Source organism: Beta vulgaris, chromosome 5 (genome assembly GCF_026745355.1).
Source record: "Beta vulgaris subsp. vulgaris cultivar EL10 chromosome 5, EL10.2, whole genome shotgun sequence".
NCBI lineage: Eukaryota > Viridiplantae > Streptophyta > Magnoliopsida > Caryophyllales > Amaranthaceae > Beta > Beta vulgaris.
In genome coordinates, this window is record NC_079206.1 from 52,265,123 (window position 1) to 52,409,301 (window position 144,179).

Below are 144,179 nucleotides of genomic sequence, written 5' to 3' on the forward strand. Positions count from 1 at the left end.
GTTAAAAAGTGCCCTATTGCTGCGGTTTTGGGCGCGCAGCAATTAAGGGGCTAGCAATAGGTATTAATTATATTGCTGCAGTTTTAAACCGCAGCAATATCTACAAATATTGCTGCGGTTTTTAGGCCAAAGCGCAGCAACATTTTTACGTATTTTATATTTAACAGATAGTATTGTTGCGGTTTTGGGCCAAAACCGCAGCAACAGGTCCTGGTAACCAAAAAAATTTTTTTCTTTTTTTTGCATTTTGCAATCAAATTTGAAAAATTAAAATCAGGCAAGTAATCCATCAACTATCACCTAATTCACAGAAGAAAGATGAAATGACATCTTATAATCAACAATAACGTTGACGAAAAGAAAGAATATGAAATAACTAAAAAAATCTAGATGTGGTGAAATTACCAGAAAATTAAACAAAACAGAAATAAAAGACGAATTACAAAAAAAATTACACAAAAAAAATACAGATTTGGCGAAAAAAAAATTCGGATCTAAAAAACGAAAAAAAAAACAAAAAACTTGTCGCCTAGTGAGTGACCTGTAAATTGAAACTTTGCTTCTTCTCCATAGGTATCTAAGTGATTTTGGATTTCTGGCATGAATTGCTCGTATATTCCTTTCGCTGCTTCATATATTCCTCGATGAACGGCTGCATCTGTATCCTGTGTGTGACAGTCTGACAGAGCTTAGACAGATTTTAGAAACGCGCACCTTCAATGATTTGAACTATTGATAACATATAAACGCATATGCAGTTGTTGTTACCTCGAATTTGGCAGGCTCAAAGAACAAGTTTGCTTGCCAAGAAGCCAGTGATTCAAATCCCTGCAATAATACACCAAAATGTTTTGTAAAGTCATATAGGATCATTCAGTATTGTACTCCCCCTCTGTCCTGAAATCTTTGCCCCATCTGGGTTTCAGAGGTCAAGCTTCATTGTGGGATCTATATAGATATAACGAACGACGAACGACTGGTTTCATCGTTTTCGTTCTTGGTTTCATCGTTTTCTTCGTTCTCTGTTCTTCAATTGTTGTACGAACCAGATATGACAACATGATCTAGGATTTCGACTCACGAACGAATTAGCCGCCGGCCGACTACAAACGAACGAAAAGGAAGAGGAGAGGGGGATTTCCGGGATGACGACGAAGAAGGACGAAAAATGACGAACGACGAAGAAGGACGAAGAATGACGAACGACAAAGAAGATCTGATTGAGGAGAGAGGAGAGAGAGAGTTCAGATCTGGTTTTTTCGTTTAGGGTTTAGGGAGGGAGGCGTGAGAGTATAGGGTTTGGTTTATAAGAGAATGTCGTAAAGTAGTGAGGGAGTGTGAGGAGCCGATTTAATTTTTTTTGGTAACAGCTAATATTGCTGCGGTTGCCACGTAGGACCGCAGCAATATATTAAAAAAGTATTTTTTTTTAATATATTGCTGCGGTCCTACGTGGAAACCGCAGCAATATTAGCTGTTATGGGCCGCACCTGTTTTTCAAAATTCATCCGTTGAACAATATTGCTGCGGTTTTGGGTGGGAACCGCAACAATATTGTCAATTTCTATTTTTTTTATTTCTTTTTGCGTGTTATATTGCCGCGTATAGGTCAAACCGCAGCAATATCACCGCAGTAAATAGCATTTATTCTACTAGTGTATGGGGCAGACAATATATTCTAGAAGCACTTTGACGTGCAATATGAAGCTTAATCTAGTATTTTAAGAGAGCCCTCTAAACTGAACTTTGTTGCTAACTTATGGTTATTTCACATGCCTTTGTGTTATAACATACGTGAGACAGAAACAAATAACGAATGCAAAAACAATAAAAACAGAGAACATATTTACGTGGTTCACCAATTTGGCTATGTTCATAGGCAGAGAGAGAATATTGTATTATGTGAGGAAAAACATATTACAGAGAGAATTAAGTCTAATTCGTCGTATAAAACAATTAGGTTAATGATCTATTCAGACAAAACGCCGAACCGCCCGACCTACCCTGGCGGGGAGCAAGACGAAACAGTTCCGTCAGCTCTTCGTAAAATAGTCATAGCTTTCTTGTTTCTCAGCGGAATTGGGCATATGACCTATCGTTGGAAAGCTCTTGGAACAATTTATGACCTCCAATTTGAATCACATTAAAACCACTTATATATTGAGAGATATGTGCATTCAAAGTCAACCTTATGTCATCCCTTAGCGTTTTCACGCATTCTACCAAACACCTTCAAGGCACCATTCAAAGCACTATTCTTACAAATCTCCACCTTGACTTTAATCCTCTCACAATAAGCCAAAAAAATAGATGCAATTATCACAACAGAATCTCCCTACAACAGACTTGTCCCAAAAGACAACCAGACCAGATTAGTCCCTAAGGACCCTGGAATTACCCCAAGAGGGCAACTAACAATCACGAACATTGAGTAAGTCCAAACAATGTTGGAACTTACTCTGCGAAACCGGCTTGGTGAACATATCAGCAGGATTATCAGCAATTCCTACCTTCTTCACCTTAATTCTAGTCTCACTCCTCAAGGAATGATATCTCGCATCAATATGCTTAGTCCTCTCATGATGGACTTGATCCTTGGCTAAGCATATTGCACTCAGACTGTCACAATACACAGTAGCCTGATTGTCATGTAAACCAAGATCACTAACTAGAGCCATATCCCCTTTTTAGCAAATGACGTCAACGCCGTGTACTCTGCTTCAGTAGCGGACAAAGTAAGTGTAGCCTGCAAAGTTGCCTTCCAACTAACGACAGAACCACCAAGAGTAAAAACATAACCAATCATTGACCTCCTACTGTCAAAATCTCCAGCATAATCAGAATCAAAATAACCAATGACTAAACACTGAGTATCATTCCCATAAATGAGACCAATGTCAGACGTACCTCTGAGGTAATGAAAAATCCTCTTGAGTGCTTGTCAGTGCTCCTTAACAGGGTCACTCATGAACCTACTAACAACACTAACTGCATGTGCAAAATCTGGCTAGTGCAAACCATAGCATACATCAAGCTCCCTACTGCACTAGCATAAGGAACCTGGCTCATGTACTCCTTCTACTCAGCAGTCTTGGGTGCAAAAGCAACAGACAAGTGATTATTGGAAGCACTTAGAGTGTCTATAAGCTTAGCTGTTGTCATGCCAAACCTTGACAGAATCTTCTGAATATAACCTTTATGTGACAAGAAAAGTTTCTTCTAACGTCTTTCCCTATAGATCTCCATCTCCGAAATCTTCTTCGCAGCACCCAAATCCTTCATCTCAAACTCAGCACTGAGAAGACCATTCAACCTCAGAATATCAGACTTAGTCTTTGCAGCTATGAGCATATATATAATCTACATACAGGACCAGATATATAAATGACCCATCACTCAGCTTGTTGTGGTACACACAACAATCATACAAACTCCTATGTAGCCTAACTCAATCATGTAGCTGTTAAACCGCGTATACCACTGCCTAGGAGACTGCTTTAGTCCATACAATGACTTCTTCAATCTGCAAATATAATTTTCTTTTCCAGGAACTTGGAACCCATCTGGTTGTGTTATATAAATCTCCTCTTCCAACTCCCCATGTAGGAAAGCTGTTTTCACATCTAGTTGCTCAAGTTCAAGATCCTGATGTACAACTATTGCTAGTAGCACCCTGATGGAAGTATGCCTGGCTACCGGTGAGAAAATCTCATTATAATCTACTCCTTCCCTTTGTGTGAACCCTCTTGCAATAGTACATAGTGGCAGAGCACTTTGACCATTTGAAAGACCCACGGGACAGTCAACAATCCGCTCAATATGAGTCAAACACGCAATGTCAGAAGTAATATGATGAGATGCCCCAGTGTCAATTATCCAAGGGCGAGAAAGAGACTCACCAGTCATCAGTTCACCGTTCATTTTTCAATATTAATCAATGTCATAATAATCAGAACTGTTATTTTTCTTGTCATCATCAATCTGTTTTGGTTCTATTGTATGCAAGAAAGATAAAAGTTCATATTATTTTGATAAGCTATCCTCCAAAGCCAATTATTGTAAAATCAATTTTTCCAAAGAAAAATAATCAGTTGAGGTTTGTGGTGAAGATCTGAGGAAAAAGGCAAGGATCTGAAGAAAAAAGGCGTTGATCTGAAGAAAAAAGGTAACAAATTGAAGATCTAGGAGAGGGAGGGAGCAAAAAAAACGTAAATTTAATTTTTAAAAATGTTATGTCACAACCAGGTACGTCTTCTAATTTTCGTTGTTTTTAGAATTAGGTGAAGATTTGCTTGATTGTGATTGTGGGATATGTGCTGGTCCAGATTTGCAGATCTGCTGGAATATCATGTTTTTTTTTTTGTTTTTATTTGTCATATGTCAGATTTGGAATTTTAGGGTTTGTGCTAAAAAATATGCATGAATTATTTAGTTTTTTGATTTTAATATATATGTTTATTCTACGATATGAAATTATATAATTATATTTATTTTGTGATACGAAATTAATCAATTATGTGTTCGTTTTTCATTATCTTGTATATAATTATCTTGTATAATGTGTTCTATTAGTTTTTACGGTTTTTTCACCAAATACCCCTGACAAAAAAATTTATTCACCAAATACCCCAGCTTTTTTCAAAATTCACCAGATACCCCTAACTTTTAAAAAAATTCACCAGATACCCCAAATTTTTTAAAAAATGACAAATAATGCCCTTAATGACTAACGGCAGTTAACTCCGTTAGTCATTAGTGTTAATTAACTCTAAAAAAACCTAAAAAACTCTAATTAACCTAAAACAAACCCTAAAAATCCTAACTAACCTAACCCCCTCTCTCCTCTAACCCACCACCCCCAACAACCCCAGCCCAACTACCCAGCCCCCCTCCCCTTCCCCGCCAGTCGCGCCGCCCCCTCCCCTTCCCCACCACCAGTCGCGCTGCCCCCTCCCCTTCCCCGTCCTTCGCGCAACCTCCCTCCCCTCCCCGTCCCTTCGCGCAGTCGGATTTCTTTTGCATTTCATCCCTCCCTCATGCACCGAAACTTTCTCCCTCACGCACCGGGACTTCCTCCTCCTCGTCGCAACACTCGGTCGACGCAACATCCACCGGCGGTGCTTCAGATCTCCATCAACACCGACGAAGAACGAACTTTCAGATCTGGGTTCGAAGCTTTCCTCACCAATTGAACAGACTTGGAATTCCTCACCAACTGAACGACATTTTGTCGCGGCGCCGTCGGGGTTCGAAGCTTCTGATTAATTATGCGAGGTTAGACTGATTTTGGGGACTGAATTGTGGGTTGTGATTTGGGTTAAATTGGGCGGCTTATGGTGGTCGAATGTGGCGGTTTTAAGGGGCTGATGTTGGGCGGAGATTGGCTGGGTTTTTGGTGGTTGATTGTGGGTTGAATTTGGGCGAATTTAGTGGCTGCGGGGGAGGGTAAGGGGTGGGGTTGGTGTCGGTGGCTGCGGGGGAGGGGGCTGGTGGGGTTGGTGTCGGTGGTTGCGGGGGAGGGGGCTGGTAGGGTTGGTGTCGGTGGCTACGGAGGAGGGTAGGGGGTGGGGTTGGTGTCGGTGGCTGTGGGGGAGGGGGCTGGTGGGCTGGTGGTACCGGGGTTGGTGGTGGGGTGGTGGGTTAATGGGGCTGGGGTTATTAGGGGGGTGGGGGGCTGGTGGGTTAGGGGATAGAGAGGGTTAGGGTTAGGATTAGTTAGAGTTAATTAGGTTAATTAGGTTGACTTAGGGCTAATTAGGTTGACTTAGGGCAAAGTTGTAAATAAACACTAACGGAGACTAACGTCCGTCAACTTTTGGGGTATCTGGTGATTTTTTTTAAAAGTTAGGGGTATTTGGTGAATTTTGAAAAAAGTTGGGGTATTTGGTGAATAAACTTTTTTGTCAGGGGTATTTGGTGAAAAAACCGTAGTTTTTATCATATATCTTAATTATTTAGGTTCATTTTGCTGTTTGTTTATGTTTGTGTTTCCGTTGTTGTGTTTGTGTTAAGGTTTTGTGTCTGGGTTATTCGTATTCGGGTTTTGTATCTAGGTTTGTATTTGCGTTATATTTGTTGTTTATGGAATCATGGGTTCGTGTTAGGGTTATGTCTAGGTTTGTGTTTAGGGTTTTATTTGTTGTACTAATTGTATTTTGGTTTGTGCTTATGGGTTTGTGTTATGGGATTGTGTTCTGGATTTGTGTTTCTGGGTTTGTGTTTTTGAGTTTGTGTTTTAGGTTTATGTTTCTGGGTTTTGTCTTTAGGGTTAGTGTTGAGGGTTCAACCCTAAATCCTAAACCTAACCTTAACCCTAACTCTAGCCCTAACCCTAACCCTAAACCTATTTCCTAATCCTAACCCTAACCCTGAATCCTAACTCTAAACCTAAGCTTGACCCTAATCCTTACCTTGTCCTAACCCTAACCTTAGAGACCTAGACTCCGCCCCTATTTAAACTTTAAATGTGTGTAATTTATTTTTTAGTTGATCAATTGACATTGGACTCCATCATTGGGTCCAATTCCCTTTCTGTTGAGGAGGAAACCATTTCTCCCCAAACCCATGGCCCTTTCCTGTTTGGTAGATGTACGACCAAGTTTTGACAGCACTTTACCTTGTTTAACACTAGTAGAAAAACTACGATTTGCGTCTCACCATCTGCGTCGCACAACAGGACACTCGTCGCAGAAGACTCATTTGCGTCGCATGCAATAGGGAATCAACGCAAAAGACGACCTATGTGTGTCGTATCTAACTAGCGTGTGACATAAGACAGCTATGTGCGCCGGATGCGCAAAAAATGTGACGCACATAACAGAAGCTATGCGCGTCGCATGAAGCCCATGGTGCGACGCAAATTACAAGCCCAACCCGCTTTTAATTTCCCCGGGTTATATTTGCTCTCAAACCTAATTTCCTTATTCTCTCATTTTCTCATCAACAGTTTTATCTTCTCTCTCTCTCTTTCTCTCTCCAACACTTCTCTGCCGTACCATTAGATCCATTCTCCTTTCGTTTTGATTAATTTGGTTGATTTGGGTTCACACTTATTGTTTTCGTTTCGCCAAGGGGGAGAAATTGTTCGCCTGCGATAAGTGCAAGAGTAAAGCGAAGAGATACTGTGTGGAGGCATAAATTCGATCCATTCTCCTTTCTCCATTCAACTCGTTTTTTAGGTTTTTTTTAACCTTTTACTTGATTCAACTTTTGATATATTTGTTTGCTTTGAAGTTTTTTTGATGCGGATTCGACTCGTATTATCCTCATTTTTTTACTTTTTACTTGATTTGACTCGTATTCTCCTCTTTTTTCTTTAATGTCTCAAAATTTTTTAGGGCTTTTACTTGATTCAACTCGTATTCTCCTCAAAAAATCGAACATCAACGAACAACGAACGAAGATTTTGCTCCCGATTGTAATAACTATGAACATCGAAGATTTTTGCTCCTGATTGTATCTTTTTTTCTCAATTTCTTGCTGTTTTTGTTGATTTTTTTATTTTTATCTCACTTTTGAATTTTTGCCTTTTTTTTGTTTATCTAGTTGAAAATTACAAGTTATGAATGTTTAATATATGTTCGGTTTTTCGTTTTCATTTTTATATCTGATTTCTTTTTGTTTATTTTTTCATTCTTAGATCTGGGATTTTCGAAGCGAATTTTTTCCGGTGAAGCCATGAAAACGTCAACGGAATCACAGAGAACAACGAGCTAGTAATTTATTTCTTTTTTTATGACTTTTCTGTAATTTTCTCATTTTGATTTTGTGTAATTTTCTCCTTTTGGTTTCTGTAATTTATGTATTTTTTTTTTTGTAATTAGTGTTTGTCAAAAAAACCCTTCTATTCAATCAAACACCACTTCTATTTTTTTTAATTACTGGTTAATTTGTTTGAGTTGAAATTACAATTGGTTAATTACTGGTTTATATGTTTGAGTTAAAATTATAATTGGTTAATTACTGGTTAATTTGTTTGAGTTGAAACATACCAGTTGAAATACCAGTAGCATATAATAAACACCACTTAATTTGTTTGAGTTACGAGCTGCAATTCATGAAATTAATTTTTTTAATTAAAAAAACAGCAATTTGCGTCGGATGTGGACTTATGTCCGACGCAAATCACTGTTGTAGGACTCATCTGCGTCGCATGTTAGCAATGTGCGATGCAGATGAGTCTTGGGTTGTTGTGGCTTCGCGACCTTCCCATCTGCATCGCATGATAGGCAGGGTTCGTCACAGATAGTTAGTCACCTGCGTCGCATCGTTGTTCGACGCAGATCCCGTATCCCGATCTGCGTCGAGACTTGTGTCGTCGGACCCATGTCCGACGCAAATGGGCGCCTCGCATCCGACGCAAATCATTCATTCTGTACTAGTGTAAGACGGAAGATGGTAATGTAAGCATTGTAATGTTAAGACCTATCGTGCTAAGGGAACCACAAGGTATCAATAACCAAAATAAAAATCTAGAGAAGTGTGAAGCTTACTTAAAAGTAAAAGTTGCTAAACTAGGGGGCATTAATTATGACAAAAAAACTTTTTGTCGTATGTTTGCTGAAGCTATTATGTGTCATGAATATCCAATGTTGCTGGTTGAGCATACTAAGCATAGGGAATTGCTTTCTTACTTGAATCCTAATGTGAAGCATATTTATAGGAATATTATGCTTAAGCATTGCACTAATCAGTTTACTGCTCTTAAAGCTCAATTAAAGACAACTATAGGTAATTTAGAAGGAAAAGTGTGTTGTACTTGTGATTCGTGGTCTTCACTTAATAATGTTAGTTTTACTGTTTTGACTGCTCATTATGTTGATAACTCTTGGGTGCTGCATACTAAAATTCTGTTTTTTAGACATTTTCTTGGGTCCCGCATTGGTAAGGAGCTGGGTAAGTTTACTCTTGATATGTTTAATGAGTGGAATATTAGAGATAAAGTGTTTTCTTTGACTTGTGATAATATTACTTCCAATGATGTTAAGATTCAAGAGATAGTTAGGGACTTGAATAATACTAAATTGTTGTCTTGTTCTGGTAAGTTTTTTCATCATGGATCTTCTGCCCATATATTAAATCTGATTGTCCAAGCTGGTTTTAAGTTTATGGACAAAATTGTTTTAAAGTTACAACAAGTTGTTTCATATGTTGCTTATTCAAATAACACTAGGAAATAGAGGTTTGATGATTGTGTTAAGTATGTGAATACTGGTTATTCTGGTTCATTGATTGCTGATGTTCGTACTCATTGGAATTCCACTTATCTTATGCTCCACAGGTGTTTGGAAGCTAGGGAGGTTGTAGATAGGTATTGTTTACTTGAGCATGGTTAGATGTTTCTCTAACTGATTATATATGAGAAACTGTCCAAAATATTTGTGATTTTCTTAAACCTTTTTATGATATCACTTGTCTATTTTGGTTCTAATTACCCCACTGTCAACCTATATGTTGAGAATATTATTGTTTTGATTGAAAGTCTTTTGTTTTATGCTAAAAAAAAACAATTGGTTCTATTCATCTTATGGATGCTCTTATGTATGCAAAATTTAGCAAGTATTGAAAGAATTATTCTTTGATTACTATTGCTATCATGCTTGATCCCTGTTACAAGAAAAAACTTCGTTCATGAGTTGTATGATATTGCTTATTTTACCATGATCTTGATGGTAAGGTAAAAGAGGCTGTCGGTGCCTTTCACTAGTAGAATAATTGTTTATTGCTGCGGTGATATTGCTGCGGTTTTCTCCATACGCAGCAATATATCGCGTAAAAAGAAAAGAAAAAATATAAAATTTTCATATTGCTGTGGTTTCGGTCAAAAACCGCAGCAATATAGTTTCAATGGAAATTTTTTGAATTTTTTTTACTTTTTAATCAAACATATTGCTGCTGCGGTTTCTAGCAAAAACCGCAGCAATATATTAAAATAATATAAAAAATATTATTTTAACATATTGTTGCGGTTCTTTATATAAACCGCAACAATATATCCTTAAATAATATTTAAAGATTCTAGGTTATTTTTGAGCGCCTCTCAAACTCTCACACAACTGCTAGGTTTTTCATTCTCTCTCACGCTGCCTCTCAAACTCTTTCACGCTGCTCAGCTCTCCTACATCTCCTCTCTTCTCCTCTCTTCTCTCTCCTCTCTCCTCTCTCTCTCCTCTCTCCTCTCACGCAACCGGCGACGTCTTCGACCCGGCCGGCTTGTTGTCTCGGGATTTGCGACGTCATCCGGCCGACGTCACTAGAGAATAACCATGGCGAAATGCGAGGTCATCTCACACGCCGGCTTGAAGTCTTGGGATTTGCTCGTCTCACACGCCGACATCGTCTCACACGCCGGTTTGTTGTCTCGAGATTTGCTCGTCTCACAGCCATTCGACATCTTCCGCCAACAACCATGGCGAAATGCGGCAGTTCGGTTTCCATTTTCGGCCTCCAACGAGCAATTTCTCTTCTTTTTTTCGTTTTTTTCGTGTTTTTTTATTTCAGAATTTTGTTTTTCTTTTCCCGTTTTTTTTCCTTTTTTCCGGTTGTTATTTATGTAATTGTTGTTATTTTGGTAATTGTTGTTCTTATAATATTTTCAGATTTAGTGTTTTGTGGTATTATCATATTATAGGTGTAGTATAAATTTTTTTGTTTTATTATTTTTGAAGTTACATTGTTGTTGTTATAAATTTTTTTTCAGATCTGGTGTTTTTTGTATTATAATTTTGATTTTTTTTTTTATAATCTGCCTTAAATATGTTGTAATAATATAATCTGTCTTTTTGTTTTTTTATGTTTTTGAATTGGAAAAATTGACAAAAATAAGCCAACCTTTGCCCCGTATTCCAGAAATAAGCCAACCTTTCGAAAATCCAGAAATAATACAACCTTTGCATCATTTTTGCCAATTTTAAGTCAGATGACTTAAAACCGGTTTCACAGGTAATCTATTTTGATTTTTTTGTTTTTGTTTTTTTCCCCCTAAATTCTGATTTCTCTCTCCCCTCTTTATTCTAATCTCCTCTCTCTCTCTCTCTCTCTCTCTCTCTCTCCACCTTCTCTCCTCTCTCTTCTCTCCTCTCTCCTCTCTCTTCTCTCCTCTCTCCTCTCTCCTCTCTCCTCTCTCCTCTAATATCTGATTCTCTCTCAACCACCTAGCACCATCATCATCACCATTCTCTCTCATCCTTCTGACCTCCGTCACCACCTTCATTCCCACCTCAGTCACCACCGTCACTCGCACCAACAACCACCGCTAATGTCTCCCTTCTTTCTCTCTCCCTAACCTCCTTCAACAACCACTCTCCCTAACCTCCTTCAACAACCACTCTCCCTAACCTCCTTCAACAACCACTGCCACCACCTTTGATATCACCTTTGATCTACTCATCATCATCTTCGATCTACTTTTCCTTTGATCTGCTTCTGTTGCTTCTTCGTGGGTCTAGCAGGTGAATTTATGTGGCTTTCGGCGGGTTGGTGGTGGTGGGGGTTTGAGTGCTGGGGTTTGGGAGGGGTATGTGGTTTGGGAGGGGATTTGATTGTGGGTTGGTGGTGGTGGTGGTTTGAGTGGTGGTCGGGGTATGTGGTTGGGTTTTGGATCTAGTAGGGGTTGGTGATTGAATTTATTGAATTTTTGGGTTCGAATTTGGGGGAAAATCTGGGTTTGAATTTGGGGGATTATTTTAGGGTCCGAATTTGGGGGAAAATGGGGTGGTTTCGGCGGTTGTTGAGCTGGTGTCGGCGGTTGTGGTGTGGATTTCGATGGTTGTTGGTTTGTTTCCGACAGTTGTGGTTACTGATGATGATGATGGCGATAAAGCTTCCGGCAGTTGTGGGGAGCAGATGATGAATGTTGATCTGATGATGTGAATTGATGATGATGATGATCTGATGATGTGAAGTTGATGATGATTAATAACAATGATAATACTTATTATTATTAATAATAATAATAATAATAATAATAATAATAATAATAATAACAATAATTATTAATAATAATTAGTAATAATAAAAATTAAAAATTAGTGATAATAGTGAAAATTAGTGATAATAGTGTAATTAATTAGTGAAAATTAGTGATAATAGTGTAATTAACCTGAACTAACAGGTAACTAACCGGTCATATCATCACTTGACCCAAAATTGGCAAAAATGATGCAAATATTGTATTATTTCTGGATTTTCGAAAGGTTGGCTTATTTCTGGAATACGGGGCAAAGGTTGGCTTATTTTTGTCAATTTTTCCTTTTTGAATTTTATATAATTATTTTTTGTCATTAGTTTCAATTGGTAGTGTTTTAATTTATTTTAGCCTTTTTGTCTTCAAATTTGATGGCAAAATGCAAAAAAAAAAAAATATTTTTTTTACTTGCCAAGGGTCTATTGCTGCGGTTTTAGGAAGAAACCGCAGCAATATGCTTATTTTTTATTATTAAATATATCATATTGCTGCGGTTTTCCCTAGAAACCGCAGCAATATGCTGTATTATTTTGATATAAAATACTAATATTGCTGTGATTTTTAACCGCAACAATATATTATTTACTTATTGCTGCCCCCTTAATTGCTGCGCGGCCAAAACCGCCGCAATACGCCACTTAATGATCGCAGCAATAAGCATTTATTCTACTAGTGTTTACTGAGTTGTATATGCACTATGCTAGTGTTTATTCTCACGTACAAATCCAACCCTGTTCCACTACATCTTCTATGACTACCGATTCTAATTCCTTCACTCCAAGTTTTGCAAGGTCGCTTGCTCATCCGTTTAAGAGGGGCAGCCTTGGAAAGGTTAGCTAATATGTGTAACATTTGATTGATTTGATTACTTTACAGTTAGTGTTTGTTAATAGTTTAGTGATACTATTTTATTTGCTGTTTGTTAGAGTTTTGGTGCCAATATTGCTGCTAGTAGGGCTATTGAAAATGATAGGAATCATATTTCAATACCCCTTATGCTTCTGCTGACCAAGACGACCACTTTGATGTTTTGGCCTATTGGAAAACCATGCGGGAGTTAAATTCTTTTGTCTCGGATGGATAGAGATGTGTTGGCTATCCCCATTATATTTGTAGCTTCCGAGTCTTCTTTTAGTATGGAGGGGCAGAATTAACAAATTATCTTACGCATTTGCTGCCCAAAAATGTTGAGGCTCTTGTGACTTGCCAAAATTGGATCTTTGGTTATTCTAAGAATGAGGATGAGGAATCTCTTGAAGTTGTTAAAGATACCGAGTCTACTGATATTGATTATGATTCAATTCCTTAATCTGTATAGTTGTTGTTTGATGGTTGTTGTTCTGGACTTGTGGCCTATTGAAAGTGGTTGATGTTGTGTTTTTTTGGGATTGTGTTGTGTTCTGAGTTTGTGTTTGTTTCTGGGTTTGTGTTTGTGGGTTGGTTGTGTTATGGGGTTTATTTGTGTTTAGGGTTTGTTTGTGTTGTGGGTTTAATGTGATTTGTGGCGGGTTTGTGTTTTGGGTTATTTATTATGGGTTTATTGTTTAGGATCACTCATCAGAGATAAGGGTTTAATCCTAAATCCTAACCTAAACCTAAACATTAGACCCAAACCCTAGCCCTAACCCTAAAATTACTAGTCTTCTATGCACGCGATGCGTGCGTTGTTTGGGTCTATTCTTAATAAATTTCATCAAAATCTAATTATGGAAGTGTGATTTATAATTATTGTTATACAAACTACTGTACTCTATAAACTTTTTAGAAACTAAGATAAACATTTAGATGTAAAGTTTTGTAGTCAAATTAATTTTGTAATTTTTTTATCGAGTAACCATTTTTCTCATTATGTCAAGTTACTTTTTTTAATGCTTATTTAGTTTATTATTGAATATTTTGACCCATCTTTAAATAAGGAAATGATATAATTCTACAAAATCTGAATATCCAATTGAGTATATATATATATATATATATATATATATATATATAATATATATATATATATTATATAATATATATATATATATTATATATTATATATATATATATATAAAACTAAGGATAAAAAAGACATTTCATTGGGGGACACCATAGCTCCATCTTGGCTTATATAATAGAGATAAACCCTAAACATATTTGTTGGGTTTGGTTTAGTTGTTCTAGATCCTTTTGTTTAAGAAATGTCCCTTGCGCAAAGATCATTGGTTGTTGACTTGTTTGCAACTGTTTTTGGCTACATTTTACTTTACACACATGTTTTTTACATTTCTTTTGTCTAATTGAACATGATATGCACTTGATTGTTAAGATTGGCTTTGGTATTGTTGATGCTAGTGTCACTTTTGTTGGCTTTCTTGTGTTGTAAAGTTGTGTTGTAAAGTTGTGTTGTCAATTAGAGTTGAGTGCTCGATGATGAGGTGAAGTTTTTACCTGAGAGCCATAGTTGTTTTTCGTGTTCTAGTTTGTTCTTTCTCTTGTCTTCCACCTTTGCCCTCGACTGTGTTGATTTCATTATGTTTTGTAATGATGAAATTTGGTCGAGAGTAGAGGCTGGACGAAAAGGGTGGGATGACTTTCGGATGGCTAAATGTGGTTGTTTGGTTTGGTTTTGGTTTGGTTAATAAAATATCCCTTGTGCAAAAGATGATTGGTTGTTTGGGACTGTTTTTGGCTATATTTTACTTTTTTTTAAGCAATTCAAAATTGTTATTGATAACCCAAAAAAAACTGGTGTGATAGTTACAACCCAAACGAAACAAGCCAAGAGTAAACAACTCAACAAAAACAATACACTACTTGCAACACCAAGCTACCCTAGAAGACCAAATAACCACTATAGTGAACTAAAAGTCTTCTCTCCTTCTCATTACAGTTACAAGCCACATGAAAGAGAACTTGTCTAATCAATAACTAAGGAGTACAACAGGAGTTAGAGAAGATTTTACTATTTCTCTAACACCAGATAACATGAGGTGCTTTAGAGAACATCATAACATACACTCTTGATATCACACTTCTACTATGAGCTTTCAAACTAACCAATCTGCTTTAAATTTCAAAAGGTGTTGCTCTTCTGTTGATGCCAATTTGCTGGAATAATCCTTGCCAAATTACAGCTGAGTGTTTACATTCAAAGAAGACGTGATGGCTGCCTAGGGTTTGGACTTTTTTAGGTTTCGATTGGCTCTCAGACTTAATCCTTTGTGCTAACTTCCAGATGAAATTGGGTTCTTCTAAACTATCAACCCATACATCATTTTTTTTGCTGCCCAACACCCCAAATATTGTCATCATGCTGCCATCATCAACAAGTTCAACAATTGTACCCCCAGTTTTATACTTAAGCACAAGGTATGAGGGAAGCTCAAAATCATTCTTCTCAAACAATTCACACATATCAGTCAAAATATCCATCAACAAACATAAATCCTGATCATCAATCCCTAACTCTACCACATTTCCTAGATATGAATTCTTAAAATTCTCTCAACCATTTACTGCAACATTACACACCAACACACGCCAAATTACAGCCGAGTATCTACATTCAAAGAAGACGTGTTGACTGCCTTGGGTTTGGACTTTTTTAGGTTTCGGTTGGCTCTCAGACTTAACCCTCTGTGCTAACTTCCAGATGAAATTGGGCTCTTCTAAACTATCAACCCATATATACATCATTTTTTTTGCTGTTCAACACCCTAAACATTGTCATCATGCTGCCATTATCAACAAGTTCAACAATTGTACCCCTATTTTCATACTTAAGCATAAGGTATGAGGGAAGCTCAAAATCATTCTTCTCAAACAATTCACACATATCATTCAAAATATCCATCAATAAACATAAATTCAGATCATCAATCCCTAATTCTACCACATTTCCTAGATAATGTATTCTCACAATTCTCTCAACCATTTACTGCAACATTACACACCAACACAACATGCAAAGCTCATTTTCAGTTTCTAAGCTAAACAAACAAACCCTAAACACAACAATCGCAAATTATCACATACAAAAGAGAAAGATGAAATTTTTACGCATCGAAATTACCTAAAATTTGAGAATCACACCAACGCATCAATTGATTTTCCTTCTCCATGCTTTTCCTTTCTTCGGTTAGGCGCAACAATTTCTTTCGCAATTTCTTTCGCAATTTCTTCTTCAGCAGATGAAATATTTCCTTGCTTCATCCAAGTCTGCAATTTCTTCTTCACAAATTCTAGGAAAAAAATTTGGTTTTGAAATCAAATGATGGATTTTGGTTTTTGTTTTTTTCTTAGAAAGATGAATAGACTTATTTAGGAGTAGTTAGGAGATCAGTTAATAGGGTTTAAACTAGAAACGAAATGTTGGTGGGCCTAACATATATATTTCATAACGCCGATTTTAAAATATTAAAACAGAGGGTACCATAGAGATAACTTAAAAAGTATGAGGGTACAACAGAAAGAAAAAAAAAGCGAGGATACAACGTAGAATCTCTATTATATAAGGGAAGGGGGGAGCAATGGTGTCATCTTTTGAAATGCCTATTTTGCCCCCCTTCCCATTCTAAATTACAATTTCACTTACAAATGAAAGGGGACTTCAAATAAAAATACCAAAAATATAATTATAACATTCACTCACAAGTCAACTAAAATCATAAAATTGCATAATTTACGTTATGCAAATCACTAAAATGAGAAAACTTTATAAAAACTTAAAAATTCACTTACAAACTACAACCTAGGAAAAAATTACTTGAAATCAAAGGGTCCACTTTCTTTACAATTTATGAAGTAAAGTACTTGATTCAAAAATCAACTAAAAAATTATAATATTAGAAATCATAAATAAATTCAATAAAATTTCTATTTTGTTCATAGAATTTAACTTTGAAAAGTAAAAAAGAAAAACAAAAAGAATGGTGAGAGACTTAAGTGACAGAAACTAAACCAATCAAATTTTGCAACTAATAAAAACAATTATACTTTGTATGTCTAATGTTCAAATTTTGACTCTTATGCCGAAGAAAATCGAATTTCTGTTTCGAAAAAAATTCAAGCACGCATCGCGTGCAAAAAATTCTAGTTTTAAATAACACAAGAGTAGATCATAAAAAAAAGGGTAATGTTATATGTAGCCCTAAGGGCTACATATACGCATTAAATACATTACTGTAAATGGAAACAGTTTAAGAATTCAAGACACATTTTCACATCAATTGAGGTAATAAATGCTTGATTCAATATTTTATTTCTATTTTAAGCACCTTATACATAGCCCTTAAGGTTATGTATATCATTTTCCTAAAAAAAAAAACTTTTTTTTATAAAAGTTGTCCTGGCACCGCACGTACTTAACAGAGTTAACAGAACGGGCCAAGGCACGTTCCGTCCCGTCCCGTCCCGTCCCGTGCACAGATTGTCAGTGACTCAGTAGAACTGTAGAAGGTCTCCGCTCGGAGGGTTTATGGTGTAGTCCGCATAAAGGGTTTTTAACAATTGCTTTCTTTCAAGTGAATTCCAACTCTCCACTTAGTTTCAACAGACCTCAGTACTGTACAACATTGTAGCAAAAAAAAAAAAAAAATGGAGGAGCGATTGAAGTGGGTTGTGTTAGTAGGCGCTGGTGCTTTTATAGGCTCTCTCTCTACTCTCACTCTTCTCAAGCTTCTTAACAGGTTTTCTTTCATTCTTTTACAATTTTTCTACTTTTTTCTTATTCTAATTCATCATTCATGTCAATCTTACTGGTGTGATTATAACTGCTTCTTGTAAATCCATTAATAAAAAAAAACACTGGTTCTTGTGAATTATATGAGTGCTGGAGTAATATGTAGTGGTCCATGTTATAAGCCATTTTAACCAAAATATACTAATATGTATTATAATTTGATTCATGATTTTATGACAATTGAACATATATATTCTCACTTTTGGTTGCCAAACTTGAGCATCTCTATGAAATCTTTGGTTTTCGTCTTCGGAAATCACCTAGTGATATGTAGTGACAACTTTTCGAATGCGCAGATGATGTTTAAGCATGGTGCGGAGTGTGATTTAAGCAGTGTTTCTGAGTTCTGACTTTAGTAGGAATGCAGAATACCCATAACATTCTTAGGGGTCTTGTCAACTTTTGCACCTGAGTTCTGTAGGTTGTTCAATTGTGCACCTTGAAAACAGTCTTGTCTGTGGTTGAATATTGTTTTTCGTAGTTCTCTCGAGAATTAGGAATGTAAGGGGCGTATCTAGGGGGTGGCCTACCCAGGCCTCGGCCCACCCCATGATCCAAAAGAATTTTAAGTAACCTATCTGGGATAGTAATGCAAATAGGTATGGTGGAGTAGGTGGTTTTTAGAGAAATTAATCAATAAGTTCGGCCCATCCTATATAGAAATCCTAGATCCGCCAGAATGTTGAAATTCATTGTTAAACTGTAGGATACCGAGAAGGGCTTTGATATTACTTTGATAAAATGCTTTTGTGGTTCTATTTCTGAAATGAAATTTATGAATTAGTTGAGAAGACACACCAGAGTTTGGAGGACTAGTTAGTTGTACTTATAGCTAATAATGCTAAACTGCGTGCCGGTCATGCTGAAAATCAGTCAAAAGAACAACCATTAAGAGTTTGAGAAGCAATAATTGAAATGTAGGTTAATTAGAAGAATTCATACCAAAGAGTTATTTGAGCAGCCCTTGTCTTGGAAAGTTTTATCATACCAAAACATGTACAAATCCTGATAACTAGCCATAAGAAGCAGCCATTGAAGGATCTTTGCGTCTTGTCTTTCTCAAAAATACCAGTGTAATGAAATTTGGAAAGGCTTCATACCGTAGCTGCACACCAGCTCACTATTTGCTATTACCCTCAAAGGTTTTACCCAGAATCAATAGCTGTTATTTGCACTACTAATAATAACTTGCAATATTTGTTATCCCATCTCTACTTGAAATGCACAATAGGAAAGATAGATTTACTAGCTTTGTTTCTGCAGATTTTATATGCTATTGACTTCATATGCAAACTGTTTTTGAAGTGAAATGTTTCCACCCTCCGTGGACAGTCACACTCCAAGTAAAGTTTTGACATCTGGATAAGAATCTGAATGTGAAGTGGTTTTTCTTTAATAAGTGCTCATAAATAAGTATACTTGAAAAATCATCTGATGGATCCAGGAAACCTTTGATTAAGGAAATTAAGGTGCATAAAGTCTTGTGTCCCTAACTTTTATGAGAACATATGATGCTAGTCATGTAAGTTCCTTTCTGTATAAGACGGGAATTAATCTGAGACTGCATGGTCACTGGCCAAGAAGTTCCAAGCTGCTCTATCATATGTCTAGTTAAGATCAAAGTGGAATACAACATCCATATTTACGCACTACCTTGTGTTGTCTCCTTCCTTTCTATTGAGGCTAAGTCATAAATATATCCACCTTATATTCTTATCTTCCAAGGAGGAATACCGAATAGCCTTTCTGAAATCACTATAATGAGAATGCTATAAACTCCTATAAACACATCGATAATAGATATTTCCAAGATTAGAGTACGTTGTTGATAAATGCCCAAAACTTTACGCTAAACAGATATCAAACATCAGCTCTATCAAAAGCTTTACTAAAGGTTACTAATTCCTATGTGTCAGCTTTTTGAAAATTCTAATCATCTTCAGTGAATAACAGCCCTGGAAATCACCACTTATTTTCACAGATCTCTACTCCACCGATTTCTTTATAATTCATCCTTTTTAATTTTGTTCAAAGACACCAGAACTTTTATTTATCATTAAAATTTTGTTTGCAGATAAAAGACTTTTCATTTATTGCATTTGGTATGTAAAACTGATCACTAATTTTTCAGTGGTCTTCCAAAGTGACAATTAATATTGAATTTGTATATTGAAGAAATCAAAGATGGACTAATAATTTGGTTAAGTGAATAGCTAATAAGGAATGAACATAGTATTTATTTGGTACTTGTTGGATAAATCTCCACATCAGTATCTTGGTGAATGGTGAACCTCCAAAGTCGTTGAACTTTTTTTGTCTGATTTAAATGTATTTGACTTTGCTTCCCCTTTTATTTTTATTCTTTTTGGTTATATACTCTCTTCTGCGGTTGGTGACTTTCCGAGAATGATATGGATGAAATTTAGGTTATTCAATGGTAAACTTAATTTTTTGCAGAAGTGTACAAGCTAAAGGCTGCACTCCACAGACGGAAAGATTTGATGGTAAGTGTGTTATATTTTGCAGCTACTTCAAGATCTTGTGTTAATTGCCCCACTTGCAAGTTGCAACACATATGCACCTGTGATTTTCATCTGTCGCCGTGCCGCTCCCAGATCTATATTGTATGGCTACACATTTTGTTTAAAGAAAGTTTTATGGATAGATGATCAGTTGTATGAAATGGAGAAAGATGGTTAAACAACCTTGATCCTGTTTATAGGCTGCTGCTAATGTTCTTAAATGCTAATTTATCTGCTCATATAGAGCATGGGTATGGGTTTATGGAATTTTAGTAATATGAATAAGAATTAATATGAGTACAGTAACTTGAAAATATGGAACTTTGTAAGGCAATAGTGAAGTTAGGAATTGTACTAAACCTATCAAAGGCAGCCGATTCAATGTTGGTATTATACTTCTCTTAATTGCTTGGAAACCTGACGAATAGTGGTTCACTAATAGCGTTTTATGGCCTGTGCAATGGACGTGCTTTTATAATGTTTTATGACCTGATGATATGTTGGCCTTTATAATGTTCATTACTTAAAGTAGTTACATAATTCGTTTAATGTATGGACAATTTCTTTTCTAGTTGGCATGTAGGAAAAGAAATTTACCACAAAAGATCCTGGAGACTGAAGAGGAGAGTGCTATGACGTTAGTGATAATTTGGTCATTCGAGCTTGCTATTCTTTGATGGTAGTTACCATTTTAAACGTGATCTGTAATGTCCTATCTTGACCTATGATCTTCATTCTTCCGAAGCATAACATGTTGTCTCAGCTAGTGTTCTTAGTCATGCTATTATGTCCAGCTGTTTGATTCATAATGTAATGGGTTTGGGTAACTGAAGGTTTATTGCTGTAAACAGACAAACAATTAATCCTAGAAACAGACCTGCATAGGCTGGACAGTCAAGGAGCCCCAGATCTTTCACAAGATGAGATAGTCTCTGAGCAACTAACTAGGTACTTTGACTTCTCTAAAACAATGGTTGCTAGGTTTGAATCTTGCTCTAATATTCAACTGCATGGAACTGCTCTAGTTTCTCTCTGTGCTCAGACTTCTTTTGGTGATTCAGTGTCTAATGACTAGTGATCTGTTATGAGCTATAATACAAAAATTATTCATAGTCATTTATGTATTTATCTATTATAGGTGAAGTTATCCCTTTCTTTGATTGATGGATTAACATGGGGGTTATGGCTGAAGATGATACTTTCTTTGGTTAAATTTCATTACAACAACACTAGCCCCGAGATTTGAATGAAAGCCTTTAATTGACCACATAGGGGTTCCCCCTCTTATATTGCAACAAGAATTTTCCCTCATTTACAGGCATTTATTGCGGCTTGGAAATTCAGAAGATGGGTATTGGACAAATTGAATGCCATCTGAATAGTTTTTGTTTTAATTGTGTGTGAGCGTGTATAAGAGAGAGCGAAAGACTTCTTGAAAAATCTTGCTGTTTTATATTCAGAAGACATTGTATGCAATGGCTGAGACCCTGAACCTGCTTCATGTCTTCCTATTAACAATATTTTCAATCAATTTCTGCATAGATACTTAGTCCTTACTGAGGCAAACATTCATATTTCTTTGGCGGATAATAACCTTATCAACTTAACTGTTTCACTTTTACGCAATAGGAACCTATGGTTCGTGTGCACATAAATTCATCTGCACTCTTTCCTTCCTTTTTTCCACATCATTCAGGAACATTCAGTTCTTTGGTCTAGATAGCCAGCAGAAAGTGACTGGATCTTTCGTAGTGGTGATTGGTCTTGGAGGCGTTGGGAGTCATGCTGCAGCTTTGCTTTTGAGATCTGGAGTCGGGAGGCTACTGCTCGTGGATTTTGACCAGGTTTGACATTATATGCTGCTTTATCTACCTTCTAGTTTCCTGTGTTCTGTGTAATTAGAGTGTAAACCTCCAACCTAGGATCAATATCACCATCACTTGGTTCTTCACTTTTATAAGCTTAAGTCATGAAGTTGTAGCATAATATATCATTGTGTAGGGACAAAAAACTTATTATTGCTAAATGCTAATTCAGATAGAGGTCTAAATTCATAGTCCCAACAATCGTGATCAAGATAGGAATAGTATGTCCATCTACTTGCAGCTTTGCCTTTTCCGGCTCGGCGCTGTTCCTCAAAATTTTGCAAGCCTTTTGTCATTTCTGCTATGTGTGTGTCTGTTCACATAATATCGAGAATGAAATGGAGTGATGGACAGTACATGATCTTTTGGTCCCAAGATATGCTGCAAAGTGAACACCCTGGTGAAGCATCGAATACTCCAGTGCACAAATTAGTGCAAAGGGCATATGGAAGAGAGAGAGGGAGGGAGGGAAATATTGTTCTTTGAAAAAACGCACTAGAAGAGAGAAAAGTCGAGTGATAAAGCTCCCTTGTCATGAAACTTTAAGCTCTTTTATGCTATTGTATAGTTGGACACTTGGGAGTGTATTGTTGCACCCACTATTGCGGACGTCCCTCGTCGTTTCTTGTTTATATGCGTAGATTATTCTTGGTCACATGTGCATAAGAATTTATTTTTTCTAGCTGCTCTTTTAAATGGGTAAGGCCTCCTTGCTATTTCCATTAATATGCTCTCTATTCTTTATTCCAAAAAAATCAAAAAGAAGAAAATGCTGCTATTAAAAACCTGTGCCATTTCTTTTGGGGTAAGTCTAAAATACAGAGATTGGAATTCATTTTTGCATAAATGGCTACTAAAGCTCTATTCTTTGCATGGTTTTGCAAGGTTTCACTTTCATCACTCAACAGACATGCCGTTGCAACACGGGAAGATGTTGGTATGTCGAAAGCTCTATGCCTTAAGAAGCACTTCTTGAGAATTTTTCCTGAGTGTCAGGTTGATGCACAAGTGCTATTGTACGACTCATCGACAGAAGAAAAGATTCTGTCGGGCAACCCAGATTTCGTTTTGGATTGCATTGACAATATTGATACAAAGGTAAATTTCCAGTTGCCACATTACCAACAAAATGAGTAGAACACTGACGTTTCATGCTAGACAGCTATGTTGTCATATATTGCTCTGTACAAATAGACTAGTAAGGCAATTAAGACAGAAGAAAGAGTATATAAATGATGAGGACGAGCTGCCCTCAATCAGCAGCAATTATGATAAACTCCAATTCTTCAGAATCTACAAAACTGAGAAGCAATTAGTTGTCTATCCACACTATCTCTCAAGCAATCTATATATGCCCTTGAGGAAGCTGTAAAAAATAATTTATCACAAGGCAGGTTGCATTGGTAATGTTCCCCGAAATGGTATTATCATTCCTGTTGCCATAAAATTTACATGCCACATATTTTTCTCCTTGACTTGCTCTGATCCCCACTAAGCACATTAATATGGAGCCTCCTAGAGATAAATGGATCATATAACAACAAAAAGAGACATGCAAGCAAATTTTACTAATCGCATGATAGATCATATAAATCTCCAGGAGGTAGCTGACCTTGGCTTTAATTTCTGGAGCATGTTATCTTTATTAATATTTTCCAAAGCTAGTGGCCGTGCAAAAGCTATTATTATAACGATGTTTGGTTGGGAGTAGTATCTGATGGTAAGGGTAATAAATTGTATGTAATTTTGTAAGAAGAGCCCCATGTCAATTCAATGGTAATGCTTGTTTACCCTAAATATCTCTTTTTTTTTCATAGAATTCCATTATCGTGCATAGCCACTTAAAGGGGGTATAGACTGTCAAGTATGATGAAAATTTGAAGGAAAACTCATGTTTGAGGATGGAGTTCCATTACCATGTACATTCCCTCAAGACTTTGTTTACAAAAATACGTATAGATTCATTAGAATACCACCATCTTTATATCGCTTACCAAACAGGGTGTGAATGGAACCTTAGCCTTCCAAATGAAACTGCCAACAAGGAAGCGCGGGTGGGTATCTTGATGGGAGGTTAAGCATACATAAAGTGTAAGTTAATTCACTTTTTGTAATTTTCTTTTACGGTTAAGTTTAAGAACTTGGTTGGATAGTTGTACTAGTTGTTATTATAGCTAGTTGATTCACATTACAGTGAGCCTGACATTTTTGGCAAATTCAGGGGTGAAAGTATGACATGGAAACTTGGACTCTTGTAGTGTTTAATAGATGTCTTTTTTCATTGATGGCAATGCAGGGGCATCCTTGTGTTACTGACTGGTTTTTTCTTCAGCTTATGTTTTTCTTGTTTTTGGCTTTCAGCAAGTTGTTATTCATGAATGAATTTGATATTAACTTTTATCCAATACAATTGTTTTACAGCATCAAATATCAGAATTTAAGTTTCGTGTTTTATGTGGTTGCATTGTGCCCTCGTCTTATTGCTTAACATATCAATGTTGTAGGTAGCATTGCTTGCTGCATGTGTGCGTAGGGGATTGAAAGTTCTATCTGCAACAGGAGCAGGAGCTAGAGCTGATCCAACTCGAATCCGTGTGGCTGATTTGAGAGAATCAATAAATGACCCCCTTTCCCGAGCAGTAATGCTTTATCTTCATCTTTTCATTCTGTACTTTGTTGTTTTAATGAAATAACATGCCTATATGATATGTATGGTGAATTACTAGAGTAAATTAGAGAAGATTATATATCTTCCCTGGTTCATTTCTAGCATAGATTGGATAGTTGGTGCCAAGTAACATTAGTGCATCTTTTTAGATAAAAACAGTATTAAGTTTACACAGCAGTACAGTATCCGGAGTTTTCCATAGCTGTGTTTTTTTTTTTTCTTGCTTTGAATTCTCTTGTTAATACATATCAATGGGAAATCTAAATGATACTCTGGCCAGATCTTTGGCATATACGGTGCTATGGCTGTCTCCATAACTCTACATGCTCTCTATAACTTGTATCTAAATTGCATTCCATCAATTTTATCCATCAGGTCCGGCACCGGTTGAAGAGAGACCATGGCATAGAAGGTGGAATCCCTGTGGTTTTCTCCTTGGAGAAACCCAAAGTGAAGCTGCTTCCATTTAAGGGTCTGAGTGGACAAGAGGAAAATCCTTCTGATTACCAAGTGAGAATTATTAGCTCAAGTTCTTATTTATGTACATTCTGACCTGCACATTGTGAAGTGCACCTGCACATTGTGAAGTGCACCTGCACATTGTTATGATATCCAAGGCATGAACCAAGCCTTATCACATCATCAACAAGGATCACTACCATCCAATTGCATATGAATTCCAACCTAGAGATTATTGATTATGGTTTTCCCTCTTAACATTTGAGAGAGAGGCAAAAGAGAGAGAAGGGGAAAGGGAGTGTGGAAGCACCTGTTTGTGAGGGTCAGACAAGAAACATGGAGAACATAAGTCGGAAGATTATGATGAGCATGGGATAGCGCACAGGTTTTCCATATTCTATGGTTCAAAGGGGAAAAACAGAAAGGAAAACAACTACAACAGTGGACCCGAATATAAACGTGTTCATGGTCATCTATGCTTGATTTTCTCCGACTCCTTTAAGGGTTGTTTTTACTTTCTTGGATGATAATTTTGGTCTCTTCTCCTCTCTTAATGTGGTAATTTAGAGTTGGTCGGATCATTGCCTAGTCATGAAGATAATAAGGTTTTAGTAGAACTTGTTACTCCCTCTGTATTCTTTTATCTTTCTCACTTGGAATCTCGACACTATTTACATTTAGAGAGAATCTTCTAAAATTTTCTTAATTTTTAAGACAAAAATATGGTCATGTGGCGTCTTGTTTAATTCGTTTCAATGAGTACTTTATCAATATTCAATCATTATAATTTTTACTAATATGAAATTAAAGATATTTAAGGTCAAAGAAGTGTATTGGCAAACACGTACAAGTAAGTGAGAAGATAAAAGAATACAAAGGGAGTACTTAAGTACTTATCAATGATTCTACACTTGCTCAATCCATCAATAAGGTGAAGGTGGTTTACTTATATTGAAAATAAAACACACTTTGTAGGAAATCCTGGGGAAGCACTATTTTTTTCCAAGGTAATCTTGGGCCTGGCTAATATCCAGTGTCTTACCTTGAGCGGTTATTTTAGTTCTTTTTCTATAAATATTGGTAGCTAATGTTCTTATTGCTAATGTTCAGACCTTTAACTCTTTCCATCAGGTTGTACCAGGGTTTAGGGTCCGTATTATACCTGTTCTAGGATCTGTGCCTGCAATTTTTGGGCAGATTATGGCTTCATATGTTGTTACCAAGCTAGCGGGACTGCAAGTTGAAACTGAGCCGATAGTTAATTTTGATATGGATCACTATCAAGTTCTCCATCAACGACTGATTGAGCATGAAGAACTAGTTTATGGCACTGCTAGCGAAGTACAGGTATGATGATTTTGCTAAGAAACTCTAGTTGTCAATGTCTCCTGCCTCCTGCTCTTCCAATTCTAAAAAAGAGATTAGAAACAAGGAGTATTGTTGAGTAAAGATTTTAGTTTCAGTAAGAAAAGAGGTGGCATAATGCTGAGATATTCGCAAGTTTTACTGTTTTAGTGTATTGGTGTCCCATAATTTTAGGAATTTGCCAAAAAATTAGCTAGGTGATTAGTCGAAGTTGAGTTTTGTTACGAAAGGATGCATGTTGCTATATTTCTTTTCATGTGCTAAGCTGGTGGAATTTCCTAATGTATTTCCCTCCGTCCCCTTTTGTTTCCACCATTTTCCTTTTACATGATGTCCCCAAAAGATAGCCCCATACTAAAAATGATCATGGGGGACCACTAATTTACTCTCACATTTCCTTTATTTGGCCCCACCATATGTTTTCCTTCATCAACTTCACCCAACCAGGAATTAAAAAAGTAATTACAACTCAATGGGGCAAACAAATAGAAACTAAGGTAGTAGGATTGGCAAAGTTATTTGTGCCTTGCAGTACAGGTGATTTTGTTGAAACTTCAGTTGTCTTTGTCTTGGCATCAGGAAGCCACAATTTACAGGAGAACTTTGAAGGGAGATTGTGAGTTGAGGTTATGTTGCTAATGATTTTCCAACCTTTTCTGTTCATGAAGTTTGGTTGTGAATTACGGCTATGCTTTTTTATTTAAAGATCTACTGAACTTACTGGGTCTAATCTGAACTAATCAAGATCTATTGGTATCCTGAAATTGAGCTCGGTTAGCCCCTATCTGAACTAATGGTAACTAATCAGATAATGAGATTGAAGAGAACATTTGAGTGTTAAAGTTTTAAGTGTATTTGTAATTAGTAATTTTGTCAAGGCTAGCAGATTGTCTTTCGATCATGTAGTGTGGAAGGTCCTTAAAAGATTGTGTCATCAAGGACCTTAAGTTTCTAAAAGTCTTGGTTTCAGAACCTGACCTTTTAGAGTTTTGGTTTTGAGATGAAGATCTATCATTTTTCTTCAAGTAGGATGTAATGTGGCATACGCAACAACGTACGAATACACTATTAGCAAATAAAACTATTATTTGGAAGTTTTTATAACACTAATGTTGCAAATAATTTAACACTTTTTATTGTTCTGATCATTTTTCAAGAAATGCCTTTTACACGTTTCCAAGTTACTGATCTCCTTTGTCTAAGCTATACAAATGCCCTTAATCAACCACCATTCACTTTGGAATTGACCCATTGAGATGTGGTACTCATCACCACCTTTGAATGAAAAAATGGTCCAAGTAGGCTACTTTTTTTTTAAGGTGCTAATTATCATGAAAAAAGTGCAAGTAATTTGCACAAAGATTCTTCTGTAAAGTAGTAGCTTAGGAAAGGTGTTGTATAACTAGTAGCTGGTATTAAGATTTCCTTATTGTCTTACAAATTCAGCCTTAAATTTATTTTTTCGGTTGCGATTTAGTAATGTAGTTCGGACCCAAAGGAGGGGAAGTGTAGATACTTCAACTTGGTAGGTTGAGCTTTGATTCCTCAAGCTTGGGTATATGAAGTAGGAAGCACAGTGCTCCCTCATCCATCACTCGTCTTAGCCTTTAGTGATTTTTCTTTTTCTAATAATATACTTTATTGACTGTCTTGTTTGTTTTATTAAGGTAGATGTTGAAGAAGTGAGATATGTTGTAAAAGAGTTGTGGCGTGGACGAAGTGCTAAAGATGATTCGGTTAGAGATGTGGGACGTGCAATGTGGCGGTCGGTTAATGAGTTAATGCTCGTAAGGTACTTGTCTCGCTTATGTCATCGAGTTGATGCTCTAGCAATCTAAAGACGTTACATAACAATTCGAACCTGTTACAGTTTCTTTGTCTCCTGTTGAGTTGTTTCTTACTTATTCATTATGCGCTATGCCAGTATATGCTTCATATGCTGGCAGGTTATGAAAGCAATTGATGGAATACTAAATATGTTCTTCAAGAAGGCAGAAAAGACTTCTTTTTTCATTTCTTTAGTTAGTTTTTAATAGAGATAAGGCTAAAAAGACTCGATAACAGCTTGAATAGATTTTTAAAGTAAAAGAGATTTTTTTTTGCAGAAAAATAAGAAATCTTAAAGAGGGAAGGTCTTGTTCGACAAACTTGGCAGTTGGTTGTGCTGTAGTGTTGGCAATTTTTGCCCATGGCTAGTGGTTGAATGTTATTTAGCTATTAATGTTCTGTTTAGTCTGTTCCGGTCAAAAATTCGGTAAAATTAGTTGTTGGGAGTGGACAGCTAATATATGTAAGATAACATGAATGAACAAGAACAACCTGTTGAATCATAGGACTGGACCATAAGACGAAGTGTTTATTTTGGGAGTATGAATTATGTCACGCACTCACGCTACTTCTAACCACACAAGAGCTCGTTGTAGTAGCTTCCCAAAAACACTACCCTAAACTGCTAAGTGCTAACATCTAGCCAAAATTTTACCTAGGGAAGTGCTTATAAAGTTTTAGTTGCTACCTATTATAAAAGCTTTTTTTTTCCAATACGCCCTGAGTAGACAGTAAGCCGGCACTCAAATCTAGGGGTGATAATAGCTTTGCTGCCTTGCAGACTAATCAAGCTTGGCTCTAAATTTTCATGAGGCAAATGGAGCTAAGTCGAGTAATGAGACTTTTAAATAGGCTCCTAATATTTTTTACCATGTCAATTTTACGTATTATTAATTCTAACCTGTGACTAATATTAATGTTTTTACGTAATGCTTATACGGATCTGCATATTTAAGCAAATTATAGTAATAGGAACGTTATAACCTAAAAGAGTTTTCGCTTGGTTAGAAAATTTTAAACTCGCGTCATGTTTAGAGCTAAGCTGAAGAAATTTTGAGCTCGAAAAAGCTTGGGATGCGGCTTGAGCTTGGATTGTAAGTGTTATGACCAAGTAACCCCCAAATTTGAGGGCTGAGTTGGGTTTAGTTCATTATCAAGCCTTAAAAATATCTACACATTTGGCAGTGAAATTCACCCCAGCCTCACAATGAACTAGTCACCCCATATATTCGTAAAAGTTGCCCTAAAGGTAATCAAAAGTAGTCCTTTAAATAAGTGATAGAGTATTCTTCTTATTTAAACCGTATATATTTCTCCCCAAGATACATCTTAATATTCACACTGGATGTACCATAGAACACCTCTTTTATCGAAATATGCATCCGAGACTTTGATTTTTATTTGTACTCCCTTTGTTTCATAAATCATAATATATGGCACCCGTTTCTTCCGAGGTTGAACTCTCACCGTTTCTTTATCTCAATATATATTGATAAACATTATAATAACTATTAGATAGATTCTTTATTTAAGAATGCTTTAACAAAATATTTTTAAACAATTATTAGCAATATACTTTCAAGCAAAATAACTGTCATAGTTTCGCCTCAAAATGAGTCCTCTATATCATGATACAGAGCGAGTAATTGATGAATCAATGTTTTCGTTAAGCTTCCTATGCACCTAATATTTTATTATATGAATACTTGGATAGATAAAAGAACATCTTTCTCAGGACTTGATCAATATTTTATTTGCACTACTTATACGGAAAATGTCTTTGTCACTTCTAATCTGAGATATGTGAGGCTACATGGGGATTTCCATGGATGACAGCATGAGGCATAATATATGTGAAATGGTAGCTCATTGGCTAAAATAAATGTTTGCACTAAAATGGGAAAGATGAATATTCAGAAACAGGGATTATTGCAAGTGATATGTAAAACATGAATACAAGAGATGTTCCTTCGACTGTTTCATTGTTACTAGTGCTGATCTTCATCAACAATGCATGACACGCCCTTGTTCTTGTCAATATAGGTGGAATCACACAAAGCCTGCATCTGTTTCTAACTTGATTCTTTTGAAGTTTGACGAGGTATACTCTAGACAAGCATCATTTATTTCTAGTTATTTTACAGCATGGTTTAACTAAAATGTCCAACTTAAAATACTCCTCAAGAAATTATATCATGGCACACAATTCTACATATTATTTTTAGATAGAATTCTTCGTCTGAATATATGCTATGACTGCAGCATGCTTCAGTATTTTGGTGCAACTGTACTTTCTCTTTGTTATTGTAGAGAGTTTTGCTCTGTGCCAATTTCCTTTTGAACAACGTTCTTCCCGGTTTTGTAAATCATCGGCAAATTCAAAATCTCAAAGGAAAGCCAGCCTTGGATGGTTATTCCAAATCACAACATAATCTAGATCTCATGTTAGAAGCAAATGGAGCAATACCATTTCATATCTGTTATATTATGGAACACGAAGGGCTTTGTGAGGTTGCTGCATATTTGTGGTATAGGTTATTGAAACTGGATACTCTTAGAAATGAACTCGATATGTTGTACTGAATTGTTCGAAATTTAGCTCAGTTCAGTTCAATTTAGCTAGTTTTCCTCACAATTGAGTCAGTCCAAAAGAACAGGGCCTTAATGTAACTGCTGAAGCTGACTCTGGACTTTCCATCCCAGTTTCACCATCATAATCATCTATTTTTCATATTAACCTTCCATCTCCCCCCCTCCCTCCCAGACGAACAACCTTGTTTCCTGATTTACAAGTCTATTATTACAGTTTGTCTATTTTGCAGGTGGATGAACATGAATCAATGACACTCGATGATATTAAAGAAAAGGAACCAGAGTTTTTCCAACGAGTGTCTAATGTTCTTAAGCGAGCTATTTTAGACTTCAGCTTGTAACTCGAGTTGTCTTCCCGAGTTCCCTCACTCTTTGTTTCGCAATGCGAAGAATATGTGCGAAATAGAGGCAGCTCGACAAATTCTTGGGCGGCTACTTATGCAAAGAAAAACAAAATATTCGGGAAATTCATCTGTCGGCTATTTGCAGGCTCATATCTAGTCCTAAAGTTTTTTACAGAAATGGCCAAAGTTATGAAAGTCTAGAGGTAGTCAAGGCTAAAGGGCTGTGCACCCCTCAATTGAAAGGTGTATGAGACCACTATCTATGCAGAAACTGTCCCGTCAGCGTGATGGCTTTTTTCATTATAAGGTGCTTGCTAGCCGGAATTTTAGAGAGAGAACGACCGGGAGCTGTATACAACATTGAGATATTATTTTGGCTGTTTCCAAGTTTATTTCTCTTCTCTTGTAAGAAGTTTTCAGATAATTTGATGTTTATCATGATATTCTTTTTTTGGTTAAGTTCTCGTTAGAACTCAGAAAGCTAAGGTAGATCATCCTGTGAGAACTTCTCATGAAAGCACTCTCATGCTTCCGCTCCGGGTACATTCCATCATTTTCTTGGGTCCTTTTGCTTTATTTTTCGCTTAACAGGGTCATGCACCTCTTCGGAAAAAACTAGTGTCGAACAATCGATACCTTTGGCTATTGTATGATTTACGTTTCTGTACTCTATAAAAAGCCTAAGTGGTATTTGGTTCATGTTTTACTAGTTTTTCTCCCAAGCTAAGTTTGCATATGGCAGTACGGTGTTAGTACCTCTGTTTCATAATACATGTAACATTTCTTATTTAGAGCTAAAAGTTTTAAATACTAATTTATATTGGAAAAGAAGTCTAATGGACTTGAGGAACCCAATAAGGAAAAGGAGTCATATTGATGATAAAAGTTTTAATTTGTTTATCGTATTCATCATCAATTTTTTGAATCCAATCTCCTTTTCCTAAGCCCAAAAAGAGAAGCCTTTATAAATATCCTAACACCCAATTATTTTACCCCACACAAGAATTATTTTCTCTCTCCTCATACCCAATCTCACGGCATTCCTCTCTTTTCCTCTCTCTTAGGTTTTCTCTCTCTTTCTCTCTTTCAAGTTCTTTCTTTCTTCTTCATCAAGTAACGTTTCTTCTTCAACAAGAAACATCACAAGCCTTCCAAAAACACCGTGAGTTGCGTCGTTGTGCTGCTGCCGTGGTCCTTCACTTCCGACGCCTTCTTGTTCTTCTTCTTGTTGGTTGTTTTCTTTTCTTCTTCCTCAAGATTTCATTAAAGACTATGTTTTTATGCTTTCTTTTAATGTTAATCATAATTATTGGGTTCAATTTACTGTTTTAATAAATAATCTTGATTCATATATATATATATATATATATATATATTATATATATATATATATATATATATATATAATATTATATATATATATATATATATATATAATATTATGAGAATAAAAATTCAGATTTGTTTATTATGGTTAGATTGAAGTTTTAATCATTAAAGCATGGAGTTTTAGGATTCTAATTATTAGAAAACCATAGTAGCATGTTAGATACTATAAGATTGATTAAGATTATGATTTTAAACATGTTTATATATGTTTAAAGAAGGTTTCATGATTTTTAAAGTTGCTGGAATTTCAGAAAGGATTTTATTTATGGAGTTTTAAGAATTTTAATTACTAGTATGGTAGTACTATGCTAGGAATTAAAAGTAATTGAAGTTTTTATATTAAAATCAACTTTTGAATATATTTAAAGGGGATTTTAAATATTTTAGAGTTGTTGTATTTAGGGTTGGCAATGATGCGAGTCGAGCTCGAGTTTGACTAAACTCGACTCGAACTCGAAAACTCATACTCAAACTCGACTCGACTCGAAAACTCGCGAGTTTCAAATTGTCAAGCTCGAACTCGAACTCGAAACCTAAACTCGAACTCAAGCTCGTTTCAAGCTCGAACTCGAACTCGTTTCAAGCTCGAACTCGTTTCAAGCTCGAACTCGAACCCGTTTCAAGCTCAACCTCGAACTCGTTTCAAGCTCGAACTCGAACTCGTTTCAAGCTCGAACTCGAACCCGTTTCAAGCGTTTTGGTCATATGATATAGTTCTATTTTTTATAGAAGAAATTCTTTACTTTGCCTTTTGGTCATTCTATACACTTTTTTTTTCATTTTTTTTAAAAAGAAAAGTACAAGTATTTTTATAGAAAAAATATAAAGTTAAAAATTTCTTAAAAAATTAAAAGTATATATATAAAAAAATTTATCGAGTATCTCACGAATTTCTCGAGTCGAGTATTGAGTTGCTCGACTCGACTCGTTAACCTGTCGAGTCGAGTTCGAGCTCGAGTCGAGCTTTGATCGAGCCGAGTTCGAGTAGCTCGCGAGCTGTCTCAACTCATTGCCAGCCCTAGTTGTATTTTTATTTAAGAGTATTGATTTTAGTTTATATTGATTTCTAGGCGGAGAATACTCTGTAGGAGACTTTTAAGGAGTTAAAAGTGGCCTACCGACTACTTTACACAAGGTACATACATACTTGTATGCTATGTGATTAAATTTCATGATTTAAGGAGAAAGAAATTTTACTATCATGTATAGGAACTTATTATGTTCACATATGATTTTTAGTATTTGATTGTTACATGTTTTATGCCTGTGTGCAAGCATGTGATTGGAGATTCAGTATGAATACTAGATTGTATGTTTGTATGGAATATTTGATGTAAGCATGAAAAGGGAGTTTTTATTTATTAATTCGTATGAGGAATGAATATATGTTATATAAATTGAATCATGTTATTCATGTATTCCCTGTCAAGTCTTATTTTCATTATCTTATGAGGACTGAGGGCCTTATTTGGTAAGTTTGATAAGTTATGCTTTTTTTAAGGTAAGATTATTGTTGGCTAGGTTCAACAAAATAAGAAGATTGAGATTAAAAAAGAAAGAAGTCTTGGATTGTAAGTTGTAATCACTTATTTAATCCTAAGATAAAAGAAGTTCAGTTTGAAGGATTGCTTTGTATTATGTGTTGCTTGTATGTGTGTCATAACAAGTAATAACTTTTAAAGAACGTAAACTGTAACAAGGATAGTTATAGACTTTATACTGGTGCACGTCTAGAGTTGGACATTAGGAGTTGGAGTATATGGTGAGCGAGCCATGGCTTTTTACAGGAGATGGATTGATCACCATTCCTTTTTCAATTAGCAAAAGTTCCTCGATATCGCAGGTCAATCTGAAATTTGTTGTAGGGCCTAGTAGCACCCGTGTTACGTTTTCGTAGGTGAATGCATTAGTAGATAAGACAACTCAGTTCCAATAACTATTCCATTAAAGTAATGAAAAGATGTTTAGAGTTTAGTTCAGTAAAGTTGTCTGTAGAATGTTATATGATTATATTATTATTTATCCCTGCATATTATTTATTAGTATGTAGTACTCAGCTTTGCTGATTACGTGCTTTGTTTGTGATTGTGATCATGGCTTTGCCTTATTGATCATGTGATGACCCATTTTGGTGAGCAGATTCAGTATAGCATTAACATTACAGGTTCGCAGAAGTGCATCATTGGGAATCTGGAATGGAGAGAATGTGTAACTAGTATATTTTACGTTCAGCATTAATAAGAACATATTTTATTAAGTTGGTTTGAGTAGACTCATTTAGATTGTTTAAGTTCTAAATACTTCTTTATTTATAATAAAGTTTAAAGTTTAGTTATTTGTTTTCCGCTGCAAAATTATGAATAAGTCGATACGTTATCACACGGGCGATAATACTTGGGTAATTCTCTACTTTTATACTATAAAGGTATTTCTGAAAAGGGAGAATTGTCGGGGCATTACACTAACAGTACCATGCAAATGTATTAAATTGAGTTGCAAACATATAGAACGTAAAATAAGCATGCAATAATAGGAAAAGGACTGCCTTGCATTAGATAGTGGAAATTGGAGTACATGAGTCCTAACAAAAAAATGTGATTAGCATACATTGAAGGAAAATAAGAAGTAGTAAAAACTGAAATTCTAAAAACATGGGAGCTAACAACCTCCAAAGTAACCCAAAAAGGAGGAGATTAATTAACATAAAATACTAAGTAGATGGGGAGACCCAGCTCCCTCGAATTCGTTGCGCTTGCGTCGTTTGCCATCACCATCGGTAGTGGATGAGGGTATGAGGGTGGTGGTGAAGTGACTGTCATGTTGGCGTCGAAAATGACTTCGGGATTGTGGTGGATGACACCTAGGGCATTGAGAAAGTCCTCATCCAGATTGTCATTTGCGTCCTCTAGGAGGGGAGAGCCATGAGTTGAGAGTGGTGGGGGGAGTAAAGGTCGGTTAAGTTGTATTCCATCTTCGGTGTTGATTTGGTCCGCTAGGGAGGTGAAGGCATCGGTGGTGGGAACCGAGTCGGCAAAATGAGGGGAAGATGGGGGGTTGAAAATGATCTCATTGTAGTTGAGGTTAGTGTTGACAGCCGTGGCGGAGGGGGGAGAGTGATGAGTAAACTGTTTACTCTTGAACGGAGTTCGGTAAGCAAAGTGAGGGCAACTACGATGCTGGGATTTGACAAAAAAAACCAGTCGCTGTTTTCAGTTTGGGAGGGGGGAACCGGGCTTAGATTACTAGCTTCCAACTTAGCAACTACAAGTTCGAGGTAAGGAGCGGGCTTGTTGGGGTAGAAGGCCAAAGTATGATCATGATTGCCACACAACGGACAAACTTCGTGGACACCTTCGTAAGACAAGAAATATTATGACGATTCGTAGTCGGATGTCATGGTGATTGAGTGAGGAACCGGTTTAGTGATGTTAATATTCAGACAAACTCGCGCAAACAGCGCCTTATCATCATTTTGGAGGGTAAAGCGATCTAATTTAATTAAATGACCAATTTTATTTTCTTTTGGCAATTCAAAGATGTTATTGAAAACCAAAAAAAAATGGTAGAGAGTCAAAGATACAATCCCCAAATACACAGCAACAAGCTGGTAGAGGAGGGGAAGCAAACAAAAACAAACATCAAATAACTAACAAATGTCTATCCTCCTCTTTACATCTAGCAGTCACTCTAAAAATGATAGAAATGATATCTTTGCAAACTCTATCAGGGGGCAGAAGAGTGCTGCTAAAGATCTTTTGATTTCTCTGGTGCCAAAGCATATAAACTGCCTCAGTGAAAAGCATAACATATACTCTAGCTCTTCTTGTTGTGCTATGAGCCTTTCTACAAGCTGTTTGCAATTCCATAGTGAAGCCTTGCCCTTTTCTGTGAGTATTAATAACTCTAAGGAGATGACTCCACACTGCACTAGTGTATTGACAATCAAAGAACAAATGTTCAATTGCTTCATTTTCAACATCACATAACTTACACACAGGGCTGCATTGAACATTCCATTTCAGAAGTCTATCAGTTGTTGCTAACCTTTGCTTAGCTGCAAGACAAAGAATAAAAATACTTCGAGGGGAAGCTTTATTGTCCTTTATCAGCCTTCTCCAAGGAACTCTATCATAAAATGTTTTCATTCTAAGATAAGCTTTATGGATGCTGAAACATCCATTCACTAGCAGTGATCGCCACCCACCATAAGTCTGCACTTGCTCTCTAGCTGCCAGCACTTTCTTAAGAATCCAGGAAGAATTGTTGCTTATAGCAACTGTTTCTGGAGTTTGCCTTTTTATGTAATATGTGTTGCACCCATAATTTCTCCCTTTTAAAAGATATGGCCCAAAGAAGCTTCATGAGAGCTGCATGATTCCAAATCTGCATATCAATCAAATTCCACCCTCCTTCACTTTTGTTTTTAAACAGATTCTCCCAAGCTACTGGAGCTTTTTTAGAAGGACCAACTGCACCAGTCCAAAGAAATCTCCTGCAAACCCCTTCAACTGCCTTAATGAGCTTCTTTGAGAGGGGAAAGATATGACCCCAATAATTCTGCATACTACTTAGAATAGATCTAATTAGTTGCAATCTCCCAGCATAGGACAACATGTTAGCTATCCATCCTTGAGCTCTTTCAGTTATCTTCTCCACTAAAGGTTTACACTAGTTATAGTTGCGTTTTTTTTAGGCTAATGGAACCCCCAGATACTTGAAGGGGAGTTACCCAAGAGGCATATGAATGAGGTCAGCTAAAACTATCTTATCATCATCTGAAACTCCAGCCAAGTAAATACTACTTTTTTCTACACTTGCTTCAAGCCCTGAAGCTGTAGAGAACTTATGAAAAGCATCCATAATCTTAGTTATGGAACTATGATCTGCTCTTGCAAATAATAGCGGATCATCTGCAAACATCATGTGAGTGAGTTTTATCTTTTCACACTTAGGGTGAAAATTAAAATCAGGTATCTGATGGAGCTCTTCAAGGCATCTACTTAGATATTCCATGCTAAGGGCAAACAAGAAAGGAGAGAGTGGATCCCCTTGTCTCACCCCCCCTCTTAGCTTGAAAAGGCATGGCATGCATTCCATTCAACATAATAGAATAGCTTACACTTCTCACACAAGCCATAGTCCATTTGATATATTGGTCAGGAAATCCTAATTCATAGAGCATTTGTTCAAGGAAGCACCATTCCACAGAGTCATATGCCTTCTTAATGTCTACCTTGATTAGACATCTAGGAGACATATGCTTCCTATTGTAACCCTTGATTAACTCTGTTGCAAGAAGGATGTTGTCAGCAATATGTCTACCTGGAATAAAGCCTGACTGAGTTGGGTTCATCACTTCATTAATCACTTTGCTCATTCTTTGTGTTAAAATCATAGACACAATTTTATACACAACTGTGCAGCAAGCTATTGGCCTATAATCCTTAGCATGAGTGACATTAGTCTTCTTAGGTATCAGAGTAACCACTGTAGTGTTTACTGGCCAGTGAAGAAATGATCTTTGGAAAAATTCTTGCACTGCTAAGTACATATTTTCTTTAATAAGGTGCCAGCACCTCTTAAAGAACAAGGAGTTGAAACCATCGATTCCATGTGCCTTCCCATCATCTATACTGAATAAGGCTGCATCAATCTCTTCAGTGGTAACCCTTGTTGTAAGGGCATCACAAGCTTGTCTACTTAGCTGCTTGCCTCTTCTCATGAGCTGAATATCTATGCCAGGTATTTCATTACTACTTTTACCCAGAAGGCCTTTAAAGAATCCTACAACTTCCCCCTGAATTTCTTCTGCCTTTGTTAAGGTTTCACCTTGATCATTTTGAATCTGAGCAATCTTGTTCTTAGCTTTCCTTGCTTTCATTGCAGCAAAGAAAAACTTAGAATTAGAGTCTCCCTGAGTGAGCCAATCAATTCGAGACTTTTGCCTTGGGATACTCTCTTCAATCTGGGACCAATACCTAAGCTTCTCTTCACAATCCTTCTCTTCTTGTTGTAAGTTAGAGTTAGAATTGATGTCAGTCAGAGCTTGAACATTAGCTAATTTCTTTCTCAACTCCTCAATTTTGCAATAAGCTTGAGATTGAGGTTTATGAAGTTGCTTCAGAGCATGCTTAACTTTTTTCAGTTTAAGCCAGATACTCTTCATCTTATACTCTGCATTCACACTATTCCAAGCATCCATAACAATAGTTTCAAAGTTTTCATGTTCACACAAGATGTTTAAAAATTTAAAAGGTCTTCCTTCTTGAATACTTTGAGTGTTCATGTTAAAAACTAATGGACTATGATCTGACACTCCACTAACTCTATAATGAACCATAACATCAGTATATTTATCAAGCCACTTAGAGTTTACTAAGGCTTTATCAATTCTGCTAGCTATTCTTGCTTGCTGTTCCCCTCTGTTACTCCAAGAGTAATAAACCCCTGCATTTGGAGCTTCCATTATTCTAGCTTCATTCATGAAGTTTTCAAAATCCATAGTCTCTGCAGCACTAATTTGATTTCCATTCACTCTATCACTAGAATGCAAAACAGCATTAATATCCCCTATAATCATCCCTGAGTTGTTAATGTCTTCAAGGACTTCCAGCAGGCCCTTACATAAGTCTTTCCTATCACCTATAGTGTGTAATCCATACACCACTATAAGATGAAAGTCAATTGTGCCTTCAAAGTTAGAAACCTTACAAGCCATTAGTTGTTCTGCTTGTTTAAGGATCTGAACTTTAATTTCCCCAGGCTTCCAACCAATCCATATCCTTCCCCTAGGAGAGAAAGAATAATTACAACACCAAGTCCACTCAGCACCAAACTGCTTTTGTATTTTGATTGCATTATGAGCTCTAACTCTAGTCTCTAGCAGCCCACATAGAGCTACCTTCTCTCCTACCTCAGGAAGTTTTTAACTTCCTTTATTTTAAAGGGATCATTCATCCCTCTAACATTTCATGCAGTGACACTCATTAAGACATATAAGGGTTTGGCCCCTTAGCACCCCCAGATTTACCTGAGTCTTTCCCACTTTGGTGTGTATAGTTCACAACCTTTGCTGCTTGATAAGTCACTTGCTTCCCTTTGTCTTTCGATTTTCTTGTGACCACCTTCCACACTTCTTCTTCTTTTTCAGGTTCTTTGTTCTGACTAGGAGAGACAACTGGAGTAACAAGAGCTTCAGACCTTAGATCTACCACAATGACAAGATCACTAGGAGTCCTAGGATCTACTGACAAGGTGGGATCACCAGGTTTTGAAGCTATAACCTCTTGTTCCCCAATTGTTTTTGGGACCCATTTTTGAACTATCTTTTTCTTCATAAACACTTGCTTATCACAATTATGCCCAATACTCTCGCATTTCTTGCAATAGGGAGGAACCCAATCATAGCTGACCTTCTGAGTAAAGATATTACCATTAGGATCTGTAATTTTAACTTCTTTTGGCATATCTTTTGTCACATCCATCTCAATTAGGATTCTAACATAAGAAACCCTAAGAGTTTTTGAGGTACACTCATCTGCATACAAAGGCACCCCCAATAGACTTCCTATTCTACTTAAAGAGTTTTCACTCCAACAATTCAGAGGGAGATTGTCCAATTTCACCCAAATAGGCACCACTTTTAATACTTCAGCATGGAAATTAAAAGTGGAAGACCATTGTTTTACAATCATTGGTTTTCCATAAAACATATGAGGTCCTGAATACAGTATTGCATCTCTAGTCTCCCTAGATTGCAATTTAACTACAAAATAACCCTCATCATGTTTAAACATAGTATGTTCATCAGGTAGTTACCATTGAGCTTTCAGATATGTTTTAACTGCAGTTAAAGTAGGATTTTGACCTATAGTGTATACAATCAGTGAGTTATTCCAGATTTCATTCATTTTCTCTACTTCTCCTTGTTCAAGTTTAGCTGTAGGATAACCTTCCACCATGACAGGAGCAAGAAATTTCAAACCCATACCTTTGCTTGATATACGACTCTGATTTGTGAATATTTTCCATTGATCACCTGAACTTTTACTGCCTCCATCATCTTCTTTTTCATCCTCAATGATTCCAGACACCATCGTTCCTTGGATAGCACTTAAGGGTTCTTTAGTTACTGTTCCATTAATGTTCTCCTTAGCCACTACTTTCCCCAGATTCAAATCAGTATTAGTTGATTCCGCATCTTGTCCTGATGCCGGCGAGCTATTTACCGGCACCGTAGCTTTCTTCTTCCTCCCCATTAGGCGCCTAAGCGCACGATAGTAAATGCCCTTATCGTGCACCGGAGGTCGAGGTCAAAGAGAAAAAAGAAGTTGTTACAACTTATTAAATGGCCAATTTTATGGGTGAGAGTTGTAAGATGAGTCCAGGTCCAATATTCATTTGCGAGGAAGGGGATCTTCACCCATTGATCAACATGGGTGATGTTAGAGAAGAAAGGTTTGAAGAAGGGGCGCCATGGGATGAGGACAAAGTTGAGGCCTTGGACAAACCAAGAGCGCTTTTCCCATACCTCACTTTTATCCATTGGGTTAAAGAATTTAATTAAGAACCAACCATTTGAGAGGTGACGAAGGGAGAACTCACCACGAATAAAGTTCCAGTCACGCTTAAGGCGGTAAGTGACGGTAGTGATAGGAATAGGATCGCCCCAGAGTTTCCCAAAAAGACAGGAGGCAGATTGCAATTGAGCTAGTTCAAACTCGTCAAGAGAAGGTGCTACCACGTTGACACTGGGGGTAGGTGAATTTGAAACGTTTGAGATAGTAGGAATTGGGTCCCCTAATTGAGGGGGAGCGGAAGATGGACCGTGACTGTTACCAGCCACACCAGGAGGGCATGTGGTGGTTGAGGCAGCGGGGTGACAAGGACTATTATCTAGAGAGGGAGCTGGATTGGATAAGGACCTATCAAGGTTAAGGGGAAGGGTATCATTAAAGCAAGAGGATTTGAGGACGGAGGTATAGCTCGGGGAGGAGGGAGTTTCCGACATGAAATGAATGAAGCGAAAGGAGAGAAGGAGGAAGAGCAGAGTAAGTAAGAGCAGTGGCTGAGAGGTGAGGGACTGCGAAAGGAAGGCCTTATATAGGGGGTGCGATGGAGGGGGGTACCGAAGAGTATTTGGAAAGAACGGTACGAGAAGAGGTAAAGGCGGGGGAAGATGTGATTGAGAAATTAACAAGTTAAGCAGTAGACAAAAAAGTAATCATGGCAATAGGAGAGAAATTCATAAAAGAAGAGTAGAAAGGATAGATAGGAGCCATTATCTGGGGTAGTATATGAGCAGTCGAATCGTCGTTCTTCCTTCGCGAGCAAGGATTGGGCTTCAGAAATTGCTTATGCAAGTAGAAAATTAAGATTGTGTGCAGGGGATTTGACGAAATTCGCAGATCGAGGAAGGGGTGAAGCTCCCCAACGGAAGGAAAGAGAGTGTAATTATTAGGCAATGGGTTTTTGTCTGTAATTAATTGTTTTATGGGACAAATCTTGCATGCCACGAAGCGAGAAGCTTTGAAAAGACGCGGGGAATAGGCCATAATTAAGGCTATTCGGTTAGATAGGCTAGGGGGAAGGGGGAGCAGCAAGGGAGGAGAAGGCATGGGAGGAGTGGCCAAGGAAGAGAAACTGGCAGAATAGAGGTGGGGGGCATGGTCGGTGATGTTTGTGTGGCTGGGAGGTGGCGTGTAATGGGAAAACTTTTGACGTTTCCGCTTCTTTTTTTTTCTCACTCTAGGAGTCTTTAGCACCTCTTGTTTCTCTCTCATCATCTTTAGAACCTCTTGTTTCTCTCTCATCGTCTTTAGAACCTCTTGTTTCTCTCTCATCACATTACCCTAGTATATAGATTTAGGAAAAACATACCATGTACTTCCTCCGTTTCTAAATAAGTGCAACATAGAGAAACGACACACAGACCAAGGCATCTAGAGAGAGAAAGTTGGGGACCACACTTAGAGGAAAGATTAGGCTACTTAATCAAATAAAACACTTAAACTAATTGCCCAACAACTTTATAATCCACCTGCCATCCACCACAACTCCACCACCATCACCACCACCACCATCACCATCACCACCACCATCACCGCCGCCACCACCGCCGCCACCTTTCTCCCTCCTCCACCCCTGAACACCGAAAAAATACCCTCTCTCTCCTCTGCCTACCGGAAAACCATTTTCTCCCTCCACCACCACCGACCACCCATTTTCCCTCCCTAACCCCCGATTTTAACAGTCCAATACCCTCGTTATTAGGATGCGGAAATCTCGTCGGCGGAATCGAAGGCTCCATAAACAAGATAACAGAATTAGGGTTCTTCATGGTTTAGAGATGAGAGAAGAAGGAGAAAAATAGATTCGCGAAGTAAACAAGGTTAGATCTGAAGATTCGAACACTGAAATTGCACGAAAGTAGGGTTCTTCGTGGTTTAGAGATGAGATGCGACGAATTAGGTTTCTTGGTGTTTTGGGATGCGACGAACACCGCCATTGTTTCATCAACACTGTTGAAACCGAATGCCAGATCTACAGCTAAATCGAACACCACCACAGCGTGATGGAGGACGCGAGAGGAGAGGAGTTGGAGTTTGTGGTGTAGTGGTGTCGGGCTGGTGGAGGACGCGAGAGAAGGAGAGAGATTTGAGGTTTGTCGGGTCGACACTGGTGGTGTGATGGTGTCGGTATGGTGGTGGTTTGGGCTGGTGTTGCTGTGGAGTTTGTGGTGCTGGTGGTGGTGGTGTCGGGTGGTGGGTTGAGTTGGGAAGAAAGGGTTGGGTGGGTTGGGTAGAGGAGAGAGAAAGGGGTGGTTGAGATAAGGAGAGAGGTGGCAGGTTGCTGAGATGAGAGGAGGGATTAGGGGTGTTGATCAATTAAGGTTGTTTAGGTTGGTAAATTATAAATTAATTGTGTTGTTGGGGAATTAAGTAATGGCAATTCTGTAAATAAAAGGAAATAAACTTTCCATTTTGAGCTATGTTGCACTTATTATGACATTTCCAAAAATGGGAAATGTTGCACTTATTTTGAAACGGAGGAAGTATTAAATACATGACATTCACTTTTTGACTTCATAACAAAAATGAATTAAATTCCTAAAATAAAATATGCAAAAATATTATCGAGTTGCTCGCGAGCTTATCGAGTCGAGCAGGATCATGCTCAACTCGTGCTCGTTAAACTCTCGAGTCGAGCCAACTCGAATCAAGTTTTGACCGAGCATTAACCGAGCCGAGCTCGAGTTACTCGCGAGCTGCTCGACTCGATTAGCACCCCTTACTCGAAACTATTCGGCTTGGATTTGAATAGAAGCGCACAAAAAAATAAAAAAACTAATATGAACCCGGTGCACACTAATTAGTGTGCACCCGATTCATATCACGTGAGTTTATGATAGTGTATATTGATATGATATAGTGTATATTAAAATGATATAGTGTATATTAAAATGATATAGTGTATGTTACAGTGATATAGTGTATGTTAAAATGATATAGTGTATATTAAAATGATATAGTGTATGTTACAGTGATGTAGTGTATGTTAAAGTGATATAGTGTATGTTATAATGATATAGTGTATGTTAAAGTGATATAGTGTATGTTATAATGATATAGTGTATGTTAAAGTGATATAGTGTATATTAAAGTAATATAGTGTATGTTACAATGATATACTTTATGTTACAATGATATAGTGAATGTTAAAGTGATATAGTGTGTGTTAAAGTGATATAGTGTATGTTAAAGTAATATAGTGTATGTTAAAGTAATATAGTGTATGTTAAAAGTGATATAGTGTATGTTAAAGTGATATAGGGTGTGTTAAAGTGATATAGTGTATGTTATAATGATATAGTGTATGTTAAAGTGATATAACGGGTATGTTAAAGTGATATAGTGTGTGTTAAAGTGATATAGTGTGTGTTAAAGTGATATAGTGTGTGTTAAAGTAACATAGTGTATGTTAAAAGTGATATAGTGTATGTTAAAGTGATATAGGGTGTGTTAAAGTGATATAGTGTATGTTATAATGATATAGTGTATATTAAAATGATATAGTGTATGTTAAAGTGATATAACGGGTCACGTGCCTGGACCTGGTCCACACTATTTTTAGTGTGAACCGGGTCCACGCAAGTCGGATTGACAAAAAAAAGCCCCCATCCACCGTTCTCGCCACCACAACAAAACCAACTCCCGCATCCCGGCCCAGACTACTAGCATCAACTTAACCGAATAATCTAGAGAAATACGCCATTAACTACGAAACTCTGCCCTTAGAAGAAGCCAAGGTAGGGGTTCAGCTGTTTTTTCCCGCTATCAATTTCAATTCACCGAAGAGTTAGAGAGAGAGAGAGAGAGAGAGAGATGGATTCTGACGAAGAAGACTTCGTGTTCGTCGGAACACCGATTGAGAGGGAAGAAGATACCATCAGTCGCAAGAAAAAGGCGGTCGCTGAATCTTCTTCTCAACTCCGTACCCTTCCTTCTTGGAAACAAGAGGTTTTTCTTTTCTCTTTCCTCCTTTTTCTTTTCTTCTTCCGTTTTTTAAATTATCGTAGTGTGTTCATTTGATCAGTTATCTGTTTAGTATTGTCCAATTGATTGATATATGGAAGTAGCTTGTGTAGATTTTACTGAAATGTAATTATTTGCTGTGGTTTTCGGTGCATCATTGCCAATTCGGCTTTAATCTGTCGAATTCGGTAAGAGTGGTATCAGGTTGTACTTATTAGTTGTTAGCATGTGCAAGTGCAATGGTTTTTCTGTTATTTAACTTTTGTGAGGTTGCTTGGAATTTTTCGATGGTGAAATATTTACAGTTTGTTTAAATAGGCATTCAGGAAGGAAGGGGAGATGAGGCGTGGCGTGAGAAGGAGAAAGTATATTTGTTTGTTTAGATGGCAAAGAATTGAGGGAAGGGAAGGGAAGGGAAGGGAAGGAAACATTGCTTGAAGGTTTTTGTGCTTTGTCCGTACCAGGGAGGGGTTTGGTTCCGAATTTGCTTGAAGTTATAATTGAACACTTCAGAGTTCTACATCCTTTATCAATGGAGGAAGAATATCCACTGATACAGATCCGTAAAACCTCCTAAGGTCATATAAGATCTGCTGAGCACTCCATTTTCATTATGACTCTAAATCCCCCCCGCAATGACAGCTTTCTTAGCAGCAGCCAGGGCATCACTGAAACCCTAACTTTAGATCTGCAAATAACTCAATTGCATGATAGAATTTCAATTGGCAATTCGATTGTGTGAGTGGTGTGGTAATCAAAGTGAGAAGAGAGAGAAATGATGGAAAAACACATGTATATCAATTTATCCTCAGAACTTTCAGAATAGAGGAGCAAATATTGATAGTAGTACATAAAATGACAAAATTACACCTTTATGTAATAGTATGTGAGGCCTCCTTTATCTTATTTTAATGCACTAGAAGACAGGAAAAGCCAACTATTATCAATGTTGATTATTAACCTATGTGAGTTTGAGACAGAGGGAGGAAGGGAGGAGATAGATAATGAAGGGAGGGGGGACATAGAATGGCTATTGATTGGTGACTGTGTTACTAGGTGAAAAGGAGAGTTTTAGTAACAGAAAGAAAACGTTTGTCTGTGTTATTAAGTTTTGTATTTCCATTTTCACTCAAAATCTTCTTGTTGCATGTAGTTTTGTGTTATCTGCGTAAGTGGCTTTTCCAGTTTCCACTCTTATATCAACTCATGCGATAGATGCTTAATATCCTGGAGACCAGAAGCTTTAGTGCGTTGATGGTATTCTCTTTAAAATTTCGTCTTTTAGAGGGGATGCATCTTGTTCTTTGTGTAGACATTGTCAATTTTTTCATGTGATACAGGTGAAGCACTTGTGCAATGCAATTCTAGAATTTAAATTTAGCTTAGAGTAAAATTGGTTTCTCCAAGTTAAACAATACATTCAGGGTAGATGATGTGCAATTTCATTGCTCCTTACCTATGTTAATTAGCTTCTTCACTCTAATTATTTTACCCATGCTTTGACATGGTTTAGGTTGTCTACTTTTCACGTGAATGAAGGGATTGTGGTCTGAACTTGTAAGGCTTTTTGCCTGATTTCTTCTGGTAGTCTGGTATAATATAATATGGGCAAATTCTTCTAGTTTGATCTGAACTTTTTTAAAATAGTTTACATCAACAACTTTTTTTTGTAATTAGGAGATCTGATACTATAAAATTTGATCTTCTTTTTTCTCCCTCCGTCCCAAAAAGATTTGAACATTTGTTGGGATACACGTATTGTTTAAGGTAATTTGTTGTAGTGTGGTTATCGAATGTTATTTTATTAAGAAGTAGATGTGATAGGAGTTGGTGATATTATTTTTCTTTTATGGAAGAAGAGAGAAAATTGGGTATTTTTTATTGATAAATAGAATGTAGGCTAAAGGAGGTAAAAGAATAAGTAATACAATGATAGTGGGATCATGAAAAAATGAAAGTGATCAAACTAATTTGGGACAAATAAGAAAAGAAAGTGTTCAAACTATTATGGGACAGAAGGAGTAATAGTGTAACTTTGGTAATGAGAAGCATACAATTGAGGATGTGCCAAACATTGGATGGAAAGAAGTTGCCTATTAGTGAGTGTTTAAAATATCTTTGGTCGTTCTCATCGAGGAAGGAATGGGACATTGATCAACATGACGCAGAGAATTGCCATCTCTAAAGCAGTTCAAAGGAGAAGGTTAAGAAAAAAAAAGCTGATTTTTGAGATATAATATGGACATTCAACAGAAAATATAAGATAGATTGTTACGTTTTCGAGTGACTTGACATATTCCCAAATCTAAGTCTAATATAACTCTCCATCATATTCATGATGATGATACCGTCCTATCACTAATTTCTTCTATGTATAGAGCTAACTTACTTCTTTTTCTCTATGCTAACCTAATTATATTATACTCCCCCATATTACCCTAAACCCAATGTATAACATAGGATTGAGTTATGGTGGCCTAAATGGAGAGCGGCAATTTGTGCCACCTTAATGTATGTTTTAGGTTAAGGAAAATTCTCTAAAATAAATTTAGACCACGGATATCTTACGGCTTTTCGGAAAGATATGGGAAGCACTTGTTGCGTTGTTGGGATGGATGCGTGGGAACACATTAATAGATAGAATTTGAAATGGGAATATTTTAATGAGGGTAAGAGAGAACCGATTAGGGTGGTTTAGGCATGTGAGACATCACTTAGGGGATGCATCGGTTAGGGTATTGGAAGGTTAGGATACATTATATATTATACAAAGTCGGGAGAGGCTGAAGATGACTTGGATGAAGGGTGTAAGAAATGATATGAAGACATTAGGTTTATAGGAGCATGTAGTACTTGATCGAGGAGAATGGAGGCAGAGAATCCATGTAAACGATCATCGGTGATTAAATCTTGACTCATGGAGCCGATCCCATTTTAATGGGACTAAGGCTCTGACATTGTTGTTGTTGTTTGATCTGATATGGTTTTCTTGTAGTCTTCTCTGTTTTTTCAAATGGTTACACTTTCCTTTTTAGACCCGTTTCTATCTAATTGTTACACTTTCACTTTATCTATATATGGTAACATGTTACATTATATTTACTCACTTTTCTACCTTATTTGGTCCACCACCCCTTTTATTAACCCTCCACAAACCATCTCACCTACCCCACTTTCTCTCTCCTCCAATACTTTAATGTTCTTTTTACATTTCCCAAAACAAAATCAGCTTTTGGTTCACTTTTGTCATGCTTTTTTGTGCCTTGCCTTGGTTATCCCCCAAAGTGAAGTGTAACAATTAGAAACAAACGGAGGTAGTATGTTGTGGTCTTGTATTAATATGCGATTCTGATTTAGAAAAAAAAAAAAGCCAATAAGGATCTGAATTGAAATAAGGTTAATAGACTATAGCCTTAATCCCATACCCTTTTCTTGTTGAAAAATTGACTTATTATTCTTCCTATCCAAGCTTTCTGTTTTCATTCAGTTCCGGTTTTTGTCTCCTTGTCTTTAAAGTTTTCCGTATAGATGTAGATTGGGAGGTTTAGGTATGATAGTTATTAGTTAGCAACTGTTAGTACTTCCTTCTACTGTGTTCCTTAGAAGTGATGATGTTACTCTTAGGTTAGAGATGAAGAAGGGAGGAGAAGATTTCATGGAGCATTCACAGGAGGGTTTTCTGCAGGTTTTTACAATACAGTGGGCTCACAGGAAGGTATGCGTGGATTATTTGATCTATATCTTGTCTTGTCATAAAATCTTGGTGCAAAGTGATTTAGTCCTTTTTATTTGAGCTGCTGTGCAGGTTGGACTCCACAGACATTCTCATCTTCCAGGAAGAGCAGAACTGAATTTAAAAAGCAGAGCGTTTTGGATTTCCTGGACGAAGATGAAAAAGATGTATGTAATATGCTTTTTATTCTTCCTAATCTGAAAGTCACTTTTGCGCTTGCTTGCTAGATATCCCCTTTATTGATCTTTGGTCATTGATGAGTAATGATTAGAATAAATTATGCAAATCTATTACTCTGCATGCAAAATATAGCATTTGGATTTTGAACATCAAAGTTATTACTCCCTCTATTTCCCTGAATGTTCTCCCATAGAGAATGTGTGAAGAAACCAAGAAAAACTCACTTTTTGCAATCACTCTCCTACTATTTGGAACTTCTCTCTTACTTTTGGAACTTCACTCTTACTTTTTGATACTTCTCTCTTACTTTTTTTTTTTGTCTGAATAAGGTAATATTGCCTTTAGGAAGAACTTTCTAAAACAATCTAATTGAGAAACCAGGAAGAACATTTAGAAACAGAGGGTGTAAAACAGAAAAGGAGGAGGGAACGTGAAGACTGAGGTCTTTGGTTGAGGGAGTGGGGAAATATCTTGCTCTTGAGAGGAGTTTCATCCTCTTGTTTGATTTCAGATTCCAGTTCATGTGTCTTTGAATGCTATACCGAGGGGGTAAGTTTATATGCCAGTACTTGTATATTGTTGTGATAAAAGATAAACAACTTAAAGGAATCTTTTTATCGGGATCAGAAAATTCATAAAATATGAAAAATTAATGATATTGTGAAGATGGAGGTTCAGGATTCCTTCAAAATAATATACGGAGAGTTATGCAAAGGAGATTTGGATTTGCTAAACGGCAGTTGGAGACAAACAAGGAACACTGCAATCTTGTGGTCTGAGATCTGCTAGAATAAGAATTCTTATCCTATCGAGAAACTGCTCATCCCATGACATAAAAATTTCGTGAAGAAGCTCACTGTTAGAGGACTCTTTACTCCTTTTATCTACAGAGTCTAAACTCATATAAGAAACCTGGAGGGGCTCCATCGTAGTGGCTGAATAACTTCATGGGAAGCTTATGACAAAAGCCACATAAAGTAAAGATAAAGAAGAAGAATTTTTTTTTCCATTTTCTGGGCATACCATGTGATCTTGCTGAGTTATTATCCTCAAATGATTTTCTCCCCTTTATATTGATATTTGATAAGCATTTCTTAACTTGCCAGGAAATGGGAGGTCACCTTTTGGGAACATCATCACAGTTTGATACCTTTGGATTTACAGCTGCAGAGCTTGCTCGTAAACAAGCTGAGAAAGAGCAAAAGCAGAGGTGAACCGTCCTTAGCCTTGTTTTAAATGTTTTATAGTTATGGGGTGTTTTTGAAGTTTCTATATTTGCTCGTTATTTTATCTACTTGACAGACCTATGACAATAAGTTGTTGGCTGATTTAACATACTTAATAATGAGGGGACGTTCTTAACAAATTAGGACTTAGCATGATTTTGATGAAATAAAGTCATATGCAACTACTACATTCTTTGAATAGATAAGGATCACTTTGATCATTGTTAGAGGTTTTGGATCTATTAGTCTCATTGGCGACTTTACAAGACTTGATGATGTTCTTTCCATACCATGCTTCTAGGTGTAGTGTGCTTTTATGGCGGATTGACATGTCGATGTGGCATTGTTGTTCATAAGCATATGGTAGAGTGTTTGTGGGTGGTGTGGATCCTTCTGGTATCTTAATGTGTAACTTCTATTAGAGGATTGCTGCTAACACCTAACCTAGCCTTTCCCCTTTTTTACCTTCTCTTTTAGAGACAAGCTGAGAAAATCAATTAATATGATAAAAAGGAGCAGTTAAGGGACAACTAAAGAGACAATGGGTATCAATAAAAGCAGAGTGTAAGTGATGAGCTACTAGTTAAGAAATAAGCTTCTTAATGTGCGTCATGTACCTTGCTAATGGAGAAACCAGGAGTAAGCTGTTTGTCTTACACTCTTGCTTCCCTTTCTGAGTACATATTTCTTTGATGATCACCTCTTTTACTTGAGTCGTCCTTATCTTTGTTGACATGACCCGACCTGGGTGCAGACATGGAATACGAGTTGGACCTAGGCTATGTTCTTTTTAAACCTTCTTCAAGAACTTGTTACTTATTCTTGTTACAATAAGATGACCAGAAGATATTAGATCAGTATGATTTAGACCACTCAGACCAACTTTTTTATTACAACAATTATCACCTCCAGACACCTGGTGATGGTGGGCCACTGGGCCTGTTGGCAATGAAAGGGTGGTGAGACATGGGGAGAGGTGGACCACGGCAGTTTAGGTCGGAGATGTATTTTATTTGTTCTCCTTTATTGGTTTACTTGTTTCTGGAAGAAATACGGTTGGAAACCTATGGATACTGGAAAATGGGAAGGGGAGGGGGGGGGGGTTACGGGGTATCATTGAAACATGGATTGAGTTGTTTCTAAACTTGATAATGGAGAAAGGGAATCAGGAAAATAACTAACTAGATATCAAATAAAAAACAAATTCTTCTATTTTATTTGAATTCTTTGGCCAAACGGCCACTTGTTATTGTAATGCTCCCTCCATCCCATATTGTTTCCCTCATTCCCCTTTTATTACTTTTTAGTGAATTGTATTAAGTGGGTAGGTAATTTTTTTTTTTTGATTGTGGAGTAGGAAAAAGTAGAAAAGGAAAGTTGGACCATGTTAGTGGAAATAGATTAATCGTTTAGGGACATACCAAAATTGAAAATGGGGCAATATCTTAGCGACAGAGGGAGTAGCAGTTAAATTCAAAATAGATTATAATTCATTTATTATCCCCACTACTATACTATTTCTGTAATTACTCTCTCCGTTTATTTTATAACGCAAGCACGAGGGTGAAGTTTGACCATCAATGATTCTCATGTATAAATTATAAGAGAAAAAAAAATAGTGTGAAGGTATTCTTTAAGACAAATGTAATAGTATAAATTCATGAAATTTTCTTGTCGTGTTATATGAGGTATTTGTGGCAATTTTTTTTTTGAGAAGCGTGTGCCTTATTTGTAAAAACTGAGGGAGTATTGTAATAATGAGATTATGAGAATAGTTTATACAAGATATATGTAAAAGCATCAAGCCATTATTGCAAACCATGCACAGTTTAACAATTAAAATAATGCAGTAGTAGTGGTGGTTTTCTTGTGTGTAAGAAATAAATTGTTAAAAACGGTGATAATTACAAATGGCTTTGTGTTTTAGGCCATCAGCTATTCCGGGTCCTATTCCTGATGAATTAATTGCTCCTGCTGCAGAATCTATTGGTATGTTTGCTGATGCTGGTTTATTTATATTTTTGAAGCAATTCTTGTGTTATCAACTTGAGCTTACCTGCTCTGAATTCTTAGGTGTAAAGTTGCTATTGAAGATGGGGTGGCGACATGGTCGATCAATAAAGGATTCATCCACTGCTTCCCTCCAGGGTATGTTTTGTGTCTGGATGCCTTTTTGAAGTATTGTGTATTCATTGTTGTTCTGTAGTTGTCTGCATAGTGTGTGCAATGGTTAAAAACAAAATTTTCCATATTGCATATGCTGAAGTATCAACAGAGAATTTGAAGAACGTCAGTACAATGATAAATAAAATCCGTATTTGGTCATCTTTCTACCTTTACCTGAATTATGTTCACCATTGATACACGTAGGGTGCTTGATCCTGAATAAAAGTCACAATTCTATCAACTCACACCTTTTTTTGACTTTATTTTGGGGAATAATCTTGTCTGTGATTGTTCGAAAGTCTTTTGCTGGCTTCATTGAATATGGAAAAAGTTGGTTCCGTCTATAGTCTATAGTGTGTTCTTTTATGAATCTCATCCAGCTAGTTACATTTCCATCATTCTCTACAGTCAAATAGTCAATATAGTGTGACATTTCTCACTGCTATGAAATTCATCCAGCTAGTTACATTTTCATCATTCTTTACACCCATACATAGTCCTAAAATCTAGATATGATGTATCCTATCATCATGACATTTGATCATTTTGATCTCCAACAAGGGGAAAGTGTCCCACAATGTGCCATTGCAACCACTGCTGTGTCACAACCTTCTCATATTTTTACATTAATTTTATAAAGGTTCAAATCTAGATAGAATTCTCTTTTTCCTTGATAGAATATGTGATACAAGATTGAAAGATCATTGAGAACAAGTTAGTTAGTGCTCTTGACTAAAACTGAAGCTACAAAGAAGGCAATTTTGCTATATCAATGAATAGCAATGAATTTGTACAAAAAGGAAAAATGGTTTAAAAGATACATGGAGGAGTGAATTGAATATTGGAACACCCATGAGCTATGAGGAAAGCCAATACTGAGTAGGTAATTTTTCCCCTTTATTCTTCTCGGATTTGTAACAAGACATAATTTATATGAAACCAAATGACCAAAGGGATGTCACCCATATGCAATACGATTAATAAGCAGCTTAGTACTAGTACTTAGTAGCTTGAGTAATAAGGATGGATGAAGGTTAGCTTGCTGTGGTAGATGGTTACGTTGACAAATTGGCACTTTGGAATATAGAAGCCGACAGATTTTGAGGGCATAACCTTCCCTTATCGAGGCTCTTTTTATTTTTGTATTTTTGGAGTCAAGCTTTAAATTTTGAGTGATATTCTACCTTTTTTTTTAAGATTTGTAGATAAATTGCTCCATGATCATTCGAGGACATGAGTCTTTTGTCCTTTTCCCTCCTTTTCTACATGGTGATACACTGACACATTATGGTGTTCTGTCAAGATCTGTCTATTACTTATCACGAAATAAAATTGCTGGCTTGTATGCTGGATAGGTTTCTTTTCGGAGTGTTACAAAGAGTTTTTTTTTTAAATATTGTTCAAGTCATTCACCCCAAATCTGTTTCAAATCACTCTCTTTTGAGGCTAGCTCAGCCGGGCTAGGTTTGAGAATATATAGACCTCAGATCTTAATTTTAGAGGAAGAGCCAAGGAGTGGTGGGATGAGTGTGAAGTTGATACTGAGGGATTTAAATTTATGATGAAGCTGAATTATGCTAATGAGAAGTTGATGGTGTGAAATATTGAAGTTTTTTTATCATGTAAGATGGAAGAAGAAACAGATTTATTTAAGATGATTGAACTTTTAGATAGGTTGGATAGTGTTGCTTAATCTTTGGAGGACAGGCTCTAAAATGGGATGTTCCGCTGAAGACTTTGGACCAGGTGATTTTCGTAGTGAATCAAAGTAGGCGTCAGGTAATAAAAGTTTAGTGGGTTAAAGAAGGGGATATTGTTGTATATGTAGCTTAAATTGAATGGCAGTCTTGTGGAAAGGATGGTCACTGCCTCACTGGTAAGTTCTTGAGAGACCATGAAGCTTTTTATGCTTGAAGCTACAACTTTCTGTAGGGAGAGCGGTTTGTAGGTTTAGAGTGAAGTCTTGTTTCTTTAGACAAAATTTAGTTGGAGTGCTTTGTCGAAGAAGAGGACATTAGGGTGGCAGTTTCTGGCATGGAAGACGTGAAATGGTAATTAATGTGTCGTTTTTAAGGCATGTTGAGATTCTAATATATTATAAAGTATATCGTTTATGGGTTTTCAGTAAGTCTTTTGAGACTGGGATCGTGGAAAAGAGTGTGCACTCTACTTCTATTACTTAGTTTCCCAATAAGGATTGATCTAAGAATGTTGGAGTATTGTCCAATGATTTTGCTCATCAATGGATAGGGTTTTGAATAATGTGTTGGCCTGCCTTCTTCGAGTTGTGTTTTCTGGTATGATTTGCTTAGAGCAAAGTTCCTTTATGGGTTTTTAATCTTGTATGCTGCCTTGGTTGCTAATAATGCAGCGGAAGATGTTAGTAGAAGATATGGGAAACAGGGGAAGCTGTAATTCTTATATTGGATTTTGAGGAAGCATATGATAGGGTGAGCAGGGGATTTCTAGATAGAGTTTATGAGTGTAAGGGTTTTGGGAATAATTAGATGTAGTGGATTTTTTGGCATATTGGGGAGTGTTTCTTGTTCTGTTTTTCAGTAATTGCTAAGGGAAGCCTAGTTTTGACAGTTGTGTTTCTACATAGTGTATTTTGGGGTGAATCTTGAATATAAAATTAGAAGTGACAAAAAATTAGACCTCCAAATAAATTTGAGGAAGCTCAAATAATTTTCATTCAGGAACTTAATAGGAACATGAAGATTATGATTTTGCTCACGTATCCCAAGGGGATGACTCCGAAGATAATGTTAACTTTTATGACAAATAATTCAATAGATACTAAAAGATTGAGTTTTATAGATATCTATAGTAAGATTATGCCTATATGGTAAAAGTTTAGTTATATAATTTTACAAGCATAAAGTTACAAGTATCAACTTAGAATAACTCGAAGTAACCCCTTTGATTAATATGGGCCACACCATGCTTTTATTTTGGATATAATGATTTGGATTTCACAAATTATCTTGGTATCTTACACTATGTTTGGATAGCAATGGTGGAGGAAAAGGAAGGGGAGGGAAGGAGAGAGAAGAGGGAGGAAAGGAAAGGGAGGGAAGAGTGAGCTTGCATTTTCCTTCCAAATCTTTCGTGCATTAAAAGGATTTGGCTTATTAAGAGAGGATAAAACTTTGAAGATAATGTGGAAGTGGCTGCTCTTTTATGTTGCACTTTCTTGTAAGTTTTGAGGGTACGTGACCTTTTTTTTATATGCTCTTAGCTGTGTTATTTCTTCTCAAGAAACATTTTACCTTATCAATAAAAGAAGTAATTCGTCTCAATGACTAAGAAGTAAGAACTAAGGGGTTGTTTTGCTAGGGGTTATTAAATGCCTGTTCATTATCGTTTTTTTATTTTGAGTTTTTTGGTTTTTTTGGAAACTTAAATCTGAAATATGGAAAAAAGAAAAACTGGTTTCCAGTTTTCTACATTAAACATGATCAGTATAAGTCTGACTTATTTTGTGTTCATTGTACAACCTATATCATATGACTTTAAATAACTGAATACAGAAAGCTAGAAACTGACAATGATATTAAATGGGCCCTAAGTTTTAAAGTCTCCTTTCTTTCACTTCTTTTTCTTGGACTGCTCTGTGTGTATGTGAAGGAAGTAGGGGGGTTGTTCTTACAACATGTTTATGTATCATCTTATTCATAGAGGTCCGCCGAGAAGGTAGAAAGGCATTTCTTGCTCTTTCTTCTGCTGATAAAACTGCTGATGTTGGTGGCTCTGAGTCCTATAAGAATGGCCCGGACGGCCTCAAGGAGGAGCCTGCTACTTATGATGTTCAGTCTACTCAGGGCACACCAGTAAGTTCATTTGCAGTATATTTTTTAATTGTCCTCTCACATCTCTGGCGAAGGTGTTAAGTTTGTCTTCTCTATGTGGCAATTTGCGAATTAATTTTATAGAATTAATATTTTATTTTATTTTAATGTCAACGGTTAGCTTGGTGTGGTCTTTTTATGCTTTCTCCATGCCTAAAGAATGAGAGAAAATAAATTGTCAAGCAAAAAGTTCTACACTCCTTTTGTGGTGAAGGGCAACTTTGATGGTTTGATTTGTATCTAGGCCTTGTTATCATGTAATGATTCCCGATGAGAACGGCAAATGAAACTAATAATGATTGGCTACTTTTAGGATAGGGAGATAGGTCATTAGCCTGAGCCATGACTAAGCTAAATGTCATCTACTCCCCTTATCCCAGCTAAATAACAAAAGTGGCAACTTGCTCAAGGTTTTGTAAAACTTGTATTTCTATTGATGGGAGTGCCATAAGTCATTGAGTGGGTATCACCTTTTTTGACTCACATTTAAGGGTGCGTTCTCTTCACACGAAAGATCCTAACTTATGAAAACTTATCTTTATTGAGCTGCAGTAATTTGACCTTATTAGACCTAGTTGGATGTGATTGAAACTTATTAGATGTCGTCTAAGAAGAGCTGATTGAAATTTACAACACCAGATTGAATCCGGTCGGAACTTTTTGGGTCTACTTGGAACTTATGCTCCGAATTTGAACTTACTAGCCCTTTTTATAGTTTTTTTTGTCAATTATTAGCTACAGTCATTAAAGAATAATTATGAATGAATACTAGATACCGTTTCCTAAATTAATTAGCTAACTGGTTTCCATACTAACTACTCCCTCCGTCCCAAAATATAGTTCCCATTTCCATTTTGGGTGTCCCAAATATAATTCCCATTTCCATATTTAGTTCCACATTTTTCCGTAATTTGTCTAGAAAAATCGTGTCCCATCATTTATTTGCTTCTTGAATTTTGTTTTTTCCTTTGTTTATTCAACCAAAATGTTACAATTAATGCTCTTTCACCAATTATCTCCATTCTCTCTCCTAAAATCATCTTTTCCCATACAACATTTATTTAAATAAACAAAAAATCTTTACTATCCCAACTTGCATAAATTACCGTGAAAAAAGGGAAATGGGAACTATATTTTGGGACGGAGGGAGTATAAATTATTATCAATATATATTAATTAATATTTACTAACTATTAATTACTAATTGTTAATGTTAGCCCTTATTGTAACTTCTAAGACCTAATTGGACGTGATAGAAACTTATACAAACTTATTAGACTTGGAACTTAATTTTTGAAGCTGAAGAAATGCATCTTAAATACTTTTAGCTTCTTGTAGATTTGTAGTTTGTAGTCCTTGTAGTTATTGTTATTACTCAAAAGTTCAAGTTTGACGGTAGGAAGTGGTTGATTTGTTGGATCTTGGTCCATCTGAGTTTCTGAAAATCATGATCAATGAAGTTTTTTCTCTTGTGCTTCCTCTCTGAAGAAGTTGGAGAACCTAATGAATCAACAGTTAAAGCGTCGCAGAATAGATCATACTGTTGTTATAACTTAGAATCAGGCAAGGGAATTGAATCTTAAAGTACAGTTGTTTCTTTCAAGAATTATTGTGGCATACAATCTAAAAAAAAAGCTTAAAAGATGGGTTCTTACTGCTAAGGTCCTAGGCAATCAGTTATCTGAAAGTTGTGCTTAGTTTATTATGAAAATTGACTTTTTGGAGCAACGTAATGATTGATGCTATATATATGAGTTAATGCAAAAGTGATGAGCATCAATATCTGTTAAGAGTTAGATATAACTGGCTTGATATTTCTGTAGAAGTGCCCACATCTTACATGTTTTGTTCGTTTCAGGTATATGTTCGTCAGCCAAAGCAGGACTTGTATGGATTAGGCTATGATCCATACAAGCATGCTCCAGAATTTAGGGGTATGCAATATCTCTGCTTTTATTCATACCAGTATATCTGCTTTTTCACTTGGCGTATGTAATACAGTAATCTAAGTGTTTGTATGCATTTTCAGAAATGAAAAGGTCACGCTTATCAGACAATATAGAGACAGGATTTAGAAAACCTTTCTCATCAAGACAAGAACTTGTCACTGCCAAGTGTAATCTTTCTCTTCATAGGCCGTCTCAGTTCTTTGCTTAAAATCCCATTAGGCATCGAGAAAATGAAGTTGCTAACTTTCAGTTTTTACTTACAGCAGGAAGGCTTGCTCCTGGTTTTGGCATTGGAGCCTTGGAGGAACTTGATGTTGAGGACGAGGACGTCTATTCAGCTGGTTAGTGTTTCTTTTAGATATGATCAATATTATTAAATTGATGCTTAACTTTGTTATTTTACCCCGGTTCTCAAGCATTTATCTTTTGTGAGATCGTTGATTCTGCGAAATACTCCAGCTATAGGGATTAATAGATTGACAGTCTAAATGGATGGAGGCCACCAGCGGAAACTGTTGAATCATTTGCACTCTTTTATATTTAGATATTTTTTGTGCTAGAAGTGTCGTGGTAGAGGGATATCCTTGCTTCTTTTACTGTATTCTGGTGTTTTGTTGGCATATATATTTTCGTAGTGTGCTGTTCTTGCAATCAAGTGTGCTATTTGACGACACTTGACGCAAGAATATCAGGAGGATAGTTTATTTATTCTGGCTCATGTTATTAGGAGTGAATTGCTTCCTTTGAGAATGGTTTGAGGACAGTTTAACCTTTTTGGATTACTTAATGATTTTTTTGGGAACAGTCGCCTTCCTAGGCATTGCATTTGTGGAAAGTGTCCGTTGAAGGAGAGAGGGGGCACCCTTGCCTCTTCTCAGAGGTAGATCACACTCCCTCTTGGGTTTGTTTTTGGTACTTTTTTGTGTTTTCTTTGAGGATTGGTGAATACTACTTGGGTCCCCTCACCATTGCAATGTGCAGATGGACCCACCTGATTTTAAAACTTGAAAGGGCATAGTACTTTTCTATTCATCCTCAAACTTGAAAGTGATACTACTTTCCTAGTGCCAAATCTAGATTTTAAACAGGCTGCATCTTTCCTCTATAAAACTAGCAATTATCTAAACTCTCGTTCTTTAGTACTTCTCTCTTTTTTTATTTGCATCGTGTCGTTTTGCACAAAGGACCAAAGTGAGGAGAGAGTGAGAGATAAAAAAGGAATCCCATGTGCTGGGGCAGAGAAAGAGAGTATATTGCCAAAAATAGAAACGATGCAAGTAATAAAGAATTGCCAAAAGTAGGAAAGGATGCAATTAATGAAAAACGGAGGAAGTATATGGAAGTCATGTGTACAATAGTTGATTTTATTCTAGATTTATTTATTTTGTGCTCTCTTAATTTTCAGATTTCATATATTTGATAGCTTAATCAATTCACTTCCGATATTAATTAGTTAGGTCAAGTGATGCTCAAATGTAAAATTAGGCTATGTTCTCTTCAACTTATTTTTGCTTAACTTATTCTTGTTGAACTTAACTTATATTTGCTGAACTTATTTTTACTAAACTTACTTATTCTGAACTTATTTTTGCAGAACTTAACTTGTTTTGCTGAACTTAACTTTTTTGCTGAACTTATTTTCGGTGAACTCATATTTGCTGAACTCAACTTATTTTTACTAAAGTGAACTTATTCTTGCTGAAACTTATTTTAATAACTTGAGGAGAACAAAGCCTTATTGGCCTTCAAAATTGCTTTATTCCAGCTGTAAAAAACATGTTTTTAAAAAGATGCCAAGTTGTTATGGTGGTGGAAGTATCCAGTTTGAGAGGACAGGATCATGACAAATCAAATTAGGAAAGTTATAATTTAGATTATCACAACATTAAAAGTAATTTTATATAATATATAGGAAAATTCTCAATGATATCCTCATGTTTTTTTTTTTTTCAAATTCTCAATGGTGAACAAACTAAAAATTAATTATTGGAAATGATCCCGTGTTACTAAAATCTACTATTCTCTGACATTGATAATTATTTTCCGATAAATGTCGTTACTCCCTTTTCCTTCAATAAAACACAATTTGATTCCAGCTCGGAAAATAAAACACTATCGATTCCTCTGCTGATTTATTCCACCACTAAGATTGAGATGAAACTAAAGATTCCTTTTTCCTAAAACAGGAAGAGTGTGAAAAATCACAAGTTTTCTTTAGCTTGCTACGTTGACTTTGTTTCTTTGCTTGCTTTGTTTGGATTGGGCAACACCTTCAGGCTTCAAGAAAAGAAGCACCTTGCTTAACATTCAGAGCCCCCATACAAGCAAGAACACTTCTTCTTGAACTATTAGCATCCAAGAAAAAAGAATGGAAGGAACCATCAATCTCACACTGCACTTCACCTTTTCGAGATCATGCCACAAAGAAAACTTACCAGCTTTTTCAGACATTTAAGGGCTTACTCAGAAATTCATACCTCCGCGGCTCTGCCCATCATCTCTCTCATCAGTATTATCATCTTTGAGGAAAAAATGTTAAGAGATTTTAGATAAATTTTATCTCTAATTTGAAAAAAAAAGGTTATATTCTTAAAGGAAAACGAAATCGAGCCGCGGCTCGCTCTCTTCAGCATAGACATCACCGAAGCTGCCCTGCCTCAGTGCCTCCAACGCTGATTTAGGGGTCCTGAAAGCGATCGCCACAGAAGTGGGTATTGCTGTTGATGAGGAGGGTATTTACTGTGGAAGTAGGACATTAGTGCTTCTTGGGAGGCGGTGAAGTACAAAGAGGTCAAGGATAAAATGAAGGAAGAAGTTCGAATATGAAGGCAAAGGAGAGAACTATGTAATTTCGACAAATATAAATCAATAATATCACAAATTAACCGTGTTTAATTGAAATACTCAATAATGTCGCGGAGTAGTAGATTTCAATATCACAGGGCCATATGTGATAAATAATTTTTAGTTAGGTTACCATTTAGAATTTCCCTAATATATAATACAATGTATTCAATACAATTTTGTTAGCTTTAGATGCTCCCTTCACCCAACAGAGCTTCCTTCTAAGTATTTTAATGGTGTATGTTGTTATCGGATGATACCGTATTTGAAGATGAGCTTGAGATGGGGGTTTATACTAAATGGAGCAATGAAAGCAAACATTAGAGGTGTAGGCTAAGCCGACACAGAACAAGATACATGGATTGCAATTTAAGTAGTGAGAGGGATTCAATCGAGGATGTAGTGACATTGGATGGAAAGGAGTTGCCCTGTCGGTTCATGTTTCAAGTACCTTAAAAATAATTTTTATGGGCAAATGGAGACATGATTTATAGGATACAATCAGGATGGCTTAAATGGAAAGGGCCAACAAAAGTCTTTTGTGAAAGTAGTGTATTTCTAATGTTAGAAGGAATTTTTTTATAGAACAACTCATGTTAGGAAGATGATGGTAGGAGAATTGAGCATATTGAGATGGAGGTGTGAGAATACATTAAAAGATTATATTTGAAATGGAAATATTTGAATTCGGGTTGAAATTACAGGTATTAAGGATAATACAAGAGAGAACCACTTACAGTGGTTCGGCCAAGTGAAATGCCAACTAAATGACCACTGGTAAGAATAGTGGAAAGTTAGGATATGGAAGATTTTATAAGAAAGCATTGGGTGGCCAAAGATAATGTTGGATTGAGAAAGCTAGTAACGGTATGAAGAAAAAATTAGGTTTGTGGGAGCTTATAGTGCTTGACTAAAGAGAATCCAAACAGAGTATCTATGTAGAAGACTTGAGAAATTTTTTTTTTACTCATGCAGCCTATCTTATCATATTTGGATTAACTTCTTGCATCTTTGAGTTGGCTTAGAATATGGTTAATGTTGATTTCAAATTGTGCTAAGATATTGTTCATATGAGTACTTTATATGGTTGACGAAGCTTGATATACATGTTCCCATTTCTTTTCCTCTTTTCTCCCACCGCATCACTGGCAATCTTTTGCTAATTCTGTTAGATTTTTTTAATTTAAAAGGATAATCTGATTGTTTGTCTGTGTCATTTTTTATTCAATTCGTTAAGTTCTGTTGTCTTTCCTCTTATTCAGTTTTTATTATTGCTTAAGCAATTCTCTTTTCTTCCTCTCATTTAAGAGTCTTTAACAACCAAAAAGGTTGCAGTTCTTCTTTGTGTTAATTGTTTTCTGGCAGCTGCAACAGTTAAGTTTCGGCACAAGGACACCCAAGAAAAGAATTTTCGTCACTCCTTTTCTGTTATATGCTATTCGGTGTGATACTATGTTTATATGCATGCTGGTCTGTTAGGGACACTGATTCCCTGTGACTGTGTCACCAGCTACCACAATGATAGGGTGGTTCAGAGTTTGTAGCTGATTTTATATCATAGTTTTTATCTTTGCTTGAGATTGCTCCCAGACTTTTTAGTTTCAATCCTCATATCTCTCTCTGTCTATTGTACAGGAAATGATTATATTGATACTTATCTTCCAAATGATGACGACGAGCTCTTGAGATTGCAAATAGATGATGGGCAAAAGACAGCTGGAGTGGACGGTGGTGCTTTTCCTAGGTTCAGATGTGCATCTAATACTGAGTATCAGCTGGAAAGGTACTAACCAGAGGTAGCAACTTGCATATATCATGCACTGTTTTCTACTCTGTCATATTGATCTTACACACCATCTTTGTTTATTTTTTGATGCTTGCTTCTACTCTGATTTGACTGTTATTTATATAATTATTTTTGGTCTTTGAGCGTAATTATATATTGTACATCTCTAATTATGGATTAAAATTATCTAAATTATGGAAACAAACAATACTCTCAAATTAATCAATATCTAAAATATATGAGCAAAAGTGAGAATATGTAGTTAGGAGTGTAGGAGAGATTAGTGAGGTAGTCTAATGATTGTGGGAGAGAAAAAAAGTTGGGTGGGAAAAGTGTGAGGGTATAGATAATAAAAGTGAGGTGGAGGAAGGAGAGAAGAAGAAAAAGGACTCAAATAAAATGTGGAAAACTTGATATTTAGAATCAATTGCAATGGAGCTTGGTTTAAGAAGGATTCCTTAATCGAAGTTAGTCTTTATCTCCCTCTTTTCTCTTCTAGGGTGTTGGCTTGAGGAAATTGGTTCTCTTGTTATCTTTTTGTGCGTGAGTATACTCTTTTTTTTTTTTTTTTAATGTTTAAATGACAATTGGGGGTAGAAGTATAAATTATTTAGATATCACTAAATGGTGGTTGTGGAGAGAAGTTGTAACTCCCTGATCCCCACACTCAATTAATATATGTCTTAATAAATCAAGATTAGGAATTTGACTCCAAAATCCGCAGAGTTTCCTCAGTAATTTGGACAACCCAAAAAGGCAAATAATTTAAACTTGTTGACAAACTTAATAGAATAACATATTCTGATCCAAAACTCAAATCATCGACGTATTCGCGAAAGCAAGCGGAAGCAACATCATGAGAGAATCAGGGGCATTACCGCCGCAATTATCCGAAAAGGTAATTGCAAGGCTAAAACCATTCAACCATTCTAATCTACTCATTACTACAATTAGATTTCGACTAACAAAACTTATACATTAATCAAATCAAAATAAACCTTCACTTCTGAAAACTCTTCGGATAACAGATCCTTTGATATGTTGTTGTCCTCACTTGAACCACTCGAAAACCTCAACATGACCTGCCAACTAATTAACTGTTTGCCATGGTACAAGGTACACGGATCATCACGGGTTCAATCCCAAATAGGAGAACAAGCAAACACAAACAGGGAAAGCACACGTCAACATAAACTGATTACCAACTGTAGGCATAAATTATCGTGTGACCTACGCAATTTTAATTTTGTAAAACAAAGTCGCTAATCAGTTTTCAGGAAAAACTAATAAATCACAAAATAAAGAGCTTATGAAATCAGGGTGAATATCCTTACTTAATTTAATGACATTTTAAATTGCAAATAAAAAGTATACGTATAGGATTAATTATTACCTACAGAAAACAATAATGCTAAAGTTGGTTTTTTAACATCAAAGATTAATTTTTAAATAACCACGTGAATTAAACAATTAGATTACAAGGTACCTAGCAGATTGTCCATATTATCTGACTTAATCGCGTAAGCATTCATTTAGATCTTGATCAGCAATTATATACAAAGTGGAAAATATTGCAATCGATATAAAAATAATATACACAAGAAAGAAATAAAAATAAGAAAGTGGGAAATATTGCAATCGATATAAAAATAATATACACGAGAAAGAAATAAAAATAAGAAAAGAACTATACTCGTCCGTTCTTTAATAATTGCGACATGTAGTTGCACATTTTTTTTTAGGAGGAGAGAGATAGAGAGAAATGAAATAAGGGATCCATGTGATAAGGAGAGAGAGAGAGAGAGAGAGAGAGAGAGAAAACATAGTCAAATTTAGTAATGTTGCAATTAATATAAATTTCCAAATACGGGAATTATTGCAATAATTAAAGAACGGAGGAAGTATGTAGAGAGTTAGTATAATACTCCCTCTGCTTTTTACTAGTTTACCCATTTCCTTTGGGCACATTTGCCTAGACAATAATTTAAAACTTAATATCTCTAATTATCAATAAACAAAAGTTACAAAAAATTGATATTTGGACAATACACACTTAGACGAATCTAACAAGATTTCACATGACTATATTTTTCCGTAAGTACAAGGCACAAGTGATAGTCATAGTCATGTATTTGAATAGTGTCAGAAGTCAAAACAGATAAACTAGTAAGAATTGAAGGGAGTACATAAATTTTCACAACATGCACGACGTTAAATATCTACATCATGAAAAAGAGTGTTAGTAACTTCAATAAGACAATAAAAAGGAATTGAAAAATATTAAAGGACCCTCATAATTTATATCTCCGTCTTGCCACTGTGAACAGTTGAAATGTTGAATATGTTTTTGTGTGAGAGGTAAAATCAATTGTCGTCATATTTGTGAAAAACTAGTTTGACCTTATCCATGAAACTCTCTCTTAACCTGTGTCCAGATTTGATCCTCCAATTGTTCCTAAGGATTTTGTGCCACGACACAAATTTCCTGCTCCTCTTGAAACCAACAACCTGATGAGTGATCTCCCTCCTCAAGAGTTTCCACCTCCCGAGGATAATGATCTTAAAGTCATGATTGAAGGAGTTGCTGTTCTGGTGGCTCGTTGTGGTAAATTAATTGAAGATATCTCTAGAGAGAAGAATCAGTCCAATCCATTGTTTAATTTCCTTAATGGTGGAAGTGGCCATGAGTATTATGCAAGGAAGCTGTGGGAGGCAAAACAGAAGTGTAGTGATCAAATCAGAATGCGCCCAGATGATAAGTTAAATGCTACTGTGCAGAAAATGACTGCTGAGAGCCGTGGGAAAATCTTAGGTGAAAAGCCCCTGGAGAGGGCGATGAACGATTCATTTTCTGATGCTGCTGCTGCTTCTGCTCATGTTCAATCCAATCTGTCAGATACATTCACCAAGCCTGAAGTTTTTGTAAGTATTGTCTTGTAAGTCATTGTTCTATACTTCTGCATGATAATACCGTTTTTTTATACTGATACTAGCTCTAGTGTATAGAAAAGTCTTGTTGGTATTTTGATTGGTTTTGTTGGAGAATTGTTTTATTGATTGGCTAGATCTAACCACCCATACATGGGGACTATGTTGTTCGGGTACCTATATCCGACACGGGTACGTATCCAAGTGTCCGACTTGGCTATTTTTTGGAACTTTTTTTCAATTTTTTTGCCCAAAACGAAATGTCCAAGTGTCTCACCCATGTCCTGGTATCGCGCCGAGTGTCGAGGATCCGGCACAGGTACTTGATGTAAAATGAAGAGTCCGAGCAACACATCATGGGGATATTGTCATGATGTTCTTTGTAAACATGTATAGCATCAAAGGAACAAGGCTATTAAAATCTTTATGTTTTTTTTTTCTTTTTCTTTACTTATTTGTGATGTCTGTCAGAGGGAACTCCTCGAAACTGCGAAGCCTTATAAAGATGATCCAGCAAAGCAAGAAAGATTTGAGCAGTTCTTGAAGGATAAATATCAGGGAGGACTTCGTGCAACTGATACAGGTAAAGCAACTTGTATGACAGAAGGTGCTCGAGCTCGTGAGAGATTGGATTTTGAGGCTGCTGCCGAGGCAATAGAGAAAAGCAAATCGGTCAACCAAAACAAGCTCTCTGTTCAGCAATTATTGGACTTCACTATGGCTACAGGAATGCAATTTACTTCTGGTGCAGTTGAGGTCAGTATCTGGATCTTTTGAAGCTTATTATTGAAAACAATGGTTTCGTTACTTCAGTATATTTATATGTCCTCGTAACAGCATGGGAAGGATAGCTCTACTGAAGAGGTGTTATCAAAGAAGATGTATCCAAAGCGTGAAGAGTTCCAATGGCGGCCTGCACCTTTATTATGCAAGCGTTTTGACATTGTTGATCCTTATATGGGGAAGGTGAAATTCTACGTTTCCTTTATTCACTTTTACATCTAAATATGTTAGCTTCATTATATGTGTACCTGCAAAATCAGTTGCTATAGATGAACGGTTAAGATTAGGTTTCCTTGAGCAGGCTGCAGGAATTCATTGGTCTCTCACTGGATATCATAATGTTTGTCGTCTCTTATGCTTGTTAGAGATTGATGCGAATTCATTTTTCTGGTTGTTAAATGTCCTCGATTCTTTGTAGCTGGTAGATTGCTTTTGCAATCTATTTTGAACCCCCTTGTCAACCTCATATCCTGGGTTTTGTTGTCACTAGTCGCTCTTGCGTAGTCATTGCATAATTCTTTTTGGTCTGTAAGAAGAATTCTTTGGTTTCTGTTTCCGTTTCTGTTGAGATTTGCCTTTTATTTCTTGTTTTTGGTGTGTATGTCCATGCTATAATTTCACTAAAAGGATCCTTTTTGTTGTGGGTGAAAAGGAGGGGGTAGGGAAGTTGGTGGGTGTAATTGGCAATTTTCTCTTGGTGAAGTTTTTGTTTTGTGTCCAAATTACTTATTTTGTCATTTATTGTCATCTGTATCTGCTTAATAATTATTTGAGTTACGAATATAGAACTTTTCCTTTTGGTACTGTTTGTTCTTTGATTGTAGATATTTCATTTCCGTGTATTTTTCAATGTAGTATTCCTCTGACTTGTGTAAAAAAAATTTTGCCAGCCACCTCCTGCTCCAAGGATGAGAGGAAAGCTGGATTCTCTCATTTTTACCCCAGATACGGCAAAAATTACGAGGACAGAGGATGTGACTATGCCTAATGACCAGTCTATGCTTTCAAAAAGTAATGAAGAGCTGTCCGTAGACATGAGTGGCAAGGAAGCTGAAGTTAATGTGGAGATTGAAAATGTTGAACGGCCGGTGGACCTGTACAAGGTTCTTTTTTATTTCTTTTCTCTCTGATTGGCAGCTGATTGCTAGTTTTATCAGCTGAAGTGTTCCTTCTATCTTAGTAACAAATTCATTTTGCTGCTTTTAAGCATTTTTACTCATACTTTGCACTCTGATAGTCACGCTGATCATTCAAAGATTCTTTTATTCCTGAACCTCTTCCGTGGTGATGAAAAAGGAAAGGTTGTTTGTACTAAAACTACTAGTAAATACATTCTGCGCAATGGGACTCATGTTTGGCATACATTATTCTCTCCATCACCTCGAACATTTGCAACATTTACTGCATGACAAGTCATGAATTGGACTTCCTCTCTTGTGACCTCTCTCGAAGGTATAACTGTAACTCAATCTGTTGTCCCGAAGAAGTAATTGTGCTTCTTATGGACTAGGCAAGATACTGTCTTTGAAAGGTTTCCGCATAATTCTTGTGTGATCTAGACAGTCATCTGGCAATCGTGGATATGGAATTGAGTATAGAAGCAGGGTTTGCAAAAACGAATAAGGTTATTCATCTTTGTAGTATCAAAATCTGCTGATCCATTTTTTCCCTTTGTAGTATCAAATTCATTTGAATGTTTACAAGGTCTACACTGGTACAGGAAGAAACTACTAAGGTACCGGCATAGATCAATTGGTATATACCCCATAGTATGCCTGGGACTAAGTCTCACAAGTTGCATTTGAGGTGTTGCTCCCTCCCTTTACCCCCGTATCCCTTCCTTAACCGTCTTTGCCCTTGATTTCTGGACTTTGAACCTTAGATAAGCAACCAAGCAGGAGCTCGACTTAAATTTCCACAACTCTGCTTGGTGAGTTTGTCAGGGCAATCTTTGGTGAGTTTGTCCTACTTGACACAAATTGCTGTTATTGTTATAGGATTAATGATTTTCTCTGTTTCTCATACTTGGCTCAGGCTCATGTAGGTGTCAAGGTGTTGAGACACAGCCACATTTGAACTACACTGTGCTTTTTGGTCCATAATGAAGTGTCAAGTGCCATGTAATTGTTAGGGCGTTGGTTATCTGGCACAGGTTTTAGAGATGAAATGAAGAGTAGTAACTTAGCTTTTCTGTATAGCAAACAGGATCATGCTGTTCTCTTGAAAAAACATTGCACTTCCATTGTCTTGTATCTCGTTCCACTTGTTCTTGTACAAAATCAGACAGACTGAGAATGCAATAATTGACCGATCTCTTTTTCTGTCTGGAGTTTTGGCTGAGAATTATCTTCAGAGTTGGGAGATGGCAAGTAGGCCTAAAGTGGTGGGACTTCGATTCATGGGCATAAGGTGGCAAAGGATTTATGGTGGTGGGAGTTGTTGCAATTGTTTTTCTTGGAACTTGATACTTAATTGTCCTCATTTATCAGGAAGTATCTGCTTCAGTGGAATGGTTGGGTATCCAGGCTGGTACTATGATACTGCTGATTGCCTTTGGAGGTTCATTTGTGATGTATCATTTCTCATTATCCGAATATAATATTGAGATGGGCAAAGGATGCTCCTGAAGGAGAATTGGAAGTATCTTTTATTGCAATGAATTTATTCAATCTCCAAATTATGGGTAGAACTTGAATCATCATAGCGTAGTAACTCTATTCTATTATAAACCCTTACAACTGGCACCACTCCACATTTCTCCTTTTCCTTGACCTTCATATGGAAGTCTGAACTCTGAAGTGTCTTCATAGGTCTGATTGTCAAAACATTTGGTTGGTAAATAATTTTGAGATAGATCAATGATAATCATATACTTAAGATAAGACCTGGCGTAGGTATATATATTCTCAAGTTGTGTGCATGTTGTGTTTTGGTTCTAAACTTTGTAGAAAAATTTGCATTTATTTGTTTTGTTGTGAATTTGTGTGGTTCATATGTAGAATGTTATCTATATGTTATGAATCAATTAGGGGCCGTTCGGTATTACTGTGGTCTTCTGTTTTTTGGTTTTTTGATTTTCAAAATCATATGATATATGTCCTATATGATATATGATGATTTTGAAAACTACAACTAAAAGTGAAAATCATTTTTTCTGGTTCCCTATTTTGGGTTTTTAGTTTTCAAAAAAACTGAAAACAAAAATTGATAAAGAATGAGCCCTTTACAATTTGTTTTGTTTGGCAAGGTTGCATTTGTGCCTACTCCATTGCTCTGCGTAGATTTCTGTATTTTGCATGTCTCCTTCGTGATGAGTTCATTTTGACTTCTCAACTCTCAGTCCAAGAAATTGTTGGGGTTGCCCAGATTACAGAATTGCTATATTGTTGTGTGAGCTTTACTCTATGATTTTTATGCTGGCTTGATCTAAACGAAGGCTTGTCTTTAAGTTTCACCTTTCCGTCTGTTTTATGCACAGGCTATTTTCTCTGATGATTCTGCTGATGAAGCAGACGTATCTACTATTAATCAAACAGAAGATCCAGAAAAGAAGACTGAAGCTGCCAGTGCTGCTCTAAGTCGAATAGTAGCGGGTGACTTCTTGGAGTCTCTGGGTAAAGAGCTTGGCTTAGAGGTTCCTCCAGACCTTCCTCCTGCATTTACTAAAGCTGGCACCTCTGCGCCTCATGAAGTTACTCAAGATTCTAGAGGTACTGATATCATGTCAAAGGATTTGCTATCATCTGCTTCTTTGGATGTTTCTGAAGCCCCTGGAGCTCTGGACAGAAAAATCTCAAATCAGGTGGTTGATAAAAAGGACAGACCCCAACAACAATCACCTGTAAGTGGAAAGGATATCATGACTCCTAGTTCTCAGAGTGTCAACAATAAGATAAAAATTGAGAAGCCGCGGAGCAGGAAGGAGAAACATGAGTACAGGAGTTCATCCTCGGAAGACGAAAGGAGTAGAAAACGGTCTAGGAAGCATCACCATAGACACAACAGTTCAGATGATGATTCTTCTGATGATTCTAGAAGTCGGTATTCTTCGAGGTCAAGAGACGACAGAAAAAGGTCTTCTCGGAAGAAGCATCGGAGAAGGCATTCGAAGCATAGGTGAGAATGGAATGATTACTCGGTGGATGCTGCACACCTCAAGAAAAAGAGACCAAGGGCTTCTGAAATCCGTGTGTAGATGATTTAGGCCAAGTGTATCAGGAGGAACAATACTACATCTACCCGGTGGGTATTTAACTCACTAGTGATAGACCATCAAAAATTGATAAAAGTTGATGACTAGGATTCTAGTATAACTTAAGGTCTATCTCGAGTGGGGTAGATAAAGTATTTCCCTAAAGAAGAGTGTCGTTCAAGCATTGGAGACTGGCGGGCTATGCTACCAACCATTGTGCTATCTGCGGCATAAAGAAATGATTTGTTTTTCTTATGCCTTTCAGTGATTGCCTGGGACTGAGAAATATACTTGTATATTCCTTTTTGTAACGTTGAAAAATAAGCACAAAAATGGAAAAGGAATTGAAAATCAAAGGAAAAAAAAACAAGGGCGTTGGAATGGTAGGAATGGCTTTTTCTTTCTATATGTTGCTTAATTAAAGTGTATCAGTAAGGATGAGTAATTACGGTAGTGCTGATATCTTAGATATTGTTGACTTCGTGTTTGTATGCCCGTAAGTTGTGACGACTAACTTGAGTTTTCATTTTTTGAACCGTGTCAAGGGATAATATGAAATATTAGGACCAAGATTAGAAAGCCAAAACAGTGGGTATATTGGTTGTAAATGTAAAATAACTATCGTCAGAGAATTCTTTGTTCTTTATATGATTCTCTAATTTTCTCATGGGGGTTGCATACTTTCAGAAATACCAATCGCAAAGAAAAATCTTGAGTAAATGGAGAAATTTCTACTTTTCTTTTCATGATAAAACTTCAAAACATATCTATCATATTAAGCCCTAGTAAAAGTACTTACTAATTTAATATGGTTAGATAATCAATAGCGAATTTAGGTGGATGATGTCAGCCACTAAAACCTTGAGTTGTATGGGGTGCTATGAGGTAAATTGCATCGTCTTCTATGACTTTTCACGTGCATGCACTTGTGATTAATATTGAACGGCGTATGGGGACATATAACATCAAGTGAGGGCCTAGATTCACACAATTGTAGGTAAGTCTCTATTAGGAACTAAATATATGATGTAAGATTTTATATAGGATAAGTACTAAATTTCAGTTGGTAGATATATTCACTAAAGCATTTGGTAGGAATCCGTTTGAATTTTTGTTATCCAAGTTGGCCCTTTGCAATTTACATGCTCCAATTTGAGGGCGGGTGTTAGGAACTCTATATATGATGTAGGACTTTATATATAATAAGTATTAGGAATAGGATTGTGATTTCGAGTATGACTCTTCTGACTAAGTTGTACAAATATATTCCTATTGTAAAATTGACCTTAATTTATTAGATTATGGTTCACTTACATCTTCTCTAACCTACTTTCTCTCCTACTTCTTCCCAATTCGTATCGAGTATAAGAGGGTGTTTGGTATGGAAAACGTAAACGGAATGGAAAGGATTTGGATAAGGAGGGGAAATGGAAATAATAACCGTTACCTTTAATTGTTGTTTGGTATCCTAGTGGAATGGAAACAATTGAGGATTATGATTGATGAAGGAAACATGATTTGTTTCCATTAGTTTGATAAGGGTAACGAATGGGGAGATTATGTTTCCCCTTGGAAACGGTATTTGTTACTTAACACTCATACCAAACAATTAGAAATGAAAACATGTATTTGAATCCGTTTCCTACATCAAAATTTTCCATATCAAACACCCTCTAAATGTGTTTTTTTGCATATAATGTTACGTGATGGGGACGAAGAAAAAAATAGCGGGGCATTTCTCGTGAGTTAGGGAATTTACGGAAGTATTTTTATTTTATGGAGTTTGAGAGAAAATATGACATTGATGAATAACTTTTGTTCATAACCGATATATATATATTTTAGACTTACTTCCCCAACAACCCCCCAATAGAAAAGGGGAAAGAGGGGTTCTTTTTGTTTGACTGACCATATAATATTGATTTTCCTAGTTAGTTGGGAGATTTCCTATCCTATTGGTATTAGATTATAATAAGTCCTTGTCTCCTAGAAGATGCCAGAATAATGCTCCTAAATGTCCTGCACACAAAAAAACAGATGAAGAAAAGGGAAGAAAGAACAAAGGACTGTATCTATGGGTGTCTGAAAACTTGTCAAAAAGTGTTGCAAGTTCTAAAATTATTGGTCAGTCTTAAATTGCTCTATCTAGACTTCCGTACTTAAAATCATAATATTAAAATAAGTGGTTCTGCTCCTCAGTTGCTAGCAATTACATTCAACAGCATGTGAAACTTGTGCACTATATTTCGGTTCTCAACTACAAATCATAATCAGGTAAGAAACTACACAGCTTACTTTGTGTTGTGTTTGTCTTACTTCTGTAGCTTCTTTCTGGTACATTATGAAGATCTGAGCATTGTACATTTGTAATCTCTTATGCTCTTGTGATGTTATCTTTGTTCCTTGCTGCAAACTCAAAGAACCCAAAATAGGAAGACTTCTATACCAGTTGATTTTCTGTTTCTTTTGTTCTTCTTTGTGTCTGATCGTATTATGTTAAATTTCTGGTATATTGCAATTTGAAGCTAATCTTCTGAAAAGCTAAAGGAGGTCTTTTTTTCAGCCTTCTTGTGGTGGGCAAATTGTTGGGTTACTTGGATATATCAGTTAATGATAGAAGAAGTTAATCTTTGTTTGCCAGCTTTGATTGAATGTTCATCTTTGAATCATTTTTGGGCTATTGGGAGAACTCGAGTTGGAAGTCGAACTTTTGAGACAATTGGGTGTAACAGTTTTTCTGAAAGCTGGATTATTTAGTTTGGTCTTGTGGGATATTTGAGGCAGATAAAAGGAATCCATTTACTGGTGGTTGTAAATGGCTCGAGTTAAGAAAAAGCAGCGACATCTTGGAACAATTGATCCTTTGTCTTTGGATAAATTGCTGTCTAAGAGTCCAAGTGACAGGTCCTTGATTGGAAGGCCTGGATTCTCAAGGATAGTCTATTGCAATGATCCTCAAAGTTCTGAAGCTGAACGACTTAGATATTGTGACAATTATGTTACAACTACGAAATATACATTTGCTTCGTTTCTCCCCAAGTCATTGTTTGAGCAGTTCAGGCGGATTGCTAATCTATATTTTCTCTTGTGTGCGTTTTTGTCTTTCACTCCGATTTCTCCAAATCCACCTGTCAGTAGTGTTCTACCTCTTGTGGTAGTGGTGACCGTAACAATGGTGAAGGAATTGGTTGAAGATTGGAAGCGCAGGAAGCAGGTAACAAAAGTTGTTTGAAAATTAAGATTAGTATAGTGGTTTTATTGTTCTATCATCTTTATAAGGGAGGGAGGGGGGGGGGGGGGGGATGAGTTATCTGACAGCTTACCTTGCACAGTATTCGAACATTTTGTAGAATTAACCTTAAGAGGTTAAGACAGAAAATACGAACCAAATGTGCTGCTTTTGAGGGATCATAGCTCTGTTTGTACTTCATATGATAAACATATATTTCTTTCCCTGTCATGATCACATATACATGTATTCCCTTGACAATTTGTAGATATATTGGCTTTCTGAAAAATAATCTCTAAAGTGAATGATGTAGGATATCGAGGTGAATAATCGAAAGACTAAGGTGCACTGCGGCAATGGCAATTTTGAGGACACAAAATGGATGGACTTAAGAGTTGGAGATATAGTGAAGGTGGAAAAGGATGAGTTTTTCCCTGCTGATCTTATCCTACTTTCCTCGAGCTATGATGAAGCTATATGCTATGTTGAGACTACCAACCTTGATGGGGAGACTAATCTGAAACTAAAGCAAGCATTGGAAGTAACTATAGGCTTAAATGAGGACTCAATGTTTCAAACTTTCAGATCTGTAATTAGATGTGAAGACCCAAATGCTAATTTATATTCTTTCATTGGAAATTTGGATGTTGGAGGACAACAACACCCTCTTTCTTCTCAACAGCTGCTATTAAGGGAATCGAAACTGAGAAATACAGATTACATTTTTGGAGTTTCAATCTTCACAGGTCATGATACTAAAGTCATCCAAAATTCAGTGGGCCCCCCTTCAAAAAGAAGTAAAATTGAAAGGAGAACTGATGTTATTGTTTTCTCCTTATTTTTTTTGTTATTTCTGCTGTCAATAATTGGATCAATTTATTTTGGGCTGGTCACAAGTGAAGATCTCCTTGATGATGGCACAGCGATGACGAGATGGTACTTAAGACCTGATGATACCACCATTTACAATGATCCAAAAAAAGCTTCACTTGCTGCAGTACTGCATTTCTTGAGAGCTGTTATGCTGTACGGCTACCTCATTCCTATCTCGTTGTATGTGTCGATAGAGCTAGTTAAAGTTATGCAGACGGAGTTCATTAACAAAGATAGACATATGTATTATAAAGAAGGTGACAAGCCAGCACAAGCCCGTACCTCAAATCTGAACGAAGAACTTGGTCAAGTTGATGTGATACTTTCTGACAAAACTGGAACTTTAACGTGCAACTTGATGGAGTTTGTCAAGTGTTCTATTGCTGGAAATGCATATGGTCAGGTGATCACAACAGTGGAACAGGCGATGGCTAAGAGAAAAAGGTTACCGTTAACTTGTGAGGTGATAAAAGGAGACAAAGAGGATGACAATACTGTACAACAGCCGACTATTAGAGGCTACAATTTTGTGGATTATAGAATCACAAATGGGAACTGGGTAACTGAAGAAAGGTCAGATGTTATACAGGAGTTCTTTCGAGTTATGGCTGTCTGCCATACTGTTATACCTGTAATAGATGAAGAAAGCGGAAGTATTTCATATGAAGCGGAATCTCCAGATGAGGCAGCATTTGTTATTGCAGCAAGAGAACTTGGGTTTGAGTTTTATGAGAGGACTCAAGCAAGCATCTCCTTAAGAGAGTTAGATCCTTTGTCGGGTGCAAAGGTTGAAAGGTGACTTCTCTACTCAAGTCAATATAGATTTTCATCCCTTTATCTTTTTATTTATGCTATCCTGGTATCCTTTGCAAAAAGAAAGTTGGATCACGAACATTGTAAGCCTTAACCTTCTACTATCCCTTTACTGCTATTAAGAGTTAGGACATACCTACTGACTACTGAGGTATTTGTATAAGTTATTATCTTGCTTTTGCTTACTATGAGGAAATAATTGAGCTTTGCTATTTTTCTCAGGAATTTTGAACTACTAGATATCATAGAGTTCAGCAGCTCAAGAAAGAGGATGTCTGTGATTGTGAAAAACGAAGAAGGAACACTTCTACTACTTTGTAAAGGTGCTGACAGGTTTGTTGGAAAAATATATAGGAGCTCTAGTATCATGAGTCATGACAAAATGTCGTGTTAGATCAGTTTTTAGCATTCTATCCCCTCTTCCTCCCCTTTTTCCTGTCCATATTTTCAGAAAATGCAACATGGTTTTCTCTTTCTAAGGGTCCATTCTCTTCACCTTAAAAAATAAATTTTAGGAAATGTATGCTCATATAGTTTCCAATGAAATAGTATGTTCTAATAACTTTCAATAAGTTTAGACAAGTTCAGTTCAGCTCGCCAAAAAAAATAAAAAGGTGTAGCTCATCAGAATTTAGGTGAAGAGAATGCACCTTAATCTGTCTTTATAAGCATTAGAGGGTAAGAGTAGTAGGAGGAAAGAGAGAGCAAAGGATTGGGAATAAACAGAGATGAATTTTTCACTTCTCAAAATATTAAGGATGTTGTATCTTCTGCTTCCCTCCTTTATCTTTATCCTCCAATCTCCAGAAAAAGAAAGGATAGCATGTCCTTTTCTTTTCTATCATTTTCATCTGTTTATTGTCAAATCCCTCCTACCTTGTTCTCCTCAATCAAATTTCTGATAAGATATAAATGTATATGTCCATAATACTTAGCTTTTACATAAATCTTTTTTTCTTAGACTTCAAGGTTAATTTCCTTTCTACATAAATAAGGTTAGTGATACAAGTTCCTGTTGGAGCAGTGTCATGTTTGAAAGGCTTGCATATAATGGAAGGGAGTTTGAAAGGAAGACTAGAGAGCATGTCATGCGGTACGCTGAAGCTGGTTTAAGAACTCTAATACTTGCATATCGTGAAGTCAATGAGGAAGAGTACTTGGCGTTCAACAAGGAATTCACAGTGGCCAAAAGCTCTGTTAGTGCAGAACGTGACAAATTGGTTGAAGAAGTAGCAGAAGACTTTGAGAAGAATCTGATTCTTCTTGGAGCCACAGCAGTAGAAGATAAGCTCCAAAAAGGGGTCAGTTGTATTATGAGAATGATGTCTCTTGTTTCTAACATGTCATGAAAATCACTGGGCAAGAGAGGTTGTTAGTTAAAATGTCTATGATATTATCTTTATATATCTAGAGCTGAAGTCCTCTTATTCTTTCGCACTAAATAGGTTCCTGAATGCGTTGAAAAACTTGCTCAAGCTGGAATTAAGTTCTGGGTATTGACCGGGGATAAAATGGAAACAGCCATCAACATTGGGTATGCTGTGTCTAAAGATATTGATTTCCATGTAGAATTGTATGCTTTATTTTGTTCTGACTTGCTCTTTATTATACAGGTATGCTTGCAGTTTGCTCAGAGAAGGGATGAGGAAGATAGTAATTAACTCTGAGTCTAACGGAGCAAAAGCACTGGAAAAGGTGTCAGATAAGTCTGCCATACACAAGGTAAGTTACAAATGCTTCTTTCAGGTGGTGGTGCGTCATACATTTGTCGCCTGTATGTGCAGTTTTTACTTATCTGATTTTAAAAGGAGATCTGTACTTAGTGACACCTATTAGATGTGATACCTTTAATTTTGGTGTTTCCATCTTTATATGAAACCCTTTTACTAAAGTTTACATTGATTAGGTCTTCAAAACGAGGGTTCTCCAAGACATTAGTGAAGGGAAGGAATTACTTTCCCTGTCCCATGGAAGCTCAGAGGCCCTTGCTCTTATTATTGATGGAAAGTCACTCAGTTATGCTTTGGAAGATGATGTCAAACACACATTTTTAGAACTTGCTCTGGGCTGTGCATCAGTCATCTGCTGCCGTTCATCACCGAAACAGAAAGCACTAGTAAGCTGTAGAAGTATTATTTCACCTTCATCATCTCTGTTATCAATTCATAATCTTGTATCCTGTAGCAATGTGAGGCTCACATTAAGTTACAAGGATACAAATTTGGTATTTTTGGTTCGTAAGGGAAAAGAAAGAATAAGGAAGGATAACAAGTGGAAGGCCCTATGATGCATATTCATAACAGAAAATCAGTCCTGATTTCTCCTTATGTTTACACCTGATTGGACCTGATTAGCCCAGTTTAAACCTAAAACTTATATTTTTAAGGTAAAGAAAATGTACCCTTATCATCTTGCTGTAGGTCACGAGACTAGTCAAAACAAGAAGAGGAACAACGACATTGGCAATTGGTGATGGAGGAAATGACGTTGGCATGCTCCAAGAAGCAGATATTGGGATCGGTATTAGTGGCTTTGAGGGAATGCAGGTTCATATAGCTCCTTCATGCAAGCCACAGTAAAATACTTTGATTTCTCATCTCTATAGCCTCTGAGATTTGGTTTGTTTCAAGAATAGGCGGTCATGGCAAGTGATATAGCAATAGCTCAATTTCGCTTTTTAGAGCGTTTGCTGCTGGTTCATGGGCATTGGTCTTACAGGAGGATCTCATCAATGGTATTATCTATCCTGTTTAATATTTTTCTACCCATTCTTTTCCATTAGCCAACACATCGAATTACTTAATCGATTGTACCTTTGAGCAGTTATCAGTAAATGACTAAATCAAACTTGAGCACTTGATAGAACATTAGAAATGCTCTTATTTTATCTTTAAGCAAAATATAGTGATTGCCATTTTTTATTTTGGATTTTCTTTCAGATATGTTATTTCTTCTACAAGAACATATTGTTTGGCTTCACACTCTTCTACTATGAGGCATACACATCGTTCTCTGGCGAACCTGCATATAACCAGTGGTTTTTAACCCTCTACAATATCATTTTCACATCTCTCCCTGTCATTGCTCTAGGAGTTCTTGAACAGGATGTTTCTGCAGAGTCATGTCTCAAGGTAATTAGACTAAATTCTGCTTGACCTGTTATTAGCCATTGTGATATGACTATCTTACCCTCGTAAAAATGATCTGCTTCATTTTCAGTTCCCTCAATTGTACCAAGAAGGTGTACAGAACATCCTATTTAGCTGGCAAAGAATACTTGGCTGGCTACTCAATGGAATATTTGGTGCAACAACCATATTCTATCTATGTATCTTCGCATTGGATAATCAGGCCTTCCGCAAAAATGGTAAAGTGGTTGGATTTGAGATTCTTGGAGCCACCATTTACACTTGCGTGCTATGGGTAGTGAATGCTCAATTGGCTCTTTCCATCAAGTACTTCACTTTCATCCAACACTTCTTCATCTGGGGCAGCATTTTATTTTGGTACATGTTTCTCTTGGCATATGGGGCCATTGATCCTATTATATCTACTACAGCCTACAAAGTATTTTCCGAAGCTTGTGCACCATCTCCTTCTTTTTGGGTCGTGACACTTCTTGCTTCGGTGTTTGCGCTGCTTCCTTACTTCATATATACTGCTTTGAGTATGGAGTTTTTCCCATTGTATCATCAAATGCTAATGGCTAAACTAAGAGCCGGATATAATGCTACATAGTAAGTTACTGACACAAAATAGTAGGATGTACAGTACATTACGGTCCGTGACTCCGTGTGGTTATTGGTAATAAATGACAATAATGATAATGAATTCTAGTGTAGTTTTCTAAGAAAATCTCATGTAAATGTCTATGATAATGAAAACTATATCCCTATACATGTGGTTCTTTTTCATAAAATTTCATTATCACCGTCCTAATCGATAGTGGATGAGAGATTTTTTGAAGAAAATAGATGTTCTGGGGGTAGACAAGCATTATCCTAGATATTGATCACACTTTTTGTTAAAAATTTACACTAAATTCATTACGATTACCATCATACATACCAAGCATATATAACAAAGAGTATTGTTTATCGTCAGTGATAAGGCAGAGCTCCAGAAGTGAAAGACAGATTCAGTCATTCTATGAAGAATAAGCTACAGCAGGGTTTGTTATATATTTATAATGTGATTTATGACCATTGACCTAAATTCCATTGCATTAAATGGAAATAAGGGCTGAAGCTCGATATGTTGAAGGACTGGGAACTCAGAACACTCGAAAGCTAAATGTCTGAGTACAGTTCAGTGTATATATTCACTGCAGTATACCGAACTTGTTTTCGAATGCTAACTTATTCAGCCAATCTCTTTTAATCTGGTTAACATCTACTCCCTCCGTCCCAAAATATAGTTCCCATTTCCCTTTTTTCACGGTAATTTATGCAAGTTGGGATAGTAAAATTTTTTTGTTTATTTAAATAAAAGTTGTATGGGAAAAGATGATTTTAGGAGAGAGAATGGAGATAATTGGTGAAAGAGCATTAATTGTAACATTTTGGTTGAATAAACTAAGGAAAAAACAAAATTCAAGAAGCAAATAAATGATGGGACACGGTTTTTCTAGACAAATTACGGAAAAATGTGGAACTAAATATGGAAATGGGAACTATATTTTGGGACACCCAAAATGGAAATGAGAACTATATTTTGGGACGGAGGGAGTATGTTTTATTGCCATTATCTAGTTGGTACTTTACTTTTTCTCATAGTTTGTTGATGTAGCTTCTATATAAGTCAATCTTACTTTGTTTAGAAATTGTGATCTGTTGCAACGGAAGCGATTAACAAAGCAATAAACTCAAGAAAGCGAATAAAGAACACACAAGATTTAACGAGGTTCACTATCAATTTGATAGCTACGTCCTCAAGGCAGGGGAAAAGATTGTTTCACTATGAACGAGATGATTACAAGTACAATAGGCAAGATTCAATTATATTGAATCTCAAAGACTCTCTCTAATCTCCTCTATTGTGTTTCTCTCTAATCTCTCTCTCTAATTTGTGGTAGTTCTCTAAGCGTACAATTAGGGCACTATTTATACCCTTCATTAAACGAGAAACAGAAAACCGGGAAAAGCCGAATTCCCGATAGGTGCGGGCGCACCACCTTTTGGTGCGGGCGCACCGGTTCTGGTGCGGGCGCACCAGACAAATGTGCGGCGCACCATTTGCTTCTGCTCAACAACTGAAAATCCGTCGTGACGAGTGTGCGGGCGCACCCCTCCTTGGTGCGGGCGCACCTGACCTGGTGCGGGCGCACCTTTACTTGGTGCGGCGCACCACTCGCGCTGATCGCAAGTCACTCGTTTCACAAATCTCCACCTTGACTTGCATCTACCACACAACTCCACCTCAAAACAATCAACCAAACATGTATCTCTTCAACAGTACTCGAGATACCTTTCCCCTCCTGCATTGCATCTTTAACCCGATGCCGGGCTTGCCCACTTTATCCCGGGGCCGGGATTGCCTCCACCTTGAGGCACAACCTCTCACAAGATCAAATGTGACTATCAACGTTCAACAAGTCCAAGCAATGTTTGAACTTGCGAACTGGAACTGGCTTGGTGAACATATCAGCTGGTTGTCTGCAGTCCCAACTTTCTTCACCACTATCCTCTTCTCACTCCTCAGAAAATGGTACCTTACATCAATGTGTTTAGTCCTATCATGGTGCACCTGATCCTTAGCAAGACAAATAGCACTCAAGCTATCACAATACACAATAGCACGATCATGGTGAAGACCCAGATCACTAACCAAACCACGTAACCATATACCCTCCTTTGCTGCAGCAGTCAAAGCCATGTACTCAGCCTCCGTAGTAGACAAAGTCACTGAAGACTGCAAAGTAGCCTTCCAACTAACCACAGAACCTCCTAGAGTGTATACATACCCAGTCATCGATCTTCTAGTGTCTATATCACCTGCATAGTCCGAATCAGAATATCCGGTCACCAAACACTCAGTATCATTCCCATAAATGAGACCCACATCTGCCGTTCCTCTCAAGTAGCGGAAAATCCGCTTCACTGCCTGCCAGTGTTCCTTCCCTGGTTGAGTCATAAACCTGCTCACAACACTAACAGCATGTGCTAAGTCTGGCCTAGTGCAAACCATAGCATACATCAGACTACCAACAGCACTAGCATACGGAACCTTAGACATATACTCTTTTTCCTCATCAGATTGAGGAGAAAGCACAACAGAAAAGACGAGCATTTGCAGCAGCAGGAGTATCAATAGATTTCGCAGTACTCATACCAAACCTGTCAAGTACCTTCAAGATATAACTTTTCTGAGAAAGGAAAAGTTTCTTCCGTCCATGATCCCGATAGATCTCCATGCCAAGAATCTTCTTTGCTGCTCCCAAATCTTTCATGTCAAACTCGGAACTCAGAAGCTTCTTCAACTTCACCACGTCTGACTTCTTCTTTGCTGCAATAAGCATGTCATCAACATATAACAATAAGTAAATATATGAACCGTCCTCCACCTTGCTATGATAAACACAGCAATCATATGGACTCCTGTAAAACCATGCTCAACCATGAAGCTGTCAAACTCTTGTACCACTGTCTAGGTGACTGCTTAAGTCCATACAAGGACTTCTTCAGACTGCAAGCAAACTTCTCTTTTCCTGGAACAACGAACCCCTCTGGTTGACTCATCAGAATATCCTCCTCCAACTCCCCATGTAGGAAAGCTGTTTTCACATCTAACTGCTCAAGTTCCAGATCAAAATGTGCTACCATTGCTAATAACACTCTAATAGAAGTATGACGAACCACTGGCGAGAAAATCTCATTGTAGTCGACCCCTTCCCTCTGACTGAACCCTTTTGCAACTAGCCTGGCTTTTATCTGACACTTTCACCCTCTGAAGTTCCCTCTTTCCTCTTGAAAACCCACTTGCAACCAACCACCTTACGACCCTGTGGTATCCTCACTAGTTCCCATGTCTGGTTCTTGTGAAGAGACTCCATCTCCTCACTCATAGCAACTAACCACTTAGCTGATTCGTTACTAGAAACTGCTTCCTTGTAGGACATTGGCTCAGGTGACTCAATATCTTCAGCTACATGTAATGCATAACCAATCATCTCCTCTACACAGCAGTTTCGGCCAGGAACATTCCTGCCCTCTATCTGTTCAATCAGTCTCTGCGGCTTCTTCCTAGGTCGTTTCTGACCTTCAACAACAGTTTCCTCATGATCAGACTCAACATCAGCTGTTTCATCAACAACAGCTACATCCCTCTGACTAGTCTCCACAATGGGAGAACTCACTGGAGCCTCATTATCCTTCCCCTGAGTTCGAACCTGTGGAGTAGGATCTGGAGCAACTACTTGCTCAGATCCTTATCTGTGCTCTCATCAGTATCACCTGCAGGTTTGTTAGCAGATACAAACATAGTGTTTTCATCAAAAGTAACATCTCTACTAAGTATAACACGCCCTTCTGATGGGGACCAAATCCTGTAACCCTTCACACCATCTCCATACCCAAAAAACAACCCTTCTTAGCCCTTGGTTCAAGTTTACCCTCATTCACATGATAATAGACCATACAACCAAAAACACGCAAACCAGAATACTCAGCACTTCTCCCAGACCATACCTCATAAGGTACCTTGCAGTCAATACCTGTATGAGGACCACGGTTTATCAGATAACATGCCGTTTTCACGGCTTCACTCCAGTACTTCCTAGTCAACCCTGCATTAGAAAGCATGCATCGAACTCTCTCTAGCAAAGTCTGGTTCATGCGCTCTGCAACACCATTCTGCTGTGGTGTTTTCCTGACAGTGCGATGTCTCACTATCCCTGTGTCCCTGCAAAGCTCATTGAACTCATCATTAACAAATTCTAAACCATTATCCGTACGTAGCCTCTTAACCTTCTTTCCTGTCTGATTTTCCACTAAGACTTTCCATTGCACAAAAGTCTTAAAAGCCTCTCCCTTATGCTTTAAACAATAAAGCCAACAGTACCTGGAGAAATCATCAATAAAAGTCACAAAATAACTGAATCCTCCTATACCTTCTACCCGAGCAGGCCCCCAGCAATCTGAGTGAATATAATCCAGCGTCGCCTTAGTTATGTGCAGCCCCTTCCCAAACTTAGTCCTGTGTTGCTTACCCAACACACAGTGCTCACAAAACTCAGGTTCTTCACCTTGTGGCCACAAAGAAGGTTCATCTTGGATAATATCTGCATCCCTCGCTCACCCATATGCCCAAGTCGTCTATGCCACAACTTAGTCATCTCCTCAGAACTTGTAGATGCAACATTAGCAGAACCAGTCAGAGTAGTACCTTGTAACACATACAGAGTACCCAACTTAGTGCTCTTAAGCACCACCTTCGAACCTTTCCACACACATAGTTCCCCATCCGAGCCAGAAAAAGTAAACCCTCCTTCATCTAAGACACCCAGAGAAATCAGATTTTTCTTTAACTGTGGAACATGTCTAACATTCATCAATGTACGAATCTCACCCCCCAAAGTCTTATCTTGATGGAACCCCTTCCTACAACCTTACAAGCAGCATCATTACCCATAGTAACATTACCACCATCACAAGACTCATAAGAAGTAAACCAATCACGATTTGGACACATATGGTAAGAACACCCCGAATCTAAAATCCAACGATCAGACGGACTAGGCATATCAACAGCAGCTAATGCTAGGTCCTCTTCGGAGTCATATTTCGTATCCTGTTGTGCAATGTTAGCATTGGAAGCTTTAGGATTCTTGGGACATTTATTCTTCCAATGGCCAGGTTCTTTCAATAGTGACAGACATTCCTAGGATTGGTCTCTTTACCCTTAGAATTTTTCTTCTTCTTAGGACCCTTCCCTTAGCCGAGTTCACCACCAACCCAGCCCCTGAATCTCCACCACTCTCAGTCGTTGCCGCCTTCTGGCGCAACTCCCTAGTAAAAAGTGCTGACTTCACCTCCTCTAGGGTCACAGTCTCTCTCCCAACAACAAATGACTCAACAAAGTTCTCATATGAATGTGGAAGTGAAACAAGCAAAATCAAAGCAGCATCTTCATCCTCAATCTTAACATCTATATTACGCAAATCAAGTAAAATAGTATTAAGTTGATCTAAATGATCTCTTAGAGACGTACCTCCTTGCATACGCAAGGCAAACAGCCGTTGCTTCAAAAGCAACTTGTTGGTGAGTGACTTCGTCATGTAGAGACTCTCCAACTTCGCCCACAGACCTGCCGCAGTGATCTCATCTGCAACTTCTGTGATCACATCGTCTGCCAAGCACAGCAAAATCGTGGAGTGAGCCTTCTCCTCCATCGCCTCTAATTCGGCCTCCTAGGGCCTCCAGCCGCTCCACTCTTGTCACTCTTGACAAGAGGTTTCCAGATGCCTTGTTGCTTCAACAAAGCACGCATCTTTATCTGCCATAGCCCAAAACTGTTCCTCCCCGTAAACTTATCAATCTTTGAGTTCACGTATTCATCTTCCCAAAACCCTAACGCTGATTTTAATCTCAAGCTCTGATACCAAGTTTGTTGCAACGGAAGCGATTAACAAAGCAATAAACTCAAGAAAGCGAATAAAGAACACACAAGATTTAACGAGGTTCACTATCAATTTGATAGCTACGTCCTCAAGGCAGGGGAAAAGATTGTTTCACTATGAACGAGATGATTACAAGTACAATAGGCAAGATTCAATGTATTGAATCTCAAAGACTCTCTCTAATCTCCTCTATTGTGTTTCTCTCTAATCTCTCTCTCTAATTTGTGGTAGCAAGCGTACAATTAGGGCACTATTTATACCCTTCATTAAACGAGAAACAGAAAACCGGGAAAAGCCGAATTCCCGATAGGTGCGGGCGCACCACCTTTTGGTGCGGGCGCACCGCTTCTGGTGCGGGCGCACCAACAAATGTGCGGGCGCACCATTGCTTCTGCCTCAACAACTGAAAATCCGTCGTGACGAGTGTGCGGGCGCACCCCTCCTTGGTGCGGGCGCACCTGACCTGGTGCGGGCGCACCTTTACTTGGTGCGGGCGTACCACTCGCGCTGATCGCAAGTCACTCGTTTCACATGATCTTACAAAGACACACATTAGAATGACATTGCAGTTCTAATTAGAACTGCAAATATTTAGTTTCTCCTTTAGCTTTCTTTCATCCTGTAGTTGTTTAAACTGGCAATATTATATTTCGAACCAACAGTATTAAATTGTTGCAAAACCATATGCTATTACATATGTTTGAAAGGGAAAAGGGGGAACAAATTTAGATGTTTTTGGATTGCCTATGTAGTGAACATTAACAATGATCATTATGGAACATCCAACATAAACAACCTGAATAAATCTTGTCAATATTGGATTGACTGACAATTTTCTAAGTTCTATAAGAATATTAGTGTGTGTGTTTAAGCTTAAACACACAAGAAACCTGAGAAATTTCATTGAACTGAAAATATTCAGACTGAGCATGTTCAATACCCCAAAACTCCATAACTTCACAGGATAAAAGGCTTTGACAAATTAATGTCGCGCTAGCGTGACCAAGTCCAAGTACCATTGAATTAGGACTTAGAATTTGAATCACTCAACAAAATTTTCAGCAAAAATAAAAGTTACTCTTGCAAACCAATCTACTCCCTTTCGCCAGAAATAGTTGTCACATTGTCCTAATCTTTCATAATCACGGATATAACAGGATTTTACATGGAGACTTTTTTTTTTGGACAAATTTACATAGAGACCTTTTATAATATTTATTCTCCTATGACTAAAATTTAAGTAGTGGCATAGTAGGAAGTTTAATCACTAACATTACCTTTTCAGAAAATATCACTATTTTTTTCCAGAACTTATGTACACAAGCTTGCATACCTAATAACTACCTGATGAACATATCATATTCATGTGCATTGTACTTCTCCTGTCCACTTCATCCTTTATTTTAGTAAGTGAAACATCCTGAACATGGTATTACGTGCATTGAACCTGTCTTTGGATATACATTTCCTTTTTCCAAGAATTAATAATTATTTAGGTTATCTGGACTATAGATCTCCAGAAGAACTAGACAAACTTATTGTAATGTACATAGAATATGTCAAACAAATATTTCACAAGAAAAAGTCAAAGTCTCCTGGTTTCTAAATTTTCAGATCTCTCAAATCTAAGAACATATAAAATGTAAAAACAAAAATTTTGAAATCCTATGACATTCTTTTTTACAATGTATGCAAGGATCACAAAAAAAACATACCATTATTAAGGAAAAGAATCAAACCCAGTTACCAATTAATGTTACAGTAATCTGTTCTGTTTGCTATGAGACAGGAAGTCCAAGAAAATCAGCAGCAGATTTAGCCATAATGGAAGCAAACTCATTAAAATTAATAACTCCATCTCCATTAGTATCAGCTTCATTGATCATCTCTGTCAACTCTCTGTATGTCAAAGGCTGACCCATCTTAGCCATGGCTCCAGCTAACTCAGCTGCTGTGATAACACCATTACCATCACGATCGAATTTTCGGAACACTTCCAATAGTTCCCCTTGATTTACTAATATATCTTCCTTCATATCAGGCAAGATTGCGCTTACTAGCTCATCAAATTCAATGGTTCCATTGCCATTTGAGTCCATAGAGGCTAGCATAATCTCGAGCTGGTCACCTGATGGCTTAAGGCCTAGGGAGCGCAGTAATGCAGCCAGCTCTAACACTGTTATGCTGCCATCTGAATCCATGTCGAATCGTGTAAAAATGTCTTGTAGTTGCTTCATTTGATCAACCATCATGTTTTTTTTTGGGGGGTTATGTATTTTTCCTAATGCTGATCGTACAACCACCTAGTATATATCCTCGTTGGTTGATCGTGCGTTTTACAATACCGCGATAATGGTGTTGTCGCGGTGAGGAGGGGGTGGAAGAGGAGGAGGAACAAAGGCCTGCCTCATAGAAGGGGGGAGGAGGACATAAGGAAGGAACAAGGAGAAATGTTAAAATGGTAAAGATGGTTGTTATTTCTGTTATATATGTGTTTGTTTGACTAAGTGCAAGTAATGTGATGGATAAAGTAAAGCATAAAAGCGCGTCGGTGGTTGTTTTGGGTTGTTTTTTTTAGAAGATACAATAAGTTTACTTTTGGGGGTTGAAGTGATTGCATAGTGACAATCTTGCAATCTTAGCACAATTGGTGCCTAACTCAGCAAGTTCCTTGAAACTTGATAGAATGGCTAGCTCATGAAAGGTTATGTACTCAATTATTTGTGATTTGTTTGGAGTTGATTTTTCTAAGAGAGATACAACAAAGATGCTGGGAGAGTAGCAGGTAGGGTACACTGTCCCAATTGAACTTATTTGATGTGTAACCTACATATGAAGGATGATTCTGTGAAAGATCATAACATTTACATATGTACATACTTTTTTTTTTTTTTTTTTAATATAGTTTCATTTCGTATTTTCACGTTTGTTAAGATTCTTTTTGAACGTCAATATCTCTTATTGTGTATAAATGAGAATTATAAAAATTTGATATTTAGAACTCTTGCATTGAGAAGAATCTAAAAAGATCTCACTTGATTATGTTTTTTCTTATATAAAGATGCGAGATTGCTTAACAAAGTTTAGTGCGTGCATTATGCTCTCAGGAGCACAATGAGAATCGTGCTCCCACAATACAAAATAGAACATTTACGAATATGAAAATGAACATTTACTGTTGAAGTGGAACATTACAAAAATTCACTTACGAAACGAACATTTTACTGTTGAAATGGAACATTACATTAATTCATTTACTAAAAAGAACATTTTATTGTTGAAGTGGAACATTACCAGAATCCAATTACGAAAATGGACATTTTATTGTTAAAGTGGAACATTACTAAAGTTCAAAAACTTAAGTAGAACATATGCTTATCAAATATAAAGTATATTTTCAGGGAAAATAGAATATTTTTTGTGGAAAATAAGTTTAAAAGAACATTTTTTTAAAATAGAACATCTGCTTATCGAAAATAGTACAATTTTCACAAAAAATAAAACATAATTTTATGCTAAAATAATCTTAAAATGAACATTTGTAGAAATAGAACATTTGCTTATTGAAAATAGAACAATCTTTACGAAAAATAGAACATATTTTTTGCTGAAAAATATGCTTAAAATGAACATTTGTTGAAATAGAATATTTACTCATTGAAAATGAAATAAATTTACTGGTTGCATGGTGTGGACCGTGCTCCTGGGAGCACAATAGAATTTTCAAAGAAAGTTGGTTGATGAATAATGTCAAAAACGAAATTATGTAATTAATACAAAGAGGAATGAATTTCAGTCACTTGTTTTTTACATTACATATTTACTCAATATCAATTTTCATAATTTTGTAAAAAACTTAAAAAGAATTTATCAGGAAAATACTTTTATTTCAAAGGATATCAAGACATTCTTGGGCTTCATTGAAAATGTCATCAATCCAAATCATGGCCACTCAGAATAATTACCCACCAAAGTTAGAATTTATTGGTTGATAATATTTGGAACCTTTAAAAAATGAGTGGCCATATCTGGGACTACTAACATCAATTGAGTTTCTTCAACTATCTACTTGTTCTTTAATTTTGGTTGTTGTATTTGGCTCATTTCAACATGATATTCATATATCGAAAGATGGTTAAGAAATTTATTAGGTTGATTCGTGCGGTTTACATGTATGTGTACAGTTTTTTTTTTTTTTTTTTTTTTTTTGTGTGTGAGTAGTAGGACACCCTTCTCTCAAGGGAGAAACCTAACGAATCAAGGGTTACAATTTTATTAAGATCAGGATCAGTGGACGGATCAATGTCAGCTACGTTGGCTAAACTAATGTGACCTTTTTTTGAAAGAAGATCCGCTACTCGATTGGCTTCCTGGAAAATATGAGTAATGGTATAGAATCTGAATTGAGTAAGGAGTTTTCGTATATCTTCAATGAGAGTCTGTATGCTCCATGGGCAATCGTATTGCCCTTGCAGAATTGTTATAACAACTTGGTTATCTCCTTCAATGTATAAATCTTGAATATTCTGATGAATGGCAAGTAGAATGCCATTTCTTAATCCCCATGCTTCAGCCACAAGAGCTGAGGTTTGACCAAAACGGTATATTTGAGCAGCCACAGATTGCCCAGTAGAATCTCGGATGATCGCACCAGCAGCTGCTGAAGCGCCATTAACTGACCCATCAAAATTTATTTTAAAATAATCAACTGGTGGTGGAATCCATTTGACTGCAACTGATTTATTATACCTGCGAGGAGGAAGGTAAGATATAGTAAAAGAAAAATCCATCATAGTTCTTGTATTCCATTCCAAATATAGGTGCCAAGCTCTATAGTAAATTCGATTAGGATTAAGAGTGCTATTTTCAAATACTAGTAAATTTCGTTCCTTCCAAATACTCCAGAGATTATAACAAAATAATTGTAATGCTTTTGGGTATGAACGTAGTTTAATAAGGCATTGAGTAAGATCTTGTGGTACTGTAGTTCGAATTTTTTGTCGTATAGGTTGTGAATTCCAATATTGAGAAATGGTATGGCAAGAGAAGAATAAATGGTTAATAGTTTCAGGATTTTCTTGGCAGATAGGACAAAGGTTATCAGTCGTGATTTGTCTGTATCTCAGGTTGGATTTTAATGGAAGGCCATTTTGCAGGCATTGCCATAGGAAAATCTGGATTTTTGGAGCTATGTCAATTTTCCATATCCAACTGAATTGCCATGGTGTAGTAGCGGGTGTGATTCCATGAGCTAACCAGGTAGCTGTTTTAACAGAAAAATCACCAGAATTTGTCAATCCCCAACAAGGGCGGTCTGGGGTAGGGGAAGTGGGAATGGTAATGCCCAAGATCATGTGGACAATATGAGGTAGAACTAATTCATTTAGGAGCGAAACATTCCATTGATTTGTAGGGAGTATGACATTATTTACGGTGAGCTCTAAATTAGCAATAGAAGATATTCTAAGATTTAATAGTTGAACGATACTCTGATTGGCACACCAGTTATCTAGCCAAAAGTAAATATTTGCACCAGTTCCGACTTTCCAACGTATTCCTTTTCGTAACAGCTCTCGTGATCGAAGAATACTCTTCCAAATCTGAGAGTCAAGAGGCTTTGCTTTGTAGTCAAAGAAGGAAGTATTTCGGAGATATTTTTGTCGCATAATGGTAGGCCAAAGGGAGTGTTTGTCGGTAAGGATTCTCCATCCCATTTTGGCTAAGTATGCTTCATTAGTATGAGTCATTTTGCGAAAATTTAGGCCCCCATACTTCTTAGGGCGGCAAATTTTTGTCCATGCCAGTAATGGCAGTCCTGAGGAGTTTGAAGTCGATTGCCAAAAAAACTTTCGGTTAATATTATCAATTGTTTTGCAAATTTTTTTAGGAACTTGAGTTGTGGCCATAAGGTATGCTGGGGTTGATTCTAGATGGCTTTGGATAAGTACTGATTTTCCTGCTTTCGATAGACAATGATTGTGCCAAGTGTTTATTTTGTTATCAACTTTTTGAACTAAGTGATGGAAATCGGTATTCATTGGTTTATAGCTTGAGAAAATAACGCCCAAATATCTTCCCAATACAGCCTTCGGTGTCATATTAAAAACACCAGCAATTGCTCTTTGTCGAGAGTTGGGTATTTGTTTTGAAAACATGCATGATTGATGATTTGTGAAAATTTACCAATTGTCCAGAATTATTACAGAACGTGTCGATTATTTTTTTAGGCGGTGGGCAGAATTGAGATTTGCTTTACAAAATAATAGACCGTCATCAGCGAAGAATAGACCTGGAATTATCTGGGCTTGTGGAGCAAGTTTAATTCCTATTCCTGAATTTCTAGATTTTGATTCAGTATCTAGTTGTCTACAGAGCGCATCCATACATAGGATAAAGAGGTATGGCGATAATGGGTCGCCCTGTCGAATTCCTCGAGATGGTTTGATTATTGTGGTAGTCTCTTGGTTTATGACTAGTGAGTAAGAGACTGTGGGAATGCACTGCATAACCCATTTGATCCATTGGTGATGAAAACCATAACTTTGGAGGACCTGCTGTAAAAAATCCCATTCTATCCGGTCGTAGGCTTTTCCCATATCTAGTTTAAGCGCGAACCATCCCCTTTTTCTTTTTGATTTATTGAAGATATTTAGTATTTCTTGGACGATGAGAACATTATCATGTATGAGTCTTCCAGGAGTGAACGCATTTTGGTATGGACTAATAATTTTAATTAGAAGTGATCGCAGGCGTTCTACTAAAATTTTCGATATTACTTTATATAAGGTGGTACATAAGCTGATAGGTCGAAATTGATTCGGTTTTTCTGGGATAGAAACTTTTGGGATCAATGATATTAACGTATGATTAATATTGCGAAGGAGGTAGCCGTGTTTGAAAAAGTCATGAATCGCTTGACAAACTTCTACTCCTAAAATGTCCCAGTACCTTTGGAAAAATTTAGATCCAAATCCATCGGATCCCGGTGATTTTGTAGGATCTATGCTAAATATAGCATCTCTAATTTCTTTGTCTGTGATAGGTGCAGTTAATTGATAATTTTCTTCGTCGGAGATTGCAGTGTTAAGATAAGGCAAGGATATAGTTCGAGAAGTTTGGTGAGTGGATTTAAATCGTTCTTGAAATTCATATAGGAAGGCACTTTTTATATCGTCTGGGGAGTCAACCCATTCGTTGAATTGATTTCTTATACGTAAAATTTGTTGTCGTTGGATCTTCGTTTTTATCTTGTAATGGAAAAATGAAGTGTTTCTATCTCCTTTTGTCAGCCATTGTTTTCGCGAGTATTTTCCCCAATAGTTTTGGGTAAAAGCTAGGAGTCTTTCTCTTTGTCTTACTAGGCGGCCTAAGTGTTGTTCGATGTGGGGATGGTTAGGGAACTGTATCAATTGTTGTTGGATATTTTTCAGTCGACATTGATTTTGGTCAAGTTTTTGGTGAATGTGACTATAATTTTTCATTGCCCAGATTTTGAGATCTTGTTTAATGAACTGGAGATTTCTGGTCATATTATAAAAATGTGAATGTGAATATTTCCGGTGCCAATGCTTGTTAATAACTTTTTGCGTAGTAGGATCGTTAGTCCATGCATTTTGGAACCGAAATCTGGGTGGCTTGTGTTGCCTTATTTGTATTGTATCTAATATCATGAGAGCATGGTCTGAACAAGTGTAGGCATCATAGTGGACAAAAGCATTTGGGTAATATGCTGCCCACATAGGGGAGGTTACACACCGATCCAGTTTTTCATATATATATTGATTATTGATTCTTTTTTTCCAAGAGAACGTGTTTGGATGACTGGGAATATCTTGTGCCTGACAAGTTACCATAAATTCTGAGAGTATTTGGCATCTAGCAGGGGTGGCACATGTCCCCCCTGTTTTATCACTGATGTTAAGGAGTTCATTAAAGTCTCCAATAAGGCACCATGGTAGGTGGAGACTCGTGTAGAATTCCGTCATCTCTGTCCAGAATTGTCTCTTGTCAATATGTTGGGCAGGGCCATAAATACCAGTAAGCCAAAAGGAAAATTGCGTGTTTTTTTTTCTGAATAAAGAAATGTGCCAATCGTGGCGTTGATGTTTGCGGTGTAATTACATAAGATTCATTTTTCCATAATACCCATATACCTCCACTATGTCCTATTGGGTCTATAATGCTGATATCATCAAATCCCAACGTGTTCATAATTTTATGTTTATTTATTCTTGAGCTCATAGTTTCAATTACGATTAAGAGATCAGGTTTGTATTTCCGCGTGAGAAAAAGTAACTCACTAAGGGCATTACTTTTTTTTGCGCCTTGAATATTCCAACTAATAACTTTCATGCTATGGTTTGTGTTGTATTCTTTACTGTTTTGTCAACTCTATTGGTCGATTGTGCATCATTAATATTTATACCATGTCTGGGTTTTTTATAGGCAGTTAGTAAATTTATAATTTTCCTTCCCGTCCATGTATTTAGCTCTGTGACCATCCTATTGCAAAGGAGGTTTGCAGCTCTATTACTTGCCTTCCTATCGAGATATTTAACTTTATGGAGATTTTTGTTTGTCAAAGAGCTCACTTGTTGAGAAGCGAACTGAACATGTTTTGCTAATGCTTTCTGATTCGCAAGATATGCTATATACATAATTATATAATTGTGATTCAAATGGTAGTTCATAATTATCGACTTCTAGTACTTGATCGTATTGAGAATTACATACACTGTCAGAGACCAGAATGGAGCTTGTATTGCATAGTCATTTATTGATCGGTATAATTGGGTCCAGCAGCTTGTGAACCGTAATTTTGTCGAACTCAATAATTGGCAGAGACTTAGTAGTCTATGGCAGGCATCAAAAGATGCTGGGCAAGGCGTAAGCCAGTCCCAAATTGTGTCATTCCATCTGTAGCCAATATTTCTGCACCAAAGAAATATGCAATGAGAAGTATATCTGTTTTTTTATTAGCACTGTAAGATCTGTGGTTTCCTTTGTATATATAGGATACAGTAAATAGAAGTTGACATAGCACCATTCTCTGATAAGTTCAAGATATAACTGGGGCCAATTTAAATATCCAGACCTGCATAAATACTTAGATGTCCATGTAATTGATAAGTGTTTATATTGAAGTCTGTTTAGTTTCCTCTTTCCTGCTGGGGTTGAACACTTGCACTTAGAATTATAAATACAATTTGTCCTTAACCAAAACATGAGAATGTCGTGTAATTGAACCTCATGAATTGGTTCAATCAGGGAGGACCAGAACAGCAAGGGTATGTGCATGGTTTTAGTAATAAGCAGTCTGTTCATATGCTCATGAATGAATCTATGATAATCTAAGCATGACCACCTTGCATAGTAATGTCGTGCGATATAAGAATATAGCTTTTCCAAAAGATAGTACTTTAACCAAGGTGAATATTGATAGTTACAGGAAAGTAACCAATTGCTAAATATTTGAGAACATAAGTATATAATTTCATCCATATTATAGATAATAACTACATTTTTCTTTGTAACAGGATAGACAGTAGATACTTTTGCATATTGTTCTACTACATGATTCATTAGCATATTAGGAGAACCCAATTCTAAGTTGAGAGTTCCATAAGGCAAAAGTGGGTCTGATGAGGCACCCCCAAAAAACTTACAAAAACTTTGTGTCATCTATTCTGCACTATTTTTTCTTTATTTGCTTAGATGATGCTGAGTCTGCCTCATCTTCAGTTCGTCGTCTCTTGGTCGAGTCAGAGGAGATCGACATGTCTTTGTGGGTGCCTAATGCATCGAAAAATAATTTATCCGCTTCTGATATTTCACGAACAAGGGCTAAATCATATATCGAAGGGCTTACTTGGTGCAGGTTAGAACCATACTCATTCAACATAGGAGGAAACTTTATGGGGGGAATGGAAGTTTCCAGCATTTGAAGAACCTCTGCAACTTGTGGATCAGCTTCATCAATAGTTTCCGTTGCTAATAGGGCTTCCACATCCTTGTCGTTTAACAATTGGGTGTGAGTAGGAGGCTTAGTGGTTTCAGGTATATTCTCTGTCTTTTGTTCAGGAGGATTAGTTTGGGTTTCAATTGGGTGGGTGGTCTCCTTGCATTCTGGATCAGAATCCTTTGTAGTTTCAGTAGGAGGGGGTTTAAAAGAGGAAGGTCTTGCCTTTGCATTCTTTGTAACAGTGGGGGTGCGACTTTTCCTCTTAGGAACTACCTTGATCCATCTACCACTTGACTCCCCTGATGAGTCAGTTTCTGGTTGATTTTCTGGAGGAGGGCATGATTTGTTTGATGGATTGAGATTGCTAGCCTGTAGTTTGTCTACCACAAGCTGAAGAGTGTGATTGGTTTTTTCCTTACAAGTGTCTAAGGTATGTTCCTCAGACCCACACAAGGGACATACCTCTAACATGCCTTCATACGTGAGGAAGATTTCTCTAGTAAGGCCATGTAAATTCACTAGCAAAGACCCAGGGACAGTTTGTAAGACCTTAACATCTACACAAACTCGAGCATAGCGTGCTCGTGTTCGTGATAGTGTAAAGTCGTCAATTCTAATAATAGGGCCCACAGGTTTAAGCATGTAGGATAGGCATTGATTAGACCAGAATTCGAGAGGCAAAAGATTAAGACGTACCCATATTGCTAGTGTGTGAATTTGGAATGTGAAAGGATTAAAGGCAGGTTGCCAAGCAAACAATGCTAGGATTAAACTTTGAACATACCAAGGCCTATTGTTCCATATTGCTAATTTATCTTCATTGTTAGCAAACTTGAACATAATCCATCCATTGCCCATATCTACAAAGGTGACATGACCTTTGAGCATGGTCCATTCACGACGGAGCTTTGCGGTCACTACAGAGACTGGAATAGAGTCACCAAAAGGTTTACCTAGAAGGCAAGAAGCTGATAAATCATTTAAAAGTGAAGGATCTGGTTCTGGATTTTGAGTATTGTGAGTGCTTCCAGCCATCTCCTCATTCATGGGGCATTTAGAAGGGTCAGTTGGAGGAGAATTATGGTTAGGGGCATTAATATGTTCAGGTGAGTGATGGGTAGCAGCAGGGAGATTGTTAGGTCCCACATCTGATTCTGATACGGCAGTGTGTTTAGAGGTGGAGCTTGGAACCTGGGGCGGGCTATGATTTCTAAGTGCATTGGAATTTCCAATCTCACCATCTGGTGGTGAGGAGTGAACAGGTAAATTGGAACGAGAAAAAGATCGGACAATATCCGCATAGTTTGGGCTTTTTTCTGGGTGATTTGTAGAAGACATATACAAAGTTAGTTCAGTCTTAATGGAGGGATGAGGATAATAGAGTAAGAGGCTTATGTGAAAGATTAACTTTAGATTTTCCAAATTTATAAACACACAGTTGCAAGGAGCAAAATCTACCCACAATACAAATTTGCAGAATAGCGCATTATGCATGAGGAAGGATAATCTACAGGTGACAACACAACAATTTCCAGAGAGAGAGGACACTAATCCAATTCCATTATCCGCCACGTTACAATGAATTAAGAATTTTATCATAATTAACTTTAAATTAGGAAATAGAAGAGGAATACTTATCTGAGTTTTCGTTTGCCCATGGACATCCAGCAAGTGATTCATACTATCGAATAGTTCTTTCGGAGCCTTCTGCTGAGATTGAGTTAGTAATTCCATCTGAGATCCGCGCGTCGTATCTTCGGGTTGCCTTTGATTCTTCTGGGTCGAATCGTTTTGAATCCAAACCAATTCACCAGATTGAAATCCATTTTGTGTTAGCGAAATTTGAATTAGAAGGAATTTTGGGTCAGAATTCCTCCAAAAGGAGATGCAGGTGTCGATTGAATATGGGAAAAGTGGATGTATAGGGTGGACGTGGCACAACAATGGAAGTTGAGGTTTCATAGAGTGTGCGAGTTCTAGCTTTGGGGGTAGTATCATGATGTTACTGAAGAAGTTTTTTGGATGGGACAGAAAGTGGGTTGCTGTACCTAACTAGATGAGAGCTTTTCTCTCTCTTCATTTCTCTCTCTAATGTTTCGCATTTTTAGATATGTATGTGTATAGTTAATAAATGATACACGCGACCTAATGGGTTACTTAAGGTTGATAGTTATTGACCTGTTTATTATACAGATTGGATCAACATTGAGGAATATAACTCGTTTATTTATCTTTGTGTACAACGCGACCTAACTCTTCTGCCATCTCTAATTTCCATCAACAATTTTGATTCTGATTATCCTCAATAATGTTGACATGAGCAAGTAGTTTGAATGTTTGATTAAGCAATAAACACCACTCCATACGTTTTTCACCACCAGTGTAGTGTGTAAATACATAGTTGACCACACATAAAATTACAAATAAGCCACCCTATCTTCAGATCCGATCTAATCTTCAAGTGCTCATTAAATTCACATATACAACAAGGCTACACCATAATGAAATCAAATTAGAAACTTGCACTTGCACTGTCCTAAATCAAGCAATGCATATCAGCAAGATCAGAAAATAAGGTCCCCAAGAGTAGTACCCTTTTTTTTTTTTGTGCCCAAGAGTAGTACCCTCGACCCAAGTTCAGCAAATAAAATACCAAATGGAAAAAAAAGAAAGTAACAACATACACATTACTAGTTGAAGTTACACAAGTAAAGCAACTACTGTATTAATTTCAGACTGATGTAATGTAACTACCTAAAGTCTAAACTAAAAGTATCTAAATTCATCCATATATCACATTCCTAATTGGCATCATGGCCTCTCTCATCAGCAAGAGGAGGAGCAATAACAGCAGCTACTTTCCCTCTTCTTACTCCTCCAACTTCAGCACCCGTAGCAAAAGGACGACGACACCGTCGTTTAAGCCACCCGTAACATGATCCCCTGTGATTGATACTCTCTAGAGGAGTCTCTTCCTTCCCAATCCAAAATCGACCCAAAACACATGAAATTATTGCAAGAACAGCCAATACTGAAATAACCGCGAAAAATGGACCTATTGATCCTTTGTTGTTGTTGTTGTTATTGTTATTGTTATTGTTGTCATGCCATGCATTATTGCTTGGTACAGATTGTGGGTATGGCATTTCATTTTGCACTTGTTGAGGTTGTTCTTGGTTTGGTAACAATGCTGTTGTTGTTGTTGCCATTTTTTTTTGTGTTTTTGGTTATGTATTAAGATCAGCTCATTGTTAGTGCATTCAAGAATTTATTACCTATTTATAAGACAATCATATCAAAAGGTCAAATTTTATTGTAATAAAAAGTGGCAAAAACAGACTTTATAGAAGTGCAATTTGTAAACTTTATCTTTATATCAGAGGAGTGGAACTCCACATGGTGCTGGTACATCCAAAAGAAGTGTGTAAGGAGTCCACATTTATGTTTCCCTTTTGACTTAAAAAGATAGGAAAATGAAAAGAATTTTCTTTTTCTTTTATTTTGTGTGTAGGAAAATGAAGAGAATATATATTTATTTATTGTAGTGAGGTGGAAATCAACCCTCCCATGTGGTCACTCTCATCAATTAGCAGAAAAGTTGATTAGGATTAAGTTGTTGAATCTTAGATAATTTGGTGGTTAGTAGTTTTTAAAATATTTGTAACAGTTAATTAAAAAATTAAAAGTGTCCTAACCCTTTTTTTTAAGGGAAAAAATCTTTACTTTTTCATCTCTTCTTATCCAAAGAATCTTATGTCTACCATTTTTTACTATTTATTTCTTGTATAAGATTTTCATGTTACTGATATTAGGTACTAATTTAATGATTAAGTATAATTTTGTATATTATAAGACATTTTATGGGATGTGTAAAGGAAGTCAGGCACCTGGGATGTAATTGACTTTACTTAGCCATGACAGTTTCATTGGTTATATCCTTGTAGATTTTAGTTTTTCTTTTAACTTTGGACATTAGTGAAGAACTATTATATCAACATGGATCATCACATTATAAAGTTTATATAGCTCCTAGCCAATAGATAATTGATACTTCTACCTATTATACTGCTCAAATGAGAGGTCTCGATCACAGAGAAATTTCTTACGATTAAATTCTTCTTTCGAAAATTAAACCGACGAGGACCAGGGATAAAATCTCCCTTGTGAGTTGTGACCCCCCTTTGCTTCCCCCCTTACCCCCTAAGGCGGAGTGTCTGGATCAGGGATGTCTGAAGTTATGAAATTTTTTTATGGACAAAAACTACGAAAAGTAGCAAAATAAATTATGAAATAAAAAATAAAACATATTTGTTTATTGAAACTTACCCGAGGCATCGCCCGGGCTAAAAAAATAGTAAATATATTAAAAGGCGTGCGAAAGAAAGCCTATATGCCATGTGGCACTCTCCTTAAATTTCTCATGCAAATATTTTATGTCTATGTTTAGTCACTTTTAAAAAAAAATGTGTAAGTACAAGGAATCGAACACATGACCTTTGAAATGAAAAGTAAGAGTTTAACCATTAATCCACTATGATTTTGTTATTTAATGTTTCAAATAAAATATGATAAAGTCTTATAATAATTATAATTAACTAAACAAGACTTAACTTACAAGAGAATATTGATGTCATATTCTTTTTACCACAATTTCTTTTAAATTGTTTTCAAACTCAAGTCTTTCAATTTTTTTTTACTTATCATATCGTGACGTGAATTTTTCAATTTTTTAATGGACAAAAAATACGAAAAGTAGCAAAATAAATCATGAAATTTAAAAATAATAACATATTTGTTTATTGTAACTGACCCGAGGCATCGCTCGGGCAAAAAAACTAGTAAATATATTAAAAGGCATACATAAACAAGAAACTGTATCACGTGGCGCTCTCCCTGGGGAGTTTTAGTTCATGAAATATCAAGTGCAATAAAAAAATTTAGAAATTGCATAGTATAGGGTTTGATCCTAAGACCTCAAGTACATATGCTAAAGTCTTAACCACTAGACTAAGTTGTATTTAGTATTATTATCATAAAGTATTATATCAATAAATGAATTTTTTTTCTTAACCGGGGCATAGCCCGATAATAACTAGTCTATACAAATACATTAAAATGCGTGCGTGACAATGTATACACGTCATTTGGCACCTCTGTTACTCCACTTAGAATTGTCCAATGTATACATAAGTCATGTCAATTAACAAAAGTAAAATTATCTTGCAATAAGATTGAACCTGTGACTTCTTGCTATTATACATGACATAATTACCATCTCAACCAACATTTAATCATGCTTTAGGTGTCCACATTATTATATTTGTACCTTTTAAATGTTGAGATTTTCTTAATATATTTGAGAATGGAAAAAAAAAAGCATATTAAGTTACTAAGCAAGGAACTACGCCACATGGAGATATCCCTTAGAGTGTTTATTTATGAAAATACACATACAATAAAAAAAAAAGAAATAGAAAATGAATCTTATAAGATTTGATCCCATGACCTCAAGCTTATACACTAAAGCCTTAACCACCAAACCAAGTAATGTTTGGTGTTATATTTACAAAATGAAATGTTAACAAACGAATATCATAATTATCCGGGGCATAATCGGGCCTAAAAACTAGTAAATATATTAAAAGACGAGCATAAACAAGAAATTGTGTCACGTGGCGCTCTCCTTAGGGAGTTTTAGTTCATGTACAATAAAAAAAATTAAGGAATTGCGTAGCATAGGATTTGATCCCGAGACCTCAAGTACATATATTAAAGTCTTAACCACTAGATTAAGTTGTATTTAATATTATTATCATAAAGTATTATATTGTAAATAAAATTTTTTTTTACCCGAGATATAGTCTGGGCCTAATAACTAATTAGGAGTAAAAAAACAAAGGGGTTCTTTAATAGGTTGGGTATTAAATGATGTGGCGAAAAGAGAAACTAATAAAATAATTGATGAATCCAAAAAAAAAGACTAACCATTGACGATGCTCTTAGCAAAGGATACAATGATTATGAGATTATCTCATCAATTTGGTTAAGGATCGAATAATACATTCACCTTTCTATTTTGTGCTCAAAACAGAACACATAAAATTGCAAAAAAAAGCTCCAACAAGATGTCTTATGTAAAACAATATGAACATATATTGCTACTGATTATTATAAAAAGATTCATATATCTTATCTCATGAACTACATGATGGGAGATTGATATTGTGTGAGAAAGGGTTTGATAAATCAATAATATACAAAAAAAATTGTAAACCATTTTAAATTTTTTTTTTTTTTTTTTTGAAAGAGTAAACCATTTTAAATAAGTATATCACTAAAACTCTTTTGTACTATGACTAACTTAAGAATTAAAATGTTCCTTTTTAATCACAATTGTTATATTTTATTTGAGCTTGGATCTATAGCATCTACCTCTTTTTTTTTTAGTTAAGATTTCACAGCTTTATTCTAGCTGCATTATAATTGTAATACTAATAAATGCAATATAAAAGAGATCTTAATGAAACTCGAAAAACTCAAAATTGAGGATTAGTTGGAAAGGAAGAGTTTAGGAATAGTAAACGCAATAATATGTCCTGGATCTCGCACATCCTTGAGTTTAGGCATGGTAAAAGTAATATCTTTAATTTTATTGATACATCTTTCTCGTCAAGATGTATTTTGAATTGATTCTTATTTTCATATACTTTATTTTTTCTAAAATAAAAGAAACAAAGGAGGAGGAACATGGATTTAAGAGTAAAGAAATATAGAAAGAGATAAAAAGGAGTCATCACTCATGTGATAAAGATAGGGATAGAGACAAGTAAATGTTAAATAAATTAGCATTTCACTTATTCTGAAACAACCTAAAACGGTTAGTCTTTCTTTTATTTTAGAACATATGAAGTATGTTTAATTGTATTAATTCTCAATTTTCATAAATTATGATCTATGGAAAATATTAGAACACATGGTAGAAAGTGTCTTCATCATATTATTATGGATCATATTGTCAAACTAAGAAGGAAACAATTTGTGATATGGAGATCATATTGTCTTTTTAATTTTATTGATGCTTCTTCCTCATAGGGATGTAATTTGAATTGATTCTTATACTTCCTCGATTATAAAATAAAGGAAAATTAGATTTTATAATTCAACTTTTAAGCGGTCTTCTTAAAACAGTCCCACTTATTAGTTATTTTTGAATAATCCAATATTTTGGTGGTATCTTCTCATAATGGTCCTTAACCTGTTGGAACCTGTATAACATGTCAATTGTGATACATGTCACACTCTCGTTGGTCATACCATTTTCTCCCTCCTATACCTCTTTTCCTTCACAACCACCACCACCTAACCACCACTACTCTCACCCCACCCCTTACCCCTTACCCCTTACCCCTTACCCCTACCCCCTACGACCCTAACCCACCCCCATCCCAAGTCGATGCAGCCCCACCCGGCCCAAAACTGATGCATCCCCACCCCACCCCACCCCAAGCCGCTGCAGCCCCACCCCCATTCCCACCTACACCCTAGTTCGCTACAACCCCACCCCCACCCTAGCCCGATGTAACCCAAACGTAACCCCACCCCAACCCCCCACCCGGTTCCCACCCCTACAGAAACCCCCTGTAATCCCCCGCCCTTCGCTAGTAGTCTACCCCGCCACCCTCCCCCCTCTCCCCTTTGCCACATGCCCCCGACACCCCTCCTCCGCTTCTCGAGCTTTCCCAGCACCACTATTGATGACGACGGCCACCACCACACACAACCACCTATCAAAGAGAGAGATCGTACAACCTTCATGACAAATACACACAATTCAAGGAGAGAGAGAGAGAGAGAGAGAGAGAGAGAAAAGACGATAAAGAGAGAGATGGGGTAGGGGTCTGGTGGCTGGGCGGGGCTGGTGGCTAGTGCGGGGTCCGGTTGAAGGGGGTCAAACTTGATATGGAGATGAAGGGGGAGGATAGAGAAATGGGTAAGAGGGAGAAAAAATTACATGAAATTCAAGTCAGAAGTCACCTGGGACCATTATGAGAAGATAACACCGAAAAGTTGAATTGTTCAAAAATAACTCATAAGTCATAAGTGAGACTGTTTTAAGAAGACTGCTTAAAGATTGGATTATTAAAATTCAATTTTTCTATAATAAATGATACATAGGTCGAGGCACAGGGATTTATGAGAAAAAAGAGATAGAAAGAGATAAAAGAGGGACTCATCACTCATGTGATAAAGAGAGTGATAAAGACAAGTAAATGTCTAATGGAGTAACGTTTCATTATTTATAAAACGGCCTAAAACGGTAAGTGTTTCGTTTATTCTAGAACAGAACAAGTATCTTTAATTGTATTAATACCCATAAATTTCGTAAATTATGATCCATGAAAAAAACTATTATGACACATAATAGAAAAGTGTCTCCATCAAATTATTGTGGATCATATTGTTAAACTAAGTAAGGGGTTAGCAATTATAGGGTATCATATTTTCTCTTTAATTTTCTTGATACTTCTTCCTCATTGGGACGTAATAATTTGAATTGATTCTTATTTTTATATACTTCTTTTGTTCTAAAATAGATGATATATGGGTAGAAGCACATGGATTTGAAAAAAGAGAGAGGTAGATAGAAAAAAAAAAAAAGGATTCATGTGATGAAGAGAGTGATAGATACAAGTAATCGCTTAAATAATGAGATCTTTGTCTAAAAGAAACGAACAAAACGTACAAAATTATTTGGTAAGGAAAAGTAAAATAATGTAATAAAATCAACTACAAGATTTTTATGTTATCCAATGTTATTCATAAATTTTTGATAAATAAATTCCAAAGGTACTTTATTTGTTCTCAAATAAACTATATTTCAGTACTTAATGTAAATTTTCATAATTGGTCCCACAATATTGTTCTTACGTAGTTAAGAATCTGGACATTGTTAACTTATCTGAAAAAATATATGTATATTAAATTAGACGAGTCACGTGGCAAAATGAGTTACCAGATGCATATTGTATTTACATTAACTACATCAGTTACCCAAGTGAAGCAATGGGTAAAGCAAAGACTTTTTTCAGTCAACATTTAAAAAAAAAATGATTGATCACGTATTTCATCATAATATTAACTACATCAGCCACTGAGCACACAAATTATAGTCAGTGTTAAAATATTCTTAATACGTAATATGATTATGAAAAGTTGAAAACTTTAGATCACAATCTAATAATATTCACATCATGATTTTAGAATAAACTTCTCGTGCAATTTGTACGGGTCAAAAAACTAGTTAGTATATATTTAGTTAACCATAAATGATAAATATGGTGAGTATTGAGATGGAATAAAAGAAGAGAAAAGATATGATGGAGTATGGTAAATAGTAGGAGATAGAATTTGATAACTCAAAAATTATCTAACCATTAGGAGTAAAAAAATAGGGAGGGGGTTTCTTGAATAGATTGAGTATAAATGATTTGGGGGAGAACGAAAGAGGAACTAATCAAATAATTGATCAACCCCAGAAGTAGTATAACCATTGGCAAAGGGGTTTGTTAGACAGCGTCCAAAATTATTGAAAATCGCCCCAAATTCATTTTTCTAGACTATTTTACCCCTCCTCTTTTCCACACCAACTGCCACCATCCGCCATCACCTATCTCCCCACTGCCACCCTCCATCTCCTCCACCACCCACTTGTAAGAAACCGAATTTTTTTTGGAGACCATGGGCGAACGTCCAGCCCGGACGTTCGCCCATGGTCTCCAAAAAAAAATGAGGATTGTTAAACATCGCCCTGAAATTACTAAAAATCGCCCCAAGATTATTTTATTGGACTGTTTTACCCTCTCCTTTTTTCACACCCACCACCACCGGCCACCACCTCCCACCACCCGCCACCTGCATCAACACCAACCTAGTGATAAATATCGAAAAAAATTTGACCATGGGGGCGAACATCTCGCCTGGACGATCGCCCCATGGCCCAAACATCGGGCCTGGACGTTCGCCCCATGGCCCGAACGTCCAGGCCCGACGTTTGTGCCATGGGGCGATTGTCTAGGCGAGACGTTCGCCCCCATGGTCACTTGGCTTTGGGGCGGTTTCTCCGTGGACAATGCCAAATTTTTGAGATTTTCGTTTGCTTTATCTGGCCATGGTGTGCTTCGAAAATCTGGCGATGGTGGAGAGAGAAAGCGGCCAGCAGGAGGTCACAGAAAGGTGCGCAAGAGGTGAGAGAGAGGCAGCAAGAGGTGAGAGAGAGGCTAGGAGGTGAGAGTTCTGGCCATGGTTGGCGATGGAAAGAATGGTGGGAGGTGAGAGAAAGGTCGGCGAAGTGAGAAGTGAGGGTGAGAGAAAGGTCGACGAAGTGAGAGGTGAGGGTGAGAGAAAGGTCGGCGAAGGTGAGAGGTGAGAAAAAGGCTGGATCTGGAAATTTGAGGTGAGAGAGGGGGCTGTTGTGGGGGGATGGTGGTGGCAGCAGCTTGGTAGTAAGGGAATGGTGGTGATGATTTAGTAAAAAAAAAAAAAGAAAAGGTTACCAATGTAATTCTAATATTTTTTGAGGCGATTTTAAGTAATTGTGGGGCGAGGATTAGAAGTTCAAAAAAAAAATTCGAATTGGAGGTTTTATCTCTGTTGCTTCTGTAATTTCAATTAATGCTCGTCTGTTGAAGAAGTAATGGAGACAAGGAATGTTGTCTTCAATTTGCCGTGGCTTCCAAATGGCGACAGTGGTGGTAGGAATTGCAGTCGGTGTTGAAGAAGAAACAGAGACTTCGAATCTGGGTAAATCGCAAGGGTTGGGGGTTGGTGGTGGTGCCTTCGAATCTGGATAAATCGCAGGGTGTGGGGGCTGGTGGTGGTGCCTCCGAGTCTGGGTAAATCGTGGGGCTGCCGTGGGTAGGGGTTGTGGGTGAAGGGTTGCTCGTGGGAATTGCAGGAGGTAGGGAGGTGGGGGGGCTGCTCGTGGGGGAGGGGTGGGGGCTGTTGTGGATGGTTGTGGCAATAAGGTTGGTGGTGGTGGTGGCAGCAGGTGGATGGTGGTGGGAGTGGTGGTTCAGGGAGAGAAAAAAAAGTTACAAACGACATTTCAATTGTTTTTTGGAGCGTTTTCAAATAATTTTGGGGCGATTAATAGAAGTTCAGATTGGAAATGCTCTTAGCAAATGATATAATGATTATGAGATTATCTCATCAATTTGGTAAAGGATCGAATGATACACCTTTCTATTTTGTGCTCAAAACAGAACACATAAAACCGCAAAAAACTCCAACAAGATGTCTTTTTAATAAAGTCGGGGATCAGAATTTCCTGCCAGGAAAAACCATAGAATCTGAAATTATACGACTGCCATAAATAGATACTACAATAACAAGAAGATTCTCTCTGTACAACAAGCTGTAGTTTTCACTTCACTGTCAAAAGAGCAATTCAATTGAAAGTATCCAATTTTTCTCAGGCTTCCTCCTTAAGCTAATATTGGCCCCCCGAACAACCTGAGCAGGATACAGAAAAGCAAATGTACAGCTCATGAAGCTGAGAACATGACATCAACCTCAAAATGAATGCTGATGTAACTTTTTTTTTTGGCAATGCTGACATAACTTTCATTGATGCCCTCTCGTGGGCCTTAAAAACATTCTACCCCACACCTTGCCGAATCCGATAATATTCGAACCCACAACCTTGTGCGGTGGAAGATGGAAGGGGTTACACCATTTTGAGCTCCTGATTATACAATCTTCATTCATTGTTCCCAAAAGCATGAATTTTGCCACTGCATAGCTCAACTGACTTCAATAATCTCAGCAGCAGCATGCAGAAAACACAAGTCACACAGAAACTAGGATATATCATTATATGAAGCTAAAACAAAGAAGATACACAAGCCCTACAAAGTCATCAACAAAAAAAACACATAGTAATGTGGCTACAGTATCTGGAGTTTAACCATTTCACTTATTATCATGTTATCAGAGAATCTCCACAAGGAACAAGTGGTCGAAAAATACACAAGCACACTACTCAAAAATCAAAATACAACATATAATTAACAATTTTGTGCAGCTTTAAAATCTTATGTTCTATGTTTTTCCATTGGATGATATGACAAAAAATACCGATAATCTAAAACAAACATGAGCCTTTAAAACTATGTCATAAAACAAGTCAAATGATCAAAGTGATCAAGCATAACTAAACATTAACCAAGAACCAACAACATGAAATAACAAGACTACTACTTTTTTGAACTTCAATCACACTAGTCAAAGTGTTGCATGAATTTAGAGACATAGGAAGTATACTCTATGCAGCATAAACAGTCCATGAAAATCAGACCCTTGACTTTAGCACCAAAAAGAAACAAAAACAATCAGACCTTGACCTGTTACCAAATTGCTGGAACTCAATTGACCAAGAGATTCTTGATTGTTAATAGCTGCATATATAAATCAGACAATTATAGGTTTCATAACTTATACTATGCTCATCCATCGTTAACCACATAATCAAATAGCATAAAAACCACAAAAAGGGATTGTAATCAAGGACCTTACTCAACTGAGTGCACGAAACCCGACTAAATCAAACAAGGCAGATGTAAGTCAGTGACTACAGGAAAACCATGAATAAGACCATCAGAAGCTCCAAACATGATAACCTCTACATGTACACTTCAGCTTTCAATCTCAACATCCTCAATCATACGTCTCATGGCTAATTGTACTACTACGAGTGTCTCGAAAACCCCCTTTACAATCATCAACTGGTCAAAGATAAGAGCGTAATGCTACATACAACTAGACCTCCCTAAACCCCACAAACTATATAACTCATGCTTAGCTATTGTTCTTGATTTGGCTACACAGAATCAAAATATCAACATAACATTAACAACACAAAAAACAAGTCTAATAATTGTGGACAAGCAATAACATGAACATCAGCACCAACCACAACCCATTGAAAAAATAGGTCACAGGTTCGAATCCTCACTCCCCTTCTTTGTACTTTGTACCGCCTTCGTGGCTCATATGGATTAAAAAAAAAAAAAAACAACCCATTGAAAAAAATCTCAAAATTAGCAGATAAAACCTGAAATTAAATCTTAAAATAAACTTTATTATATCAACAGAATCAAGCAAACTGGGAGATAGAATGAGACTAAACTGATCAGAACTAAAATAAGTATAATGGATCAAAGCTAAAATAATTATCACTGATCGAAGCTAAATTAATTAATATTAATCAAAGCTAGAATGATTATCACTACCATAAACTAAATTCAGCAAAAAAAGAAGCAAAAAAAAGGTGGTTGAGCCCTGGATGCAGAGGTTTATCGATCGATTGCTGCAATGAATGTGAAGATTAACAGTTTCAGGAACAGATCGATGAACCGCTGCCTCCAGTGCCCTCAACACATTTAAACCCCACCAAAAAAAACCCAAAAAAAAAAAGATAAATTTAATACAAGAAGGAAGAAATTAGGGAATAAAGATCCAAAATTACAATCTTGTTATGAAACCCAGATCTCATAATCAGAAATAAACAAAGAGAAAAAGAGACAGAATACTAACTACTAAGAATAATCAGGCTAAATGATAAGTATTAGTAGATGGGGGTGAAAATGAAGTCAATAATCATATAACATATAAATAAATATATAGAATAGGATTAAATGTATAATAAGTGATAACCAATAAGAGAGTAATGAGTTGGGAGGAAGGTCTTATCTGGGTTATATATTAATGACAAGGAAGGGAGAAGATGGAATGACCAAAAGCAGGAATCTTCAAGGAAGGCGTTTTTTTTCACGCTTTTTTCGCAGTACGTCTTTTCAGATAGAGGAACTGTCCTTGACAAGGGTAGGCTCCGGCCCTCGGCTAGAGGAGTCAAGAGGACCGCAGTTAGGGCCTAGGGTGTTCATAAATATTCAATTTGTTTTTTTTATTTCAAATTCAATTTTTAAATTTTTGGATATTTTAGATTTGGGCCTTATTTGATTGACAAAACAAATCATGGGAAGTGCAAATTCCTAGGAAGTAGAAGTATATGAAGTTGTTTGGTTGGCAAAATTATTGGAATTTGTCAATTTGCACTTCCGAGGAAGTTCTACTTCCTCCAAAATGGAGGAAGTTACTTATCTAGCTCCCCCTAGGTAAGTAGAGCTTCCCATAGGAAATTCTACTTCCCATTATCAACCAAACACAATTTTACACTTCCTAGGAATTTCAAATACATGGAAAAAGTAACTTCCTAGGAAGTATGACTTCCTATGGCTATATACAACCAAACAAGGCCTTGATATCCAAAAAATTTCTGACCGAGTACGGATATTTGAAATATGAATTTTTTCGGATATTTTTTGCATATCCGATCCGAAACATCCGTTTTCAAGCCCGAATCTCCAAATGTCTGATGATCTGATCCGATTCGGAATTATTTAATGAACTTTTCCTTGGAAATTTTAATTATTTTTATTTTTCGGATACCCGATCGATCATATCCGAAATTTCGTATATCTAATTCGTTCCGGTCCGAAATTTTTTCGATCGAATTCGGAGTCAGATTTTCCCGACCCGAAAAATCAGATCAGATTTTCCCGATCCGAAATTTCAGATCAGATTTTCCAATCCAAAATCGGATATTCGAGATGAACACCCATAGCCGAAGCTTAAATGGATCATTACTTATATTTTATCTGTTTGTTGATAGATGCTACTTATCTATAACATAATAACTGCAAAAAATGAATATTTTACACCTCACAAATAATATCTATTTGTTGCAGTTATTAACTTATTATGTTACACAGGAAATTTTTCTTTGTTTTTTTACTTGTAATATTTGACTTTGATATTTGATAATTTCACAATTTGACATTTGATATCTCCAGTAATCTATTTGTAAAAATTACAAAAGATTAAAATCTAGGAGTGAGTTTATATGAGAATGCATACTTACATGAAAAATGAGAATGAGGTTTACGCGCTATAACTCTTACGAATAAGTGATGTAACTCCAAAAAGAATATTAGAAAAAAAAAATTCAAAAAGAAATTTTTTTTTGGGGGAATATAACTCCAGTGAACAAGTGTTGTAACTCTAATCCAATCGTATGGTTGAGATTTATTCTCATTTCTCATGTCAGGAGCATTATCATTACATCACTAAGTTTAGTAAATATTTATAGTTAGTCTATAATAAAATATATGTTATCAAGATTCAGATTATTTGAGCTACAACATGTTTAACGTATACTCCTAACCTAGTTTAAAGAGTCATAATAATTTATAATTTCAGTAACTAGCTCAGATTAATTGATGATTTTAAGCTTATAATATAGTAATATATATGGATAATACTTTTAATCTGACTTCTAAATAATATCTATGAATTTTCAAGAGATAAGTATATAAAAAAGGATTCCTATAAACTATTACAATATTAAAATATGAGAACAATTCACCACGTAAACGCTAAATGAGTCAGACTATATAACTTATATAAATAATTTTGTAAACTAAAAATCGTACTTAAAGAGCCCTAGTACTGATATACCCTCTATTGAGTTACTAACTTATTAAATGATCAAAACCTAAAAAGAACTCGTTCCTCGGAGCTCGGTATGGACGATCTCAAAAGCATAAGATGGAAATTATTTCACTGTAATCAAGGTAACAACTACTACTAGTACCCGCAATTCCTTTAAAATGCGTTTTATAATATGCTACTGAGATGATGATTTATGAACATGTGTTTCAGAGTTGCGGGATTATTATTACATGTTTTGATTATGTAGCCTGAGATTTATACGATTTTAAAAGACTGGAAGATACTGAGTTACAGAAGTATACTGATCACTGAAAATGATATTGTTTATGAGATATTAATGAAAGTTACTGAGTTACTAAAATACACTGATCACTGTTAAAGTAAAAGAAACGTAACATGATAAAGTAAAGTGAAAGAACTGGTTGGTTGTACCTACTAACTGGCTGAAGGTCGTGCACGTATCGTACTGTTTACTGGAGCACTGGCCCGCTGCTGTTTACTGGGGCACTGGCCCACTACTGTTTACTGGTGTAGGGTAATGCTCGGGGCGGGCCAAGGACCTTGCATAGTGGTGCGTACACATTAGAGGTGATCATTTTGGCCCGGCCCGCGAGCCCGACCCGGCCCGCTTTTTGACCGGGTTTTGGGCATAATTTTTGGGCCCACGGGCCGGACCTGGCCTGGCCCGCTCGGACTTTTTTTGTCTTTGGGCGGGCTTTGGGCAAGCCAAAAACATTTTTTTAGTCTATTTTTTGCCCGATCCGTTTTGGCCCGCAAAAGCCCGCTAATTTAGGCCCGAAATAGCGGGCTTTGGACATAAAAATTCGGCCCGAATTTAGGCCCGGCCCGGCCCGACCATTAGGCAAATTTTTTTGGCCGTGGCCCGGCCCGGCCCATGATCACCTCTAATACACATACTGGGAGACGTCCCACCATTGATTGATGTACATCAACTAGATCAAAAAACTGATGAAATGGAATCATGGAATATTGAAGAGAAATTGAATGAATTTTGTTTTCGTAAATGCTTGAATTATTCTTTCCCTCTGTTTTGCAAATAAAACGAATTGAAATGAGTTTACATTACTGGAGTAGCTTGTTACTGGGCCTCGGCTCATAACATTTTGCTTTTCTGTTTTAGGTATTGGTAGGTGGTTGCAAGAATTGATGTTAACAAGAGTGTTAAGAAATTAGTTGATATGTCACTATTACTTACGGGTTGTAAGCTCAGCTCATGTGTGAATTATAGCAGAAGATGATGCACGGTATGGATCTCGTGTATTGTTGTCGTTGTTGGGGACTAGGAGGATTATTATATTATTATGATGGTTATCAACTTAAGGACTCTTTGAAGTCATTATTATTGTTTTAGTGGGCCATAACCCACACAATTAAGTACAGTTTCTGCTAGCAATTAAGAGGAATTAAGGTTATGAATTTCCGGGGCGTTACATGTTGTGTGTATCACAACAAGCTGGATGATGGATCATTGATTTATCTGGTCTTGTATGTAGATGATATGCTCATAGCTGCAAAGTCCAAGTATGATATTCAGAGGTTGAAGGGTCTTCTCATCGCTGAGTTTGAAATGAAGGATTTGGGTGCTGTGAAAAAGATTTTGGGGATGGAGATTTATAGGGAAAGAGATCAGAGACAACTTTTCTTGTCACGAAAAGGTTACATTCAGAAGATTTTGTCAAGGTTTGGCATGTCATTAGCTAAGCCTATAGATACTCCAAGTGCATCCAATAATCATATGTTTGTTGCTTTTGCACCCAAGTCTGTTGAGGAGAAATATGAGTCGGGTTCCTTATTATGCTAATGTGGTATGGAGCTTGATGTATGTTATGGTTTGGACCAGGCTGGATCTTGCAAATGCAGTCAGTGTTGTTAGTAGGTTCATGGGTGATCCTGGTAAGGAGCATTGGCAGACAGTCAAGAGGATTTTTGTTACCTTAGAGATACGTCTGATGTTGGTCTTATTTATGAGAATGATACTCAGTGTTTAGTTACTGGTTATTCTGATTCTGATTATGCTGAGATGTAGACGGTATAAGGTCTATGATTGGTTATGTATTTACTCTTGGTGGTTTTGTTGTTAGTTGGAAGGCAAATTTACAGGCTACAATTACTTTGTCTACTACTAAAGCATAGTACATGGCGTTGATAGAAGCTGCTAGAGAGGGGATATGGTTTAATTTAAAGGGCTAGTCACTAATCTTGGTTTACATCACGATCAAGCCATTGTGTATTGTGATAGTTTGAGTGCAATATGCTTAGCCAAGGATCAAGTCCACCATGGGAGGACTAAGCACATTGATGTGAGATATCATTTTTTGAGGAGTGGGACAAGGGTTAAGGTGAAGAAGGTAGGTACAACTAATAATCCTATTGATATGTTCACCAAGCCAGTTTCGTAGAGTAAGTTTCAACATTGTTTGGACTTACTCAATGTTCGTGATTGCTAGTTTCCCTTTGTGGGGCAAGTTTGGGGTCCTTAGGGGCTAATCTGGTGTCCTTAAGGGACAAATCAGGTTTGGTTGTCTTTCGGGGCAAATATGGTTGTAGGGAGAATCTGGACGTTGTGATCAATGCATATGTTATCTGGTTTTCTGGTTTATTGCGAGAGGATTCAAGTCAATGTGAAGATCTGTAGGAATTATATGCCTTGAATCTGTTCGACGGAATGTTCATAGGGCTGCGCGTTCGGGTCGGGCGAGTGCCGCCCAATCGGGACCCGGGTCGAAGATGTCCAATGATCCCGATTTCTTATTTCTATCTTTAAGTAGAATAGTAGTTATAACTTAACTTATTATTAACAGATAAGGTAATCTAATCATGGTAAGATTAAAGGGTTTTGTATTGGACAACACACTATCCAATAATCCAGTTTAGTTATAATTATAACCCAAGAATACAGTTTAATCCTAATATGCCTTAATTCAATCCTAAATGTTATCCAATTAATATAGTTTTTCTATTCTTATCATACAACAACACTATTAACAAAACCGTAACCAACTCGGTATTAACTGATATCCTAATGAGGTCTTAATTAGCTTCTATTCTCTACTCTTAGAAGCTATAAATACAACCTCCACCTCCTAACTCTTACATTACCGTAAACATTACTCCATACAATTATTACTTGCATTGCATTATATTACATATTCTGCGACTGCTAGTCTTTGTGATTGCTATAATAATGGGTAGTATGAAGTTGTTGTTCTTGGTGATTCTTGCTCTTTTCTCTTCTGTTCCTCGTGGTCTCCATGCAGTTCCTCCCCATTACCAAGTTGATGCAATCTATCAGTTTGGAGATTTGATTTCAGACACGGGTAATTTGATTCGTGAAGATCCAGTTGGATCACATTCAGCCTTTGCACGACTTCCTTATGGTCAAAACTTTTTCCATAAACCAACTGGTCGTTGCTCTAATGGACTTCTCATGATCGATTTTATTGGTATGTGTATGTCACTCATCATAATTTACATCATCAGATCAATTTCCTAGCAATTTTTCTATATTGTAAATTGTTGTTGATTTCATAGATAGAGTATGTTTTAACGCCTATAATGGATCAGCATATACTATAAGGAATCATTAGTAATCAGAACTTTAATACATACTTATACTTTAATTATTCATAATAAATACTATTTTGTAAAGAAACTTATTTATCAATCGTAATATCATGTCAAATCTTATAAAGAAAATAAAAATCCATCATATATTGGTAATTATTCGATACTGAGTTGTATAAAATTCTCTCGTGATATTTTTATAATATGTGTATGCATGTTAACTCGTGAGATGTATGCAAAAGTGACACTTCATATATAAACTTTGACTTACAGTAGAATTACATTTATTCCTTCAACCTTGGGATGTTACAAAGTTATATTTATAGATCCATACAAATAACTTACAAAAGAAATTTTTTTACTCATTGGAATGTGATGTTATAGAACTTAAGCATAGAGGAAACAGAATTCTTTATATTATGTGAGTTGTGAATTTTTATACTGAAGCACGGTAGTAATATATGTGCATGCTATGATGCTAATTTGTGAGTTGTGAAGCTTAAACTTTATAGGTAAATTGAATAGTATAAAGTACAAAGGAATTAAATTATTTCAACCTTGAGATCATATGGTTTTTATCTATCTATTAGTACTTGATCAGTTGGGGGTAAGAGTCCAGAGTACTGTAACCCTAAATTTTCTTGTGTTGATACAACAATAATTAATATCTTTTGTTCTTTTCATGTGTTTCAGCTGAATACTTCAAGCTGCCACTTCTGGATGCATATCTTAATAAAGCTGGCAACTTCAAACATGGAGTAAACTTTGCAGTTGCAGGGTCCACAGCTCTTACCACATCAACATTAGCAGCTAAGAAGATTTTATCTCCTGTCACAAACAGTTCACTACCTGTTCAATTGGGTTGGTTTAAGTCTCACCTTGATTCAATTTGTAAGCATTATTCTTCAGACTGCAAACACAAGCTCGCGAACGCCCTTTTCATCATCGAAACAGGTGGTAATGACTTCAACTATGCCTTCTTCCAACAAAAATCACTCCAAGATGTTCAACAAATGGTAGATGAAGTTATTCAAGGCATCACAAGTGTTGTACAGGAAGTAATTAGTTTAGGTGCAACTCAAGTTGTCATTCCTGGTAACTTCCCAATCGGCTGCATGCCTATCTATCTCAGCACCTTCCAAACGAATGACTCTAAGATGTACGATGAGCTTCACTGTCTTAAAGGATTGAACGAATTCGCGACATTTCAAAATGATCACTTACAAGAAGCTATTAGGAAGCTTCAAGAGCAGCATCCAAAGGTTGCGATTGTTTATGCTGACTATTACAACGCCTTGAGGGAACTCCTTAATCATGCAGCTTCACTCGGATTCGAGAAGGATCAAGTGCAAAAGACATGTTGTGGGATCGGCAACAACGAATACAACTTTAACATGACAAGTATGTGTGGATACAATGGAGTTCCTGTTTGCAAGCATCCGTATGAGCGCGTCAGTTGGGATGGAGTTCACATGACTCAGCACGCATATAAACTCATGGCAAGATGGCTACTGAAGAAGAATATTATTCATGGCATCTCAACTCGAGTTTAGACGTCTTTTTCATATAATATTAGTCTAGAATTTTTCAGAATTTAAGATGTACAGTTTTATTAATTAGTAGCTTTAATAATAATGTTCCCGTGATCTTGATGTATTGGACTTTAATTAGCTTACATTCAATTAAATTTCCTTGTCTACATCCTCCTTTTTATTATGGTTTTGAATTTGTTACTAACCTGCTGAACATAAGAAACACTGAGTGAATTAGCAGGTGAGTATTAATATGGTTTGATTTTTTTTACTTGATTTTGGAAGCTAAGGTGTTATTATCTCTATTATATAAGGGAAGGGGGGAGCAATGGTGTCCTTTTTTGAAATGCCTATTTTGCCCCCTTTCCCTTTTTAACTTACAAAAGAAATGTCAAAATCAAAATCGATACCCAAAGAAAACTACCAAAAATTAATTTACAACACTCACTCACAAATCCTTCACAAATTACTTAAAAGAAGAAACTTTACAAATCACTATAACAATCACTCACAAGTCAGCTAAAATCATAAAAATTGCATAATTTACGTTATGCAAATCACTAAAATGAGAAAACTTTAAAAACTTAAAAATTCACTTACAAACTACAACCTATAAAAAAATTGACTTGAAATCAAAGTGTCCACTTTCTTAACAATATATGAAGTATTGTACTTAATTCAAAAATCAACTAAAAATTTATAATATTAGAAATCATAAATAAATTCAATAAAATTTCTATTTTGTTCATATAATTTAACTTTGAAGAGTAAAAAAAAAAAAAAAATGGTGAGAGACTTAAGTGACAGAAACTAAACCAATTAAATTTTGCAACTAAAAACAATTATATTTCGTATATCTAATGTTTAAGTTTTAACTCTTATGCCGAAGAAAATCGAGTTTATGTTTCGGAAAAAATTCAAGCACGCATCGCGTGCAAAAAATTCTAGTTAGAATAATATTGTCTCTAGTTTCCTTGTTTCAATGGGAGATAATGTTTCTCTGAGTAAGTCTGGACTTTGGTGTAGAGGAGAAGAGGGCAAAGGTACAATATGTGAATTGTTTATCGAATAATACCGTGTTGCATGAGGTAACTATATATGTCAAGATGTGCTCTATTCGATGATTTTGCTTCATTTTCTAGTATTCTTAGTTCATTTTCTTTCTTTTTTAAACAAATACTACTCCACGTAGTTACAACATCTACGCAACACCAAGAAAATAAACACAATGACATATACTACTATGAAGTTTAGTTTTCCTTTTATTCTCCTCAACAATGTATAATACTACTTTAGTAAACAACTAAACACCAAAAAAATATCAACGCAGTACGAGTTTGACTTGGGCCGAGTACTAGCCTAGCACTGCACAAGAGGCATGGTGGTGGACTATGGCTTATTCATGGATATTAATTTTAATTTCAATATGAGCACGATAATAAAGTTTAACTTGTGCACGGATCAACTATGTGCATCGATTTTGATGTCCAGTCGGGTACCCACTAAAGTTGAGAATTTTATTGTTTTAATATATCAATATTACTTACCAACGTTACCACATAAATATAATTTAGGGTTTGTCCTCTTCGGCATAAAACAGCTGAACTGAGCTGAACTGAACTGAATTGAACTGAGCTGAAGAACTGAAAATAAGCTGGGGAGAACAGGCCCTTAATCACCCATGAAAACCTAGTATTTGTTCAAAATCAAATGAAGAGTCGATGATATTAGGAGCTAGAGAATTCAATTTAGCAAGAGAGAAGGAAGAAACAAAAAAGATTGTTATTATTTACACATTACCTGATCCAATACCTTTATATTCCCATTATATTTCATAATCAAAGTTTAAAGTTTATAACTTAATTATTTTGACATACCAATATTACTTACCAACATTACCACATAAATATAATTTAATAACCAAGGGAAACCTACTATTTGTTCAAAATCAAAGAATAATCAATAAAGAGTGAACGATGTTAGGCTAGAGAATTCAATTTAGCAAGAGAAAAAAGAAGAAAAAAAGATTAATATTATTACGGCCTGTAGTGTCCTAAGATATTATTATACAAATTCTTTTTTTGTACTAATATGCAAAAGATTTAAAGTGATACTAATAGCCTTGTCGATATCTAAATTTTCAAATACCCAAGTCGGATATCAGATAGATATTTCATGATAATTTTACATATTCATCCACCTGAGTTGTTTGGTATACAGGAAATTAGGTAGGTAATAAAAATTCCATGATTTTCTAATTTTGATAGTTTTTTGGTTGATCGAAAGTGGGGGAAATGGGGGCAATGAAAATTCATGGGAATTTCAAATTTTCGCAAAATGTAGGAATTGATTTACCTAATACCCTCCCGTTGGTCACTCACAATACCTAGCTACATAAATTCCTATGAATTACAACTTCATTTGTGACTACCAAATAACTTAGACTAATTGCTAGGAATTTCATAAGAGAATTAATTCCCATTGCAGCCAAACAAGCACTCAGTTTAATGCGACATGAGATTCATTAACCTGATCCGACATAAGGCTAGTTGGCCCAATCCGGCGCAACTCTTTTAAAAGAAAACAAACTAAACTATAGGATATAAATCAATCACACTCTTCTGCTCGAGCAAAAATGGATTCAATTCAACAAAGTTTGTTGGAGTTAGTTGTTATTGAAGGTTGAATAAATCACCTTCCTTCTTCTCCCCTAGGGCGCCTACATTTTCTCTCTCTTCCTATATCTGCTCGAAATTACTAGCGCTTCGAGTACAAATTAATATGGGTCATCTCTTACAACATAGAAGTATCAAGAATGACTTTGATCGTGCAAAATCAGTTGGTTGACTTTGCAAACAAGTCAATGCACATCCAATAGTTTGGTATTGAACGCCACAGGAGTCTTAGTCGTCCATGGGGGTTATCGATTTTAATTTGATAAAACCTTGCTAACGTACTTTGTTGTAATCTAATTGGTTAAACTACAACGCCTAATAAATTCAGGCGAAAAGCATTAAATAGAACAAGATGCGCAATGATTAATCTATTAATTAGAGCCAGATATTCCCATTCACATCACAAACTTCTAGAATAAATTTTATAACACATATAAGGATAATTCAGGCTGGACAATTAAAGGAAAAACATAAAGATTATTACCTCCATTCACATCACAAATCATAATTGTTTTTCTGGCGCTGAAGTATGCACGTTTTTGCTTATGTAGCTTGTCCCATGATCATATTGTTAACTGCTCATTCCCTCATCTTTGCTTGACTTCCATCTCCTGAATACTTTAATTAATCTTGACCTTATGTTGACTTTCTTTCATGGACTTCACGATATGATCGGGCCTTTATATTTAAATAAATATTAAACCTTTTGAGGCCTAATACATTGTATCATAATAACGTTTATTCAACATCTAAAAATGGTTGTAATCGAGCTATAAGTATTTTACACATAAGTCATGACTCATGAGTTCAATAATTTTGAAAACGTATTCACAAATTACATAATTGGGAAAAGTTAAATATGACACGGTTACAAGTTAGTTTTGTAGTTTATATAATAATCCACATGAGATATGAAAACAAGGTTCTTTTTGTCTTTCAATTATCGGCAAATGGCACTTTTTTTTCCTACCAAGTATTCATATTTTTAAAAATTAAGTATAGTAGTGAATGAAAAATATTTAATTAGTAAAATATAATCATATATAATCTATATGTCATTATACTAAATAGAAAGGTACAAAAAATTGAAAGTAGCTTATGTTTATTATATGCAACATTTCCACGTATAAAATTTTGACCAAGTATTGATATTTTAAACATTTACTTGTATAAAAAAATCTTAAGTGGAACCGGTGTACACTAACTTGGTGTGCACCGGGTTGGTAATTGATATCAATTTGTGAGTTATACATAAATATAGTAAACTTATATACAATATAGTAGATTTTATTAACGGGAAACATAAAGTGAAATTACATGCAATATAATGGAGGAATTAATTAAAATGATTTAACATACAGGATGATCTAAGTTGCATAGTATATATCATGACACATGTTCCAACATATAGAATGATTTAGTTTCTGCATGATATAGTGAGTGTCTGAATGATATACCGAGTTTCTGCTTGATATAGTGGCCTGGGTGCCTGAATGATATAGGGAGTTTATTCATGATATAGTTTGTGTCTGAATAATGTAGTGAGTTTCTATATAATATAGTGTGTGATTGCCTGATATAGTGAGAATCTGCATGATATAGTGTGTGTCTACATGATTGCATGATATAGTGGGTTTCTGCATAACATAGTGAGTTTTTGCATAATCTAGTGATTTTTGCATGATATAGTGATTTTTGCATGATATAGTGAATTGTTCAGTAATAATACGTACTTTATTTTAACCTGGTGCACACTAATGTTGTAATGAACCGTATCTACATAAGTCAGATTGTTGCTTGTAACTAAAATTACGATACTCCCACCGTTTTTTTTTATGATCTTCCATAATTGTTTGATAAGGAAAAAAAAAATTAGGCAAGTCTTTATCTTCAATCTATATTTTCCAATTTGAAAATTATGTTTAAAAAGTTTAGAAAAATGGTAAAACTATAAAAGTTGACAAAACTAGAAATTAGCTTTGCAAAGTTCAAGAAAAATAAGAAAAAATAATTAAGCTCAATTTTTTTAAAAGGAGGTTCAATTCAAATATATGGTAGGGTTAAAGACTCGTAGATTTTGTTGCTGCACTTGTGAGATATTTGCGGAGTTGATTATCCTTCTCGAAAACGAAGATTTGAAGTGGTCTATAATTTACTGAGTACTCGGTATAATTCGCGCCATGATAGGGCTTAAGCTGGACTTGTTGCTGAAAAGAAAGGGTCGATAGGTACGTTTGAATAAATCATCCTTCTTCCTAGTGCTAGTACAAATTAATATGGATCTTTCTCTTTCAACATAGAAATATAACTTATAAGAGGGTGTATGATATAGAAAAATTTGATATAGGAAACAGATTTAAATAAGTTTTCTCAATTCTAATTGTTTGGTATTAGTGTTAAGTAACAAATACCGTTTCCGGCAAGAAATACAATCCCCCCATTTGTTATTACCCTTATCAAATCACTGGAAACAAATCACATTTCCTTTCTTAATCATAAAACTCTCAATTGTTTTCATTCCACTAGCATACCAGACAACCATTAAAGGTAGCAATAATTATTTTCAATTTCCTTATCCAAATCCTTTCCATTCCGCTTCCATTGATCATACCAAACACCACTAAGTATTTTAAAGATTTAGGTAGTGTTTTATTCTAACTTATATAAGAAATAATAAGTTCACATAAGTCATTTGCAAACATATGTTTTTAATAAGTTAAGAGAAGTTTAGATATATGAAATTAGTTCATTAAGTTTTAAAAATGTTTTTACAACTAAAAAAATTAGAAAATGATACATATGACAGGATTACGTATTAGTGTTATAGTTTAAACATAATCCTCCTGAGTCAAGAAATTAATTGAGGTGGATTTCGGATTCATTTCGTTCGCACCCTCGGTGCTGCAGATGTTTGACCCTCTTGATCATTTCGATCAAAGTTCCAATTGGTAATTTTTCGTTCAGGTTAATTTTTTTGTGGATCTAACTAGTTGATTCTGGTCCTCAATCGTATTTGGATGGCATTGATGATTCTAAGATGATGATTCTTGGGAGTACAATTAAGAGCGCTTTGGGAGTACTATTAGGATTACTCTATTGTGAGGGGGTTAATGTTGGAGGAATGATAAACCAATAATTTTCGCAAAGGAAAAGGACAAAGTTGAAAGACTGCCACACCCGCGTGAATATTTGAGGAATGCGACGAAGCTACAATATGTGTAATCCCCCATAACTTTAAAGGATTTTATGAATATATTTAAGTATTTATGTATTTATATTCAAACACAAATGAGTTTTAAAATGATTTGACTATTTAAAAAGGTTGACTATTTTAAAAGTCAAATGAAATTATTTTCATAATTTAATAATGTTGAAAATATTTTAATTAAGCATGCTTTGATAAAAGTTTTAAATACTAGTTATATTTAAAAAGAAGTCTAATGGAATTGAAAATCCTAAAAGGATAAAAACGAAAAAGAGTCATAGTGATGATTAACATCCCTAAATTAATTATCTCGTTCATCATCAATTTTCATTAAACTTTCTCTCTTTTCCTGAGCCCAAAAAGGGAAGCTTTATAAATACTCTATTACTCAATTATTTTATCCCACACGAAAGAATATTTTTTCTCTCTCCTCCTTCTCACCCACACGGCACTCCTCCTCTCTATTCTCTTCCACGATTTTCTTCTTCTTCTTCAAGTAACGTTTCTTCTTCAACACGAAACATCTCGAGTCTTCCAAAACCGCCGAGTTTGGTGTCGCCGTGCTGCTGTTGTGCTCCTCCCTTTTCGGCGCCTTCTTGGTTCCTTATTTTGTTGGTTGTTTTCTTTTCTTCTTTCCTAAGATTCCATTAAAGACTATATTTTTATTGTTGTTAATCAAGATTATTAGTTTTAATTACTATTTTAATAAGTAATTTCGATTCACCTATATTTTATATATAAGCATAAAAATTCAGATTTATTATTATGGTTAGATTGTGGTTTTAATCATGAAAATATGAATTTTTAGGGTTTTAAATTGCTAGAAAATCATAGTAGCATATTAGATACTATGAGATTTACTTAGAATATGATTTAAATATGTTAATATGTTTAAAGGAGGTTTATTAATTTTTAAAGTTGCTGTAATTTCGGAAAGGTTTTATTTATAGAGTTTTAAGAGTTTTTAATTACTAGTATAGTAGTACTATGCTAGGAATTAAAAATAATTCAAGTTTTGATATTAAAATCAACTTCTAAACGTATTTAAAGGGGGTTTTAAGTACTTTAGAGCTGCTATAAAATTTATTTAAGATTATTAATTTCGGCTATATTGATTTCTAGGCGGAGAATACTTCGTAGGGGACTTTTAGAGAGTTAAAAGTGGCCTACAGACTAGTTTACACGAGGTACGTACATAATTACGTGCTATGTGATTAGTATCATGTTTTAAGAGATTTTTAGTATCATGTATAGGAATTTATTATGTTCATATATATATGATTTCCAGTATTTGATTGTTACATGTTTTATGCCTGTGTGCAAGCATGTGAATTGAGATTTATTATGAGTACTGAATTGTATGTTTGTATGGAATATTTGATATAAGCATTAAAAGAAAGTTCATTTATTAATTCGCATGAGGAATTGATATACGTTATAGAGAATCGAATCATGATGTTCATGTATTCCTGGCAAGTATTATTTTTGTTATCTTATGAGGATTGTGGGCCTTATTTGGTAAGTTGGAGTTATGCCTATATAAAAGTAAGTTGGATTGTTGGCTAAGTTCAACAAATAAAATGGATTGGATTGAAGAAAGTAATTTGGATTGTAAGTTGTGATCACTTATTAAATCCTAAGATAAAAGAAGTTCATTTAATTTGTGATTATTTGATGATTTATGTGTTGCTCGTATGTGTGTGTCATACCAAGTAATAATTGGTAATTAACGTAAAGTGTGATGAGAATAGTTGTAGACTTTAGACTGGTGCACGTCTAGAGCTGGACATTATGAGTTGGGGTTATGGTGAGCGTATCATAACTTTTTCTAGGATGGATTGATCCCCATTCCTCTTTTAGTTCAAAGGTTCCTCGATATCGTAGGTCATTCGAGAATACGTAGTGGCTCACGTATCCCGTCTTCATAATGAAGGCTGGTTGGTATGACAACTCAGGGTCCAATAACTATTCCATTTAAAGTAATAAAAAGATGTTTAGAGTTTAGTTCAGTAAAAGTTGTCTGCAGAATGTTATATGATTATATGATTATTTATCCATGCACGTTATTATTAGTATCATGTTAGGAATACTTATGTTTTAGTATGGAATACTCAGCTTTGCTGATTACGTGCTTTGTTTGTGTGTGTGTGTGTGTGATCATGGCTTTGCCTTATTGATCCTGTGATGATCCTTTATGTTGAGCATATTCAGTATAGCATTGACATTACAGGTTCGCGGATGTGCATCATTGGGAATCTGGAATGGAGAGAATGTGTAATTAATATAGTTTATTTTCTGCATTGTTAGGAACATATTTTATTTAAGTTTGTTTGAGTTGTTTAAGTTGGTTTGTTTAAGTCCTAAACACTTGTTTATTTACTTATTGAGTTATAATAAAGTTAAAGTTTAGTTAATTTATTTCCGCTGCAAAATTCTGAATAAGCCGATACGTTATCACACTGGCGATAATACTTGGGTAATTCTCTACTTGTATATTATAAAATCATTTTTGAAAAGAGAGAATTTCGGGGTGTTACAGTACGCTGCAGTGATATTACCAACTCCTACTATCCATTTGAAAACCTATTGGTCCCCACTGTCATTTAAAGAATACGAAAATTGTCTTATGTGCAAAAAATCCTGTGAAAAAATACAAGGTGAAAAAAGAGTAGGTGAAATTTTGTGTGCAAGAAAAATATTCAAATTTTATGGTGTAAAAAGTGAAAAATGAGTAGGTGAAATTTTATGGACAAGAAAAATATTCAAATTTACTGTGTAAAAGGTGAAATTTCATGTGCAGGAAAAATATTCAAATTTACGGTGTAAAATTAGGAGTGAAAAATCCAAAAAAATCAAGAACAATCAAGAAAAATGAAGATTTGAAGGTGAGAAAGTGGAGTTGAAAGTGAAGGTGAAAAAATTTATCTATGGGATGTTCATGTTCTTGAAGATGAAAATATAAAGTTGTCGTGACTCAGTTGGAAGTATTTGATAAAAAAATTAGGTATTATTTATAATTTCGTTTTACAAATTGTTTATTTCGCAGTAAATTAGGTGATATGTTGTACTTTTGATGTAATTTTGTGATATAAAAAAAGTGTAAATTGGGAGTGAAAAATTACAAAAATGTGTGATTTTGTGATACCAATTGCGTTTAATTAGGTCATATAAATTTGTTTAAAGTAATTATATATATGGATTGGCAGTACTAGTTATGTAAATATATATATAATTGTTAATTGGCGAAGAATGGGGCAAGGACAGAGGAGGAAGAAAAAGGTAAGCCACTAGTGTATATAGTGAATAATTTAAAGGATTCCCATTATACACACTACGTGTGGTGGCATATATATTCTTTACTATCAAATTTGCAGCTACAAACCCACTATCCATGTATGCAAAGGTACTATTTCTGTAAACAAAAAGTTTATATAGTCAATTATTCATTGTGTTCCAGTTGTACATACCACTGTTGGCACTTGGCACTGCACTAATAGGGTATATAATTGGAATCCTGTTAATAAATTACTATACAAACATTTTGTCTTCCTGTATATAATTTCTGCTAACATGCATGGATAGTGGTTTTGTAGCTCCTAACATGCAACTGAAGAATATATAATATAGAAGCCACGTGTGGTGGCATATATATTATGTACTTGCAATTTCGTAGCTACAAAACCATTGTCCACGTACGTATGTAACGCATATTATTTGTTCAATCACAACAATACCTCAGAATTACATGTGGAAAAGGTGGACTAGATTTCCAAAGCGCGAATTGTGGAAAAGAGAAATCTCTGAAGTAGTTATGAACAATGTAACCCCATGGCGATATAAAATCGAAAGAAAGTTTACAATCTCATTCTCAAAAGTCAAGATAATGAAGATGCAAGAAAGAAACTGCAAGAAGTCTACAAGACTACTGCTGCAAGTATAACGAAAGTCTTAACTACGAAACTAATTATAGAAGAACGATGCTCATCAAGTACAACTACATTAGTTATTTTAGACTCCGATGGTGCAAAAACAAATTAAAGGGAAGAAGTGTAAGGAAGAAAAAGTATTTTTAAGAAGACTAAAAAAAATTCCAAGAAACAAACTGAAATTGATACAATTACTCCAAATGCTAGGTTTTTTTAAGTTTTTTTTAGGTTCTCTTTTGTATGTCACATTTTAGATTAATAAAAAAAATTATTTCTTCATTTATATTGAAAACTAACTAATGCTTAATAGATCTTAACTAATCGTAGAACAACACTAACTAATATACTTGATATGTTAACCTCAAAATAATGTAAGTCTACATATAGATTACCTGCAGATCCAAACTATTGTTCTAAAACACTTAACTAATTTGCCAAACATACTAACTGATTAGCCAAAAATATTATTGTTAGAAATTTGTGAGACGCGGTTCGTTTTTTAAAAACATATCTCTTGGATTTTATAATGGTAATGTATTGACACGCGCGTAACCATCCCAAGTTTATGGTCCTTCATATGATCGTTTACTAAACAATAATAGTAATTTAGTAGAACATACTAGTAATCATCCCAAATAGTTTATTAGAACGTACTAATGATAATCCCAAGTTTGTGGTCCTTCCTTTATATGATTGTCTACTAAACAATAATATTACTTTAGTAGAACATACAAATAATCATCCCAATATGATTTATTATAACGTACTAATGATAATCTCAAGTTTGTGGTCCTTCCTTTATATGATCGTCTACTAAACAACTATATTAATTTAGTAAAACATACAAATAATCATCCCAATATAATTTATTATAACGTACTGATGAGCATCTCAAGTTTTTGGTATTTATTGTTTTCGTATCATATATCTTGCACAAGGTGTGATCCTGTATAATTTTTTAACTCCCCACATACGTCCAATATATATATATATATATAGTCCTTACATGAGAAATGAGAATGAATCTCAACCACACGATTGGATTAGAGTTACAACACTTGTTCATTAGAGTTATATCCCCCTAAAAATATTTGAGCCAAAAAAAAATTGAATTTTTTTTATAATATTCTTTTTTTGGAGTTACATCACTTTTTCATTAGATTTACATCACTTATTCATAAGAGTTATAACGCGTAAAATTCATTCTCATTTCATATATATACAATAATTGCACATATAACCACTGTTCGTGTATATAATTTTCATGGCTATTGATTTCAATTTTTATATTCTACAAATGATTTTCATGACTATTATATTCAACTATTATATTTTACAAATGCTTTTTGTTTGTTAATCAAAGATTCAAAGCTCGTTTGTTGTAACAACTAGATTGCCACACCCTTGCCGAAATCAACAATAAGTTTGTAAGTTCCAGAATAAATATTGCATAATAAGTTCAAAAAAGATAAAACTAAAGTCTTAATAAGGTCTAGAGATAGATTCAGTTAAATTAAGAGAAGTTCAAATAAGGTCTAATAAAGAACTAATAAGGTTTAATAAATTCAGATTAATTCAGTTCAGCAATAAAAAAGTTTATTTGATACTTCTACAAAATTTTATAAAATTTTCGCTACTTCTACACTAATTCACTTAGTATCCTTTACTTGTATACTAGTTCGATGTGAATTTTTTTTTCTTTTTTTGATAGAATTCCTCCCATGGTTAAATTAGCTAAAATCGTAATCTTTTTTATTTAGAAATTAGAATAGTTCTTTTTATCTCTTATTATTAGCATTCATTTTGGGATTTTTTTTTACTAGGATTTTGGGATGTTAATTATATCGTACAATGTCATTTACAGACTTAATTATAACGAGGTCCTGTTCTTTTGACTGAACTGGGTTGAACTTAACTAAAATCGAATGAAAATTGTGAGAGAAAACTGAACTGAACATAACTGAAAATAAATCCAAAAGAACAGGGCCTCAGTGTAGTTTGAGGTGCATAAAATAAAGAAAAAGGGGAACAAAAGTTCCTTTGTATACAAATCACTAAAATACAAAGAGCATATATAAACTCCTATCATATAATGAAAAAGAAATTGATAAATATGGAAGAATGAAATTATTTTTATTTGCTTATGGCTAAAACAGTGGCATAAAAGGATGGAGATAAGTACTGCTTAAAAGGGGGAAAAAGTAGAGCTTATAATCGGGTCGGGTCGGGTTTGTGTCAACTCGATCACACTACAAGATATATAGCCTATGGCAGTGACTGAAAAGTGTTGCCACAATCTAATAAAAAGTGTTTGACTTCTTAACCCAACCCCAACTCATTTAATAAATGTGTCGTGTCGACCAGTGTATGAAACAAGTCAACGCCCTTGACCCACACCTGCTAATAACAAGTTGATTTAGGTCGTATTGGCGAGTTGTGTCGGATTTTGCACGTTAAAGTTGAGAATTGAATTGATTGAGTTGTTTCATGTCTTGTCACCCGCTTAATACTTTAATGGGTCAAACCCCTTAGCTATAACAGACCCGTTTAGAATACGTGTTGTGTCGACGTGTGTACTAAGCAGGTCAACCCCCTCGACCCAATAATGGGTCGATTTCATGCCCGGTTGGCAATCATATCAACTTTTACACCTCTAGAAAAAAGATGTAAATAAGTAATTTAAAATTTATAGTATTGAGTAGAATAGCTAGATGACAATTATATTTAATCATACTCCCTCTGTTGTTTTTTTTTTTTTATCTTTCTCACTTGGAATTTTGGCACTATTCATACTTAGAAAAAAACTTCTCAATTTTTTTCAATTTATAAGAAAAAAATATAGTCATGTGGGGTCTTGTTTGATTCGTCTCAATTAGTACATTATTAATATTCAATCGTTATAATTTTTACAAATATATAATCAAAGATATTTAAGTTTAAAGAGGTGTATCGGAAGACACACACAGAAAAATGAGAATGATAAAAAAAAAACAGAGGGAGTATTGCATGATAATTTCAAAAAAAGTTAAAACTAAATTTTTTTCATGCTGGAAGATCTTGTTATCAAATGCACGTTTACTCTTTAATTAGTCAAAGTGGCGAGATGTAGGAAAAAAATTATTTATTTTGGAACTTACAAACTTAATTGAGGCACATTAAAAGAAGGAAAAATTTGTAGAATTTTTAGAAAAGAAACTTGGAGAAAATTAGAAAGATAAAAAAAAATCCTTTTTTTTTCCTCCCAAGAAACCCTCCCAAGGCGTATGATAAGGTGACTCGCTATTGTGCGCCCGGTGGTTAAATGGGCCGGAAAAAGAAAAACTCCGGTGCTAGTGAGCTGGTAACGGGATCAGGAAGTCATGAGAAAGCTTTTTCAAGTTCTCAAAAGCAAGTGGTTGGAGCGGAATATACAGATGGCAATGGAACAGTAACACGGAATGAAGAGGTGGAGGTTGGGGTGTCTGAAGCTCCGATTCCGATAGTCGACGGGTCGGAGGTCAATATTTCATTAGCAGATGAAGCTCGAAATACCTGGAAGGGTTTCACACAGAGTAAGATCTCTGATAAAGGTATGAACCTTAGCTTTATTGCGCCAATGGTAGTAAATGGGGAGTCTGTAGCTCAACTTGATAAGAATGATATTGAGAATATGAGTGAACAATGGGGAAATGCTTTGATTGTATATGTTATTGGTCAATCCCCTAGCTTGATGGCCATAACTAATTACTGTAAAACGCAATGGGCTCCTAAAAGTGAGTTCAAAGTGTTTAAACATGATGAAGGATACTATGTGATTAAACTGGAAGCAAGGGAGGATAGGGATGCAATATTATACTCTGGACCACATTTGTTTTTTGGGAAAGCCATGATTGTGAAGCAATGGACAGTAAACTTTAATTTTCATAGTGAAGTGTTAATGGTTATTCCTATTTGGATTAAACTGCCTAATCTTCCTCTTAACTGCTGGAGCCCAAAATCGCTGAGTAGAATAGGTAGTGCTGTTGGGGTGCCTATCTATGCTGACGAATGTACAACAAAGCAATTGAGGATATCATTTGCTCGTATACTGGTGGAAATGGATGTCACTGTTGAGGTGCCTAAGGAAATAACTATTGCTGAGGGGGTCACCTTTAAGCAAAAGATTGTGTATGACTGGCTACCTCAATTCTGTCAAAAATGTCAGAAGGTGGGGCACTCTTGTGAGAGAAAGACTGGTAATAGTATGGTGAATAAGAAGGTAACACAGAGATGGGTGGAAAAAACTAATATTCAACAGAAGGAAACTGGTGAGATTGAGACTAATGGAAGGCCTCCTGAGGAAAATGCTTCAAAGGAGGGTATTGGGGAAGATAGGAATGCATTGTCAGTAGCAAGCATTCCTGCACATGACAATGTGACTCCAGTAGCTACACCAATTGCTCATACACAGAGGCAGGATCCAGGGGAGGAAGGAGCATGGAAAGTAGTCACCAGGAAATCTAAGGATAAAGGGAAGCAGGTGGCTTTCCAGCAGGCTAGGGCAGCAGTGACTTATGAGCTATCAGAGACTGGAATCTCAGCTGGAGCTGGGGGTGCTAAGGGACCAATCCCTTATTTGTCATGATGATTTGCACTTCATGGAATGTTAGAGGGATTAATGATCCCTTCAAGATAAAAGAGGTTAAGGCTTTTTTATCTTCTAATAAGGTGAATGTGTGTAGTCTATTAGAAACAAGGGTTAGGTGTCATAATGTGGATAAAGTTCAGAGGAAGTTTGGGAAAGATTGGTCATGCTTCTATAACTATATTCACTCTCCTAGGGGGAGAATATGGATTGGTTGGCAACATAATACTGTGACCATGCAACTTCTTCATGTACATGAGCAGTTCATGGTATGCAATGTGAATAGTGGGAGACACAAGTTCAATCTGATTGTGGTTTATGGATTACATTCTGTTGTAGACAGAAGCTAAGAGCACTATGGAATGGAGTCCAAGGACATGTCACAGGGCAGATTCCTATAATGGCAATTGGGGATTTTAATGTTGTTAACCATTCAGATGATAGAAAGAATGGAGCCTTGGTTACTGAGGCAGAGACAATTGATTTTGAAGAATTCCTGCTCAATACCAGCTTAATTGAAGCTAGAAGTACATGAATGTTCTATTCTTGGTAAAATAGTAGCATTGGGGAAGATAGAATTGTGAGTAGAATTGACAAGGCCTTTGTTAATCAAATGTGGCTGGGGGTTTATGCTGAGGTGTTTGTGAATTATCTTGCTCCTGGGGTATCAGACCACTCTCCCTTTCTCTTTGATATGGATGCTGAATGTAAAGAAGGTGGAAGGCCATTCAGGTTCCTAAATGTGATGGCAGACCATGTTGATTTTCAGAAGGTGGTGAAGGAAGCTTGGGTTTCTGTAGGAGGTAACCATAAACTACAGAATGTGTGGAATAAAATAAAGGCTGTTAAGAATAGATTGAAGCAACTGCACAAACAACAATATGGGAAAGCTCATGACAAGGTGAAGGAATTGAGGAGTCAATTGGAGGACATTCACAAACAGGATGACTTTGGTTGAATAGTGCTGCACAGATGCAAGAGAAGGATCTCATTAATGACCTAAGGCACTGGTCTCAGATTGAAGACAAAATTCTGTGGCAGAAGTCTCGGATTAACTGGCTGAAGCTGGGGGATGCCAGTACCAAATTCTTCTTTACAGCTACCAAAGCTTGGCATACCAAAAACAGAATCCAGATGCTCATTGATGATTCTAGGAACTCCATCACTGATACACAAGAGATTAGTGAGGAGATCCTGAAGTTTTATAAGATGTTGCTTGGTACAAAGGCTAGTACTATTCCTAGTATTGATATCAATGTTGTTAGACAGGGAAAAGGGTTATCTGCTCAGGCAGGGGCCTGTTTGATCAGGGAGATAACTACAGAGGAAATTGAAAATGCTCTGCAGGGAATTGGTGATGATAAAGCTCCAGGGTTAGATGGTATGAATGCTGTATTTTTCAAAAAAAGCTGGAGTATAATAAAACATGATGTGTATGAGGCAGTTCGGGAATTCTTCACTAGGTCTTTTATGCATCCTCCCATGAACCGTACTGCAGTTACCTTGATTCCCAAGGTTGCTAATGCTTGTAAAGGGAAAGACTTTAGACCTATTGCCTGTTGCTCAGTCTTGTATAAGATTGTTTCAAAAATCTTAACTAATAGATTGCAAGCTGTGATAGGTGAAGTTGTGAGTGAAGCTCAATCCGGATTTATTCCAGGGAGGCATATTGCTGATAACATCCTATTAGCTACAGAGTTAATTAAAGGATACTCCAGAGCACATACGTCTCCTAGATGTTGCATGAAAATTGACATCAGGAAAGCTTATGATTCTGTAGAGTAGGATTATCTTGAAAAGTTGATGCAGGAGTTGGGCTTCCCTGGGCAGTTTATTGGATGGATTATGGAATGTGTGAGATCTGTATCCTATTCTATACTCATAAATGGAGTACCATCAAGGCCTTTTAGAGCAAAAAAAGGTCTAAGGCAAGGGGACCCTCTCTCCCCTTTCCTTTTTGCTTTGAGCATGGAATACCTTAGTAGATGTTTGGAGGATTTGCACAAGGATCCTAATTTTAATTATCATCCTAAGTGTGAAAAACTCAAGCTTACTCACCTTATGTTTGCGGATGATTTATTAATGTTTTGTAGGGCTGATGTAAGTTCAATTGACCTGATGTTCAAGGCATTTTCAAAGTTCTCTGAAGCTTCTGGACTTGCTGCCACTAGTAGAAAAAAGGCTACTTGCTGCGGTTAAAAAGTGCCCTATTGCTGCGGAATAGGGCGCGCAGCAATTAAGGGCGCAGCAGCAATATAGGTATATTATATTGCTGCTGGCGGTTTTAAAACGCAACAATAAAAGGTAATATTGCTGCGGTTTTAAAGACCAAACCGCAGCAATATTATTATTTTATATCAGAAAAAAATCAGTATATTGCTGCGGTTTTTAAGCCAAAACCGCAACAATATGTCCAGTACAGGAATTTTTTTTTTTTTTTTTTTTTTTGCATTTGTCAATTAAATTTGAAATATTAGAACAAACAACCAACCCATTCACCATCCACTCAATTCGCAAACAAACTAAAAATAAAATGACATGAATCTCATTAATATATAAAAATAAAAAATCTAATTACATTAATATTACAAAAGAATAATATGTAAAATGAAAAACCAACTGAAAAAACAATCTAAAAAACAATAAATTAACAGATCTAAAAAAAAAGATCTTAAATGAAAATATAAACTGACAGATCTAAAAAAAAAAACGAAAAATGAAAAAGCAAAAAAAAAAATCTACAAAGAGGCCGATAAACAATCTTAAAAACAATAAACTAACAGATCTAAAAAAAAAAACGATCTAAATGGAAAAATAAACTGACAGATCTTAAAAAAGAAAATGAAAAAGCAAAAAAAAAAATCAAAACGATCTTAAACTAAAAAATAAACTAACAGATCTAAAAAAAGGAAAAATGAAAAAGCAAAACAAAAAAATCTACAAGGAGGCGCGGATGAGATGACGACGAGAAATGAGCGAGTCCGTTGCGTTGCTGCGAATTTCGCTTGCTTCGCCATCTTGAAACGACGACGAGATGACGAGATGAGCGAGTCGAGGAGATGAGCGAGACGACGAGGCGACGTTGCTGCGCTATCGCCACTGAGACGACGACGAGACGTTGCGACGATGCTTTGTTGTTCGGTGTTGGATTCTCGAGATGGGCCACCGAGACGCGATGCCGACGAGGTGAGAGGTGAGGTGAGAGGTGAGAGAAAACGGCTGAGAGAGGCTGAGAGGAGAGAGAAAACGGATGAGAGGAGAGAGCATTTGAGGAGAGAGAGGATGAGAGGGGCGCGGATGAGATAAGTGTGAAAAAAAAAACCCTACTTAACATAGACGCGTAACACGCTGGCCATGTCTTATATATATTTTTTTAATAATTTTTAATGATATTGCTGCGGTTTTATAAAGAACCAGCAATATATAAAATATTATTTTAACATCATTTTATAATATTTAATTGGCGGTTTCCCGCTCAAAACCGCAGCAATATTAGTCTCTTCAGGCCCCACATTCTTTTCAAAATGTATCCGTTGAACAATATTGCTGCGGTTTTGGGCGGGAACCGCAGCAATATTGTTAATTTCCATTTTTTTCTTTTTTTTTTGCGTGTAATATTGCTGCGTTTAGGTAAAACCGCAGCAATATCACCGCAGCAAATAGCATTTATTCTACTAGTGTGCTAGCATTGAAAAAAGTAATCTGTTTGTGAGTGGGGTGAACACAGAGGTAACTCAAGAGCTGGTGGGAATAGTGCACATGTCATTGGGGGAGCTCCCATTTAAATATCTAGGGGTTCCATTATCTTCTAAGAAGCTAACATATGCTGAAAGCAAGCCCTTGGTAGAAAAGATCACCCAAAGAGCTCAAACCTGGATGGCTCAAATCTTTTCTTATGCAGGGAGGTTGCAACTAGTGAAGACAGTGTTGAGTAGTATGCAAAACTACTGGGCACATATTTCCCCTTTGTCAAAGAAGATTATCAGAGTTGTTGAGAGTGTGTGTAGAAGATTCCTGTGGACAGGGAAAACTGGAGAGTCTAAGAAAGCTCCAATTGCTTGGGATATGCTGCAGAAACCAAAGAAAGCAGGGGGGTGGAACATCATAAATATGGAGACTTGGAACAAAGCTGCTATGCTCAAGTTGTTATGGGCAATTGCCTTCAAAACAGACAAGCTTTGGGTTAAATGGGTGCACTCATATTACATCAAGAGATCTTCCTATGATACGGTGAGAATTGGCACTCAGTGGTCTTGGATTATGAAGAAGATCATTGGAACTAGGGAGTGGTTACAGAATATAGGTGGATGGCAAGCTGTGTGTAATACAGATAAATTTTCTATAAAGAAAACTTATAAGATTCTTGTGGGAGAGTTTGATAGGGTTCCTTGGAGAAGAGTAATTTGCAACAATGAAGCTGCTCCAAAAAGTAAATTTATATTATGGCTTGGTTTGCATAACAGGTTGGCCACTACTGACAGGCTAAGCTCTTAGGGCATAGACTGTAATACTATATGTAGTATTTGCAGGAGAGAAGATGAATCAGTGCAGCACCTCTTTTTCATGTGTGACTATGCAAAGGAGGTGTGGCAAGGTGTGTGTAATCTGTTGAGGATTACAAGTGTGAACAGCAGCTTACAGAGTATTCTGGAAACAGCTAAAAGGAAAACAAGGCAGAAGCATGGGAAATTGTTTGTTATGGCAGTAACGGAATGTTTTTATGCAGTTTGGAGGCAAAGGAACAACCAAGTTTTCAATCACCAGCTTCAGTCAACAGCTATGGTAATCAGAGATGTTTTGTTTAAGATAGTTGTTAGATGTACTGAGGAGGACAGACTTAGGATGATTGTTTAGCCTATTTGGGTAGTTGTATGTGGCTATGCTAGCTAGTGTGGTTAGCTTTTGTAATCACCTTTCTTTTTGGTAATATATATATCTTCATTTGCCAAAAAAAAAATTAGAAAGATAAATTTTTTTATATATTTTTCATGCATTAAATAACTAAATAAAACAATCTTTAAATAGGCATACAAAACACTACTAATAACATGCCCACTACTTAACCCACTACTTTTATCCCACTAAATAGACCATTATGTAGACCACTACTTGTCAGCCCACTAATTAATTATTAGCAACTATTCCTAACTATTAGGAAACTTATTTGACTAGTTTTGGAGCATAATACAACAAAATTGATAGGAATAATTCCACTTTTGAACAATCTTTTAAAAACAGTCACGGGTTCAATAAATCTCAACTTTTGCCTTATCTTGGACCTTCACCTGTTGGTAACCTACAATTGCAAGTGAATGAGTGATGTGGCAACGAACGTTACTCACTTGTTTTATTTACGCATATTATATTCCAGTTTCCAATGCAATCCCCCATTTTTCCTCAACCCCCTTTCTTCTCCATTTTTTCTCTTTCACTTCTTGTTATGGCTAGGGTATCTTGAGCACAAACACAAACCTCAGGGGTATCTGAGGAATTCCCCAAATGTGGAAGGTAATTTGGGAATTACGCCAAACCTCAGGGGTACCTGAGGAATTTTCCCAAAAAAAACCCTAACCCCCTCACCCCACCGTAAACCCCCTCTCTCTCCTCCCCCCACCCACTGCCACGCCACTCTCTCCTCCCCCCACCCTAGCCACCCTCTGCGCAACCTGAGCCACCTCTTTCCTCACCACCAGGTCCACCGCCACCCTCACCCCCACCCCATCTTTGCCCCCTCTCTTCTTCTACTTGACCCACAACCTAACCCCAGAGAGTTCCTCCCCGCGCGGCGCTGCAACCACCTGTTTCAAGGCTTCCTGATGGTTTTTCGGGGTGGGGGAGGTGGGGTTGGAGTCGAGGATGGAGGGGGTGGGGTTAGGGGATGGTTGTTATTATGTGAGTCGGGGATGTCGAGGAGAGAGAAAGAGGGATGGGGTGGTTGTGGTTGGGGATGGGGAGGGATGGGGGTGGCAGTGGCTAGGGAAGGGGGATTGTCGTGGCTGGGGAAGGGGAGGGAGGGGGGTGGCAGTGGCTGGGGAAGGGGGGGGGGGAGGGGGTGGCGTGGCTGGGGAAGAGGAGGGGGTGGCGTGGCTGGGAAAGGGGAGGGAGGGGGTGGGTTTAGTTTAGGTTTTTTATTAAAGTTTATTTAATATTATTAATTAGAATTAAGTTTGTTAATGGGTTTTAATTAAAAAATTACCATTTCTTCAAGTCACCGGTCAACTTGACCTACCAAAAGTTAATTGGGTATAAAGGTTGTCTTATTATGGAATAATCAAAAGGTTGCTCTATTATTTGCGAATGGCCAAAAGGTTGCATTATTAAAATAAAAAAATCCTAATAATGATGATAATAATAATAATAATAATAATAATAATAATAATAATAATAATAATAATAATAAGAGTAATTAGTAAAATAAATTATACCAACATAATAATAATATTTAACAAAATGGTTATAAAAGAATGGAGCTGAACTGAACTGAACTGAACTGAACTGAACTGAACTGATTGAAGCTGGACTGGACTGAACTGAACTGAAAATAAGATGGGGAGAACAGGCCTAAGAATAATGAGTTTTACTAGGGGAAGCCTTGATGGGGGCACTTTAGTCATTTAATTCACCGTTAATTATAAGCTATAGGTAGAAATGAGCAATAATAAAGCATGAGAGGATGCCAAATCAATGGCCACAAATCCACAATCAATGGCCACAAATCCACAATGGCAATAATAAAGCACTTTACTAGGGGAAGCCTTGATGGGGGCACTTTACTCTTTTCTTTCTTGATTCCTTGTTATTAGAGTTGCTCCTAATTATCTGGGAGGCCAAATCAATGGCCACAAATCCACAATGGAGATGAAGTAGACCAAACTAGGTAGACCTCTTATATGATTGAGTCGTAGTAGGCCTCCTCATTTATTTCTTTCCCTTACTCATGTCACTCTCTAAACCACAACAACAAAACAGAAATGTCCATATCCTCAACACAAAATTACAAAAATAAAAACAATAAACTTATGAGTATGACTAAACAACAAATATATAGTTAGCAAATAAAAAGGAGAGGTGATAGTTCAATGGAATACCACCCGGATTACAGCCTAGGATCCGAATACTCATCCTAACAATATATTGGGTATTTACTTCTAGATTATTTTGCCTTGTACCAAACCTCTAATCTAGTGTGTCCTGCACGCTAGTAGCATAACATGGGTTGGTATTCAAACCAATTATCTTTCCTATTAAAAAAATATATAGTTATCAACTAAAAGGAAAAAAAATAGAATGAGGCGCACTCAACACATTAGTGGAATTATATAAATGCCTCCTCTTCACAAATGATGTGTCATTTACTCACTCGTTTTTTTTAACTATTATATTGTATTTTGCTAAAGATTTTAGGCAATGTCACTTTCAAACTTTTTAGAGATTACTTTTAACTCATTTAATATGAAATAGATGATAAAGTGGAAAAATAGTACTTTTGATGGAAAAAGTAAACAACAAAACCAACATAATATTGTTACTTTTTGGTAGGTCAAGCACTTCAAATAAGAAAATTTTAAACAAGGTAGCAATGAAAAACAAACAACCAACCATTTAAGGAAAATGTAGCAATATAAAAATGGGAAGAGAGTAAAGATTTGTTCTTTTGGACTGATTTAACGAGCTTTCAATTCAGTGCAGTTCAGACAAATTCAGTTCAGGAAAATTCAGTTCAGTTCAGTCAGTTTCCTATCACATTCCCTTCATTCTAGTTTAGTTCAGACAAATTGAATTTAGCTCGATTCAGTTTAGAAAAATTCAACCCAGTTCAGATAAGCTCAATTCAATTCATTCGGTTCAAAAGAAAATAGCTTAATAATTTCTTAATTGGTTATGGCTAGACCTGTTCAATGAGTCGAGTCCCTAAAAAATCCCTTGACCCGACCCTTATTATAGGGTCATGACCCGACCCAATTAAAATAGAGTTGGGTCGTATAGGTTCTGACCCTAATAAGACATTAGCGGGCCGAGTCGGGTCAAAAAAGGGTTACATGAGTTTTTGCAGGGTCTAACTTATCATACTCATTTTGTCTAAAAACCCTAAATTCTCTTTCTCCTCTCTTCTCTCTCCTCTCTTTTTCTTTTAAACACGACTGTTAATTGCAACGACCCATAGCTGACAAAAATTCTCCCTGAAAACCAAAAGATGCAAACTAGATCCACATGCTTTAATCTATAGGGTTGTCAATGTTTAAATTTGAGAGATTATTCAAAATTTTAGTCCCATAATTGTTAGGACACATGTCACTATCTCATCCAACTAGCAAGGACTATATACTTCCTTACTTCAAACGTAACTTTTTATCAACATGCAGTCAGATCTGCAGCTTGTATACGTAAGAATTTTCACTTGAAGACTATACGAAGGTATTGTAAAGCATGGTAAGTAGTTACAGATTCAATGATAAACCCCCATCCCTATCGGCAAAAGAATAAACCCCCTTTGTTTGCTAAGCATTCTTTTAATCCATTTGATATTTTTTTAATAGGGTCAGGGTCGGGTCGGGTCAGTCTAACTCTTGACCCGAACCCTAGTAATGACTTTAGACCGGACCCCCTAGTAATGACTTTAGACCCGACCTGACTCGCATACAACATGACCCGACCCCGACCTGACTCGCATACAACATGACCCAACCCAGGCCCGTCCGTTGAACAGTATGGCCAACAATGTAATCACTATGCCACGTGGCACCATAACAGCCAATTGGGCAATTCCAAAATTTCTTTTTCAAAGTTGGAACCATTCACTTTTCGATGAGTAAATATGCTTCACAAACCAACTTGATCAGCTAGCAATAGCATTGACATCTCCAGCCATCTGTTTCTCTTCCACTCACTCTCTCTCTCTCTCCTCTCCTCTCTGAGTGTGTGTAGACTGTAGAGAATAGAGATGGCAATGGAGATGGCTCTTAGAGCTTCAGCCTCCTCTTCTAAACCCACTCTTCCATCTTCTTCCTCTCAAAAAACCCTTTTTTCTAAACAAAACTCAAAATTCCAACTGAAACCTGCTCAAGTTCAGTTGTTTTCCACATCAACTTCTCTCTCTCTTTTGACTCTCTTTACTACTCCTGAAGCAAAAGCTGTTGCCCTCCCTAAAGAACAATTAGTTACTTCTCTTACTCAAGTAAGTGAATTGTACAAACTTAATCCAAATTTTTGAGGTTATGTTGTGAAATTAATTACTATCCTGCTCTAAATTGTGAAATTCACACTATACTCATTTGATGAATGTAGATTCTAATTGATCCAATTGCTTATCTTTGAATTTGATTTATGGTCACTTGATGAATGTAGAATGTAATTGACCCATTTGATGAATTTTGAATTTAATTGATTCAAATTTGTGGAATTTAAGTAGAATTTGGTTGACCCACTTGGTGGTTGTTGAATTGGATTGATACCCACTTTATAATTGTGGAAATTACTGGAAAACCACTTGTTAATTTTGCATTATAATGGGGGTTATTCTAAAAATATTGTGTAATTTTGTTCAATATTTCAGGTGGAGCAAACACTTGATCAAGTTCAGCAAGTGGGTTCGGATGTTTTTGACTCTGCGCAGAAGGTTTTCCAGGTTGTGGCAGGTGCTTTGAAGCCTGGCATTGATGCGGCCGCTCCAATTGTGCAGCAGGCTGGAGAGGAGGCATTGAAAGCCGCATCTCCGTTGTTTTCTGAGGCATCGAAGAAGGCCCAGGAAGCAATGCAGAGCTCTGGCATCAGTTCCGATACCGTCGCTACTGCTGCTAAGGTTCTGAGCTTTCTTCTGTTATAGTAATAGTTAAATCTATTAGATGATACTCCGTGTGTCCTTCAATGTCTTAATGTTTGCCTCATTATTTTTGGTTATGTATTCTAATAGTTATACCAATTTGGTAAGTAGTTTTATGAAGTATATTTGTGTGTGGGATTTGAGAAAAAGTAGAGAGATTTTGTGGCCATATCACTATATAGGAAATGGAGTAATCTCTTAGGGACAAATCAAAATTGAAAGTGGAGCAATCTTTTTCGGATGCAAGGAGTATTACCACTTGTTGCACCTTCATTATCAGGTCGAACGTTTGGTTCAGTTGGTTCCTTTAGTTATTGTCAAAAAAGAAAAAAATTACAGCAATAAATTTGCCAGCTTAGCCAAACCCTTATATGTAAAAAGGTAAGCTTGAAGCATACATTAGAAAATGGTTATGATTTCCGTAAAAAAGAAACTGCTGCTGATATGTTTGTCAATTACTAACTTGTGAAGGGTCTGGTACTCCATTTGTTTTGATCGAAGACAGACCTTCTAGACGTGGAATAAAGCTTTAATACATGTCCCCACTCCCCACATGCAACACTAAATTATCTCATCATTTCTTATCTTAGTTCTACTAAAGATTGTTAAGTACGGCCTAAAATGAGCAGTTCAAGGTTTCATTGATCAATTCGATCATCTAGAGAAACGTATGCTGTAATTTTGTAATTAGAATGTTTTTTCATTGTCTGGCTCTATGAGTTGGATCCAAAAATGAGAATTTTGCATTTGTGGCGACAGACTGTAACAAGTGCTGCAGAACAGACAACAAAAGTGATTCAAGATGTCAGGCCCATAGCATCTTCAACAGTTGAAACCATTTCAAACTCAGACCCAGCTCTACTCGTTGAAGGTGCTGCTGCATTGTTCGTCGCATCTCTCCTCCTTCCTCGAGTCTTGTCTGCTGTTTCATTCAGCATTCGTGGATACAAAGGTAAATAGTGCTTCTGAGAAAGACCTCTTGTTATTATAGAATCATTGTAGTGTTTTACGATCATGCTAATGATGAAAACTTTTGAAGACAATTGTTAAGCAAAGTTGAGTTTTAGGACGATAATTGATCAACATCCTTAAAAGAATTAGTTATATTAGCGAACGCTATATGATATATAGCATATGAGCAAGGATAAGATAAAACTTCTAGATTCTAGAGGATACTCTGGAGTGTCAGTTGACATAATTCTTTTTTCTTCTCTATCTAATTGAAAATCGGCATGAGTTTCTCACTTGATCTATATAACATCAACATTTAGGTGGACTTACTCCTGCTCAAACCTTGGACATGCTATGTACACAGAACTACTACATGATTGATATTAGATCGGAAAAGGACAAAAACAAGGCTGGCATTCCCCAGCTTCCCCCAAGTGCTAAAAGTCGGATGATTGCAATTCCGTGAGTAATATTTTTTTCTCATTTATTCGTCTTTTTTCCCCCTTCTGATACCAAAATAATTTATTTGTTCTCTCAAGAAAAAAATGTCAAAGGAGGATGATCTATTTGTTTTCATGGAATGGGACCATTTTACTAAATATTTTGGTGATATCCATAACTTCAGAATTGTTTCTACCACATGTACATGACTAGAGAGAGTAAATACAAATATATCAATATTTCTTACATTCCGTTTGCAATAGTAAATTAGATACGAACTCCTAAAGCAAAGAGATGAAGAGAAGCTACAAACAATGGTTTCCTTCTTTGCAGCATGAGGAGCAAATGTGTAAATGTATATTTTTGAAGGGTAAATGTTTTGTCTTGTTGTGGTCACTCTTCTCCCTTTGTGCTGAAAGTGAGAAATCGTCTTGGCTTAGTATAATATCTACAGTGTTAAAGATATTCCAAATGTGCTGAAGATGACAAATATTTATAGGTTAGAAGAACTACCAAGCAAGATAAGAAACCTTGTTAGGAGCTCAAAGAAGGTAGAAGCCGAGATAGCTGCTTTGAAGATATCATATCTCAAGCGACTATCAAAGAGCACCAACATCGTGATCATGGACTCGTAAGCCTAACATCTGAAAAATGTTGTTAAAACTTTTGTCTTTTTTGTCATTAATGAGTTGAAAGTGATGTTTGAAATGTTATATGGAGAACAGGTACTCAGACTCTGCAAAAATAGTTGCAAGGACTTTGACAAGCTTGGGATTCAAAAACAGTTGGATCATGACAGATGGTTTCTCTGGAGGCAAGGGTTGGTCGCAAAGCCGCTTGGGTACTGAGTCATATAATATGTCTCTTGCGGAGATACTTTCACCATCACGTATTATTCGTGGTGGTACAGGGCGTTTTGGCACGACGAGTTCTACTGTACAAATTGGTAGAAAACTGCTTCCAGAATGATGCACATGGTATCAGTTTCTGTAATTCCATCGAGTCTTGTGTAAAAAGTATGAATTCTTGAAAATGCAAAGCCGATTTTGATATGTTAACTTCTGTTTTTATATTGATTCTGTTATTTGTGCAATTGATCACGATGTGTATGTGTTGCAGGACTAATATCCTAGCAAGAGATTTCAAGAAAATGTTTGATAAAAGAGATAGAGATAGAGTGATAGAGAGAAAAACTGCGAGAAATATATATAGAGAGAGATAAGCAGATTGAGAGAGGAGGAAAAGGATATTATTTCATTTCATGATTATTACATTAGTTAGCTTTCGTATTTATAGCTGAGTTTGTAACAGAATAACAAACTAATAACAAACTCTAACTGATTACATTTTCCTGCCAAAGTATAACTAAATAAGCTAACTGTATTTTATCCTTTAACAATATATTACAATAGATGTTTGTAGGTTTGGTGTCACTTTCAATTACAGTAGAAAAGTCCTACAATTTCAAGTCTAGCTTATGGGGTACTTTACTTATGAGTTGAGAGATGAAAACATTCCATATTTCCACCATGAACATGTTCACCTGTTGAAGTGCCCTTATCCGATTTTCAACTAGGAAGAAGGAGACTTTGTAGGTATGCAGATGAACATATAGCGGAATTTCAAGAAACAAATTTCCTAATATCTATCACAAGATGGCATGCATAACATAAATATGAATCACATTATAATACAACTTTTGCAGTGTGTTTTCCACCGAATTGCAAGTGCTAGAGATTAAAGAACAACAATTTAAATGCTTAAAGTACACAAATTTCCATTTAAAGAAAGTGCATGAATAATGGAAAAAATCAAAATGTTGCAAGTAAAAAAAAAAGGAAGTATTTGGTATATGCACTACATCGATGATAAGTTTTTTTTTTTTTTTGTATAATTAGAGAAATTTAGAGATTTTTGGGTAGTACCAAGAAAAATAGGATTTTGAGAAATTATTTACAAGATCACATGAGAATGCTCCTTATATGAGAAATGAGAATGAATCTCAACCACACGATTGGTTTAGAGTTACAACACTTATTCATTAGAGTTCCTCTAAAAAAAATTGAATTCAAAAAAAAAATTGTTTTTTTTTGAATTTTTTTTTCAAATATTTTGTTTTTGGAGTTACATCACTTTTTCATTAGAGTTACATTACTTATTCATAAGAGTTATAGCGTGTAAAATTCATTCTCATTTCTCATATAAGTATGCATTCTCATATGAATTCTATATATATATATATATATATATATATATATATATATATATATATATATGGAATAAATCCGATGATACAATTATTGCCTCCACTCTAAACACACCATTTTTACAAATTAAATAATCAATATTTAATGTGAAAAGTTAAAGACCTTTCAATATGAACTTTCATTTAGTCAGGTGCAGTTATTCTAAGAAGAGGGCAATGGTGTAAGTCGATTTGTTAAGGATATATGATTGAAGATAATATTGCGCCAACTAATTTGGACA

General features: G+C 36.3%; 8 protein-coding genes across 12 annotated transcripts; 6 read left to right on the forward strand and 2 right to left on the reverse strand.

The window, feature by feature from the left end:
• The first annotated feature begins 17,381 nt into the window (after positions 1-17,381).
• Positions 17,382-32,031, forward strand: LOC104908357 (tRNA threonylcarbamoyladenosine dehydratase). The gene is made up of 11 exons (XM_010697468.4): positions 17,382-17,637; positions 20,148-20,194; positions 21,064-21,160; positions 21,909-22,056; positions 22,963-23,175; positions 24,582-24,716; positions 25,121-25,255; positions 26,336-26,551; positions 28,237-28,361; positions 30,440-30,497; positions 31,219-32,031. The coding sequence occupies exons 1-11, from the start codon at positions 17,546-17,548 to the stop codon at positions 31,327-31,329; spliced, it is 1,377 nt and encodes a 458-aa protein (XP_010695770.2). The 5' UTR covers positions 17,382-17,545; the 3' UTR covers positions 31,330-32,031.
• A 12,862-nt stretch (positions 32,032-44,893) lies between these two features.
• On the forward strand, positions 44,894-71,559 carry LOC104908358 (G patch domain-containing protein TGH). The gene is made up of 16 exons (XM_010697470.3): positions 44,894-45,239; positions 48,879-48,969; positions 49,060-49,154; positions 50,274-50,377; positions 52,321-52,382; positions 52,467-52,541; positions 56,241-56,392; positions 58,269-58,344; positions 58,440-58,526; positions 58,623-58,700; positions 62,839-62,986; positions 65,425-65,911; positions 66,389-66,673; positions 66,755-66,883; positions 67,591-67,803; positions 70,179-71,559. Exons 1-16 carry the CDS (start codon positions 45,105-45,107, stop codon positions 70,818-70,820), a joined length of 2,859 nt encoding a protein of 952 aa, XP_010695772.2. The 5' UTR covers positions 44,894-45,104; the 3' UTR covers positions 70,821-71,559.
• Positions 71,560-72,777: 1,218 nt separating this feature from the next.
• LOC104908360 (putative phospholipid-transporting ATPase 9) lies at positions 72,778-79,868 on the forward strand. Of its 3 annotated transcripts, none has more exons than XM_010697471.4 (12): positions 72,778-73,166; positions 73,456-74,106; positions 74,435-75,789; positions 76,030-76,140; positions 76,832-77,108; positions 77,253-77,341; positions 77,421-77,529; positions 77,714-77,923; positions 78,228-78,353; positions 78,443-78,541; positions 78,747-78,938; positions 79,027-79,868. In XM_010697471.4, exons 2-12 carry the CDS (start codon positions 73,708-73,710, stop codon positions 79,543-79,545), a joined length of 3,486 nt encoding a protein of 1,161 aa, XP_010695773.2. In that variant the 5' UTR covers positions 72,778-73,166; positions 73,456-73,707; the 3' UTR covers positions 79,546-79,868. The 3 variants fall into 3 exon arrangements, with proteins under 3 accessions (XP_010695773.2, XP_010695774.2, XP_048500354.1); XM_010697472.4 differs by having other exon boundaries at positions 73,534-74,106; XM_048644397.2 differs by lacking the exon at positions 73,456-74,106 and having other exon boundaries at positions 72,781-73,166.
• Positions 79,869-86,949: 7,081 nt separating this feature from the next.
• Positions 86,950-87,952, reverse strand: LOC104908361 (probable calcium-binding protein CML15). The gene has a single exon (XM_010697476.4). It carries the CDS (start codon positions 87,673-87,675, stop codon positions 87,202-87,204), a length of 474 nt encoding a protein of 157 aa, XP_010695778.1. The 5' UTR covers positions 87,676-87,952; the 3' UTR covers positions 86,950-87,201.
• A 9,800-nt stretch (positions 87,953-97,752) lies between these two features.
• On the reverse strand, positions 97,753-98,649 carry LOC104908362 (uncharacterized). The gene has a single exon (XM_010697477.4). It carries the CDS (start codon positions 98,591-98,593, stop codon positions 98,186-98,188), a length of 408 nt encoding a protein of 135 aa, XP_010695779.2. The 5' UTR covers positions 98,594-98,649; the 3' UTR covers positions 97,753-98,185.
• A 15,510-nt stretch (positions 98,650-114,159) lies between these two features.
• LOC104908370 (acetylajmalan esterase-like) lies at positions 114,160-116,132 on the forward strand. Its single transcript, XM_010697491.3, has 2 exons — positions 114,160-114,418; positions 115,233-116,132. Exons 1-2 carry the CDS (start codon positions 114,160-114,162, stop codon positions 116,090-116,092), a joined length of 1,119 nt encoding a protein of 372 aa, XP_010695793.2. The 3' UTR covers positions 116,093-116,132.
• Positions 116,133-129,178: 13,046 nt separating this feature from the next.
• LOC125497704 (uncharacterized) lies at positions 129,179-130,480 on the forward strand. The gene has a single exon (XM_048645365.1). It carries the CDS (start codon positions 129,179-129,181, stop codon positions 130,478-130,480), a length of 1,302 nt encoding a protein of 433 aa, XP_048501322.1.
• Positions 130,481-139,311: 8,831 nt separating this feature from the next.
• Positions 139,312-143,113, forward strand: LOC104908363 (calcium sensing receptor, chloroplastic). 3 transcript variants are annotated; one of them, XM_048644395.2, is made up of 7 exons: positions 139,312-139,655; positions 140,034-140,279; positions 141,060-141,252; positions 141,572-141,713; positions 142,192-142,323; positions 142,418-142,708; positions 142,812-143,113. In XM_048644395.2, the coding sequence occupies exons 1-6, from the start codon at positions 139,422-139,424 to the stop codon at positions 142,659-142,661; spliced, it is 1,191 nt and encodes a 396-aa protein (XP_048500352.1). In that variant the 5' UTR covers positions 139,312-139,421; the 3' UTR covers positions 142,662-142,708; positions 142,812-143,113. The 3 variants fall into 3 exon arrangements, with proteins under 3 accessions (XP_048500352.1, XP_010695780.1, XP_057251151.1); XM_010697478.4 differs by lacking the exon at positions 142,812-143,113 and having other exon boundaries at positions 142,418-142,768; XM_057395168.1 differs by lacking the exons at positions 142,418-142,708; positions 142,812-143,113 and having other exon boundaries at positions 142,192-142,327.
• The last annotated feature ends 1,066 nt before the right edge of the window (positions 143,114-144,179 follow it).

Coding starts and splice junctions, on each gene's coding strand:
- LOC104908357 (XM_010697468.4), top strand. CDS start 17,546: ATGGAGGAGCGATTGAAGTGGGTTGTGTTAGTAGGCGCTGGTGCTTTT. Junction 23,176..24,581: donor TTGACAATATTGATACAAAG/GTAAATTTCCAG, acceptor TCAATGTTGTAG/GTAGCATTGCTTGCTGCATG. Junction 25,256..26,335: donor AAAATCCTTCTGATTACCAA/GTGAGAATTATT, acceptor TCTTTCCATCAG/GTTGTACCAGGGTTTAGGGT.
- LOC104908358 (XM_010697470.3), top strand. CDS start 45,105: ATGGATTCTGACGAAGAAGACTTCGTGTTCGTCGGAACACCGATTGAG. Junction 49,155..50,273: donor TGGACGAAGATGAAAAAGAT/GTATGTAATATG, acceptor TTAACTTGCCAG/GAAATGGGAGGTCACCTTTT. Junction 50,378..52,320: donor GAGAAAGAGCAAAAGCAGAG/GTGAACCGTCCT, acceptor TTTGTGTTTTAG/GCCATCAGCTATTCCGGGTC.
- LOC104908360 (XM_010697471.4), top strand. CDS start 73,708: ATGGCTCGAGTTAAGAAAAAGCAGCGACATCTTGGAACAATTGATCCT. Junction 77,530..77,713: donor ATAAGTCTGCCATACACAAG/GTAAGTTACAAA, acceptor TACATTGATTAG/GTCTTCAAAACGAGGGTTCT. Junction 78,939..79,026: donor CTGCAGAGTCATGTCTCAAG/GTAATTAGACTA, acceptor CTTCATTTTCAG/TTCCCTCAATTGTACCAAGA.
- LOC104908361 (XM_010697476.4), bottom strand. CDS start 87,675: ATGATGGTTGATCAAATGAAGCAACTACAAGACATTTTTACACGATTC.
- LOC104908362 (XM_010697477.4), bottom strand. CDS start 98,593: ATGGCAACAACAACAACAGCATTGTTACCAAACCAAGAACAACCTCAA.
- LOC104908370 (XM_010697491.3), top strand. CDS start 114,160: ATGGGTAGTATGAAGTTGTTGTTCTTGGTGATTCTTGCTCTTTTCTCT. Junction 114,419..115,232: donor TCTCATGATCGATTTTATTG/GTATGTGTATGT, acceptor CATGTGTTTCAG/CTGAATACTTCAAGCTGCCA.
- LOC125497704 (XM_048645365.1), top strand. CDS start 129,179: ATGGGCCGGAAAAAGAAAAACTCCGGTGCTAGTGAGCTGGTAACGGGA.
- LOC104908363 (XM_048644395.2), top strand. CDS start 139,422: ATGGCAATGGAGATGGCTCTTAGAGCTTCAGCCTCCTCTTCTAAACCC. Junction 141,714..142,191: donor AGTCGGATGATTGCAATTCC/GTGAGTAATATT, acceptor AAATATTTATAG/GTTAGAAGAACTACCAAGCA. Junction 142,324..142,417: donor AACATCGTGATCATGGACTC/GTAAGCCTAACA, acceptor TATGGAGAACAG/GTACTCAGACTCTGCAAAAA.